Source organism: Sphaeramia orbicularis, chromosome 15 (genome assembly GCF_902148855.1).
Source record: "Sphaeramia orbicularis chromosome 15, fSphaOr1.1, whole genome shotgun sequence".
Lineage (NCBI taxonomy): Eukaryota > Metazoa > Chordata > Actinopteri > Kurtiformes > Apogonidae > Sphaeramia > Sphaeramia orbicularis.
The window spans coordinates 19,736,930-19,859,630 of record NC_043971.1 but is presented as its reverse complement, the minus strand read 5'-3'; the positions used below and the strand labels follow the sequence as shown (position 1 = coordinate 19,859,630).

General features: G+C 37.2%; 14 protein-coding genes across 15 annotated transcripts in view; 5 read left to right on the top strand and 9 right to left on the bottom strand.

Moving 5' to 3' along the window:
- Positions 1-660, bottom strand: part of spef1 (sperm flagellar 1) — a 5,750-nt gene extending 5,090 nt beyond the window's left edge. The window contains exons 1-2 of the mRNA XM_030155551.1: positions 552-660; positions 222-333 (exon numbers count right to left, since the gene is read on the bottom strand). Of these exons, the coding sequence (XP_030011411.1) occupies positions 222-333; positions 552-660 (221 nt within the window). The remainder of the gene's footprint in view (positions 1-221; positions 334-551) is intronic.
- Positions 661-877: 217 nt separating this feature from the next.
- On the bottom strand, positions 878-11,282 carry adam8a (ADAM metallopeptidase domain 8a). Its single transcript, XM_030155536.1, has 25 exons — positions 11,200-11,282; positions 10,981-11,087; positions 10,807-10,880; positions 10,608-10,686; positions 9,306-9,382; positions 8,725-8,950; positions 8,396-8,473; positions 8,221-8,289; positions 7,449-7,618; positions 7,271-7,352; positions 6,967-7,109; positions 6,687-6,864; positions 6,510-6,599; positions 6,148-6,343; positions 5,646-5,727; positions 5,382-5,559; positions 4,602-4,688; positions 4,429-4,513; positions 3,982-4,090; positions 3,092-3,290; positions 2,725-2,775; positions 2,346-2,402; positions 2,199-2,249; positions 2,023-2,097; positions 878-1,680 (listed from the first exon to the last, which is right to left on the bottom strand). Exons 1-25 carry the CDS (start codon positions 11,243-11,245, stop codon positions 1,636-1,638), a joined length of 2,634 nt encoding a protein of 877 aa, XP_030011396.1. The 5' UTR covers positions 11,246-11,282; the 3' UTR covers positions 878-1,635.
- A 967-nt stretch (positions 11,283-12,249) lies between these two features.
- On the top strand, positions 12,250-16,091 carry znf511 (zinc finger protein 511). Its single transcript, XM_030155545.1, has 6 exons — positions 12,250-12,485; positions 13,149-13,222; positions 13,686-13,887; positions 14,731-14,855; positions 15,152-15,400; positions 15,616-16,091. The coding sequence occupies exons 1-6, from the start codon at positions 12,315-12,317 to the stop codon at positions 15,686-15,688; spliced, it is 894 nt and encodes a 297-aa protein (XP_030011405.1). The 5' UTR covers positions 12,250-12,314; the 3' UTR covers positions 15,689-16,091.
- Positions 16,038-18,458, bottom strand: msx3 (muscle segment homeobox 3). Its single transcript, XM_030155549.1, has 2 exons — positions 17,933-18,458; positions 16,038-17,599 (listed from the first exon to the last, which is right to left on the bottom strand). The coding sequence occupies exons 1-2, from the start codon at positions 18,285-18,287 to the stop codon at positions 17,193-17,195; spliced, it is 762 nt and encodes a 253-aa protein (XP_030011409.1). The 5' UTR covers positions 18,288-18,458; the 3' UTR covers positions 16,038-17,192.
- Positions 18,459-44,842: 26,384 nt separating this feature from the next.
- Positions 44,843-46,303, top strand: LOC115434598 (uncharacterized). The gene is made up of 4 exons (XM_030156635.1): positions 44,843-44,850; positions 45,016-45,106; positions 45,258-45,295; positions 45,384-46,303. Exons 1-4 carry the CDS (start codon positions 44,843-44,845, stop codon positions 46,078-46,080), a joined length of 834 nt encoding a protein of 277 aa, XP_030012495.1. The 3' UTR covers positions 46,081-46,303.
- Positions 46,304-46,345: 42 nt separating this feature from the next.
- fuom (fucose mutarotase) lies at positions 46,346-48,743 on the bottom strand. Its single transcript, XM_030155553.1, has 6 exons — positions 48,414-48,743; positions 48,160-48,228; positions 47,997-48,067; positions 47,220-47,318; positions 47,016-47,089; positions 46,346-46,579 (listed from the first exon to the last, which is right to left on the bottom strand). The coding sequence occupies exons 1-6, from the start codon at positions 48,496-48,498 to the stop codon at positions 46,513-46,515; spliced, it is 465 nt and encodes a 154-aa protein (XP_030011413.1). The 5' UTR covers positions 48,499-48,743; the 3' UTR covers positions 46,346-46,512.
- Positions 48,744-54,028: 5,285 nt separating this feature from the next.
- On the bottom strand, positions 54,029-58,868 carry echs1 (enoyl CoA hydratase, short chain, 1, mitochondrial). Its single transcript, XM_030155546.1, has 8 exons — positions 58,707-58,868; positions 57,131-57,328; positions 56,891-57,018; positions 56,589-56,688; positions 56,348-56,452; positions 55,113-55,232; positions 54,953-55,020; positions 54,029-54,858 (listed from the first exon to the last, which is right to left on the bottom strand). The coding sequence occupies exons 1-8, from the start codon at positions 58,795-58,797 to the stop codon at positions 54,793-54,795; spliced, it is 876 nt and encodes a 291-aa protein (XP_030011406.1). The 5' UTR covers positions 58,798-58,868; the 3' UTR covers positions 54,029-54,792.
- Positions 58,869-60,158: 1,290 nt separating this feature from the next.
- On the top strand, positions 60,159-68,347 carry sprn (shadow of prion protein). Its single transcript, XM_030155552.1, has 2 exons — positions 60,159-60,176; positions 66,845-68,347. The coding sequence occupies exon 2, from the start codon at positions 66,845-66,847 to the stop codon at positions 67,310-67,312; it is 468 nt and encodes a 155-aa protein (XP_030011412.1). The 5' UTR covers positions 60,159-60,176; the 3' UTR covers positions 67,313-68,347.
- On the bottom strand, positions 67,644-72,493 carry mtg1 (mitochondrial ribosome-associated GTPase 1). The gene is made up of 11 exons (XM_030155543.1): positions 72,267-72,493; positions 72,101-72,165; positions 70,946-71,050; positions 70,770-70,856; positions 70,613-70,669; positions 70,344-70,434; positions 70,186-70,247; positions 69,995-70,091; positions 69,825-69,906; positions 69,623-69,735; positions 67,644-68,592 (listed from the first exon to the last, which is right to left on the bottom strand). The coding sequence occupies exons 1-11, from the start codon at positions 72,367-72,369 to the stop codon at positions 68,495-68,497; spliced, it is 960 nt and encodes a 319-aa protein (XP_030011403.1). The 5' UTR covers positions 72,370-72,493; the 3' UTR covers positions 67,644-68,494.
- A 1,060-nt stretch (positions 72,494-73,553) lies between these two features.
- On the bottom strand, positions 73,554-78,595 carry paox (polyamine oxidase). Its single transcript, XM_030155539.1, has 10 exons — positions 78,141-78,595; positions 77,644-77,820; positions 76,751-76,881; positions 76,472-76,647; positions 76,188-76,366; positions 75,867-76,036; positions 75,549-75,634; positions 74,531-74,643; positions 74,267-74,415; positions 73,554-74,131 (listed from the first exon to the last, which is right to left on the bottom strand). Exons 1-10 carry the CDS (start codon positions 78,313-78,315, stop codon positions 73,979-73,981), a joined length of 1,509 nt encoding a protein of 502 aa, XP_030011399.1. The 5' UTR covers positions 78,316-78,595; the 3' UTR covers positions 73,554-73,978.
- Positions 78,596-81,897: 3,302 nt separating this feature from the next.
- rassf4a (Ras association domain family member 4a) lies at positions 81,898-103,348 on the bottom strand. The gene is made up of 11 exons (XM_030155544.1): positions 103,210-103,348; positions 96,871-96,940; positions 96,683-96,758; positions 89,555-89,661; positions 87,907-87,977; positions 86,511-86,680; positions 85,695-85,796; positions 85,555-85,606; positions 85,335-85,456; positions 84,439-84,536; positions 81,898-83,984 (listed from the first exon to the last, which is right to left on the bottom strand). Exons 2-11 carry the CDS (start codon positions 96,921-96,923, stop codon positions 83,915-83,917), a joined length of 921 nt encoding a protein of 306 aa, XP_030011404.1. The 5' UTR covers positions 96,924-96,940; positions 103,210-103,348; the 3' UTR covers positions 81,898-83,914.
- Positions 91,156-92,259, top strand: LOC115433960 (protein DEPP). Its single transcript, XM_030155554.1, has 2 exons — positions 91,156-91,295; positions 91,588-92,259. The coding sequence occupies exons 1-2, from the start codon at positions 91,267-91,269 to the stop codon at positions 92,000-92,002; spliced, it is 444 nt and encodes a 147-aa protein (XP_030011414.1). The 5' UTR covers positions 91,156-91,266; the 3' UTR covers positions 92,003-92,259.
- LOC115433961 (C-X-C motif chemokine 10-like) lies at positions 97,641-99,051 on the top strand. The gene is made up of 4 exons (XM_030155555.1): positions 97,641-97,774; positions 97,945-98,074; positions 98,160-98,243; positions 98,781-99,051. Exons 1-4 carry the CDS (start codon positions 97,708-97,710, stop codon positions 98,914-98,916), a joined length of 417 nt encoding a protein of 138 aa, XP_030011415.1. The 5' UTR covers positions 97,641-97,707; the 3' UTR covers positions 98,917-99,051.
- A 1,556-nt stretch (positions 103,349-104,904) lies between the features above and the next one.
- On the bottom strand, positions 104,905-111,577 carry tmem72 (transmembrane protein 72). Of its 2 annotated transcripts, none has more exons than XM_030155548.1 (5): positions 111,530-111,577; positions 107,918-107,984; positions 107,168-107,239; positions 106,794-106,933; positions 104,905-106,040 (listed from the first exon to the last, which is right to left on the bottom strand). In XM_030155548.1, the coding sequence occupies exons 1-5, from the start codon at positions 111,540-111,542 to the stop codon at positions 105,601-105,603; spliced, it is 732 nt and encodes a 243-aa protein (XP_030011408.1). In that variant the 5' UTR covers positions 111,543-111,577; the 3' UTR covers positions 104,905-105,600. The 2 variants fall into 2 exon arrangements, with proteins under 2 accessions (XP_030011408.1, XP_030011407.1); XM_030155547.1 differs by lacking the exon at positions 111,530-111,577 and adding an exon at positions 111,160-111,438.
- Positions 111,578-122,701: the final 11,124 nt, after the last annotated feature.

The following is a 122,701-nucleotide window of genomic DNA, read 5'->3' as shown; positions in this document are numbered from 1 at the left end:
AAATAAAAATAATAATAATAATAAAATATATATTGGACCTTAATTTTATATGAAAATAACCAGAATGCAGGAAATCAAGTGTTTTATTTTTGGTATTTGTTGTAAGGGGACCCCTTGACCCCCCACTCCCCCCAAATTTAATATGTCCCCAACATACAACCGAAATCTACCCCCATGATGAAGTACATCCTCACATATGCATAAACAATAGGATGTCTTGCCTGTTTAGGAGGTTCCAGTTGCTGAGCTTCTGCTGTGTGTTGTTTGCAGGAATATAGTTGTGCAGGTCAACAAGTTTTGGGAAGAAATGTTTTACAACCTCAGCAGCCATCACTACAGATGGGTCATCAGAGAGTAAGTCCGTAAGTAAACACAGAGTTGAGCTTCAAAACAACGTGCACAAAACAACCCCAGACAAGAAGATTAGATATAGCTGGAGATAGCTACGTGACAAGATGTGTTCTAAGAGCTGATAGGATTGATTCAGGTCCTATTACTCTGATTGTTATCATAACACCATGTGTAAACTGCTAGCTTAAAAAACCCACTACCTCCGTCGCTGAAGTCTCTGGTGATGTGTCTTTTGGGTCGGGACAGAGGTATTTTATCTATCCAAGCGTACAAATCCTGCAGCTCCTCCTCTTTCAGTTCTCGATCCATTATTTTAAATTAACATCTGTTTTCTGGACTATTTACAATGTGGTTTACAGAGCTAAAGCTAATTTAGCTTCCTCGAAAACATTTTGTTTACGGCGTTGCTAGGCAATAGGTACCTATAGCAACGAAGGTACGCCCCCACTGGGAAAATTAATGGTGATTAAATGGTGATGTTACAATTAAATGGGAAAATAACCACAGCGATTAATTATGATTGGCTTTTATTGTAAACATAATTCCACAGACAGAAATGTCAATAAATAACTTTTCAAATGGATTTTCAGTTCAAAAGTTTGCAGGATGAAGGAGTAATCACTCTAATTGAAGACCACCATTGGTATCTGATATGGCTGCTGCATAGAATATGCAATGTTAAATCCCTTGAACAATTACGACATAAAAACATCAACACAGTATAAAAAACATCATCCATTCATACATTTTCTGTTAATCTCATCAATAAAACATCAGTAAAGTGCCCATGTTGGTGCCACATTTAAAATCCCTTAATAATAACATATTTTGCAGAAAAGCAGTACCAAAACAATGTGCAGTAATGATTACAGTTAGTAAAACAGTTACAGCATCAATAGTGCAATTGCTTCATAAAATGTTCACGTATGCCACGATCAAGGCAGAGAAACCTTTCCCTTAAAGAAAATCTAAATATATACTGTAATCATGGCAACGTAGCCATTTGTCATTTATAAAGCACAAAAAGTTGAATCTGTAAATCATGGCTTTAGGTATTAATCAGCGCACTGACAGCAACATACAGACCGCTGTAATCCTCAGGGAGACCATAACTGACAGGTATGGACCTATCAGGTGTTGCTGATCCTTCAGTGGACCTGGTTTCCACATCAATGCAGATAAACATCTCCTGGGAAGGTCTTTAAAGCCCCTCTAGGTGAGACGGCAACAGCGTCCTCTGTCAGAGGATTTCAGTGTTCACGCCAGAATGAATGATTCCCTCTGTCATCTGGGTCTGCTGGGGGGCATCAGGGCAACTCTACCTGCAAGCTGCAAAAACAAATTCTGTTCAACTACAGATGAACTGTCTCTTTTCTTTCTTCTATCTCTCTGGAGAGTGTAGTGTACTTGGCCCTCTCTCTCTCCTCCGGCCTTAAAGTTTATTCATCCTCCTCGGTGGTGCCAAGGAGAAAGCTATGTGCTTACTAACTCACTAACACTGAGCCACTCCTTGTTCATCACACTGCTATGTTGGGACAATGCCAAAACCCACAGACCTCTTTATAAATGTGAATGCCTTGAATAACATTAAGAATGCCTGAATGCCAAATGCTGGCCTTTTGGAGGATTTTGTAGAGTCCAGTTTACTCTGGCTGTTGTCTGAATACATACCAGCTGAGTGTGAGGCAGAGGGACCACAGAGGGCTTCGACTTGACCGGAGGCATAGGAGGCTTTGGCTTCATTATCTGACAACGCACAAAGTCACACAAAGACAAGAGACAATGAATAGGTATACATTCATGTGTGCTTGTGTTAAACATGTGAAATGACCTGTAATGTCTCTTACCGGTTTTGTTGCAAGTGGCGGTAGAGGTCTAGATGGAGGTAGTGGTTTAGCCTGACAAAAGGCAAATCATAACAATCAAAACATAATGTAACAAAGCAAACAGTAACTGTCCTGAAAAATAGCGCTGAAAATATATGTTCATTTTACCTCAGAATAGACTGGCTTGCTTGGAAAGGATGGTGGCAGCATGAACGGTCGCACAACCTGGAGGAAACCACAGTGACTGGATTAAATACTTCAGAAGCATGAATAGAGGCTGAAAATGCGGTTATTAAATGTCAGAAAAATATCTAATGGAAGGAAGATATTTAACAGAATGACACATTCAGCAGTAAAGTACACTAAACATCTTATAAAACACTCGGAAAAAATAAACTCATGAATTAAGAAAATAAGCATCTTTTTCAGCATTATACTGTATGCTCTGTAAAATACACATATGTTATAGACCCAAATCAGTTGGTCTTGTATTAAATTATGGATTTTAATTCTCAATTTAAAATTAAAACAAAATAGTAGATAATACCTGTTGAATCTTTGCTACTAGCTGAGGCTCTGCTGGCACTTTTTTGGGTGGCTGTAAAGAACACACACACAGATGAATGAAACAAGAAACTTAATCATTGCTATTTTTGTATCTTAATCATAATAATTACTTGCTATTTATCACATTGAGAGAACACTGAGAGTACACTGCTGTCTGGACACTGCAACCCAGTTATATGAAAGCAATTATGACAATGATGTCATTTCAGATGCAACTGGCTATAATCAAAACATTATGCCAGATGAAGATTAATGTAAGGAAAAAGACAAATACAGTGGGAGGGTTACTGAGTCACTAAGTTCTGGGACTCAGCTGCAGTTAATAACAGATCATGATGGTTGCTCACCTCTGGAGCTGCTCTGATGGGTTTAAATGTTCTGGTAGGAGGTCTGAATGCAGCTGCAGACAGTGGTTTACAGGCTTGGGTGGCTGATGATTCCACAAATGTAGGATGGCTGATAAATGTGGAGCCAAGACGAGGGCTGCTTCGTGCACTGCCTGAGTGAAACAGTGGGTTGGACTGTCCTGAGGTAGATCGGAGATATCTATAAAGAAGCACACAGATAATCTGAAAAAAAAAATCTTGTCTTTATGTAAGATGCTACATATTTTTTTAAAGAATGTATTTCAAGTTGGGATGTACAATTAAAAAAACTGCAAAAAGGGAGAGACAATTTGCCAGAGTTGCAATTTTTTTCTGTTACAACATACTGTTATAAATGATGCAAGGCTAAATGGAAATTATAGACTTGTTTTTTTAAGTATATAAAGAAGCATCAGCTTTAATGTATTGTAGCAAATATAACCATTAAAAGTCAAAATATTTGGTCTTGACTTGGAAGATGGACAAAGAAACAGCTGGTTTCAAAGGATTTTATTCACTAAATATTTAAAATTGCTGTGAGAAATAAATGGGGCCGTATTAACCATATGTTAATTTTTGTCTGATTTAGAGTTGGTGGTTGCCTCTTTACTGATACTGAAACCAAACCCACGCCCCTGAAATGAAGCATTGTGGTGCAACAGAAATGCCCCACCCTACAAATCACATTCTCCAGATGTGAGAGAACATGCTTGTTTGGTGCAAACCCCAGCAAAAAAATGACCTAATTATTTTTGTAAATTTTCCCAACTGAATTGTAACTAACTGGAATATCTTTTTTTTTTGCATATAATTCCTACGTAATTTATACTGATCAATGGAGACTAGGAATATGGGTAAACTTCTTTCTTTACCTCTTTACAGGGCGCCTCTTTCTCATGAAATACATCAAACTTCCGATAGCCAGGACCAACAGCAGAAGTGTGCCCACTGCCAATGACACAGCAAACACCAGACCTGCCCCTGCATACACAACATGCATATTTACTTTGACAATATCCTTTTATTGCTAACGGATGAAAATGTCACAGTATACGTCATCTGTTCAGTGAACTAAATTCACTGTAACAAGATTAGTTCATGAAATTCCATTAAATAAGTATCTGTTTGTGCTCAGCGAACAGAGCCCAACTGTTCTACTGCTCCTAAGAAATGAATCTCATGTACTAAATCCTGGAGGAGAACATAGAGCATAACAGAAACCACACAGCTGTTGAAAAGCTAAACGTTAAGCTTATAAAGATATGAACAGATACTGACTATCTGCATGTCAAGACAAACAAACACAACATATTCTATACCTTGAGGCAGCTCTGACTGTCGGACATTACAGTAAGGTGGGGCCCAGCCGGGGTCACAGTGACACTTGCTCTCGTGGTTACAAACCTGACAGAGATCACACTTAAAGTCAGTTATGCCGTTAAGGCTCTACAGGGCCTTGACATTTTTTGAGTTAAATAAATACATTTCTTACCCCGTGGTTGTTGCATTTGGCCGAGCAGTCTTTTGTTCCATACACTCTGATGTTTTTAATGTCTTGGCATTTTTGATTATAGCAAACCTTAGAAAAAGACATGAACAAATGTGATGTATTTCATGTATTACTTCAATGTGTCTAAGTCTAACAATGTAATAATAAAATATAATAATGACTAAGTAATACTATGTAACTGACAAAATAATAACTCAATAGGCAATGGGCTGGTATTAAGGTACCAATGAGCTAAGGAGCCAGAAGGGAAATAAAATTAAAGATGGCAATGAGTTTAATACTGTGCCTGTTATATGGAAACACTTGTGACAGCTTCTGTGTATTAAAAAAAGGGTGTTTCTTTTTAATTTTACAGAAGAAAACAGGAGCCATTTCTTTTCCATGAATGATATGTAACTAAATACAAGTACAAATCTGAGGTACCTCTACTGTATTTGAGTATTTCATCTCAAAGACAAATATTGTACTTTTTAATGCACTACATTTATTATGTTTAACTCAACTCATTAATTATTATGTATCAATATAGATTCCTCTGTCCAATAGTAATGAAAATGAGCCCCTTTTTCTTTCAGCTGCAAGATTCTAGATCAGCATATGAGCACATTAATAAATATAATTCAGTATATATATTCTAAAATGGGCCATTCTGCGCTTTTACATTTGGTACTTAAACTTTTGAATAAAGGAGTTTTACTTATAACTTTAGTAATTTTGCATTACAATAGGGTTACTTTTACGTGAGTTTAAGCCACTCCTTACCATGTTGTTGCCACACTTGGTACCAGTGGGCACCAAGCCCAGATCTGAAGGGTAGTTGTCCTCAGGGTTCATAGTTGCCTCGTTGCATACTGTATTTCCTACATTGTAGTAGGATTTCCTGGATGTTACTGGGAACTCCCACCCACCTGTGCAGAAAAGTGTACCACAGGATTGATCTCTGCAAAGAAAAAGCAAAATGCAATAATCACAAATGAGCAACAAGTCAATATTAGTTACTGTAGAGTTGTATTGACTTTTACATACCGGCCTGGGCATTTCTGGCCAAACACTGTCCTTTTGCAGTTTCCTTTCCGTTGGAAACACATATCTACAGCTACTTCAGCATCTAAACAGAACCAGAGTAAACACAAGACAATTACAAACTTGAGCCTGAATCTAATTGAATTAAAGTGATGGTCTGAACGCACATCAATACAGCACTCAACCTTGCTTTACTTGTATCCCCAGGGCAGTTTAAATTTTAATCTCAAATTTAATCTTTAGCTCATTAATTTCCCTTATATATTTAATTGCATACCTACCTTGCAGGATTTACATAGTAATTCACTGCATTGTAGTGTTAATGTGGTTTCACAGCATTTGACAGTGAAATGTGAAAGTTATAGTGCAATTTTTACTACTCCATGCGTCTGGAATATAGGCTTTAAATAGTAAAAATGTGACATAAAAATATGTGTCATTAAGCATTCACAATAACAATATAAAAATACAGTACCATACAATAAGATTGATATGCATGCCTTACCTGGTCCCCAAAGTCTCTTGCAGTGTTTTCGCCGTGAGGGACATTGCCCATTGTAGCAGTACCCCTGTCCACGGTTGCAGGTCAGGCCATTCTGAGTGTAGGCGTCAGTAGGACAGGAGGCACTCAGACCTGTGCAGTACTCTGCCAGGTCACACTCGCCTGCTTTTGGTCGGCAGACGCTGCCTGTCGCTTTCAGCTGAAAGGAACACAGATGGAGAACCTGTCTACTAAAATGCGTACAATCACACATAACCAGCCAGACGCTGCTGTCAGACAGTGTCTAGCTATATGGTAACACATTTGGTATTGGTGTGAATTCACTCATCTAGAGAGCATAATCTGTATGTGTATGTGCTACTTACTTGACAATTATGGCAGCACTCTCCCTCTGCACACTGGGCTTCTGCATTCAGTTTGCACGTAGTAGCATTGCAGCAAGGATTCTTACATTCCTACAAAGCAGATAATAGTATGAGTCTGTAATATTACAATACATTCTCTTTTGTGCTTTTTTTTGTGTGTGGACTCTCTGTGCATACCTCTACAGTACCACAGTCACACTCTTCTCCAGGCTCCAGGAAGGCATTTCCGCACACAGGTCCTCCGTAAACCCGATCAGTCGAGGGAGTATCAAGCAGACAGGCAGGGTTAACTTCATCCAGAAACCTGCTGAGCTGCTGCTGACTGCAACTGCTAAACACCTCTGGATACACAATACTAGTGGAACAAGTAGAAAAAAGAAAAAGAAGACCTTGGCTTTACCTTAAAGTCCAAAATGGTAGATTTGAGATTCTTGGTGCAGGTCAAAACTGAGCTTACCCAACACTTTCAGCCATGATGCAGCCTTTTTTTGATGTGAAGGAGCCACACACACAGTTTTCAGTATCATGCGATAATCCTAGGTTATGACCCATCTCATGTGCAATAGTAGAGGCCACTCCTATTGAGTTACTGTTGTGGTCCTGTGGATGACAGTGAGGGTAAGTAAAACTGAAATTTATATTTACATGTGAAGTTATGCACTTTATATTTACAATCAATTCATGCTAATATTTATCACTATGCAATTATACCTGTACTGTACCATTATATGTTACTATTCAATTCATACATGTATTTTTACCTCATTGACAGCTCCAGAGTTAGAAGTGCACATCGCATTAGTGTTTGCTAATCCAACAGTGGAACCTTCAAAATCCACACCTCTGAATAAGAAAGAGGAAAATGTTATACTAGCCCAAACCACCTAAAAAACATGCACTGTGTTTGTAGTTGGGTTTTTACTAGTTTTTGCATCTTACGTGATGAACTGTGCATTATCATGTTTGGTCCTGGGCAGCAGACTCCGTTGACGCCACTCGAGGAAGCGTGCGAGGGTAACCTCTGGATTAGTGCTGACCTCTACCTGATCTTTGTATGACCAGATATCCAGTCCGACGAGCATTACACGAATACCGACAGGGCGATACAGCTGAAACAGACCACCGTGATGTGCTGTTAGTATAAACTTTGCCGTCAGTGCGTATATAAACTGTTCACATTAGTGTTTCTGAATGACACAAATTACAGAATCTCCTCTGTAAAGTAGCAACAGTGATGTCTAATGATGCATTCATACTGGCTGTGCTGTTTCTGAATATTCAAAATGGACTGTGTGATATGTGTGAAGATTTTCATCCAAGGTGTGAAGATTCACAGTTAAAGTTAAATTTTTTACAGTAATAGAACTTTCTCTTCCTTTTTTTTTTGGTCTAAATCCAGTTCAGGAAAGAACAGATAGTATCAGCACAGATTTCCTGCGTTAAATCCAGTGAAAGTCTGTTGGAGTGCATGGCATGTGGCATTGCACTGTTACAAAAATACATGCTTTTTCTGCAGCCAGTTGCCAGTTGAACTCTACAAATATACAATTACCTCTAAAAAATACTTAACGCAGGTACAGTTGATGCCCTCATTAGTCCTCATGAAAAGCTGTATAATAGTAACTCCCACTTTAATTCAGCATTCCTGTACTTCATATATTCACAATCTAGATTGTTTATATTTTTCAAAGAGACATAATCATGAATGTACCTTGTCCACATGGTTTGCTATTTCCAGGATTCTAGCCTCAACGGTCTTCTTACTGCCAAACTTTTTATACTGAAAAGAAATATTTTGTCAAAATTTGTGGCAGGAAACAGCATTCTAGATGTGACAGACAATTGAGAAAGTAAATGATTTAGTATCAGAACATAGGGAAGCAGACCTCTTTGTTGTCAACTACCACAACCAGCTCCACCGTCCTGGGTTTGAGTGTAGTCTCTTTAGTTTGAGCTCTACTTTTCTGTAGAGACAGACAGGGGAAGACATTAACAATAATGCTCTTCAGGTGATTGGTTAGACATAGGTTTTAGTTTGAAGTATGTTGATATATGAAAAAAACTTTCACAGTTTGAAGGAAATTGTGTTTTTGTGATAGAAAAAAGTCTGTATTGTTACAAGTCATACTTTATATTGGGTATGAGTAGTCTTACTCCAGAGACACAAGATTCAAACCCTGCTAAATATCTTTATCTGTCCTCAGTGTGTCTTTACCAGACTGCCAAGCTGGAACAGTCCAGACGGACGAGCGCCATGATCATAGAAAGTGGTTGTGTTTCCATGGGAACAAGAGCTTCTCTTCGTCCTCAGGTGTTTGTAGTTGTAAATGGCATGGAGACCCTCATCACTTTGTGTCTCAGAGCTGTTTCCTGTATCCCTCTGTCCTGTCTCAAGAAGAGGTTCGATGAGGTACATCTGGTCCTGGAGACGCACAAACCCCCTACAATGCAAAAAAATAAAGGAATCTCAATACGTCTTCTAAAATCTTTTTCACAGTTTCTGTACTCCTTGACTACTAATAACCATTAAAATATCTTCAACAGCAGACATTTTTTATCTGAATTAAAAGACATTTTTATAGGAGAAATTTACATGACATTTATTGATCACGTTACGGGGTACATGCAGTCTAATAGGTCTTGTGGATGGAAAAAAAAGCAGTAAGACTGATCCTCTGTATGTCATGAGTCACAATAGGAGACATTCAATCTCAATTCATGGGTGTAATTCAATTTGGCATTCTGTGTAGACCAACATACAGGGTAAAAAAAAAAAGTACATCCTGTGTCTCTCACTTTATTCCTGAGCACAGTCCCACGCTGACAGAGGAGTCCTCTACTCCCACTACGTGTCCATGGTAGTAGCAGTGACCCTGAACAGACATCAATCATTTGTCAGCAAAGCACAGATTTTAATTCAAGAATTTCTTAAAATCACAAGTGTATCATAGTTAGCATAAAACTGTTATTCTAATCAGATGGAGTACCACTTTAACCATAAATGTTCATTCCTGTTTCATTTAGTGTTTAGAACTTCCAGTATTGGACGTCATCTCTCAGAATTGGGAACTTAGAAATTGAGAAATATTCAGCAGAAATTTCCTGTATGAGAATATAAAAAAAAACACTGGAACAGGAGACAGGCAGATTAACCTGTGCCAAAATGGTATTTTATAAGTAATCAATATTTGTAGAATTTGTGGCTACTGACTAAATTTCTGACTAATTAATGACTAAAATAAACAGGTGCCTCAGTTAAATCTCAGTTAAATTACTGATTTAAAACAAGACCAATAGCTCAAAAAATAAAATCCCACCTTGAATCATAGAGATGTTTTACTGATATTTTGAGATTTATTGCCTTAGATGTTCTTTTCAACAGTTATCTAATTTCTAGTAATGTCAAGATCATTCATTTCTACGCTTTTTTAAATTAATCCCATTATCTCTGCTGCAAACTTCACTATAGAAGCCTTTAAAAATCCACTATTGGTTGAAAAACCCCTACAAATATCAGTCCTACTGTACTATTAAAAAGACTTTTTACTACAAGTCAGTAACACTCATTTTAAAACCTGCATTTTCAAATCCTAATTCAAAGCTCTTACTTTGACTTCATTTGAATATCCATATTGTCATTGCACAAAACTAAACTTAAAACAGGCAGATGTAAAAGCCCCACAGAATCACTAAAAATGGGTGGGTTGATGCCACAGGAAATCATTTAACCAAGCCTCTGTGCCCTGTAAAGTAAGACACTTCTTTGGTAGTACATATTAGACAGTTTCCAGACTGAATCACCACCCACATCTCAGATCTGTTCAGTGATATAAATAGAATAAATAATGTGAAACAAATGGCACTTCAGACTCAAAATCACACCATGTCTATGTATTTGTGCTCTCTCTCTAAAAAAAAAAAAAACACCACACTTTCTTCGATATAATATGTAAATATGCTCTGCCCCCTGCATTCTGTGTTTTAATGTACCAGTAAAGGTTTAATGAATTTGTGCTGTAGTGCAATGTAATACAGGTAGATGGAAGGAACATTAATAGATAGAGTGAGGTTTTAGTATAAGAAGGCAAACCTACATACCCTGAGATCTGGAGTAGTTGTAACTTGAATGCCCTCCTCTGAATAATGGGTCAAAGAAAAGTTCTTTGCAACAAGATTTCTGAAATAAATAAGGCTTGTGTCAATAAACAGATCAATTGAGTGCACATTACAGAGAAAATGTAGTCTACAATTAAAACACTGTTAAAACATGAAAATGGGAGAGTTAAAATCTGCTTACTTGTTCCTTTCCAGGTGAAGAGTGTAGTTTTGTTCTCCAATTGTCAAGGAGTACTGGAGTACATCAGGGTATGTCTGCAAAAACACATGCACAGAACAGGTTAGAATTCCAGAGTTACAATATGAAAAAAAAAAAAAAAAAAAAGACCAAACAAACTCACAGTAAATGTTTTACCTGCTCTGTAGTAGAGTTAGTGACATGAGATGAGTCCATCAATTTCTGAGGTATGATTGTTTGATACTTCATCACATGAGGTAGACTCACACTGGCTGCAGTTATTCCTGCAAGAATCAAGAGAAATGAGACACAAGAAAAGAAAAGAAAAGAAAAGAAAAGAAAAGAAAAGAAAAGAAAAGAAAAGAAAAGAGTAAGGAAAATAAAAGAAAGTCGTACCCCATGAGGAGAATAAAATCCATATAAAATATCCAGAATACCGCATGTTGCTCTATCGGACGGACTCTGTCATTGTGTTCCTGTCAGTCTGAGGGAAATATCGGGGACGCTCAGCTCTCCGCCCCTCTCTGTCGTGTAATATCCTGAGAAGTACCATTTGCGGCCGAGAAACCATGACTCACAACCACATCCAATAAAAACTTAAACGTTGTTCTTGCAGGGTTTGAGTTTTGTGAGGTGATGAATGAGCCAGAATTAGTTTGCAGACAACAATATTTTACTCAGTTATGAGTCTCAGTCTCAAAAGGCGCACTTGTCATTTCTGGAGAAGTCTAGTCTGGATGTAGAAGGGGTTCTGTCAGGCGAAGGTTAGTTTACCACCCACTCTATTTTATATTTATAGTATATAGGCTTACTTATCAGTTACTGCCAGTACAAAATGTGCAACAGTAACGAGGGCAGGCCCAAGATGATATTTCTTTGGATAACTAAAAAATTACATGAAGGTATTTTTAACCAAAGCTGAATTTAATTAGAATATCATTGTTCCCTACAATTAAATAGCAAGAGTAGCTAGCTTGTTTACTGAACAGCATTGTCCCCATCTACTGGTGGAATGATTGAACAGCCAGATTTGTTAGAGCTTCTGTATTCATAGTTTTCTATTTCTATCAGCACTTTTTAAAAAATACCTCTCATTATTGTTTAAAGCGGAATGTAATTATACTAAATTATGCTAACTATACTATGGTAAATAAAGCTCGTTTTGGTAAGCTAGCAAGTTAGCTAACCTACTCATGTTCAAAAAAACACTTTCTGTAAAAAAAAAAAAAAAAAAAAAAAGAAAAAGAAAAAAGTTCTGATAAAGAAACAACAAAAACACTCGAAACAAACAAAAACAGTATAAAATCTTAGCGTCTACTTGAAAACACCCACCGATAAATCAAAATGTGCACTTTTTGGCTGAACTTTGATAGATAACGGCCAAGTCTGACCAGTAGATGGCGGTATACCACCATGACAGCGCCAAACTACCATAATGACGTCATCACTCGGCGACACGTTTCTACTGTCAAAACAGAAAACTTTCCGACAGATGTAAGCTTAAGGAAATTATGTTGCAACCAGAATTGGACCGACTTCGTACAGAGGGAGATGTTTTAGTCAGAAGCTGCGGTGATGTCTGTCCGACGAGTGAAACCGAGCAGAGTGAGGTGGAGGAGGGAAACCCGTTCAGCTTCAGCCCGCGGCTCATCCACCTGCACAAGGACCATGAGCTGTTTGAGGTAAGTGCAACAACAAACTGCACACTAACCTTTTCACTGCCTTTCTGCCGTATGTGCCTCCAACAGGGGCGTGAGTTTAGTTTCAGCGTTGGATAATTAAATATTAGCATAGAGGAAATACGATCTGTTGAAACCAAGCTGTTCTGATAAAGACGATTATGATTATTTTCCAAAATAAACTCAAGAACAAATATTTATACGTTGGAAGGTTAATTGTGCTGAACATTAATGCTGATGGCTATTTGGACATAGCCCTAAACCCTTAATATGCACCTGTTTCATTCTGCTCTTCCTTTCTAACCTGCTTCTGTTTCAGCATGCAAAGTAATTCAATAAGAATGCTATTATCATTGGATTTATTGACTAAAATTCATCACACAGTTCGATGTACTTACCCATAACTCTTTGTTGTTGCTGATAACCTAACCTACAGGTTACAGAAATCAAAGATATCTTGCTAGTTAACTCTATCTACATGATTATCTATCATTTTATTGTTGTTTTTGACATTATCAAGGCTGGTAACATTAGCTGGAACATTTCTACTTTAAGCCAGTATGTCTTGTGACTCTTTACTATTTTGTTTTGTTACATTTTTGAGTAATAAAACATTTGTCTCTGATGAAAATGCAAAACATGTTGACAAACCTACACTCTTTTAAGGATGGCGACATCCAAAGACACATGTACCTGCAAGACCTCTATATCTTTGCAGAAGATGACAAGCCATCACTCAGGTATGACATTAGACCAAAGTGTCAGGATGTGCTGAGAGAACCATGGTTGCATATATATGTTGCTTAGCTGTAAAATATCAACTGCTGTAACACTTAAGTGAGTTTCTGTGAAAGGTAATGCTGAAATGCACTAAAATAGCAGCAGATTTAATCTAGTAGAAACAAAATATCAAAAACCCAGAGAAATTCAAGACAAACAGCAGGTTTTAAATTTTATTGGTGATTGACTTTTATTACTTGGTGAATTATTTCTGTATATTGTAATTTAAAATAATGAATGTAGAAAGAAGTCTTTGAATCTAAAGACTGGAACTAAAACCTTGATCTTTGAGATAATCTGTGAGAATATGTTATCAACCCAAATGTAGCTTCAGTAAACATATCAGGTTATGGTGTCCTATTTTCAATATCTGAACAGTTGTTTTATCTCTAACCTGAACCATGCTCTTGTCTTTTTTCACAGTGTGTCGGAGTTTGCCTGTCACATTTCTGGCTGCACTACAGTCTTTAGCACTTTACAGGAGTATGAGCACCACTACAACTCCCTGCACAGGAATGTGTGCTGCTCCTGCCATCGCTCCCTGCCGACTGCCCGGCTCCTAGACATTCACATTCAGGAATGGCACGACTCTCTCTTCACTATACTTGCTGAGAAACAAGATATGGTGAGCTTTGGAAATCGGCTTGGATTTTCTATAACTGAACACGAATAAATTATACCCACAACAATAAGGATTAAAAGTCACTTTAAATACACAACACCAAAACCTACAGTTAGTAAATATAGCTGTAGGTAAGGACTTAACCCTAAATATCTGCAGCTACACAAAGACAATGTCACAATGTACTTACTACCACCTTCAAACATAGCAAGAATTCAAGCTCTAGTAATAGTTTTTAGATGTCACTTTGTAAAAATACCTTAATAACCTCTCAGCATATTGTAATTCCAGTGGTGTGAAAGAAAACAACACCTCTGCACCTTCTCTGAGCTCTGTTGGCTGTAGATAATATATAACAAGACACAAGATTTTGGCAGATCACAGGTATTTTTAAAGAAGTAGACAGGAGACTGGGAGCTTTAATCTTCTTAAGACACAAAGAAAAGAACTGCTGAGGCAAAATGTGTATTTGTAAATTCTTTTTGTTTTTTCCCCTGGTTTCTGGCTCCTGCAAATTTAAAGAATTCCTGCCTAACAAGAATCAGAGTAACTTAATTATGCTTTTATTTTCAGCAATTAGACAATTTCAGTGGTACCAAACATAGCGAAACACTTTTTCATTTCTATCCTCCATCTGTGAAATGAGCTTCCTGAATACCCGAGCTCAGCTTTAACTATTAGCTTATTGAAATCAATGCTTAAACCATTAATATTAATAAGATGCACGGCATATTTTTAATATGTAACTGCTTCTGCTTCTGTTTTGTTTTCTTTTAAATGCATTTACTTTTTAGCTTTATTTATTTTCTGTTTTCTTTTCCCTGTTGCTTCCTCTACATTTTTCAGTACCAGTGTTTGGTGGAGGGCTGTGGACAGAGGTTCAGGACTAGTAAACACAGGAAAGACCATTTAATAAAGATTCACAAGTACCCCCAAGACTTCAAATTTGACAAAATCAAGACAGACAGAAGGTAAGCGTGCACATACTTGATGTTGTCCAATAGATGGCAGCAAACCCTCAGTAAAACAGGATTTTCACACAGCAGCATTGTCCTGTGTAATCAAGACCCTTTAGACAATAAGGTTGTCTTTGCTGTTTCAACAGAGGCCAGGGTGTATCTTTGTTATAAATAACTTTCTGTAAAGATCAGCTATAGTTTCTTTTTGGAATATTTCACCCTATAGAAAGTACAATGGCAACAAAGTGTTTATTACAAAATTTTCATTCAAGTTTTGATATATGACATATATTTTTGTCACTATCCAGAGAAAAGAAGAGGCAGCAGCACAAAGACACAGACATGGAGGTAGTAGACGATGTGTGTGTGTCTGAGGGTGTGTGTGAGGATATGTGTGGTGTGTTGTCCGACCAACCTGAGCAAGGAGAGTCAATGGAAATGCATATGACCGATGAGGACACCACTGGCATGGCAGCCAATATTGAAGATCCTTCTTTAGCAGTTCACGGCACCACAAGCACAAGCACAGATCCACTGAAACCTCGATACTCCTACAGGTTAGACTGAAAACAGGTCTGCTAGAATTAACTCATTAGTCTCCAGCTGCTTTAACGCTATGCTGCGAGAAATAAATTCAGTAAATTTTAATGCATTGCATGGAAGTGTTGATAATTCTAGTTGTATTTTAAGCAATGTTAAACCCTGCAATGTTTAAATGTTACAATATAATCTCAGATGTAATTTTTCCATTTGTGTTTTGTTTTTCTCTTAGGGTTCCTGCAAATATTTGCTTTGGTCAGGCCTCTGTCCGAGGCTTTAGAGGACGACGAGGAAAAAGGAAATAATGTTTGAACCTTCTGTTTAGCATCTTCGTTATAATATTAACTTAAAACAATACACTTTACCTTTAAATAAAATGAACTTTGCACAAAAAATGTACCTGGATTTTAGTTTGTGACAGCTAATGCAAAAGTGTTTGCTCTCATCGTGCCTCAAAGTGTTCTGTTTTTAGAAAGTGGGTCTGTCATTTGATTTTATCTTTGTGTGTGTGTCATATGAGATCATATCGATAGGTTTACAGTAACCCATCTCATGTCAGTGCTTGAAGAACAATTAAGATTAAGGTTTAAATTACAGTTCGCATAAAAATCAACCAAGACCTGTTAAAGAAAAAAATGGAAAGGAACTGAAGAATTTGCAGCATACAGTATATTTTAATAATTGTACAAAACCCATCAAATAGAAAATACACTGTACATTTTTATTCTAAATCAGTCATATAACAACATTCTGAGTTTTGCAAAAATATTTGATGGCCTTTATGTACATTTAATAATGAAACTGACAGTGCCTGCTGCTGACTTGACTTTAAAAAAAAAAAAAAAATCATTTTGAGGTAAAGTGTATTTTACAACATTTATGTGACACTGGTTAAAGCACAACTGGTGATTAATTTCCTCCATGTAGTGAAATTAATATGAACACAAACAGAAATGGGAAATGATGCGTTTTAGACATTGCTGTAAAATAAACCTTTAAATTGGCAGAACTCAACATATAAGACATGAATATTAGAGACTGAGAGTATAAGAACAAATTACAGAACCCGGTGTTCAGACTGTTATTCTGCGTTGGATATAAAAGGATGCATCTGCACCACATAAAATAAATGCGGATGAATATATTGCCTCCTAATGTTTGGATGAATTCATGACTAAAATTAATTAATTTTCCCTCAGTTCTTTAACGGGTTTATTTTTTATGTCGATGGACTCCAAATGATCAAATCCAACTCTCAAAAAAACCAAACAAAAAAACTTAGGCAAAAATAGCTTTTAGAGTAATTTAAAAATACCCAAATGGAATGATTTGATGTTTTATGTCAATCTCGATAAATTTACCGAAAAATGTCACTACACACTGATAAAAGATAGCCTATACCCTGCCACATTCAAACGGTCACTGCATAACTTCATTTGGAGATGTGTTAGGCTGTTTTCCACGATAAATAAAAAATAATGCCGATTTGTATTTTATTTTAAATGAGCGCAGTGAATTTTATAGGACATACACTATAGAAATATTAACTTATAAGTTAACGCAGCATAAGTGTGACAAAGGCCCGTTAATGAACTGATCTATTCGGTGAAAAGGGATTAAAAATGACATAAAAAACTGAATTTTAATAAAATTTTCATTGCATACGTACGGCATACATTAACTTATATGTGTGGGGGAAAAAAAGAAAGGAAAGTTTAGGGTGGACATTTTTGCAGTGCAAGTTATTTGCTGTATAAAGGCATTTTTCAAGGCACCATTCCCAAGGATTCAGTAAAAAGTTAGTGCAGGTTAAGACAAATAGTACATCCCATAAGGTCCAGTAAATAGTCCTGGAACGGGTAAAGCGGGCCGCGGTCCGTTCAGTGCGCCATAGAGAGTCGGTGCGCCCATGGGTGCGTTTAGGGCGAAGGGAAAGGCAAAGGCCGGCAGAAGGGGCTTCGCTGCCAGCTTGATCTTCTCCAGCTCGGCCTCCTGTAGTCTCTTGGCCTTGGCCCTGCGGTTCTGAAACCAGATCTTGACCTGGGTCTCTGTGAGGCTGAGGGAGCTGGAGAACTCCGCTCTCTCTGCGATGGAGAGGTACTGTTTCTGACGGAACTTCCTCTCCAGAGAAAGCAGCTGAGAGGTTGTAAAGGGTGTTCTGGGTTTTCTGTTGTTCTTGTGTTTCCGTAGATTGCACGAGACTGGGCTGGGAAGTCCTGCAAATGAATATAGGAAATGAGTGAGTCAAGTTTGTTTGACCTCAGTATCAACATCAAGTGTTCAAGCATACAATACTGGATTTTACATCAGTCTATAGCTTCATAAAGTAAATCATAACAGCATTATTTAAGGCCAAACTGTATCATAGCATTTATCAACAACTTTTTTAAACATATCTTTCCCCTTTCTCCAATATTCAATGCAGTTTTGTCCGAAATTTAATGAGATTTCTGTGTCTTTTTCAAAGATTTTAATCACTGCCTCATAAGAAAAACTATAACAGATATTTGCTGTGGTTTTCACATGACAAACCAGACCTATACACTCACTTGGAGGGGATGCGTATGGGGGCTGCAGCCAGGGGTTCGTGTCCTTGTCACTGAGATCCACCACCTCTGCTTTAGGCTGATGAAGTTCCAGTTGTGACGCACACTCCTCCGACCGGACGCAACCTGAGCCAACACCGGGGGAGTGGAGGCTCCTGGTCGGTGTCCTGTCTGACATGAGGGACTCCACGCTGAAAGGCAGATCCACACTTTTGGTTTTGCATCTTTTGACAGGCGACAGGTCGAGTTCCCCGGTGTCCATGCCAGTGTCAGCTACTTCCTCTGGTGAAGTCTGTGCTGCTGCGGCCGAAGGTGGTGATCCCTGCGCAGGATTCATCAAGCACGACTGAGGTGCCATAGGCAGCAGCCACTTCTAGTGCAGCTTCCTCCGCTGCTGGTTTGTTTTCTTGTCGTCACTTGTCTAGAATCTATAATGTTGCCTCCGATGCTGAGGAGCTGCGTGGTAAACTTCAGCTTTTACGCACGGACGCACCAGTCCCACACTCCAGCGTCACAGGCTGTCCTCTCATCTTGCCGCGCGCCTATGAGTATGTCGATGTGTCCACGTGACTGCCGCTAATCGACCTCTGATAGGTCAGTCTTGTGAAGCGTTTTATGGGCTATTTCGTGAGCTTGTGGTACCTTGACAGATGCAAACCTCCATGCAGACACATCAGTAACGGAGGAAGCCTTTCTGAGCTCCCCTGAAGAAGTCGTGTTCCCATCATCCACTTGTTGCTGTGCGCCCTGATCAGGACCATGATGGAGGATTTTAAATTATGCTTTTAATCTTTAACTGTTTCATCTCAATGTTTTGATTTTACCGACTTGCAGATTTTTTTTTTTTTTTTTTTTTTTTACTACGTCCATCTTAGTTGCAGCAAATGTAACTTTAGTCAAAGATCTACTGCATCTTGCAGAACACCAAACATCTGCTGAGAAAACTAAACAAGTAGCCGGTGAACATAGTGGAACATCTAGCAGCTTTCCTCAGGAGATGATGTGGACCAGGAGTGTCAAACTCATTTCTCAGTTCAGGGGCTACATACAGCCCAATTTCATCTAAAGTAGACCAGTAAAATAACAGCATCATAACTTAGAAATATATAATAATATCTCCAATTTTTCTCTTTGTTTTAATGCAAAAAAAAAAAAAAAAATTAAATCATGAAAATGTTTACATTTACAAACTATCTTGAAAAAAATATGAATGAACTATGAACAACCATGAAAAACCTGAAGTTTCTTCAGAAAAATAACTGCACTTTTAACAGTATTATGCAATATGTGCAATACAGATCATAGTGGATCTACAAATACACAAAACATTTAGTAACAAGCATAATATTACAATTGTGGAGTTTGAAATTTGGAATTGCCATTACTCATAGATTATTATGTCATTATTTTACTGGTCTGACCCACTTGAGATCAAACTGAACTGTATGTGGCCCCTGAACTAAAATATCTTCAGTTTAATTTTTGCCCTTCCCAAATTCATCCCGTGGACCAGATTGAAACCTTTGGCGGGCTGCTTTGGCCTGTGGGCCCTATGTTTGACACCCCTGATGTAGACCAAAACAAACTTAATTTGGTGCCTGTGGTGCCGTTACTCTTTGTAGGATATTGCTTAAGAAAAAGTTGTTTATTATTAAGTTCCATTAAATCAGTAAACCTAATACAGGTGGCGATTTACAGTATTATTCACTGTAGAGTTATTATGGTTGTAAATTTTAAGGTCATTGCATGTTGGGTAATGGCATTACCTATGGCTGTGTTTGGGCCATATTTCAGACCATTGTGTTCATTGTCTGTAAGCCCTTTGAGAGCCACTAAAACCCCAAGTGGAGTTGCAGGAGCCAATAGAAAAAGCTCGTCCAAATTGGCCTGATCTTGCAGCTCTTCAAATCAAGTCAAATAACTTTCAGTGAAACCTAATATGAGTTTGCTTTCCTGTGGGATCAGTTGTTGGGCATGCAGCAGCACACTGTCTGTAGGACAATTGGTTAAATGGAGTTAACCGTTTCTCTCCCTGAGGTACATTTCTGCTTTGATCCTGCTGCGACTGGCGCCTGTCTGCTCCCTCGGCCCCTCTCGCTCTCTGTGTGACACAGATATATCTCTGGGTAACCATACAAGCTTTCAATGACTGTAATTTAGTGCCCCACAACATTACACTCTCCACTACTTTCTGTGAATATTACCACTTTCACTCTGATTCCTCCTGTTTGAGAAGGGATTTACGACTGTCTGTAATGTTTTGTTTCTGCTCCATTGTACTGTAACGAGTGATTAAATGATATTTCCTGCTTCTTTCTTAAAAGCACGCACCAGAAAAGTCAGCAATGAGTGTTTTTACTTGAGATACAGTGAAGATGAATTGGATCTATCTGTGTTTTTATAGTTTTTGGTTAATGCATTTATCTATTTCCATTCATTTTGGCTAATACTGGTTATCCTGAGGCAGCAAAAAGAACTGAGAAGTAAAAAATAAGAAATGTTCTGGATGTTTATGGGCCTTTGGTCTCAATATTTCATAATGTTGAACTCTCTCTCTATATAGTATGTCTATATGTTTCTGTTAGAGTCAATATACACCCACAGACACTCTTCTTTTTGGCTTCCCAAAGCAGATGATTGTTTAAGGAGGTAATTGTGGTTTTCCTTTTGAACTAAACATGTTGGAGCAGGCTTTCTATATTTCATTTTCTAATCTTTCCCTTTCATGAGAGTTGGCAGAGCTTCAACAGTCCTAAGCAAACTTTGAGGAGGGGGCAAGAGTCATGTGGGATAAACATTTATGAAACGCACAGCGGGGAACTTTGTGGTGAAAGTGTATCGTCTTTAAAAGAAACAGGAGGCCTGCTCAGTGAAGCATAACAGAACATTATCCTGTGTCTGCCAGCATTGGTATGTCAAAATTTCAATGGACATGAGATCATAAACTTTCCATGCTGCCATTTATAATAAATCTAACCCTATAAGGATTCTATTTATCTTTACAGCCAGAATGAAGTGTTGATTACTGTACACTAGGTATCATGTATACAGTGTGATCCATGTCATGCAGAGATGTGACCAAGTCAAATTGACTTGGGTGATAAAGTTGATTTCTCATCGCGAAATACTAGTAACAAGTCAAGTTTTGTTTCCAAAGTAAATGTCACTGGTTTCCTGTCACAGATCCAGACCCATGCTTTAATATTCTACAGTTCAATACCAGTTTATTTTTATAAAAGAAACCATATTTGGACATTTTAATAGCATATTATGATTTGAATAGAAAAAGCTACGCTGGCTTTGCAGTCCAAGTAAAATTTCACAAAACTAGAGTCAAACTAAAGTTCATCTGAAGCACAATCCCAGAACCTGGTTAATCATTGCACTGTGTTGAGGTATATTTGCTCAGTGACTATTACATTTCTTTTCACCATGCGATCTGGGGTTCACTAAGTGTTGTGCTGCTCAAAAATATGTTATTGTGACCAACACCATAGTTAAAGATCCACTGTAAAGGCTAAAAGTAGCAAAACTAAATGAATATATACCTTAATTCTTTTCAATAGAATTAAGATTACTGGTTGATTTAAACAGTATTATTAAGAACCAAATATCATTAATACATGGTAGGATTTTTAAATTAGCATAAATGACAAACAGTAGACGCTACTTTAATTACTGATCTTCATAAAGTCACAGCCAGCTGCTAGTTTCATGGTATTTCTCCTTATCTGATCTCAGCTTGAAGGGAACTGCAGGAGTTCATCATCCTTAATAAGTTGTAACATCTTTCTCCCCTTCAGCACATTATGAGCTTTGACTCTGAGCTCACGCAAGATTACATCTGATCTTTTGACCCCAGCCTCAGAAAAGGACACTGAAATGAACTGCTGTGCTTCATTACACGCTTAAAAGTATAAAATGCAACTTTTCCCCCTTAAAATATATAAAAACAACCAGGCTCATGTAATGTATTTTGTTGGCTTCTGTTACTTGCAACTGTTTTATTAGATTAAAATGGCAAAACATAGATATATGTCAAAAGTGGTGAAAACATGTTCCCGTGATCTGATACCTCTTAACACCATTAAGCTGCATTTTTTTTTTTTTTTCGTTATTTTGATTTAGAAACCTGGGGGGAGCTTCCTCAGCTTCTTCCTTTCTTCATTTTCTCCAAGCTAATTGTTCAGAATCAACATTACGATGCTTTGAACATGTAGGTTGATGACACTCCTGATATCAGAAGTCCATATTTGAGCACTTATCAGTCACCATTCCATGTAGCGAATCTGCCAAAACCAACAATAAATGAGTTTTTCCAATACATTTTGCAACATAAAGCAAGGTTTTGTAGATGAAACATTTGTAGTGAAGATAAAATCTGGGTGATTTCCTGTTTTAGGAGGACATACTGGGGACATACATGGCAGATGATGCTTGAAGCCTTTGTAATTACCTGATGGGTTGTTGATTGGCTAAGTGCTTTTCATTTATTCTCTATATGTTAGCATGACTCTGGGAAAGTGCTGACAGGTGAGCAGTGAGTGGGTTATTATCCCTCTGTGTGTTTTGTATGTAGGATATTGAGTTTGGTGACAGGAAGGCGCGTTCCACATGGCGTCTGACAGAGACCAGCAGAGTGTTTGGCTGACGGGGTCTCAGCAGTGAGTCGTGCCTGCAGCGCCGGGTGATAACAGGTGAACATAGAGATATTGTTGTTGTATTGTTGTGGTTTGGAAGGAACAGAGGGGGAGAAAGGGAACCGGACACCCTCTCTGGACCTTCAGCGAGCCAGGGGTTAGAGTGAGCTCAGTGGTAGCGCTGACAGCAGGGGGGGACTCAGATGGTAGCCTGCAGTCAGCGATGATAATGATGATGATGATGTTGGAGAATAACCAGCTAACAGAGGCTGGGGATGTCAAATTATCATAGGCTCATAATTGTCTGGTCATGATAGCATATGTAAACATGGTTAGTATGATGGTGATGACAGGACAGGAGCAGGGATGTCACTGCCTAATGCACAGGAGAAACTTGACACGCACGCAGTCCAGCTCATCCCCGCAGGTTCTGAGCTTTTAAAATTAGTTAATTAAAGCTATAATATGCAACATATTCCTTTAATTATCATATTGATAATATATTGTCTAGTACGTATACATACGTATTGTACAAATTGCTCTTCTAATTGTGCCTTAATGGTGTTTTAATGTGCATATTTGGTAAATATATGCGTATATTCAGAGCTATATATGTGTTTGTATATTTAGAGCTTTATATATATATATATATATATATATATATATATATATATATGTGTGTGTGTGTGTGTGTATATATATATATATATATATATATGTGTGTGTGTATATATATATATATATATATATATATATATATATATATATATATATATATATATATATATATATATATATAATTTATTTATTTATTTATTTATTTCCTTTCTTTTTTGTTGTATTGATAATTTCTTTCCTGCCAGGTTTTTTAGACTTGAATCAAGCAGTTGTAACACACAATAATTTCTGCCTGGGATCAATAAAGTATTCTGATTCTGATTGATTTCTGCACTTAAAATATCAAAAAAATGATTAGGCCTAAGGTATTTATTTTATTGACTTGTGTAGTGACATTATATCAAATGTTTCCAATAGTGTTGACGATCAGCAAAATCTGCAGTTTCATTCAATTCAACAGTTATCACAGCATGACTATAGTGGTCATAGTGGTATAATGACATGTTTTTTTTTTCTTGTATGTCTTGCATTACATGTGATTGTCCCGTCCACTTTAATGTGGATATTTTGCAAAGCTGGTGTTTTTTTTCTGTTGGACCCTCTTGTTCACATGGGAATTGAACAAAACGCTTTCCAAAGTGAAAATTTTTTAAAACTCTAGTTTGTATATATCTGTGTGGACATGAAAAATGGAAAATGCTTTATGTAATGAACCTGCACTTGAAACATCAAATCCAGGTATATATGACCTGCAGTAGATCAAAGTCAGCATAGATACCTTTCGACATTACGGCAAAATCTACATAATGTAAAGAATACACTTCGACAACCCCAACCAACACTTGAAGTAACTGAAATTTACCACTCAACTTTCATTATTACTGCTCACTTTCATGACTATTGAGATGAAAGCCATTTGCCGTATGTCCAGTATTATCTGTGGTGCCTGCAGTTTTAAGTCCAACAGAAAGAAACAACAGTTTGTAGGAACAGTCATATAATTTTGTAGTTTTTGCATTGTTGTGTGCACAGAGATATTTTGTAAAGAAAAGCTCTGTTCAGAAAAATATCTGTGTTAGTGTGGACAGGGCATGCATGTTTTTATAGTACATGACAATATAATGTAGGCAGTATTTCAAATAATATCTTTATTAACATCAGTATTGCTCTTATTATTTCTTATGCATCTCTGTTAGTGATGCACATAATCATAACTTTAGTTTTATTCTTTTGTTTTTACGGTGACACTGTCTAAAGGGACAACAGATGAGAAATAGACTTTTTGCTAACTCTGGCACCTTTATATCAATGTTGGTTAATGTGAACAGTATATAGAAACCTGTTAATGGTGTCCTACATTAAATGCTAGAGAAACATCAGAGATGGAAGATGATGGTAAATCAGCTGTATACCAGCGACCAAAAAACATCTGAACAGGAACAGTACGATTTTGAGGAAGGAGGGAAGAGGCTAGGTAACCACCACTGTTAACGCCTCATTAATTATGATTATTAATAGTCAACCAAAGCTGAAGTGCCTCATAAAGTGCAACACCAAGATTGTGGCAAAAGAGGAGAGCAAAGGAAAATACGGAGTTGGCTTTTCTAAAATGGAGAAAGTGTTATATGTGGAAGATACACCAAACATCCACTAGTTCGCGGATCTGGAGGAAGTTTTCCTGGAAAAGTCTGGTGCATTTCTTTATTACACCTAAGAAGAAAAGTAAGCAGTTAGACAGCAGAAATGTTGGAGGGAATGTGGAGAATTTGATGTAGATCACGCACGTTTTTTGGAAATGTGATAAAATATATATATATATATATATATATATATATATATATACATATGTTTTGGGAAATGGTGTGTGGAGTACTAAAACAAATAATGGGGTAGGAGATTCCAATGTGGTGTGATGTTCTGTATTTGTGTAACTTGTTTGATGGAAATGTAGTAGGAAACAACATATACTTGGTTAAGGTACTTTTGGTGGCTTGCAAAAAAGCTAGGAAAACAAGGAACTGGGGAAGGACAGAAGCACCAACACAGGACAATGGAGTGAAATTATTGATGGAATCTATATAATGGAAAGGATGACATAGATTGTGACAACAGGAAGCACAAATGGACAAAAAGTGGAATAAATGGGCTGTTTACAGAGCTGGGAATGATGGAAAGAATGGATAGGGCTATGTTGAGGAATGTGTGATGCGACCAAGCAATGTTGGTTTGTTCATTTTTTGTTTTTTTTTGTTGTTTTATCAAAAATGTGTGAATTTCAATAAAAGCTTAGGTGACAAAAAAAAAAAAAATGGAGTAAGTGTTGGAGAGTTAATTTAAGCTAATGCACTAAGATGCCAAGCTTGGATGCGTTCAAGTAGACAGTTGAACACCCATTACTATTACAAAACTATAATAAATTACCTTGTGTGTGAACATGAGTTCTGCCTGAGTCATCTTGGAAAGATTTTCCTTGCATGACAATGGAAAAAAAATCCCTTTTTCCCACACTACTGCAGGAAGTCATCCACCACGCCTTTTATCCCCACTACATACTGTGTTTTTATTGAAATGTTATCATCAATATTAAAAATGGATTAAAGTGTTGTGCTTTTTGACCATTTTAACAGTGACAAATCTTTCCATGCCTGGTTCAGAGACGGTGACTGGAAAAAGCAAACTCCTTATTGTTATAGTAATTATGTAAATGGTTCTGATTCCCAGTACACATTTTATTGTAGGGGTCTTTCAGCCAAAACAAAAACAGATGATATAGCTTGATTGTATTGTGAAGTAGCATAGGATCATGGGAGTTGTTTTTTTCCCACTGCCATTGCTGATAAAAATCTGTGAATCTGTGAATGGCAGAAATCATCTTTCCAGTCGAGGTAACTCACAAAAACTTTATTCACAGCTGTTTTATCTGATGTTTAATGTGTCTGATGTTTACCATTGATAGGTGACCAAGTGAAACAAATATTTATACGGATTTCTCTGAATTTGAGCATTATTGGAAAGTAAGAACACACACAAGTACATCAAATACAGGCCTGCATTTAGCTCTGAAATAATACTTAAATACACAGTATCTGAGTAAATCAGTATCTGTAAGTAAATCAGATTTTTCTCAAAGCTTGTTATTCACATCGACTTCAAAAGATGTTCTAGTCATATCAATTTTACCCATAGATTATGGTAACATCCTCTATTTTCCAGCCTTTTGTGCAGTTGACCACAGCGCAACTGAAACTGGAAAAAATTAGTTACATTCCTCAGTTAAGGTTGCAATGGTGGGAAAAGTCCTTTGACTTTATTTCACCTCAGATTTTTTCAGTTGGTCTTTGCTTGACTTTTAAAATCCCTATGTGGATATTTCACTTCAGGTCTGTTTTACTTATTAAATGTAAACTCAAATGCGGTATTAAAAGATATTTAGGATCCTAACCTGTGTTTGTGTGAGAATGTGAGTGTGTGCCTCTGATCTCAGGACAGTGACAACCTGAACAAATATGCTGAGTCGATTCTTCTGAGTTTACAATAGGGTCCACGTCGTCTCATGAACGTCTGAAAGAGATGGGAGGGCTCCTCAGAGGCCCCTGAATCAACAACCATTAAATTCTCCCTACGCCTGTGTGAAGAGGACCTTTAGATTATGGGACCATGCTTTAAACGAATTAAAACAGAACTGGACAGAAACAGTTAGAAGAAAGATTCCATTTTTTACATTCACTAGCAAAATTTTACATGATTCGAAAAAGACAAATATTAGAATAAACCCAGATAAAGAGAGGTAGATGGGTGGAGGGAAAGAAGAGGGGGATGAAGTGCATGAGGGAGAAGATGAAAGCTTTGTTGTGCTGATGCTTAATGAGCTGGAAAACACAATTGAACTTCTCTGACTGTGGAAATTGCTGTGAGGGCATCGTAAATTAGCGCCAGTGTGGGAGCTAGCCTGCTGACAGAAAAGGGGCTTTGTGTGGTAGGCTTCTTCACAGGCCTGCAGCCACTGAGATCCTCACAGCGGTGTCATAGCTCGATCTATGGCATGACAAGAAGCTCTGCACTTATTCTGAAACCTAGAAAAGAAAACTATTTGGCAGCCCCATTATGGCGCTTTTCTTGTACCGTCCCACCTGGGAATCTTCATTTAGCAAAACATTTGACCTTTATTGGCTCACGCTGAATCTTTAGTCTTGTCCTATTAATGCATTATTAGTGCACAATCAGCAAGGTCAGACAAAGAACAGACAGATGCAGATTTATAGCACATAAGTGAAAAAGAGAGTGAAAAGGAGATGGCTCTAACTCTTCCCTGATATTTAGTGAACACCAAAGGGTGACTCTTCATTCTGGCTTTGCGGGCTTGGCACATGCCTTCTGTTACTAAGTGGCTTCATATTGAAAGGCTCTGCAGCCGCTATTCTCTCTCCCACTGGGTGCCAGCCTCTCTGCCCTGGCAGCTGCTGGGCTTTAGAATAGGCCCATAGTTTCCCCCCTGCAGGTGAGCTGCACAGCCAAAACAGGGCCCCTCAAAGGCCCTTTCAGATCCTCAATAGGAAACTGACTTGGGGAGAGAGGAACGGGCACACAATGGCCGCCTTCTCTGGACATAGAGAAGATGGAGATGAGCTATTGGGGTCCTGCTTTAGTGCTGCTTATAGCCATGTCGAAGAGAGGTGATGAGGGAAGAGAGAAGAGGATGAGATCCCCCAGTAAAGTTTTGAAGGCGTGGTTCTTCCCCCTTAGCGTTTTTAGCTACAGCCATGGAGGGGTATCCTGTCATCTGCATCTCTGAGATAATTGCTCTGGCTTTGAAACTTGACAAAAGAAAATGTTTTTTCCATGTCCTGGGGTGATGGGGGTGACGCTTAGCTTCTTAGCTTCCTATCCACACCTCACACCCCAGACCGCTGGAACTCCCTTTTGCTCTGGCTAAATTCTTCCCATGCAGGGAGGAAAGAATGCACCTCCCTCTTGTCCCTCTCACCTCCTTTTCATAGTTTGCTTTTTAACTTTTATTGGCAACAGCTTTCTGCGACATATGAACAGTTTGCATGAGATGAAGAGAGGGTTTAAAAATGAGGGGGTAAAGAGAAGCGATGAAGGAAAGGGAAGTATGGTTATCCTCTTTTTGTTGGGAATTTCAGTATATCCACATCCTGTCTAGGTAGAGCCCAGAAACGGCAAACAGTGAATTATTGTAAGTTTTACCCACATCTAAAAGACGTGAGCACAGTTTAACCTAGATGTTTTTGTGAATGGTCTTCCTGGAAAAGCAAAACACATCCCTGAGTTTTCTGTCCACACTTTAGAGAAATTTATACAGCCAGAAGTTGAAAATTTTGCAATAATATAACGCTTTAATGACAAAGTATTGTCCGATTAAAAAAAAAACATCTTACATAGTGTTGTCCAGCATAGCAACCCAAATATCAGACATCACAAATGTTTAAAGTTAATTTTAAAACATCTCTAAAGTCCTTAAAATGGTGCATACAATCTCTGCTGTCTCAAAAGCATTACATTTTAGAGGCATATTAATTAGCAATAAATAGACTTTTTTAACTCCACCTACTTCAGCATGTCAAATGGCTGTTTAGATTTTGGGAAATAATGTTCGGTGCTGGCTTCTGAAAAAAAGAAATAATGTATTAAAAGTAAAGCTGGGTCAGCTTTAAAGGTTCAGTGTGTGTTATTTAGTGACATCTACTGGTGAAGCTGCAGATAAACAACAGCACAGAAATTCCTCAGTACAGACTGTTTGTTCTATTTTAAGTTAAGGAGATACTAACTCTGGTTCCATGCCAACTAAGTGGTGTTATATACCTTAATTCTAGAAATGGGGAAAAGAAGAAGAGGAACTCCATGATGAGAACATAATTATGAATATTATATTCCATTTATACAGTGAGATACTTTATAATTACTCCCTAATTGTCCATACTCTTGTTTTGATGGAAAATATTAAATATAGATGTAAATTAACTTTAATAGGGAAGTTTACTTTTTTACGTTACAAGACTCATGATGTGCTATTAAAAATTATTAATATTTAATCAAGATTGTTTTCTACTTTCTGTTAGTAAGATGAATTTTAACTGGGTTTTCCTACTTGTGTAATAGAGAGGAATTTGATTTATCAATGGGACTTTCTGTTGACATTTTGTATTATTATTATAGAATTATGAATTTTAGCAAAAATCACACAATGATTTATAACAGGGATTGTGTTTTTAATTTTTCTTCCAATATCATCTGCCTCTGCTCTAAATTACAAAAAATATTTCTCCAGCATATTCTGTTGTTATTGTTTGCTTTTCACACGAGATTTTAAACACAAGGTCGTCAGTGTGATTATGGAGCCTTCAGCTAATATAATTAAGGTGGGTAAAAAGATGCTATCAGTCCCTGTCTCATTTTTCCTCTCTTCTCTCTTCCTCGTTCCTTCTCCTCCTCTAATCAGTTCCACTCTGTTATTGCTGGCCCCGGGCTGTTTACGTCTTTGCTAAACTGCTTTCACAAGCCTGAGACCAAAGCCTCCTCAAATGTCTGTTAGACCCTTTAAATACCCACTTAGACCTTCAGTCACTGTATGGTTGACCTTATGGCTATTGTTGCCATCATTATGGAATCAATGCAAACTGATCTAGCGTTCCTCACACCTTCTTAAACCAGGAATTGTTTTTCCCTCTGAAGTTAGACAGCCACTTTCTGAAAGGTTAAGTGGTGAATAGGGCCTCTCATGTCAGCATGCAGGGCTGAGCAGACTGGCAGAGACAGGCTGTGACCGCAGCCCTGCAGGACATTAAAGGCTATGAAGTCCAGGACAGACAGTTCAACATAAGTTCTGAGGACAGACATTCTCATGAATGCACCACGCTTCATGTACTATTTGCTCTGAGGTTTTGAGAAGAAAGAAGCATTTCCTGCAGTCAGGCCAGCTGGGAATGATTTAGTGACATTAGTAAAATCCTATTCTGGCAAACGTCTTTCCTCAGGGATAAGTTCATAGGGCTATGTAAACCAATAATGTAACAGTAACCATCTTTTCTGAGATTCATTTGTGTTAGCTTATTTAGAGAGGACACTGTGGACATTGTGATTGTGCTAGTGTAATTTGCAAAGACCAGTGCGACTTTGAAGTTTAACCCTTCTAGTACAGCATTATACTCTCTTTGTTGTTCTACTGTTTTGGTATAGCTGTGCAATGGAGGTGAGTTCATTACCCATTATGAAAAAAATACAAAGGTATATTTGTATAAATGTGGGTTAAGAGTGATATTTTGTGGGACAAAGACTTTGACTCCAAACTAACATCATCAAGGAAGTTTCTTAAAGCTGTAATACAACTCACAACCACCAGGACTGACTCCTAAAAAGCCAGAGCTACCCTACACAAGGACTTCTCTCTAAAAATACCATGTTAATAAGTTTTTTCAGGTGTCGTTCATGTCTCATCTGTTTTATTTGCGACCTCTAACTGTTGTGGTGGTCCATCAATAATTTTTTCCTCTATTGATCAGATACCTGAGCGAATATAAACTTGATCGACAGGTCTGTGGGACACCTTGCCCACCTGCCAGATTAAACTCCTGGACTTTTGATTCGTCTTGTACAGGGGTGTCAAACTCATTTTAGTTCAGGGCCACATTCAGCTACATTTGATCTGCAGTGGGCCGAACCAGTAAAATAATAACATAATAATATATAAATAATGTCAACTCCAAACTTTCCTCTATGTTTTAGTGTTAAAAAAGTAAAATTACATTATGAAAATGTTTACATCTACAAACTATCTTTTCGAAAGATGTGAATAACATGAACAAACTGAGAAAATAAGTGTAATTTTAACAATATTCTGCCTCAGTTTATCATTTTACATATGTACATTATAACTTACAGATCACAGTGGATCTACAAATACACAAAACATTTAGTAACAGGCAGAATCTTGTTAAAATTGTACTTACTTCTCTTAAGATATTTCAGGTTGTTCATATTTGTTCACGTTATTCACATTTTTTGCGAAATTATGCTTTGTTTTAGTTTAAATACATGAAAATATTTACATTTACAAAAGAGAAAAATTTGGAGTTTATGATAGTATTGGACTGGTCCTGCTCACTTGAGACTGAATTTGTCTGAAATTGGAACCTGAACTAAAAGGATTGTTAACATCTTCAGTGTAATTTTTGCATTTCACAAATTCTTCCTAAGGGCCAGCCTGGACCCTTTGGCGGGCTGGATTTGGCCCCCGGGCCACATGTTTGACACCTGTGGTTTAGTACAACCAGTGGTGGAGAATCCCAGCTCCCTAAAGTAAAAGTCCTGTCATGTATTGGTTCTACCTGTTCACTGAACACAGGTGATTCCACTAATGATCCCATCTACCTGGATGAGGAGTTGTGCTCATCCAAATGGGCTGGTTCAGATGGTTGGAGCAAATACACGGCAGGACTTTTACTTTATGGAGCTGGGATTCTCCACCACTGAGTACAACATATGGTTTCATGATAGGCAGCTTGACTGTAGTTATGGTCAGTACTAACAAGACAGTAAAACTGCTTCATTATGTGCTGCTTGATAAAATTTACCCTTTTTTATGGAGTCAGATAAGCTCCTGTAGTTCCACCCCTTATATCCTAATGTGTTCCCCTCTGCCTCCAAAAAGCCAACACCGTGATGGTCACATCACAAACTACTGGCTTCAAAACAGCTGTTCAGAAACCAACTGGTAATATCACGGTTGCTCTATCCACTAATTATATGCCACAATCTATGACACATCCACTGCAGTACCTCTGTTAGCCTAGGGGCTCCAATGTTCAAGAAAGTGATAAAAAAAATTCCAGTCTTTGCTTCTTTTTATGGTGCTCCACCAAAAATTTAGTGGTTCCTCCTTGGTTGATGCCCTACCCTTTCACTAAGTCTTATGAAAATTGGAGTTTGTTTTTATGCAATGCTGTCTGACTGATGGAGAGAGAAGGAAAAATTTTCACAGTTCTGCTTCAATAATGCAATCCCCCTACTTATCTATGTATATATGACATGCAAAAACAGTATAACTACAACATGTCTCCATATATGGCATCTGCTTGTGTTTATTCTACTGTTTCTTTCTTCTTTTTTGTACTATAGGACTGAAAAGTGTCTCTAATTTCAATTCACATTATATAAACATGTCCAAAATCTTGTAAAGGGGATTAGTATGATGCAGCAACAGATGGGAACTCAGAAGCACAAAGAAAATAATAAACATTACTGTCGTTTAAGTTTTGTTTGGCAAATTACCAATAAGAAGTACATCCAGATAGCTGTCAATGACAACAAAAAACATTTTTACTGCTCTGAAATAATAAGGCGATGGCAACAGGTTATCAAATAACACTGACGCTGACCCTTCCCTTTCATACTGTGCTGTGTCTCTCGGTTGTCTACATTCTGCAGGTATGTAATTATGGTTTGAAAAGGTTGGAGCCAGACGTTCCACAGGGCACAGCGTGGGAACAAAACAGGGTCTGCTGAGTGGAGGTCAGGAAGCACAGCGGCTGCATGGTGGACGCAGATATTGGGACAGTCATCGTCCAATCACAGTCTGTGAGTGGAGTGGGTTCAGAGGTCTGACTCACATCCTATGACAGTTCGGAGGAAAGTTTACGTGGCAATGAGTGATGTGCAATGAGCGGCTTTGCAGTCTGGCATCAATATGGGCTCTTACATTTGGTACAGTTTATGAATTACATGTAACAGGATTCCTCAAATCCGATTATAATTTGTCACTGTGGTTGCACTGTGAAAAGCATACAGACTGTTGAATAACAAAAGGGCAACAGGGAAGTATTTTAGAATGAGAGTGTGGGATTTTATGACCAATATTTGTACTGTTTTAAAATATACCCCTTTATAGTATATGTGGTATGTATGTTCAGTTCTTTAATGTAACAACAATGTTGAGTCTATAATCAAATCTGATCTGGATCATAGTTTGCGATGAAATTCACAATATTCACATTATATTTTATGTATATATGCCTTATGTAGAAATATAAAAAGAAAACAAGCTTCTGTTCTTTATAAGTGTGGACTTTTGGACATAGACCATCTTCAAAGAATTCAAATTTGGCTATGAGCAACAATAACATTGGTCCAACAACACAATATGTGTTTGATAACCTGCTGTTAATGGATTTATAGAATGAATGGAAGTTAAATTCTGTATCATTCCAGTCACATTTGCCAGTTTTGTTTCCTGGGTGATAATCCGGATCGAAAGAAGAGACAAAAACATTTTTTTTTCTTCCCCTTCCACAAATAACTTATGGCTTGTGCTGTATTTTCAAGATATCAGCCATAATGACAGGCCTACAAATGAAACAACTCCTGGCATTTTTGTCGAATTAGCTGTTTTGATTTTCTTTGTAACTAATGAATGTGTTATGCAAGAAAGAAAGCACTGGTATTTTATGCAACTGAAATGTGGAGATGCACAAAAAGGAGACAAAAGTCATGCATCCAGTCATACAACTATTGAGCTTTGAATTGTCATATATTCTCAAGGGCTGAAGTTTTTATTTCTTCATCTCAAAACTGGACAAACCTGAAAAAGATGAGAACCAAAGATATTTTGTCAACCATTCATTTCCATGTAACCTCCTTATCTGTACTGAGTGGGGGAAAAAAATGAAACGGAGAGCAGCAAATGTTTCATCCACCAATATTACTGTGCTGAGTGGCCACATGTTTCTTTAATAAGGATGAAAGCTTGGTGCTCTTGTAACCGGATCTCTCTGTAGCAGGCAGCTTTCCATCAAGGAACAGCAGGAGCCTCTCTTTAACCCAGGAGCATCAGGACAGATGGGATCATCACACGCAAACTCAAAATACACCCTGACAGAAATTCACTAAGGTTTTATGTGACCCTTTGGATGCAGTTGCTTTGTTCAAATCAACAAACAGCAGCCGTGAAGTCAATGCAGAACATTTATAACACCTGTACTCAGTGTTGCTCCTGGCTGTCGTCAGCGTTTCACAGAAAGTGCTTCCCACTGAGTCCATTGAGCTGAAGGCCCTGTGATGTATTCTGTGTTAGTGGGGATCAGAGGTTAAAGGTTAGGGGTACTCCAGCTGGCAACCAGGGCTGTGGTGGACCCCAGTGAGGAGGCATTCAGGGACCGCAGGAGCAGGAGGAGGGGGAGGAAATGAGGGACAGGACACTGAAGTTGTTTCTTTTTTCTTGTTTGATGTACTCCACCCTCAAGGCTCACTTCTCTGCTGGTATAACCCATCAGTGTCCTCAGATGTCAGAAAAAAGCTTTATGTAGACCTCTTTATCAGCAAACGCTGAAAACAAAAAAAAAAAAAAAAAAAACAAAAAACCCCAAAACTGAGGCACTTTTTAACCCTCAAAGATCTAAACAGCTACACTCAGCCTAAATCATCTGCTGATCTAATATGTTTCTAACTTCTGAACCACTAATTCTATCCGTACATATAAATAATTCAGATAAAATACAGTTTTTCAGCTTTTCATCATCATCAGATATGACCTATTTGAACATTCAGAGGCTCCATAGTAAATGTGGAAACACCGTCATCTTCTGCAACATTGATTCACCATGGTTTGATAAATGACAACGGTTGTAGATAGTTGTTTAATGTTCAGTTAATGATATATTTGGCTGAAAAAGTCACTTTTCTTCACTTTTCTCTGTTTTGATTTATTAATATTTGTATTTTCTGAGCTTTTATGAACACCTATATGGTAACTAAATTAATTATTGCCTGAAAAAAGCAAAATGCAGAGGGTTATATCACAATAAATGGAGATAAATTATTTAGGAAAGGTTAAATTTACAGAACAAATCCATTTAAAAAATAGTTCTGGGTATTAAAGGGTTAAAGAAAGCTCACTAATGCAGATATTTGTAGTTTGTGCGTTATGTATTGTGTTGTTCTGTTTATATTGCTGTGTTGAGTTGAATTTGTGTTATGTACCACCTTTGTCAAAGTATTTAAGAGCCCATTTAGGTATATGCATTATAAAATAGTCTGTATCCTAAAACATTAAATCAATAAAGTTTAAATGAGGGGGAAAAAAGCTAAAACTATGCAGAAAAAAACAGTATCATTTGTCAGGTCTCTGTAGTTCTCCTTTTATCCTGTGGGAGGCGAATCTCTTAATTAATGACCCACATGTGCCAAGTGTTGGCATGATAGCGTCTTTCATTTAAGAGTTTTCCAAAACATTAGTTCCTCCAGAGTGGAAAATGTATTTAATGAGAAGCGTACAAAACACAGTAAATAGCCATTAAACATACTTTAACAGCTCCCACATGTTTACTGACTTTATGAGGGGTGTGATTGAGGGAGGATAATAGTGTAAAGTATGTTTGTGTGAGAGAGGGAGGAGAACCACCTGAATGTGATGCTAAAAATGGGCCTTAGCTTTCCCTTTCAATCTTGGGTTTATGTTTGAAAACTTCTACTCAAGGTGTTGCCATTTTACTTGATTATTCTTATTTCTATTTTAGTATTCTATTTATAAATTCTAATTTCTCAATATTCATGTTTTCTGATTAGTATCCACTGGTTTTAGATTATAATTAAAACAGCTGCCAGTGGTGAAATGTAATGAAACATTTTTACATAAATAATGAACATAAGAACAGTATGAGCTGCTCTTTCTTATATTTCCATTTTATGCTACTTATACTAATTACAAATGTCAAAATCAACTCTAAATATGTTGGGTTTGGATGTTTATGTGTTTCTTTATTGCTTGAGTTCCAATTTCTCCTCCTTCTTAGGCTATAAATCCCTCTTGGATTACCTGGAATATACACTGTCACAAACCTTTCTTTCTGAGCCCATGAAAAGTTGACTTTTTAGAGATACAAACGCATGATTATCTTATACAACATGATGCATTGCTGTAGATTAAACTGTAAACAGTATAGAAAGTAGTTCAAATGAGCTCAACCTAAAACGTCTACATTGGTAAAATGCATCATACACACTGATTCAGCAATAAAATTAATCAAATAATAATAAAACACTGACAAGGACTATTTTTTGCTGTATAATTACTACTACTTTTCATACGTTAAGAGCATTTTGCTGATGGTACGTAAGCACCAAAAGGGGCTATGTGTAGTATTTCTTCTTTTGAATATTAAAATTGATCTAAAATGATCATTTATAAAGTCTTTAGAATAAATACCTACAGATTATTCAAATCAAATTATTAGACCATCCTTGTTTTCTTCTATTTCTTGTTCATTTTAATGCCTGGTACAACTAAAGGTACATTTGTTTGGACAAATATAATGATAACAACAAAAACAGCTCATAAGAGTTTAATTTAAGAGCTGATACCTAGTAATTTTCCTTGGTTTTCTTGATAATAACCAAAATCACTTCAGTTCTTACATCAATAGCTATGGCACTGTACTGCTAAAAACAGTGCTTTTAGGCATTCCATGTTTTCTCTTCTGTCTGTTTTAGTCACATGATACACACAGGAGTAAGTATTTATTGCATAACCATTGTTTTTGACTTGACTTTTGATGGTCTAATAATTTTTCCGTGACTGTATGAATTTATGTATTAGATAATAACAAAATATATTATTGAAAGTAAACAGAGATGATTTGTGGTTTTACTGTGGCTGTTTTCTGTCTAAACAAAGAGCTAATCAAACTGAGCAATAATGTAAACTATCAGCGGATGAAGCACATAAAGATTATAAGTCACAGTGTTATTCTGACCGACTGTCAAAGTAATCAGTTATGAGTTTTTCTTAAAGACAAAAAATCTATGGTATCATAAGAATAAGTGGATACATACCGTTAACTATTTGGTACATGACATACCACCGCTGTTGAGAGTTTGTAATATCAATACTATATAAAACCTCTTTAAGTAGGGCTTTGAATGTAGAACTTTACTTGTAGTGCAGTATTTCCAGTGTTGTCATCATATTTGTATACAGTAGTTTTATCCTCTGCATAAAGTACAATCAGTAATTCCACATGCACAATAATTTGATCACTTTGTGGACTTAGTATTTGCAGTTATAATCTGTGTTGATCTCATTTTAATTCATTTTCACAATCAGGATTGTTCTTAAATGCAACTCCTCTCATGTGATGATCATCACAAGACACTAGTCATGTTTGTTGCACAGCTGTAATTAACTGAAATCCTCTTTACCAATCATAAATATGGGGTAATTTTTTTTATGAATACAACAAATTAAGGGATAGTATTATATTTATCTGATGAAAATGTCTTGGTTAGGTCTTGTGGTTGATAATTTTGCCCTAAATATGATCATTTTAAGCCTGTGATACAATACTTTTTCATGTGACAATGTTATTTATGCTTCCTCTACCATTATCCTAAAGGACAGGAATGGATGCTTTCTAACATGTGAATCTTTCACACAGATGCTCAGATCATCTTTTTATGATCATCTGGACACAAAGGTCAATCATATTCCTCTGTGACTCCTCCTGACCAGACAAAGAGCCTCCTCTGTACTAATTCATTAGTTACATAACAGATTGAGGAACGTTCCTGTTTCTATGTCTCTTGTGCAGCTCTGCAGCTCCTAGTCCATCTTTGCTCCTCTGTCATCAGGACTATTGTTGCTGGAAAACCATCTGAGGCAATACCTGTGGAGCCAGATAGTCAGGTGGCTCCAGGCCCCAGACTGACTGGCTCATCACTCTCCTCATTTTACCCCCTTAATCTCACGCTTATTGAGAAAATGTTTGATAAAGACTTGTTTCTCTGGACCAAATCCCTGAAATACATTAATGAAGTGTCTATAGTTACAGTGTAAGCAACTGTTGAGCAGATGGCTCACTAATTGTTTCTGTGGCTGCTTCATAAGTCTGACAGCTCCTGTGTTCACCAGACCATCGTCACAACATTTCATGTTCTCCTCCACTCTTCCATGGAGGTCCTTCCCCCAGCCCTGTAATTCATGCGGTTAAACTCCACACTGAGATGTCTAATGTGTGTTTAATGGGTGTTGGTGAAGCATCGTTATGTTAATTGTAGATCATTGAGTTAATTTTAGTTATTTAGAAAACCCTAGCTTTCCTAAATGTTGTGAGTGTGGGGGATATGACGGAAGACTGTGAGTAAAGACAGAGAGGCGGTTAGCCTCAAATACAGCCTTGAGCTCCGGCACGACCTTTTATGGGATTTACTGATAGTAATGACAGTCATGATAAGCTTGTGGTGCTGATGATTGTTTTAGTGTGGAGGAGTGACATTTCTGTTTTCATCTCAGGCTACAATATGTACCTTATTACATTTCAAACAGCATGTGCAGAGGTTTAAAGTGGAGTCTGATGTCTCCAGCTGATTGTCGCTTTTTAAATGTTCTGTTTTCTATTTGTTTCTTTACCAAGTCTTGATAAAGATGCCACTTTAAGTCAAGTAGAAACATGATGACTCTGGTCTTAGCAGTAATAAGCTGTTATCGGATTAAGGGCATGAGGCCAGGACATCAGATCCTCCCATTTGAGTTTGTAGAGGGTGCTTTGTCATGGGTAAATGACATATTAATCTACACTATCTGATTAAACATTGAGCATGTAAGTAAGTAGCACCATTAACAACACTCATACTTGTGCTCTCATACACCTCATGTAGCAACTGTGTAACAGAAAAAATAAGCAAATTAAAGGCAGGGTCATTAATTTTAAAATGGGAATGTAGTCAAATATTCATTTTGGTGGCTTCCCTCATAAATTGCTGCAAGCTGCAACATTTGGAGCATGTTCTCTATCCCAGAATTACGGGTATAAATCATGACTTAATGCTGCACTTAAATAGTTACAGACAGGCAATTTATTCTTGGCTTCTCTACACTTTGCATTTTGTGTGTGCGAGTGTGTGTGATTCACAGTTTATTGGCTGCAGTCATTACTTGCTGACAACTCCCATTCGTTACAGCCTTTATTGTTGCCCTTGCATTTTCTAAAAGGCTTGTCATTCTCATGACACATTGCGCGCTCACACGTTGCACCAGCACACACATGCACATGCCTTTCCAAAAGCAGGATACAAGCAGAAGAATGCAGTGTGACGGGAAGAGGAAAACATATTTGCTCTTGGCAGACCAAACTAAACCTCTAATAGCTTCTAGAAGTGTCAGGGCACAGCCTGTACCTAACCCTATCCCACATATAGAGATGTGATTATTCTGCATCACCTGCTGCCAATTTATTTAAGAAAAGAAGCTGCGGTGGAAAAATTTCACCTTCTGTTGTGTTTGTTTTTAAGATACTGTTTTTAGTTTAAGTAGGTTTTTACCATAATCATTGGTTTTCTGTGATCCTATACAATGGCACCAAAATAACATGGTGAAAAGAGTACGTTTGGAAAACATCTATGAATGTATAGAATATATGTGAGAATTATAAAATTCCCCACTCATATTAATTTATTCTGCCCCTGTATTATAAGAATTGACCCCGTTAGCCTCATAGCATAATTCATGGGCATTGTTAGACCTGGGCATCTGGGTCTTAAGCCCTGGATGTTTTGGCAGTAGCCCCGGATCTCTGAGCACACGGTTTTTGTTATGTTTTTTTTTTTTTTTTTTTTTTTTAAAAGCATGAGTAAATACATGTTCCCTTTATCACTGCAGCCGTACATCTGTGCTCATGACCCCCCACCCCCCCCCCCCCCCTTTGCAAATTTATTTTTTAAGCCCTGGATGTTTTCAGGTCCTAATGACACCCATGGCATAATTGCTTAAGTCATATTTTGGCTAAGTATATTATTCATATTTGACTTAAGTTACTTATATTTGTTATGCAATTGTGTATTTGTTGGTCAAACTTACTATTACAGTATAAATAAAAAGCTCTTACATGTTTGTTTAAATGTGTTTCTTCTTTTTTTCTGAAAACTATAAAATTTGACCTAGGCGATTATGCTATGAGGCTAACATGACTGTTTTTCCTGTTTTGTTAATTATTCTTTTGGGTTAAACTTTCTGACACTTCATAGCCTTATTTCTATATGATTTAAAATAACTTTAAAAGGAGTAGTTGAAACACCTTTCATTTTCACTGAAAGTCTGCAGGTCCATCAGCAGTTCAGGGATGTGGAGTCCTGTGGTTAATCTGTACTGTAGCTGCTGGGCCTCTATCTGGCTTTCATATTAAAGCTGTAGTGGCGGTAGAGCTGCTGCTGCTGCTGCTGGTGTTGGACGAAGGCTCAAACTGGTCGAGGCTTCGGCACACTTTATCCTTCAAACGTCATTTTCAAAGCTCAGAGCAGTGGGATGTCCTGTCCCACGGCTGTGGTTTCTGGGAGACGGACTGAGCATTTCTGTAATGATTCACCTTTCCAGACCTCAGTGTTTGGCAGCCAGTGTCTGTGTTTTACACCAGTATAAATCTATTACTGCTTTTTCCTCATCTTTAAGAAAAGCATCTTTGTTCAGTATTGTAAGAAACAGGCTTATTTGATTCTTTGTCAGGAGTTGAAAAGATACAATTTGCATATCTGTCCACTAAATATCCTCTGTGTCGGGCCAGAAAATGAAATCTCAGTGATTTCATAGTTGCAAATGGTTCCTGTTTCAAATTATTTTTTTGTCCATGTGAACTCAGTATGACATGATTTAAAAGTAATTCCCTTTGGTCAAACTTATATATGTGTGCAATATCGACAAATTTACAAAGGTGCAATATTTATTCTATAAAAATAATCTAAAATGAAGCACCAATGACTGGAGAAACATTCACAGTAACTATACTGCAAAATAAAAACATGTTGTACATAGAATGTTTGTTGAAAAAGAAATTAAGCACTAATGTTGATCAACGATTAAGGTGTTGAAAGTCTATTAAAAAGTAAAAACTTAGCCCTCTCAGACAGTCAGATAGCCTGGATTTCACTAATCATGGCAAAGATAACCTACCAGCATTTCCCCTTTATGTTACATTACATTTATTTAATCTACACCAAAACTGAAATATAGAAACAACTTGTAGTTTTGTGATTATGACTGTGCTGACCTGCATTAATTTCTTTCAACTACCTGTGGATAAGCCAAGTAATATTGTTCTTCTCATCTGCCTCCATGAAGAATTGAATAGCACAGGCTGCTCTGTACATTGTAAACCACCAGACATTCCACATGCATATACTGCACTTTACAATTCACATATGTACACACCTTCTGTTAATCTCCATTTGGCACATTTTGTTCCGTTAAGTATCTAACCTGCACATCATAACAATCATTTTCAGCCATTGTTACCATGTATATTGAGTATACAAATACTGAGCGTATATATTAATGTAAATTATGCTAAGTGAATTTCCCCATGGGGATCAATAAGGTTAATCTGTATCTGTATCTGTATTGCACATATACTCTTCCTTATTTGTTATATTGTACATATAGTTCACTCCATTGCACTTAGTTAAAGGAAGTTTACTCTTTTCCAGCGACTGAGACAATTCCCTGTCCTGAATTAAATAGTCTGAATAGAGTGTATTTCCACTGGTGGAGGATGGTGTTTTACTAAATCTGTAATATCATGTGTAAAAATATTTACAAATAAAAGTACTCAGTTACATACCAATGGTGCGCATTTTTGAGAAACACAAACAGTAGCCATTTGCTGATATTTCACAGACTGTCTTTGCTTAGAGGGTCTTTGTGGTTAGGAGTCATTACACACCGGGCTTTTGGACCAGTCGAGGGGTAAGACTGGACCCCTGACACATATGGATCTGATAGAAGGGGCAGATAACAGTAGACGCAGTGGAGCCATCCCATGAACACCACCTGAAGAGTGTGATGCATTGGTCTGTTCCATGTATTACTGTACACGTGTGTCATGTACTAAGACCTGTTGTGGTATAAGACATTATGTTGACTTAATAACACTTCTCCTGTTGTATGTTGTCCTCTGAATGAACTGAAAGGTTCTCACAATGCCTTCTGAGGGAGCAGGAATCTGTGTTTTTGCAGTAGGGAGCACTGAAACACTACACTGCCATTTCTAAAGGGTGTATATGTTGTATTGATTGGTTTAAATGTGTTTATGGCTGTGTATTTACAGTGAGTTGTTTCAAATTCTGCTGCAGCTAAATGTTTCTTGGCCACAAATCACAAAAGTCCTCCATAATGTCACTTTTAATTTAGTCATTTCCATACTTCAAACAAGAAACGTCTTTATTCTCAAACAGTGAGTTCTGCACGTGATTGGATCTTTGCATAGACTCAGATTAAAGCTGACTCACTCACAGTTGCTTTACTGGTGTTCCTGGCATTAAAATCATAGGCTGATCATCTGCCTCCAATCTGTCCTGCTATAGTGTATGTGTATGTGAAGGGTAATTTGTTGTTTTAAATGATTGAAGCTGTAGCTCATCAGCCACTCAGGAGGGGGGTCGGCCTCCAAATGAGATGGGTCCAGTAAAAATAATAGTTCAAAGCTTCAACTTGAGCAGTGTTTCTGTGTGGTAACATGACTGATCCATGACCCAGCCCTCAACAAAATACATTTATACACAGGGCCCCCTATGATAATGGAATAGTCATGGAGCATTGTATCTTTAGTCTGATGGTAACTGTTCCTATCCACTATTCAGAACATGGTTTGGGGTCAGTCTTCATACAAAAAACAAACAAACATGATTTAGAACAGACAAAAATACCGATTGCAAAATTCTTGGCTGATCACTGATATTACTTTATGGTTTTTTTTTTATTATTTTGTTTTGTGAATTTATCCCCCATTTACCAAATCTTCAGTATAAATATAAAAATGACTCCATTTTAAAGTTTATCGCTTTATTATTTAATGTATACTCATTCAAACCACCTTTAACATAACTGACATACAAATATCTGCCACTTGTGAAAAACATTTTATGTGTCCATACAGTTTTGGCCAACATCAGCCAATATTGATTGATGCCTGGTAAAAATAATAAAGGTTTTTGAGGATGGATATCAAGGTAAACAGAAGTAACCCAAAGATGAATTAAAAACATTTATTGCAATGATTTTAATCTCAAACATTTTATCATTACTGTTTTTTTTATTTCTGCCCCGTGTTTACAATGAATCACCTGAATTCAAAGTGTCCCAATATTTTTGTCCATATTCCATATACTGTAGAGTTTTTCCAGACGATTGGCCTACAGTCACTCCATAAATGATCAGTTAGTATACAATAAACCAGCATTAACTAATATCAAGTGATGGTGCCCCATAGTAACTGTATTTATCATTTGTCCGTAAAGTTGCTATATCTGTTATATCAGTTTCTTTCAAAACCACCATCATCATGTGTCTGTAGTTAATCATATTACATAAAGGTGCAATTTTCTTTAAAATGGAAAATGTCAAGGTGAAGTAACAAGATATTTGTTGATCACTGCCAGATCCACATCCTGCTAAATGGCAATCTTGTATTTTAATTTTTATGGTGTGTTGGATGCCTCTCTGTAACTCAGGCCAGTTCTGCAAGGAAATAAAATGCACTTCACTTTGGTTGGTTCGGTTTTTATGGTTTGGTTAAGTATTTAACTGATTTTTTTGGGTGTTTGAATGTGGCTTTTGGCAGTTAAGGTAATAAAATAAAAGTCAGACGGCTGCCGGAGCACTAAGTTTCCAGGAGGCATGAAAAGCTTCTATAGAGAGGAGTGACACAAATAGGACAAGATAATTTACTTTTAAATGCATTGAGAACTTATATATGATATACATTAGTTATGGTGATTGGTTGCTTCAATATATATATTTTTAAGTGTATTTTGTTTTTAAGTGTTTGGATTGGTTTCAATATAAGGGTTAGGCTCCCTGTTTTATGGCAGTAACAGGTTATTATGGGCTGTTGATCAGACCGCAGACCCTCAGTGGCCCTGTGTTTCATCCTGGATGTCATGTTGGAGATGGTGAAGTAAATACCTGATCAGGTGTATCTTAGTTCTGTTGGTCTCCCATAGCAAGTTCACAGCTCCTTCAGTAATAGAAGAAGTCAGCTGGTTTATAGCTCTAACATAAGTATTAAGATCTTTTTTTTTTTAATTTATGATAGGCATTATATTTTATTGATCAAGTAATATTGCACTAAACAAATAAACAGATTGGAGACACTGATACTGCATGATACATTATGATACACTACCTTAACATCAGCTTTAATACTCTGGTTAGTTAAAACAGTGTAATGACTAATAAAAAAATCTCTTTCTTTTCATTGGTCTGTATCACTTCTTCACTATCAAAAGAAAACACTGACAGAGATACTAATCTAAATGTGACTAGTTACACTCCATACAGCACAGTGAATCCTTTTAGACGCTATGACACAATGAGGAATGTGAATGCAGCCACTGGCGCCGAGATGCTGTCATGTTAATAAAATGTTGCTAAAGGCAAGTTTACTTTTTAAATGATGAGCCATTTTGTTATGCACAACACAGAAAAGATATGAGGCTGTTAATTACAGAGTTGGCGTATTTGTATTCAGAGAATACAAAGGTCGAGAAAATGTTCTGTTATTGTTTTATTGCTGGAACTTTGGTCCCTTGTTTCCAGAGCAGGTGAAGTGAAGGGGCATTTCTTGTTCAGATCTAAAACATAAGCTGACAGCACAGATTGAACATGTTCAGGTAAGAAGTTTTCTCTTTCCTTATAACTACACATGTAGCATACCTCCTCAAATGTCTTGTGACACTGAAAATGATGGCTGTTACATAGGTTTTCATTCCCAGTTATGTTTAGACAGGAAACTTGTTTAGAAATGTCTAAAGCATATTGGGTCTTAACACCTAAAGAAATGTTTTCAAACGCTTTACTTTTAGGATTTCTTCAATCGTGGTTTTCTCACTGATATTTGGCATCACAGCAAAGCCATATGAACCGTGGGTATGTGCATAATCCTTCTGTTTTAGACAGTATTTTACTGTGTACAAACTACAACAAAGATCACATTATGAATTATTCCTATAACATATAAAACACTAAATATATTTGTATTTTTCCTAACAGCTGTGGAATATTTATGCTTCTTTCTCAGAACAAACTTCCAGATGAAGCAGTCCAAGAAACAGTTGTGTAAGTTGTCATTCTCTTACAGTAAATGCTAATGTAACTCACCTTGTTCATGGAAGATACTGACTGAGATTACATATACTTATTTCAGGTCCATAGATGAAAAAGGAAGGGTGTCCTGGGGCGTGGAAGTGGAGCCTCCAGAGGACACAGACAAGACTGACTATGACATTGACCCTTGGATGAAGATCTGGAAGAGTATGGCAGGCAATGCAGACAAGGCTGAAGAAGACTCGGATGAGCTGTACCATCCTTCTATGGCAGATCTCCTTAAAGCTCGAATCCTGGAGGGCCTCCGTGATGCTGACATGCAGTCAGATGGGTGGAAGGAAGTTGTCAAATACGATCAAAAACCAGAGGAAGATAGAGATGACATCGACCATCCCGTTTTCTACAAGGTGGCCTCTGAGGAACCTGAGCAGGACTGGGATGATGTCTACCACAAAGCCAAAGAGGAGCTGGATGTGTATCTGGCTCCATTAGTGTCTGAATACAAAGCTGACGCAGAGGTCCAACCTGTACACTCTGAACCAGAGAAGGATGATGACGACCTGTATCACCCTGACCTGCAGGAGCTTGTGCACATAATGGAACCGAGAGAAGTGGTTGGGGAAGAAAGTCAGGACAGAGTTCACCTGCAGCCAGAGGAGGACATGGATGAGGTCTACCACGCAGACCTCATCATCCCATATCAGCGTGACTCCAGAGCTGCTTATCCTGTCGAATGGCCATCTCAGAGGCAGTACACTGAGCCAGAGACCGATATGGATGATTTCTATCACAACTGATTATTTTGCAACAGCTCATTTAAATCCAATTTGTGCCATGTATTTGTAAGTGTGATTTGACTTGACAAAAAAACAAAACTCACACCACAATAAGAATGTAAGAACATCTCAATCTTTACATGGTGCCTCTGTGAAATATGATTGTAATGACACTTTAACACACTCTTATCTGAGTACAAGTGTTTTATTTATTGAAATGTCTGAAATACAAAAGTTAATTAAATAATAATAAAAAAACATTTCTGATTTCTTGACACAAATCAGATGACATTTATAATATTTATTATAAATAAACAACAGAAATCAATTTACCTTAATAATCACTTCATTTACACCATCATGAATGCCATTAATCTCATACGGCAATGAATGTTCTGTAGTGTGACCATAAAGAGATCATTTTCTGAGATTATGTTAATTGTTTTGTGTGTATCACTGCAGCAACTCAGCAGGAATGACCCCTTTCTTGAGGATCAGATTTCCATACAAGGCTGTTTCACTGTTCAGAGCAGAGAAAACAAAACAAAGCGACATTTACCTTATCAGCTAAGCTTGTGAAGATAGGTTATTAATTAGGCTTAAACAGGAATTTGTACCAATATACTGTTAACAACATGAAGCAAAATCATTAAAGTTTAACTGATCCATCCCATGATTGTTGTAAAAAAACAAACAAGCAAAACACATCTCATATTCATTTTGTTCAGCAAATAAATGAAGTAAATCAAAAAAATCTTACAGCTACTGAAAAATAAAAGTGACAGAAAACAAGAAGACATTTTTGACTTGATGTGGATGTCTGATTACCAACAAAAACCTTCATGAGTAAGTTTTGTCTTTATGTAACTGCCTACTTCTCTTCAAAATGTAACGTATTCTCCTGTGTCAATTTCTGCACAAAAAAACAATCAAGTAAATGAAAATATAATACCTACCCTGTTGCTACAACAGCAAAGGCCTTCTTAGCTCTTTCATAGAAAGCAAACCGCTCCACCTTCTCGAGTGGACTCTATGAAATAAGACACACAGGTGGAAAATAAGAGAACAAACTCTCATCAACACAGTCAACTTTTTTGTACAGTTAGGCTATTTGATGCACTTATTTTCTTTAAATTCTACACATTGAGAATTTGTTTTACCTGAGACCCAGCCTGTTTCAGGAGCTGTGAATAGGTGTCCCACACAGGAACAGCTAAACCTTTTTGTTTGTCACTGTCTACCAGATCCATCACTGCAGCCTGTGGAAACAACAGCGTGGCTTAACAAAGTAACTCATCTAAATGAACAGTCTATAGCAGTGGTTTCTGACATTTTTTGTCTTGTAACCCCATTTTAACATCACAAATTTCTGGCGACCCCAGACATTCAAAACAGAGACTATTTTTTTGCTCAAATTAATTTGTTTTTGATCATGTAATAGTTTGCTATACTATGTTTCAAATAAAGGTTAATTTTAAAGGACATTTAGGCTACATAATGTATATTATTATGGACAGAGGCAGAAAAGCCAGGTGTAGATTACTGCACAAAGAGAGAATTTTATTTTCCTTGGTCAGGATATGTACAGGCAGTCCAGCTTGTATTTACAAGGTTGACAATTAATACTGAACAAACAAGAACTCAAACTATGAATTATGAAAGAGCTGCAGCATCTGAAACCGACCACAATGAACATTTGAAAGATAAACAGAACAGCACAGTGCTTCAGTTTCAGCTTCACAGCTTGTCTTTTATGGATTGTGACTGTCTCTGTCACGTCACCATACATTTTTTATTAATGAGGGGGTTTTTTTTGTTTGTTTGTTTGTTTGTTTTTATCAATTACAAGAAATTTCAGGCGACCTCGAAGTTGAAAAGCTCTGGTCTACAGGAAAATGCCATCAAAATCACCAAGCACGTTTATGTGTGTACTTTACCGGTGAGGGGACATATGTGTCCAAGGGCATCAGCTTCAGAATGGCCCCCAAAAGCTGTGGGATTCTTAAACCTGAAACATCAGAAGACCTGAACATTAACTTTATCAATAAATCTCTGCGACAGTCTCAGTGCTGTTGTTTGCAGACACACAAATTAAAATACCATCAGCTCTTATCTCTTTTGGACCACAGGCACAAACAGAAGATGATGGAAAATTAGCATCTGCAAGCACTGAAATAAAAGAAAAGAGAGAATAAGTCAGGGAAAAACATTTTCACTCGTTCTGTTTGTTCAGGTTAATGATCTTATGAGATCAGCTGCTCTTTACCCTGATTGGCGTTGAACTTGTATCCTCCTGCTTAACTATTAATAATACCACACATATCAACCTACATCTACGTAATTAAACACCATACCCAGTTCATCCCCATGTCCCATTTTGGCAAGAGCATACAGCAGTTCTGGAGATAAGACAGAGGGGATTCCTTTCAGCACGACCATCCTGACACCGGGAGAACTGGAGAGTATTAAAGCAAACAGAGATGAACTACCTCTGTTTACTTCCGCCTTCGTTCAGCTCCGCGAGACACGACAAATAATCTCATTACAAAAACATAACACCTTTTGGATAAACTCTGGACTCTCAAAAACACCGTATAATAATACTATATTATGAACGGAGTCGACGTAAATATCAACTTTACACCCCCAAACTGCCGTCTTACGTTTTTCTTCCGGTTTGACTGTCACGTGATAAAGAATCTTTAATATGATTGGCTTCCACCAGTAGTCGTCTTAAAAATATGGGAATCATTTTAAAGTATAATAATAATAATAATAATAATAATAATAATAATAATAATAATAATAATAATAATAATAATAATAATAAAATTAACTTTACACAGGATAGGCTATACACCTACAGCTAACCATTTCCATTAATAATTGATCTTCAAAATAATTCAAATATTTTGTGTAGATTGTGACAAAGATTTATATACCCACAGACACCAGATGTATACAGGGGTTTCCTTCCAATAAAACAAACGAGTGCCCCCCATAATGTTTCTGCACATCACCTGAGCATCAGGGACTGAAAAACATGATTTATCTCTAAAGAGAGACACAATAAAGTAACATACTGGTCCAAATATACAGTTTTTCCTGGAAGTATACAATTGAAAGTGGGAATTGTTTATTATTTACATAGCTGCAATTATGTGCTGTCTGCATGTTCTCTATCCCTTCTATTTTCTACATATTGTAATAATATAAGCTGTTCCAACTTTAGGCAAACAACGCATAGTTTTTAGTAAAATAAAAACAACCAAAGCCATTAGACACCTAAGCCTCCAGATGTTCTTTCAGAGACATATGTTTATAGGATATTTTACACAAAAAGTCTAACATTCTAAATAAATAATATTAATCAGATCCCCCCCCCCCCAAATAACACTAATTGAATGACTAATAATATTTTTAGTTGAAATAAATCAACAGTCGAGTATTAAATATGTTGATGAAGGTTAAAGGGGTATTTGTGCACCACAAAATTTTACATGGCCTGTCTAATTTAGCTAATAAGACAAATATATTGATTTTGTTTTGGTCGCCTTTGTCAATCCGCTTAGTAAGAGTTTTCCAAATTACATGGTGGTACATTAGTTATATACTGTGCAATTCAACAGACCTCAATAAGACTTTGGTCTCCATTTTCTGGCGCACCAAGGTGGGTATAGTCTAATTAAAAACAGAGAGCAGTAACTATAGTCACTTTGTCACTTGTGCCAAAAATGTGAGATAATGAAAATATTTGTCAGATGAAAACCACTGCACTCATGTGTTTCATCTGGGCCAGAGAAACTCTCAGCTGGATAGCAAAAAAAAAAAATGCTGAGGAATGCTTTCCATGACCACAAGTCCTGGTTAGAAAGCAACAGATCTGAATAAAAATGCTTTAAAAGTCAAGTCACAGCTTCGCTTTGGCTTCTGGGCATGTACACTGACTTTACAGTCTATAGGGCAGCTGTTGGTAATAATGCATAGGAGACATAGCATGTTATAGACTCCATGTTATAGCTTTTGTTTTCATTAGCAAACATTACCAAGGTTCAGTGGTAAAAGGAACTCAGATCTTTTCATTTCAACAGTTTAAAATGCTTTAAAACCTACTTATAAATCTTTCATATGGAAAAGCACAAAAATATTAGCATCAAAATATATGTAGAATACAAAAAAAAATCATATACAATCTGCTGACAAATTGAAGGAAAAATCAGCATGAAGTGTTCGACTATGGTGAATGTATGTGGACATTATTGTCCTGGATAATTATCTCTTTATTTTGTCATTTGTCTGTTTATTACTTGATTAAAACGATGGTTCAGTTGATATGTTTATCATCAATTCTCCTCCTTTTAATAGTGGAACTGATTTTAATTACTGCCAGTCACTGTAGCTGAATCTGTGACAACACTTCAGAATATATATTTTATCTTTATTTTATCTATAATATGGAGCTGTAAAGTAACTAGAAATTAGCTAGTGGTTACCTTGGGAAGTTAGAAATTAAATGTGATAAATACAGTAGTGTGCAAGCATGATGTTGCAGAAAATAGAAAAAGAATATTTTATGGTTAAATTGCAATGGAGACCAGTTTTAATGATATTTAAGGTTAAAAAGAAATACAACCTCTCCCACTAGTTAAAATCACACCACTCAAAAAGTACTTGAAAATGCCAATGTAATGAATTTCCATGTATGAAATATGTATATGTAGGCCATATGTTCTAAGTATATATGTACTTTGTTGTTTTGAATATCAACATTTAAAACCAACACAACAAGGAAAACTATTTTAAAAAGAAAAGAAAAACATATTCGAAAAGGATCACTTTATTTATGAAACGTTTAGAAAATTGTAACAGTTAATTGTTTCTATTGACATTTAAGCCTGGAAAAACACTTTTTGGCATTTACATATGCACATATTACAATGTTTATGTCAGGTTATAAAGATTTATATTCATAAGTCCAGAGGGTAGATGTTGGTGTCTACAGATTTTTGCAAAGTAAAGACGGCCACAAGTACCTCAAAACGATACAAAATTACAGCGTTTAGTTGTATGTTTACAGTCCTGGATCTTTGTCCATGGTGTACAATGTGCAACAATATGTATATCACTGAAAATGCTGTCCACTTTTGAAATATATTATGAATTATACAAATGACCTAAAGTATGCCACAGACCGTCTATGTAGGTGCTATATTTTTCTTTTGATAAATAAAAAAAAATGTATGTATATTTATTTATTCATTCATTCATTTAATTGCTTTAAGGTGTGCAACTGTAAGAAAACAGAGATCCAAACATACTAACATGTTACATAACATAACATAACATAACATAACATAACATAACATAACATAACATAACATAACATAACATAACATAATAATAAAATAATAGAACATTTGAAGCATGGTTAGTTGTGTAGCTGAGTGTGAGGGTCTGTTCCATCTGAGTCAGGGGCTCAGAGGCAGTGCTTCATGGATATGGGAGTGATCTTTGTGGAGGACGGCTGCTGCTGGGCAGAGAAAAGGCCCCGCAGGAGCCAGGCCTGTCTGCCGGACTGAAAGCCCCTTTCTCTCTCTCTGGACACATGCTGCTGCCTCTTTATTTCAGCGTCTTTAAATGAGTTTATCACGCTATGAGGGTCTGCGCTGCCAAAATGTAACGTTTTGCCCCTTTTGTCTGTGTGGAGAGCCTCAATTGAGTCTACATTTATTATTTTGACCTTTCGGTAGCCTCAAAGAGGAGCTTCTTTTTGGGCTCTCACTGCAGACTTTTGTTCTTCCCTGTGGAGTGAGGAGACCGTTTTTTTCCTCCTCCTTTTTAAAGTTTTGTTCCAGGGGGCTGACAAGAAAGGAAGATCCAGGGGAATATTGAATGAAAATTAAAATCAATTAGGCCATGGCCTTGTGAAGATATGGGGCGCCGCCGTGTGAAGATCACAGAAAAAAAGGTGCCTTGAGATGATTGGAGCGGAAAGAGAAAGCGCACACTAACCAAATTTGTTCTGGTGTTTTCTTTGAAGTCCAAATTATGGTTTTGTGTCCGAATATTTTAGCCAGTGGCCAATAGTGGATGCGCACAATGTGAGACCAGTCTGCGAGGCTTCTACAGATACAGCGGGTAGTTTTAATGCACAGTTTTGCGTTTTGTCTGAAATTCTGCACAAAGTTTATCATAATATACTACAATTAAGATCAGTTTCATTGATTAAAAAAATAATAATTCTGGCAACCTCTAATCAAATCAAAATCAAATTTAATTTAAATAGCGCCACATCAACACAAAAGTTATCTCATGACACTTTACATACAGAGTTGGTCAAAACCAGACTCTAAGCCAATTTACAGAAACCCAACAGAATCCTCCAGTACTTAAAATCACAACATACTCTTAATTTATCACATAAAATACGTCCTCACGACTGAGCTCGTCTCTGACCATAACACAGAATAATTTTCATAAACCTTATGAATTTTACCCAATCCTTTAATGTCTATGTTTTTGTTTTCTCGTCCACAAAGCCCCCTGTTACTTACAGCGAATAAACCCCTGTTTCTTACTTACGGCGAATAAAAGAGCTGTTCTGCGCAGGAGGTGGTGCGTTTTAGTGCAACAGGTCAAATTTATTTCAACGGCCAGGGTCTGACTTCATGTTATAGAAGAGCAACCCCATCTAGTGGCCGATTACAGAACTGCTCATCATTTAACGGTGACTGATTAAAGTAAAAGTTCTGCGTTAAAAGCCTTAAGTAAAACTGATTGGAGTATTGTCAGTAAAATGTACTAAATTATGAAATAGCAGTAGTAACAGTAATAGTAATAGTATTTTGTAGTAATAGTAGTCTTTGTGCTGGTAAATGGTCCCTGACAGTGTTTTCCTTTTACATTTTGTGATTACCTTTTATTATTATTATTATTATTATTATTATTATTATTATTATTATTATTATTATTATTATTATTATTATTATTTATTTTTCATGTTTTCCCATCTTTACTAGGGTCATATTTGTGTTTTTTTTTTTTTCTTTTTTTTTTACATATATATATATATATATTTGCTATGCAACAATTTACCCCAACCCAGGTCACTGCTCTTCAAGTTTTTTTGTTTTTTTTTTAACAATCTAAAAACTTTATTTCAAAGAATACAGTTAACAAAGAACAAACATACAATCAACAAGGCCACATGAGCTTATAACAATCTGAACGTACAAACAAAAACAAATTCAAAGGGATTTTTTTTTAACATTAATTCTCTGTAAAAAAAAAAAAAGTTCTTAATATAGTTTGACAATCATATCACATCTGAGAGAGTCTATTAGCTTAGTTTTGCATATGTAATATTCAAAATCAGCCAGGAGTCCGTGTAAACTGGGGGGCATTTTCAACACTCATTCTGTGATGACCATGATGGGACAATAATGGGACACATCACACCTACAATGTGTAGGACATCCCATTCCCATGACTTGAACTGATTATGAAAAAAAATATTAATTATCCAAAATTATCATGATAAATGTAAAATCAATACTCTTTTCAGTTTAATGAATTAAATAAATTTTGGCTTTTTTTCTTCAAATTTCACTAAAATTGAGAATAGTGCATATTTTTGTAGTGGCTCATTGTTTCCCACAGGACTGGTCTACAAAAACACTGCATGTAAGTGTTCAGCTAGAATACCACAGTAAAGTCTGAAGCATAATGAAAGCGTTTTAGATTGTGTAAACACAATTAACATTTATTGCGATAGAAATTTATGATACTCGTCATTATTTTTACATCCAGCTCCCTATTTAATTGAATGTGTAATTCAGTGTGTCCCAATACTTTTGGTCATATATAATGTATGTCTAAAAAGTCAACTTTTCATCAGCTCAAGTAATGACAGCCCTTTTCTCAGCTTTATAACAATGCATTTTCCATGTAATCCAAGTTTTTTTTTATATTTAGTGTTTATTGAAGGATGAAATCTTAATGAAATCTTCATCTCAGGTTATCGAACATTCAAAAATTAACACATTTAAAGATATGTGACCTTCACTGCAGAAAAAGGTGGATGGAGTGGAAGTATAAACTATGTAAACTCACAGTAACTGAATGAAAAATACTTAGGAAACACAAGTGGTAACCAACAGCATTTATGAAGATCATTTTACAAATCAACTAAAATTATAGTTACATATAGATCTGAAAACATTATCACAAGTGATATAAAACCATCCAAATACTTGAAATATGTGTGAGGATCAAAAACCAGCAGCATGTGTGTGTTAAACCAGTACAGCAAACACATATTCTTTAATCAACAGACGTTTCCTCTACTCATTCAAAACTACTATAGAGCTTTATTTGTAAAACGTACACAGGGGAAAAAAGTTGCCTACAAAATGCAGGCAGAGGTTTGACAGTGAAAATGAAAAGGCAAAGTCAGTACACGTCATCAGGACTGATTCCTTAAGTTCTCACGCTGGCTTCACAGTCAGCAACGTTATTCACACTCCTGCACCCAGGCTGCATTGGATTTGGATGCTGCATCTAAACAGACAGGGCTTCGCTATGATGAGACACTGGCATCAAATTTAGCTTCAAAAAGCCTGTATGTTCGACTACAATCAGGATTTAGAATCACTCAGCTTATTGCAGATAAGGAAATGACCCAGTGATATCAGGGACCTTGTGTTCTCGGCTGAAATCTGGATGTGCTTTATTTTACTTGTCTTGGAAACTGGCTTTTCTCTTCTCCACAAATGCAGTCATGCCTTCTTTACGATCATCCTAAACAGAAAACACAAACGGACACCGGTTAAGATCGCCAGTAAAAGGCAGACTTACACTCTTTTACCCGGTTTCATTAATCTCTCAGACTCACCGTGGCGAATGTGGCGTGGAATAACCGCTTCTCCAAACGATTGCCCTCAGCCAAAGTCAGTTCAAAAGCTGCAATTGCATACAGCAGAACAAGTCAGATACAGTCATTCAATAAAAAGTCGACTCAGGTTTCAGTATTTGAACACAGAAATCCAACATACCTGCATTAACAGCCTCTTTAGCCATAGCAGAAACCAACTTGGAATTAGCTGCTATTTTCTCTCCACATTTAACAGCTTCAGACACCAGCTGGTCCACAGGAAAAACTTTACTCACCAAACCTGAGAAAACACAAAAATAACAGTCACATGTTCTGGTATGAACAATTATTTAAATCATTTTAATCAAATTACTGCATGGAAATGCCTTTATGTTTAATTACATACTTCACAACAGGTGCTTACTTATTTGATTTTTTTTTTGTATTTTATTTGGATTAAAATGTAAATTAAGCATTACTTATAAAATAAAAGATAGCAAATGATACATTTTACAAAAACAGTCTCAAATAAAAAGTGCTGTTCTGTACTATTTGACATTATTCTTGAGTTCAGGAGTTTGCCTAAAATGTTCACTTCCCATTTTGTACTAAATCTATGCCTCAGATATGAAAGCATCCTCCGAATGATGACAAATGAATAAATGAAAGGTCATAATATGAAATGAGAAGGTTTTATTCCATTGTCCTATCACACAGGCCTACTGAATACCAATTTATTTCATTTCTTAACACCTAAAGCCAGGCATACCTAAAGCAACTTTTCAAGTAATTTCAAATTTAAAGACAAATTTCCATTGTTGAATATAACCACAAGTGTCTGTTTCATGTCATTTAGCTCATTTGATGTGAGGTGGTCATAAAACTCTGTCATCAGTCAGTCTTTTGTTTGGTTTGTGCCTTGGTTCTATCATACAATCACGACCTATGTCAACAACCAATAGATGCACTATCTGCAACACCAAATAGGAAGTAAACTTGACTGCAGGAGTTTGATTTCAACAATAAAACAGAAACAGAATCCAGTTTGGTGTTTGTCTGCAGTGAAGTGATAATGGTGCAGATGATAACAAACAGAAAGTAATTTACTCAACTTTGTTTTAATCAATACATATCTAGCATTCTTGACTTTCTTCTGTGGAGTCCAAACCATATGCAAATAAGGCATGAAGATAATTCTATTCAGTAAATCCTGTTAAGATGATAAACTTACTCAAGAAACAAGAACTAAAACGCAAACATAACTCATAAAGAATGTAGTTGCAGTCTTGTCATCAATGACCCTGTAAGATTCCCAGTCCCAGAGTCACACTTTAGTCCTTTACAGGTTTTTTTCAGAGTCTTCCAGTGTATACTGGTAATAAATCAAACACATCTTTTTTTGTAATCATCTCTTACCTGACTGCTTGGCGTCTTGTGCATTGATCCGATCTCCTGTCAGTACCATCTCCATAGCGAGAGATTTGCCCACTGCACGAGTCAGACGCTGGGTGCCACCCGCCCCTGAAAGCATACAGATTTACAACAACAGATGCTTCCATCAACAAGAATCTAGTATGTTTAGTATAGACAATATTAGTATACAGTATAAGGAAATGAACATTAAGCAGGAAAGAAAGTAGATACAAAGGATATTTACCAGGAATGGTGCCCAACAGGATTTCTGGTTGGCCAAACTGTGCCTTCTCTCCAGCAAAGATGATATCACACATCATGGCCAGTTCACATCCTCCACCCAACTGAAACCGTAAAATATACAGTATGAGCACAAATACCACAAGAAGAAAGAGTTCTTTTCTAAGGCTTGTTGTAGAGCCACTTTTATGCTTGGAGATTTATGCTGATTCAGATTAAAATCCTATTGAATGTACAGGATTAAACCCAGATGTTTGTTTTCGTTTGACAGAGGACTCTTTAAATGAGTTCAAGTCTGGGACTCACAGCAAAGCCATTCACAGCTGCAATCACAGGCTTCTTCACTGTGGACACTCTGTTCCAGTGAGCCAGGAAGTTCCCCCCGTAACACTCCTGGAAAGTTCGATTCTGCATCTCTTTAATGTCTGCTCCCGCTGAAATGCACAGTGGTTAAGAGTACAGCTAATATGCAACTGTAAATAACTTACATTTCTATAAAATCAGGTAAGGAAGATGCAAACACAAAGGTAGACAGATCATTCTTACCAGCGAAGGCTCTGTCGCTGCCAGTGATAACGATGGCTCCAACTTCACCATCGGCTTCAAATGCATCCAAGGCGTACCCCACCTCCTTCATCAGGCCGTCACACAGAGCATTGAGGGCCTTTGGTCGATTCAACTGAATGAAGCCCACATTCTTATTCTCTCCTCGCTTTTCAACAATAATATACTCATACTGACCTCCTGTGTGAAAAGAAAACAAAAAAGTCCCAAGTCAGGAATCCATTTATTTACACTGCTTTTTATTGTCATGACAGTGATTTAACAGATAGAAGTCAAGTCCTAAACCAGGTGATGGGTCAGGCTTGAGCCACTTATCAACATTACATCACAAGACAGAGGCTAGTAGGTAATCATTCAAGGACGGATAAAGAACTACCAATGAGCCTCATAGAAATGTTGGAGACCCTTAACACACTTTATAGAGCAAAGGTTAAGACTAAACATAAAGCAGGTTGTGTTCTAACCTTTAGGAGAAGGTCAACCTCACAACAAGAATTTACACAGAATTATTGACTTTTTTGACAATACAATAATATTTCAGACTGTAAACTTTGAACACATCAAGATCTTGAACAGCATTTCTACAGGTTTCAACAAGTGAACAATGAAAACTTTCTATAGTCATAAACACAGTTTAAGACCTGTTTCACATCTTATTACAGGTTTTAGTGTTGATACTGAAGTTAACACATGCCAATATTGCATGATCAAAGGCTTTAAGTTCAATATTTCTAAAAGGCTTGAAATGAGCCACAAATTGATTTTTTTTTTTTTTTTTTTTAATTACAAATCATGTTTAGAACCTGTCAAAAATGTTATTCAGGCTAAGTGATTGTAAAGCCAAAAATTCAGAATATTGAGATTTTATACTTTTTAAAAATGTTACTGCAGGGTTTTGAATAATAATAATGCAAGCAGATATACTGTACCAATCTACTACCAAATACAGTCAACACACACAATGGGGTTTTCCAGATGTGAACTCTTACACAGTTGTTCATCATAAAAAGCTGTTCTATTGTTCTGAAAGTCAGAATTTAAGCACATTTATGGATTAAGTCCGCAAACTGTCTTTGGACTATAACCATTATGTGTTACATTATTCACAAATCACACTTTAGCTGTAAAAATGGTATGGTATGATTTTACTTGAACAGGAACAGAGCGAGACAATACATTGACCTACTGACACAGTCAAAAGGAAATATGGTTATAGTTGAAGCTAATTTCCACCTGTAGTCCTGGACAGGTTGAGGTTATTTAATTTAAATAGGTAAATAACAGAGTAAGTAGGGTATATAGGAAAAAATTGACTATAAACACTGAAATGGTTCGCAAGTCCACAATATATTGTAATATTATCTTTAATTAGACTGTACGTTCATGCATTTCGTGTAGCTAATAACACTACAGTGAAACAATTATTAAAAGTTAACTTGGTTTGCAGAGTCTGCGTTGCGCGCTGAGTGACGCAGGTCTCTTGACATTGTGGCAAGGCCAGGTCTCAAACATCTGCACAGACTGGACCAGGTTTAAGGTTTAAGGCTGAAACACACACCTGAGCTGTAGAGGCGGACAGCGGACAGGAGAGCCGGGGCTGTTCTGTTGGGCTTCAGGAGCTGAGCTGCACTTCTGCAAAGGAAAGCCATGACACGACACAGGGAGACACGGATACAACTGTGGGAATTTATGGAAGGATCGCACACTACTTCCGCATGTGCTCTTCTTCGTTGGTATTTTCCAGGAGGTAGACTTCAGATACTCTTTAACGCCACCTGGTGTCTGAGTGAAAGTGAAAAAAAAAAGAAAGAAAAAAACAACCTACTTATTTGTAGTGGTGTGTGTGTAATTACCTCCTCCAAGGAGGTTATGTTTTTGCCAGGGTTTGTTTGTCTGTTTGTTTGTTTGTTTGTTTGTCTGTCTGTCCGTTAGTGTGCAACATAACACAAAAAGTTATGGACAGATTTGGATGGAATTTTCAGGGTTTGTTGGAAATGGGATAAGGAAGAAATGATTAAATTTTGGTGGTGATCGGGGGTGGGGGGGCCCACGGGGGGCGCCACTGATCAGCCTTGGCGGAGGTCTGCGCTCTCCGAGTGCTTCCAGTTACGCTTATGTTTTAGTCTTTTCGGCCAAAATACACTTTTTTTCCCGCAATTTTGCAACTAAGGATAACTTACAGTCGAAACAACTATTTATCTCTCTTGATTATATGCAATTGTTTGGTATGCAAATGTTTGTAGGCTATTTGTGTAGATTTTTTGTTACTATTTTAGATTCGGATTTTTATTTTTATATGCCTCATATTTTATTACTGTACTTGTCACTTTACTATCACAGGTAAAACGTTTGTATTTCCCCACTGTGGGATTTTAAAGATCAGTAAAACCAACCAACAACTGAAACATAACATAACATAACTTTTTTAAACTGATCCATATGAAACAAGAGGGTTGGTAAAATGCGTCCAAAAATATAGACGAACTCAAGACATGGTTATTTATTTATTTATTCTAATGAGATAAAATAACCTTAATTATCACTCACTCTCATGAAGGGGCATTAATTAACTAACGGTAATATAAAGAATGCATTTCTTTTTGAGCATTGAGACCTATTAGTTACACAAACTGACAAAAAATTCGATATGAAATATGAACTTCAAAACTATGATTTCTTTGCACTGCCATAATGAAACTGTTGGTACACTATGTGACTTTTTTTTTCTTCTTTTGTTTGTTGGTTAACTTATTGCCTTCAATATTCTGGGGTGTTCCTTTTAAATTTGTCATTCACGCTTTGCCTTTTGTTCACCTTAATATTTTATTCGTACTTATGTTCAAAATAAGATTTATCATCATCATCTTCACCATGAATCGCTTTAAGATTCAGGACCCTATCATCCAATGTTTGGTGAGTTCGTCTTCCTGTCTTCCTGGCATCTGTACGAGTCTGGATCGTCCTATAACTTCGATACATCTCCTCTGGGTCCCACAACACAAATAAGAAGAAAACAGACGGATTTAAGGTAAGTATTAAGCACTATGTTGTTTTGAGACATTGTGTACATGGATGAAAACGAATAAACCATTTTTATTTCAAAGGCGTGGTTCCGTTAAGTTCCAATTAGGACTGATACTGTGCTGTAGAAGACATAAGTAATGACCATGTTCATTGTATAGACTATACATAGTATCTCTATGATCTAAGACAATCTAAAAGGAGAAAAGACGCGATTCATCATCGTGCGCTCATTTGTCTCGTTCACGCGCTAAGTGGCACGTGCACGCACGCAGACACACCCCGTAAATTACATTTCTCCACCCAAGGTACTTAAATTCACAGGAAAACGAAATCAACACAGGGGATTTTATTCCTAACACACAGTGCATGGATCAGCTTTGTGGAACTGGATCGTTTTCGGGTCCAGTTCCACACAAACGCAAAAAAAACCCCAAAAAAACAAAAACAAAAACAAAAACATGAAAATAAGACACAAGATGGCGACTAATTTAATTCCATCACTAGAATAGTTTGGTGAATCAGTGAAACAGCCTCAACTGACCAGTGACAGACACTTCCCATATGTACTATTTTAACCCAGATTTCTTGGTCGTATTCGGTGATCAGATCTACAACTCACATCTGAAAAGACATAATGATGAGAAGGATAATAGCAGACTTGTTGCACTCCCTCATGGATGACATGCATCATTTTTATCAGCGGTGTGGATTTCCGGCAGCCACTGGAGATGTCATTCTAATCTTGTTTTGTCTTGTACAACAGACGCCTCCTCTCCTCATCTTGAAGTCTGGCTCTAAATATGAGGAGACACAGCTCTGAGACAGTGGAAAACTCATCATAGAGAGGATGTATAATTTTTTATTAAGAAACATGAATTACCGCGACAGACAATATAATTTCAGGACCAACAGACCCTATGCTATAGCACTACTTTAGTTAATAGAGAAAACCAATAACAAGCATGTGAAGGGGGTGTTTTTAGATCTATTAAAACAATTTTACAGTTAATCATGGTATACTACCAATTAGAGGAGTTATAGCTATAGACCAATAAGTAGGCTATATGTGAATATTACATGTGGTATACCACAAGGGTCCTTACTAGACCCACATTTGTTTTTTGTTTTTAATGATGATTGTAGTGTGGCAAATATTTTGAAATGGAATGGAATTGATCATATTTCTGGTGAGAATCGCAGCTATTTTGACAGGAAATTGTGTTGAAGTAATTAAAGATAGAGTAATTGGAGTATATGACAATAACTTTTTTAGAAGTGATGTCAGACCCCAAAATCTTTTGGAAACCTCATGAGTCTTGTTGTGTTGCTTTAATTATCTGTTCAAAATAAATCTCAACTAAACACCTACATGGCTGAACAGTAAAAGCAGCAGCACATTATTCTGAGACTCTTATACTTATATCTGTATATCCAGAAACAATGTCATGTAAGAAATTTATTTTCAGACATTTAAACATTTAATAATAAATAACATCACATTTGTTACCTCCGCCAAGGAGGTTATGTTTTTGCCAGGGTTTGTTTGTTTGTTTGTTTGTTTGTCTGTTTGTTTGTTTGTTTATCTGTCCGTTAGTGTGCAACATAACTCAAAAAGTTATGGACAGATTTGGATGAAATTTTCAGGGTTTGTTGGAAATGGGATAAGGAAGAAATGACTAAATTTTGGTGGTGATCGGGGGTGGGGGTCCCACGGGGGGGGGGGGGCACTGATCAGCCTTGGTGGAGGTCTGCGCTCTCCGAGTGCTTCTAGTTTATGTAAGTTATAGGCTAGAGAGAATGATAACATGCTGCTAGTGATAATTAGAATTCAGTGTGTGTACATAAATAGCATCTCGTTTTGGTGTTAACTAATATGATATTTAACAATGTACTGCATGCATATTGTATTGTGTGATGCAATTTCTCAAGTTACCAAGATATGAGTTTTTCAGCCATATTGCCTCATCTTTGTTAGTTGCTGCCAGATTAGTGAGAATACTCAAGATGCAACTGTTTTCATGAAATGTCATTTGTGCAAATATTACATTGACTTAGTTGTATTGATTAGTTATTTTGTTTATATTTCATTGCCAGTAACCTGTTAAAATCCAATCACATATTTCAAAAGATGGCCCATAGAAAAGGAATATACCATCTATAACAGCTCATACACAGATGGACCTAAAATGTAACATTGTTAATCAGGGCTGAAAACAGATTGAAAGCAGATTTTTCGAGTGTGCATTATTGACCTATTTTAATGTGGAAGAGAAAATACTGCTCATGAAGATCATATTCAGCTACAACACAGAGGGAACACAACAAAAAAGTCATACAGTTGTTGGTCAGTGATGGTCTGAACACTTGAATGTTAGAATATTGACACACCTGATAGAGGTGAAAAAATGTAATAAAGTCAAGTCAATCAGTTGATAAATATTTTCAGCTAAACTTAATTATATGAAATGACTGTGTATGTTACTTTTACATGGAGACAACAACACCAATGATGAACCAAATGGTTGCAACATGCTGGATCTGCCTCCTGCTCTCTGCTTTCCTGTGGGAGCCGGTTCTGTCCAAGGGCAGTCGTGGTGGAGGGTCCAGGGGGAGTAAGGGGTCCAGAGGCTCCTCTAGGCAGCATCATCGAGGTGGTGGTGGCGGCGGTGGCGGTGGTGGCAGTGGTGGCGATGGTGGTGGAGACGGTGGCGGAGACGGTGGCGGAGGCAGAGGCGGCGGTGGTGGCGTCGGCAGTGGCAGCAGAGGGGCTGGCAGCAGAGGGGGAAGTGACTCGTCAGGATCCAGTCGAAATAGATCGTCTCTGACTCTCTCACTTTCTATCATTATTGCAACATTTTCACCAAACTATGTACTCTTCCTAGACAGTATAATATAGATTTTTTTGCCCACTGACTGTATTAGCCATTTACTCACTTGGTTGCCTCTGTGTTTTATCTTGACACTGTATCCTGTCATGTAGCTGTATTTATAATAGAAGGGTAATGTGGTGGACAGTTGCTGTGAGCAGGGTTTTTCGACTGGGTCCATAGCTGTGATAATGGTGTGGTGACTTACATATAAGTAGTTATCTAAAATGTAGCTAAGGTAACCTACTACACTATATTGCCAAAAGTATTGGGACATCTCCCTTTACACACACATGAACTTAAATGACATACCGCTCTGAATCTACAGGGTAAAATATGAGGTTGAATCCTTTGTAGCTGTAACAGTTTTAAGAGTGTATTGTTTTGGAAACTTTGCTCATTCCTCAAGAATTCTTCTACAAAGGCGTCGCCTGGCTCACCGTCTCCACTCTAATTCATGCCAAAGGTGTTCTGTCAGGTGGAGATCAGGACTCTGTGAAGGCCACTCAAGTTCCTCCACACAAAACTCATTCATTCATGTCTTTATGGACTTCGCCCGCACTGGCTCACGATCATGTTGGAGGGGCCATGCCCAAACTGTTCCCACAAAGTTGGAATTATGAAATTGTCCAAAATGTGTTTGTCAGCTGAAACATTGAGTTTCTTTCACTGGAACTACAGGGCCAAGCCCAACAACTGAAAAACATCCCCATACCATAATGGCCTTTCACCAAACTTAACACTAAACACAACACAGTCAGGAAAATACCGTTTTCCTGGCAACTGACTAACCCAGACTCATCCATTGGATTGACAGACAGAGAGGTGTAATTTGTTATGATTTGGTAGAATATAAATAAAACTTGATTGACTGACTGATTTGTCACACCAGAGAATAATCTCCACTCCTTTAGAGTCCAGTGCCTTACACCACTGCATATGCTGCTTTGCACTTGGTGATGTAAGGCTTCGATACAGCTGCTCATCCATGAAAACCCATTCCATGAAGCTCTCTATGCACTGTTCTTAATCTAATATGAAGGCCACATGAAGTTTGTTGGTCTGCAGCTATTGGCTCAGCAAAAAGTCAGTGGCTTCTGCAAATGTGGTATCATGACTTGTGTGAGTATACATGCCATTTTTAATCGGCGTGTTATCTGTAAGCATTATAAGCTTTCTGCATGTGTGTTCACACCATTATTAGCCCCCTGTCCAACCTGAATCAATGCGTCAAACACCATGTACTGAGGGTTAGGGGTTAGGGTTATGTGAAGCAGAGATCTTGGCGTAAAATGATACGCGATCAAATGGTGTTGAATAACACACAAAATGTCGAAAACGCATAGGTATAGCATGCCAAATACCATAAGAACTGGGGTGACATACAACAGCATTTATTGAGATCATTCTGAAACTGTGCATTTCAGCATGTGTTGATCCTGCTCTGTGATTTTACATGATTCACCACTTCATGGCTTAGTTGCTGTTGTTCCAAATAGCTTCACTTTTTTTTTATAATAACACTAACAGTTGATTGTGTAGCATTTCGTAGAACGGAAATGTCATGAATGGACTTATTGTACAGGTTGCATCCTATCACATTACCATGGCTGAATGCACTGAGCTCCTGAGAGTTGACCCATTCTGCAGAAGCAGTCTGCATGCAGGTGCTCGGTACTATCCACATTGTGGCCATGGAAGTGATCAAAACACCTTTATTCATTGATTTGGAGAGGTGTCTCAATACTTTGGGTAGTATAGTGTTATGTTATTGATGTTTATGAATTTGTTACCCAATTCCGTAACTGTGAGTACTGTGATAAAACATGTACGGTTTGTGGTTACATTGTGCATAATGGAAAAATAATTTAATCCAACGTTGTTACAAAAGCACTTAATCACACATAACTAAATAAAAAAAAAAATCACACCAAATACAAAACACATCCTCCGCCTTTTCTTGAGTCTTATAGCGTGGGAGTGACTCTTCTCTCTCTGGACCCTGTCACCTGATGCTTGGTGAGCGCGCCGCGCGTTCTCGCTGGAATCTGCATGAACGAGCGTCGCATCGTCCGTGGCAATCACGATATATCTCCTCTGGGTGCTAAAACATAAGCAAGGAGAAAACACGGATTTAAGGTAAGCATTGAGCATTTTAGGATGATTTGGATTACGTAGGCGTGGGTGAAAATGCATTAAGCATATCTCGATTCAAAGGTGTGATTCCTTTGGGCTTCAGTTCAATACAGTAGCTGTCAGGCTAATTGATGAAATATAGGGAGGTGAACACTGAACACCTACTTGTGTTTGGATTAAATCTGTTGTGTGCAAAAATTACATCAAGAGGATATGCAGAGGATATTTTTCATATTTAACTGCGAATAACCTGCTAAAATCTTACCATCTATTTCTATGGATGGCCTATTACTAAGGAATAAACCATCTATTACCATTCATAATCATACCCATGGTGTAATATTATATGAAGAATGAGGTGTGTATCAAGGATGAAAACTAAAGCAGAAATTGTCAGTGCGCATTTTATACCGACCTACTTTTATACAGAGAAGCAACCTACAGACAACCTAGAGATGTCTTCATCAGGACCATATTCAGCAGCAACAACAGAGATAAGCACGACCACAAAGAAAAATAAAAAACAAACAAAACAACAAAACAAAAAAACAAAAAAATCCTCAATTGTGATCTCAGAGTGGATTACTGAAGATCTAACACTTAAAAATTCTTGTAACATTATCTCACTTGATAAATGCAATATATAGAATCAAGGGTTAATCACAAAAAAGATGCACTCAATTGTACAAAATTACTATATATACAGATTAATTATTTTCAGTTTGACAGATTTAGTTTGTAATGTCACCAACTCACAGTGACATCAGTGCTCTATACACAAAATGCTTCCAGAATTAAGGAGGTAACTTTGCCAAAGCTGGGTCACTAACAAAGAAAAAAAAAAAGTTAAAAAAAAAAATGCTAGTGAGCTCTAGTTTTCAAGATACTGTATCGAATCAAAATATGAAATTCTGTGAGTTAATGAGAGAAATGAATGTATGTGTCTGCACTATTAGTCCTACTACAAAACACTATGCATAATAGAATACAGTCACTTTTCAGATTCTCTCTAATGTAAGATTTATTAATCTATGAGAAGGCTTCAAAAAGCTTGTGGAAAAGAACATAACTAAAAATCATATGCACGGATTTTCATCTCCATGCAGCTGTACATTCTCGTACAAGTGCATTCTCGCTTGCAAAAGTGTATTGACCTAGATGGAGCATATGTTGAAAAATAAACATCATAACTTAAACAGTATTTTCCAACTGTCCTCTTTCCATGAACTTGTTTAACCCCCTTATATGGCCTATCCCCCTATTATATTTCTTGAAATCATTGGTGAGGCAGCACTTTTGACATTATTGTTTCCTACAAGGTAATTTAGACAATATTAGGCAAATTGAAAAATAAAGGCTATTCTATTAATCTTCACAAAGTAGTAACACTTAGTTATTAACTTACAACTGTATATTCTTGTATACATTCTTATTCTTACTAATTTTTATTTATTTAAATCTTAGAGTGTTTTTATTATGTTAAGTGTGTGACAATTGATTATGATTGCTCCTGCTTTAACTCCTGAAATTTCCTGCAAAGGATCAATGAAATTTCTATCTATCCATGTATTTAAGGCATTTTATCTGTGAAGCAAATCATTTCCAAAAAGAAATTGTTGACCGGTGCACTCAGACAGACATAATGAGTTGCTGTGCTCCATTGTTTCAGATGTCAGTGATGAACCAGATGGTTGCAACATGCTGGATCTGCCTCCTGCTCTCTGCTTTCCTGTTTGAACCTGTTCTTTCCAAGGGGGGTCGTGGCGGATCCAGGGGCTCCTCCCGAGGCGCCAGAGCCCGCACCTCCACGTCAGGAACTTACCGAGGAGTGGGCCCCTATGGTGGGACTCGTTCTCGCTTCAGGGTGGCAGGGCGGACGTCCCCGGTGCGAGTGGCAGGTGCAGCAGCAGCAGGAGCTGCGGTGGCTTTGTCAGCAGACAAGTGGTATGCATCTGCCTATCGCCGTGGCAACGGAGACGGCTCAGAGGACGGGCTGGACTACTACAACAGGACAAATTTTTTTGATGCGCAAATGTCAGGGTCCACTCAAAATGGATCTTCTTTCACTCAGCTCGTTTCTATTATTATTGCCACTTTCTCCCAAAAATACGGACTCTTACTAGACACTATAATGTAGATTTTTTTAGGCTAACTGACTGCTTTGGTCTTAAACTGAGACCTGATAACAATATGCAGGACTGGCTCTAACCTGCACTGGAAATATCAGTTAGAGGTGGAAAACAATCCAGAAGACGCGAACACATCACTGTACTGTATGCTTTAACATATGTATTCATCTGACATTACCAGCACAATATTTAGTGCAACATATTGCCTCTTAAAGTTTGCACCTTGGTCATACTGTTGATACTATCATGTCTTTATGACACAGTTGGGGCCAAAAATCTAAACTTTCCTATTTTATTTCCCTAAAGCTTGATTCCTGATTCTTAATAAAAGTGATGTTTTATAAGACATAATTCTACTGCCAAACTAAAATTGTCTATAAATATGTATTTTCATATGTGCACAAACAAATGCACTTTGTTGCGGCACTTTGTGTAATACAAGATCAGGAGACAATCCATCCAATAAAGTTGGACAACCAGCATTTTTCCATTCCTTGAAAGAAAAAAACAACACATTTTGTTGTATTCCAGATTTGCACTTTTTGCATTTAGAGAGGAAAATAAATGTACTTTTTTACTTATTACCTCCAAAATCATTAAAGTTTTTACTTCAGTTCCAAACTGGATTTAAAGATGTTGGTTGTTGATCTGGATGATCTAAGGTGGCAACCAGCTTTCATTATCATCCTGACTTTTTGTGCAATTTAAACCTTTCTTCTATACATTTCTTTATCTCATTTATTCGCCAGAGTTGTGTGAAAACGACAAAACAAACTGCTGCTCTCACTATTATCATGTCTCTGAAGGAAGTGGTGGATGCCCATCACCCATGAAGAACATTTTTTTACCTGCAGTAGACTCAGGAGCAACAGACTGTTCCATATCTATAAGTGCACTCTAATATATAATACAACACTTCTGTACATAGGAAAAACTAAGTTTATTATCACTGTCTTTATGCTAATAAATATCCTTGTTTACACCTTGTGAAGAAAATTGCAATGTCATACCTGAAATAAAATTAAAGTCTTTTATTTACAAAGGATACAGTGTCCTGGTGGTTCTTTACACCATTTAAATCAATCCCCAACTGGTTGAAACACTTGACCACAGTGATGCATTGTATTTTCCTTGAAGACAAACACAACAGAGGGGCCAACAAAACCCCAAAATAGTCTTTGACTCTTAGTTCAGTCTAACATTACTTGTCCCAGCTCTCCTTTTCTGAAGGATCTTATGAAATCATAAGCTGCTGCTGTGTAGTTTGGGACAATGACGGTAATATTTCCTGGAGAAAAGGAACAAACATTTTCAATTAGAGTGAAAGTCATGTATTAATGCAATTAGTATAGGTGGGAGTAATGAGTTACATGTAGGAAACTGTAATCCTTAACAATCAATAAGGAAAAAGGGAATTTTAGTCATGAATCATAATGATGGTGATTATAAAAGGGTTACATCAAATTGTATTCTTTATAAATTTGTATTAAATGGTGATATGTAGATTGTAATATTCATTCTGTTGGTTTGAATCTTTTGGCTGCAAAGCTATGTAGAGATGTTTACATGCAACATCATGTGAAGAATAGCATAAGGAGCTGTCTCTACATATGAAGAGGCTCCTTTTAAGTGGCAGCATGTACTCAATTTCTGAGCACTATTCTTGATTTATTGTCTTGTCTCTTTGTCTCTCATCTGCCAGTCAAATCAACTGCAGTTTAAAACATGTTAGAAAAGCAATCAATATGTAGTCAAATGTAATAAGTTACACTACTTTGATAAAGTAAATTAGTAGTTAAATTACTCATTTTCCTTGAGTGAATCATTACTTTTAATTCTGTACTACTTTTCAAATGTTCAAAAACTCGCTAACACTATGAGTGACCTGAAATAAATCAAATGATCATTGTGTGATATTTAGTGACATCTAGTGGTGATCTTGCTTATTTCACATGCAAAAAAAAACTCCTTTGTTTTGTCTGTTCTTGGCTTTTTTGTTAAGGGAATATTAACTGTAGCTAACACTCAAAAATAGTTTCATGATAGTAATGCACTTTAACTCTCGATACCACCGACTACAAATTAGGAAAAAAGACAAACTGTAGATATAAATGTAGAAATAAACATTGCACAAAGGCACAGTTCTTACTTTCACATGATTATATGCTGATGAAAACATAATTATGAATATTGCCTTCTGCAATTATATCCTCCTAAATACCCCAAAATATTACACATTGAACCTTTAAAGCATGCAGAGGCTAGACATTTTATATGTATTTAGTAAAGCTGCAGGTAGGTTTATTTTGTTTTCTTACCAACTCCAGTAATGGCTTTAACTCGCTGCGTCTTTCCAAGTTTGACTGCAATGCGTTTAAGTACATGATTGATATCATCACTAGGCTCTTGGAGGCCGTACTTTTCCACATAACTGCAAATAAACAAATATATCCAATCACAAAATCACAAAGAAACTACATCAAAGTCTACTCAACTATAATTCAAGAAGAAAATGGATACCTGAATTTTTCAAGCCTGTTCAGAGAATAGAGTAAATAATCAGCAATAATGTCTTCACCCACTAAATGGTCCAGTATATTTCCTGGTAAGAGATGGAAAAAAGTATTTTTTTTAGTATTGTTAAATCTATGACATTAATGTTGCACAAGAAAGAATAATGTTTCACTTACCACATAAAGCTAGCTTCATTCCTGTTTCAACGCTCTCAATCCTAGGAGCCAAGACCCCCGGTGTGTCCAACAGGTGCATTATGGGTCGTTCACACACCTGTGGACAAAGATAGTCGCAAATCTTGATGTTAAGATTCACATACACAATGAATCCATTCACACACAAACAGACAAAAGTCTTTTAAATCCACCTGAATTTTGGTCAGGACTGCTTTCGTTATGCCTGGTTCCCCACCTACTCGAGATGCACGGCCTGAAATGAACATACGTTTATGATATTTGTTAAAAAGGATGTGAATAGTCCAATAGAGTTATGTCATACAAATATGCTAAATTAACGTGTACAAACCTTTTTTCAAATTTGTTCTTCTTAGAGAGTTAATAAGTGATGATTTTCCAACATTTGGCACTCCAATCACCATCAGGCAATAATCTGTATTCTGAATAAAATCATACAAAGGTCTAAACATTAAATATAATCTGTCCACTGCTACTGTAGGAATATGTACAATAATTATTTTTTGTTATAGTAGTAACTTAAAAATGTAGATAAATGCTGTATCAGCATTTATAGGGAAGACATTTACAGAAAGAGTCTAAATGATCAATTATGTATACCTCATCTCTATTAAAACGTGGTTTGTTCTCTATGATCTCCATCACCATTGGTACCAACTGCCAAAAAGATAAACACAGATTCATAATGTATTCTTATTATCAACTATAGATGAATTCCTGTAAATAGTCAAATGTTAAGGGTTAAATTTTCCTTCACCTTTTTGATGTTGTCATCTCTCTGTTTGAGGCAGTCTGTGAAGAGAACATTTGTCACTCCATTTTTGAGTAGCCTCTTTCGAATTCTCTGCAGGGTAAAGGTAAATTGAGGATTCTGCATTAGTTATTTCAAAATGGTGTTGGCAGGTGAGATGGTAGGATGTTCAGACTTTTAACCTGCTGGTGGGACATGTCAGCGAGGTCCATCTTGTTGAGAATTAGCAGGTGTGGTCTGACATCTAGGGTCTCCTGAAACAAAGGGTTTCTTCCAGAGAAGGGAATATGCTCACAGTTAAAGAAAAGGTTGTGGAGGTTCATATTTCATGACACTACAACAACAGTAACCTCATCCATCCATCCATCCATCCTATTCCGCTGATTGGGTACAGGATGCAGGGGCAGCAGCCTAAGCAGAGAAGCCAAGATTTCCCCCTCCCAGGCCACTTTCCCCATTTCACCTGGACCAGACATCAAGGTGTTCCCAGGCCAGCAGAGACATAATCTATAATTCCTTCAGCATGTCCTGGGTCTGCCCTGAGACCTCCTCCTGGTTGGACAAACCCAAAACACCGAAAGAGGAGACATCCAGGAAGCATTCTAACTAGATGCCTGAACCACCTTGAATGGCTCCTCTTCATGGGGATAAGCAGATGGGTGCACTCCTTTTCCCATCCCTAAACCCAGCCTACCTGCAGAGGAAAATCCTAACCTGTGACATGGCCAAAAGTAATTCAAAGGTCATGGGGAGTTGTGGTTCTAAGTGGTTAAATTAGCAGTTAATTTTGCCATTTATGTGTAACTAGCTATTCAACCTACACCTTTTGTGCCAAAAAGGAAAAGCAAATTTCTTATGATTTTGCCATTGCTTGTCTACTGTAATTGTCTCCCCTTTTTTTGTTTGTTTGTTTGTTTGTTTTTTGTTTATCTTGATCTGTAGCTGCCACGGACTTGACCTAGGCCTGTAAAAAAAAAAGTCAAGTTCAAGACTGTAATAATTAAAGTTATACAAGTCAAATTTGACAAAACATCAGACCAAGTTTAGCTTATGGAGTTTAAATTTATATTCTGTTTTCAGTTAAATGTCATATCTGAAAACATTAACAATAAACTCAACTGAGTAGCTTGTTTTTAGTTTTTTTACTAAAACTATTTCAATTTTCCAGTGTGAAGTAGTTTTTCCACTTTCAAGGACAATATCTGCTGTAAATTAACTGACCGTGTTAACTGTAAACTTTATTTATAATATCACTTTTATTGTTTTGCGCATTCTTGGCTTGTCCTATTTTAGTTATACATGATCCAGAAAACAAACAAGTAAACACAAAAGGATATTCTGGCATCGTGGATTTCTATGATGCAGTCCACGTTCTTGAGGTTGGCTTTCATCTGTTTGAGTCCTGAAAAGGGCAGCACGGAACTGTTAACAGGATTTCACTTGTATAATAACTGAACTACAATCTCATACATTTAGATATGACTTTAGAGAAAGCGCTGTCACCTTTAGCCATGTGTCCGGGAAACCAGTGAGCCACATCCCGTCCACCAAAGTCGAAAACGGTCCTAAACTTACCGACATTACGGAGAGCCTGGTATAGTTTCATGGCTAATGTTCAAAGAAATCTGAACCTTAACCTCTATATGCCTTTATAAAAGATATAATCCACCTAGAAGGCACAAAAGGTCTTGTAGCACATTTTGTGCTTCACTGTTTACATGCCGACTGGAATCTACTGTCAAAAACAGAGTTCCGGAAGTAGAATTTCTTCTTCGCATTAACGAATTGGGTGCTGTCGTCTTCTACGTTGGATTTCAACGCACCACTAAAGGAAATAAAATAAAATAAAATAAAATAAAATAAAATAAAATAAAATAAAATAAAATAAAATAAAATAAAATAAAATAAAATAAAACCACACCTTCAATGAGAAGGTGGACATGGTACGTGACAGGGAATATGTGTTCAGACTTTTTTCATACATAGATTTTACGGCATAACAGTTTATATAATGAATGTGGGTGATTTTTGCTGAATCAGTATGAGCAAGCCTTTGAATGCATTCTGTTCGAATACAAAAAGTCAATGTAAGTACAGTTCAGTTTATTGTCATCACCATGAAAGAGACGAGACGTCATTAGAACCCCTGACAGTTGGCATCACACCCCAGTGACAACAGCCTGTTTGCTCAGTTACCCGATCTGCAGTTGGTATCACGATGGACAGATACTTTGCCTAATGCCAGAACCACAGACTCTGACCAGGCACATTTCACAGATTGAGCCATCTGTTTGGAAATATGTGGAAGAGCAATTACAGTAATTATCATATGTGTTCAGTTTTTTTTTTTTTTTTTAAGGTGATCATCTTCTGTTTCTAAGTTAATATTTACATTTGCTCTAACAAGAAATGTTTCCTTTGGAGTTTCATGTTGTTTAATGTGTTCACATACTCAAGCTTTTGTCCACCCTGTCATCTTCATGTTTTATGAAAATAAACAAAATATGTTCAAAAGCTTTTGAGGTTTCTCTATATATAAAAAAAAAAAAAAAAAGGGCCAGATAAAAGTTTTGCCATATAACTTAGTTATCTGCTTGTACTTTGCTTGCAAAAAAATTATTACAAATGTTGGAGATTGACCAACATGTAACAGCCTATGGTCTAAATACATTGAATATAAAGTTAAATGTCAAGTTTTTATTTTGGATATTTTGAGGTTTCAAAAGCACCTAATAGTGATTTTGAGCCCATTGTAGTTTACATGTGTCCAAATAACTCTTGAAGCAAAACATATTTTTTAAAAACAGTTTTAATATATTACCATCATTTGATACTTATTACAGTCATTAGATACAAAAACAAAGACACAAAAAAGCCGGCAAAAATAATTTGGGAAAAAAAAAAAAAAAATCAGGAACATTATAGATGTGATCAGACCATGTAAAATATTGCAGCAGTTACAATTCACCTTGCAAGTGCAAATTTAAGGATAGTTTAAAAGTTCATTTAATCATTTTCTTTAGTAGAATCAACTTGACAATTAGTTTTTTAATGACTGCCTCAAATTACCTGCAGGTTAGAAAAATATCTTTCCAATCAACAGTGTGATACCTGTCTAAAGGTTTAATTTATCTCAAAAGTTAACCAAAAGTTACCGAAGTCATTAACTTTAACTGAAGCTGATTAATGTCTTTAATCAAAGCCAATTTTCTCTCTTAAAGCTTTGAGTTGGTGTGCTTGGATGGACTGATGGAGGAGTAGTGAGAGATAAGTCTGTCTGCTTCCCTCCATCCAGAGAGAACAGCTCCATGGACGGTGGAATAGAAACAGGGATGAGTTGCCTCTCCAGCAAACAACACCTGCAGTGGCTGAAACAAAACAAAAACCAAGGTTTCAATACTACAGTTAGTATTTGTGAGCATGTAACTGTACATTATGAACTCATAGGTGTGTGTTTGTACTGATTGTGCATTCATGTGTATCAAACATATTCATCAGCGTACTTGTGATCCCTTTGTAGGCATTGGCTCCCTCAGATTATCCAGGTCCTGTGCTGAACAGCCTTTGCCAGGGTAGCTATAAGAGCCACATGTCCAGGGGTCATGAAACCACTGAGAGCGCAGGACTCTCGTTGGTGTGATGATGGGGTTCCCTAAACACACAAAGTTATAAGTGCTTTAAATGACAAAAGCTCAGACACCTGCTGATGAAGAAGTGATGGACTCTGAGTGGATGAATGTTGTATCCAAGTGTTTATTCAAACTCACCTGTGAACTGTCGTACAAGTTTTGTTACGGCATGTGTGACCTCTTGTTCAGAAAGTGTCTCCATATACTCTGACTCATGCCCAGCAATCCAGCCACACAAAACATGGCCATACCTGAAACACAAATAGGGTTACTTTAAATTATTTTTCAATTACACCAGAGCCATTGAAGACTTGTGTTTTGTGTGTTCTGACACAAGCCTTCAACCACCTTTCATCTAATGGAAACACAACAAATCGTGGGAAATCTGGTCATTTGTTCATGATTGTAGTCTAACTGTTATTGCATTTGCATTGGTCCATCCACCCTGAAAAGCCCAACCCCTTTTATTTTTTTCTGAAAGGGTCTAGACTGCTATCATGTTGGGTAGAAAACTGCTCATTCAGCTACAGAAGTTAGTTCACCATGAATTTGAGAGTGGCATAGCATGTTTGCTGAAGTGACAGGACCTGAATGGGTAGCCTTTCCTTTGCAGGATAAAGGGATATCATTTGAAATGGGAAAGATCCCTTTACGACATTAAAAGACAGAGCTATGGCATTATTTTCTGTTTATTTTCATTTTTATTTACACTTGTTAAGGCCTTACTTTTGTCTTATATTGTATATGCATTCATGTGTTGGTTGTTGTTGATTGTCTGTTTATTCCTAAAATTCAATAAAATATCAATCTCAAAAAAGTTGTTGTCAAAACAGGCCTAGTAGTTATTTAAAAAAATAGAGATAAATGTAACATTATCACACTACAGTATAGACAAAGGCCACAGAGGTCAGAGCTAAAGCATAAGACATCATTAATATTATGTGGAAGACAGAGTGCCAGTGTCAGTTCTTTACAATGAATGTAATCAGGATGTTTCTTTCTCCCCCTCTCAAAAAATATCAGAAATGTAACCTTGTAAAGCCTTGGTATATTTTATGATTGATCCAATTTGGGTCAAGCATTCTAGATGTTTTTTTCTAAATATAATCACACAACAAGCATGATCCGTGATTGTGTTTCTGATGTGGTCGTTAACCTTTCAGTGGGTTTCAACACAGTGAAGCCGAACAACTTCTTTATCCAGGATCTCTGTACATCTGGTATCTGGTCCACCATGTCAACCTGAATCAAGACAAGACCAACCGTTTGTGTAACGCATGTGCTTACAAATCAAACATGAACAATTTTATTGAAGATATATGCCAGTAGTAAATTATCAGTCAGATACAGTACATGCAGTCATAATAGATTCTATATAAACACAAGTGAAACATCATATACAATACATAAGTCTAACCTGTATACATGTACTGCACTGTACTGTTCAGACCTTGATGATTTCAACAAAACTCACCTCATCCTCCCATAGGAAATAGATGACCTCACAGTCTGCATCCCACCACGGTGAATCAAACTCAACAAATATTTTATTGTTTGTTCCAAAACCTAATCTCTGGACAGAGTGTAGCTTGTGCAGAGGGAGACGAGGATGAAACAAGGTTGAATGGTGCTTCTTTAGGTATCCTGACAAAACACAAGAAATTTTATTTAGCTCACTGAAAACTGCTAGCTGAATCACTACTGTGATATGTTTAAAAGGTATTTACAGAATAAAGTAATAACATCTATTCACAATGTGTGTTGTAGAGAACTGTGAGTATGCAATTTACTATACCTAAAGATACAGTGACTATCACATGATCAGCAGCAGTCCTCTCTCCATTGTCACATTCAACTATCACAGGGGTTTGTTTCTCCTCATTGTTCCAGTGGACACAGCGCACTGGTCGGTTGTAGGTCACTAAACCAGAGGGAAGTTCCGACATCAAGTTCTTGATCAAACCCTCATAACCTCTGGAGGAAAGAGGAATCGGAATGTTAGTTTGACATATTCATGTGTGCTGCAATCAGTTGTTTTACACACCAATCTATGTATGTACAATATCATGAAGTACCAACTTTGGGAATGTACAGTCGAGTCCAGGAAGAGTCTTGTATAAACCAAAAGCCCCCAGGCCCACTTTATCCATCGAGTGGGTCCCATTCACACAGCACTCCACCTTTAACATGTTACTAATTACACACAGTTGCAGAGATCTGGTGGCTGCATCAGTATCTTGGCATTTCTCTGCTGCCTTGACACAAAAACAAAATTCCACATGACAGTCAACGAGGAAGAAGAATAATTTACCTGTCAATATGACTTATTACTAAAAAAAACACTGAAGGAGGCTGTACCTTTGACCGTATGAAGTCTCCAACGCTAGGGAAAGGTTCTCCTCCTTGACTGTGAACTTCTGAACTTTCATCAAGTAGCTCCATAAATATCTGCTGAGCAGGATACATGTCCTCAGCATTCAGCTTCCGACCTGCATGTTACAAAAACAAAGAATGTTAATTACGAGATAAAAATCTGACAATAACCAACTAATATCAGTGCAGTAATGCACCAAATGGTCAGTTATTAGATTAAAAAAATAAAAAAACTAAGTGTATGTGCCATTAAATACAAGGATCGCTGTGAGGGTTTCTGGGTTGGGTGATCTTTTGGCAAACACAATACTTCCTGTTGGTTATATTCGTATCATAATATTCCTATAGTTTTCCATTATATTTGTTATGTTTTTCTTTGTGCTTCATGAAATTTGTTCAGATACAATTTTGTCTATTCAGTCACTTTATGTCCATAGTACTTCCATCTGCATATATATTCATAGCAGCCCTCTGTATATTATCTTCATAGCACCTTCACATGTATACTATGTCCATAGTGCTTCCACTGTATATTATGTCCACAGTCCATCATTTTGACACTGTGTATTATGTTCACAGCACATCCACAGTACTACTTTATCATATACATACTGTAAATACTGTATATTCTGCACTCACTGGTTCAATACGAACTGCATTTCGTTGCCTTCTCTACTGACAATTAAGATGAATCTAATCTAATCTAAAACAGGTTCATTTGCTTTGATGATTGGCTGAAATTTTTTTGACTGACAGTGACCATCCACCTTCTTTTTTATCATATCATATTGTTTCAAGAGTGGAAATCTTGAGTGGTCTCGTCATTTTTTTTTTTTTTTTGTAAAGTAGCTGAGGGCATTCTTGAAAGATCTGCTAACCTGAACTAGTGAAGAAGTTGGGAACCCAAGGAGGGTGTCCTTCAATGTCCATGGCCTGGTTCTCTGGTGTGAGGGCCTCTGGCTCTAGGAGACCATACTGACGTGCCAGGCAAAACACTGGGTTCTCCTCGGACGGACCATGGATCCAGTTTGCACCTATCTCAATGATCTTATCACCTGCAAGGAATACAAAAGTTTATTATTAATCTCAGTTGTCTTTATGCTGCCTCATAAGCTGTTTATGATGATAAAAACAGTCATGTACATTCTTATGACCGGTTTAATTATTGGTCAGATACATCTTTTACAGCTGTCAGAACTAGGTCTGGTCTTAGTTGAGTTTTATAGAGACAGCAACAATAATTATATAGAATCTGATGAAATATTAGCACTCTACTATTATTATTGTGATTATTAGCAATGTTAGCACAAGTGAACAAGTCATATATTTGCAAATATTTTTTAAAATAACGTCAACAATCTGCATATTTTCTCACCCAGACTTCCAGTTTTTATCCTTCCTCCACTTCTTGCAGTTGCTTCAATTATGCGCACATTGTGAAATCCAGCGTTAAACAGTCTTTGTGCCGCTGCTATACCTGATATCCCGCATCCTATAATGACTATTTTAGCGTTTTGGCGCATAGCTAGAGCTTTCTCCGCACCTCCCATTCCCTGTAATTTCTTTTTAACTTTTTTGCACTGGCTCCTTTGACTCCTCTTCGTCTATTTGGTTTCGTGGTGCATCTGTTAAATGCGTCTTTTATGCACGTACAAACCCATGATTTAACATTCTACAGGCTCTCTGTGGTTAATACGGCTCTAGAACTGTCTTCAAGTCGCTGCTATCCGTATATATGTGTGTGTGTTAGAATATGATAGCAGCTTTATCTAATTCTGACCAAACAACTCTACCAACCAGAGCAAAGGTCGCGGAAGTAGCACAGACGGTTTCCGGTGTTTTCAAAATAAATTCAAACGTCCTGTATTTATTTCTGTTTTTTGATAAAATTGTTTCTCTTGAAGGTGTATATAAATGTATATTGTTTTTAAAATATATAAAGACGCAAATTTTTTACCTTAAAATCAATAATACTGTGTTATAATATATTTTTGGACGTTTTTTAATATTATTTTGAAAATCCGTAGTTATAAACAGAGTCAGTACCTCATTTATATTTACTCCTATCCTGCATTTGTACTATTGTCTGAATACTATTTGGTCTCACACTATTTGTATCATTTTGTGAAAAAAGCCGTCCTTTTTTTCTATACATTTGTGTGAATAAAAAGGATGGAGGTGAAACGTTGAGGATGCAAGGGGTCATGGTGAAGAAGGTGAATGATTTTAAGTATTTAGGGCATTTGGGAGGTTTGATTGGAGGCCAAGAGGAGTGTTCAGGCAGGGTGGAATGGATGGAGAAAAATGTCCAAAGTGAGCATCTGCTAGAATTAAAGGAAAGGTGTACAGGACAGTAGTGAGATCAGCGATGTTGATGGTGTAGAGAAAAGCAGCACTGATGAAAAGAAAGGAATCAGAGCTAAAGATGTGGAAATATTCTTTGGAAGTGACAAGGATGGACAGGATTAGGAATGAGCACATCAATGGGACAGCTCAGGCTGGACATTTTGGGGGCAAAGTGAGAGAGGCCAGATCTGTTCTAACTAACTAAATAACTTAATTAAATAAAAATCAGTTAAGGTGATTACTACTTCTGAAACTTTTGCAGAAGGATCCTTAGTCAAGCTGTGCAAATTAAGAAACACACATGCTTGCTGAAGAATACTTTGAACTGTCTCCATTTTTCTGCTTCACTCCATGTGCTGTCTGCCATCAAACAATTAACTGAGTGGTGAAAGTTAAGATACTTAAACAGGAATTAGTAGGCTGAGAAAAAGTGAAACGTCCAAGTCATTACTTGAACTGAGAGGTCATGCACAGGGTAGTTAGTGTGGCAAACAAAACAGGCAGGGGGTATGCTAAAAGGCAAAGTGGCAATAAATCAGGTAAAGCAAACTTACAATCAGGAATATAGCAGGGGCAAAAATCAGGCATAGGTGATAGGTCGTACCAGAGTAAACAAGAGAAAATAATGGCCAGAAACCTTTGGAATGTTTGAGTACAAAGACAATGTGACAGGTCACAAATGAAGGGCTGCACTATAAATACACAATGGGCTGGTGAGCAGTGAGAAACAAATGGGAAAAGAAAAATGGTAGGAAAACAACTGCTGCTTTAATTTGAAGGTAGTGCATTCTTAGATGTCTTAAAGTGTAGTCCCACTGATGGCCACTAGATGCTGGCTCCATAAGAGACTGACTCCAACTTCTCTACAGAAATACTGAGTCAGTCATTTTTCCTTTCACAAGTGTAGTGGTGGGTTTATAAGAGATTAGAGGATCTCAGGGTGGCTCCTGTCATTTGTTTTAGAAATGTCCTTGTGTATTTGACAAACCTGAAAGTTTTAGACATACACTATTTTAGTACAGTCCATGTAATAAACTGCAAGGTGGAGCTAAAACTACAAGTAGCAGTTTACCATTAGTTAACAGTAGCAGAATCACCATCATGTTTCTCATGAATCGAGGATGGAGAGCAAGCTGACACACAATTTTGGAGCAGCTGTAACAAATACAATGAAAGATGCAACAAAGATCTTATATGTCTCTCAGGCTGTCAAATGATACACAGAAACTTTCCTACTTCCCCAAGAGAATAGAAGGGAAGGAGGTAAAGGAGGTGAAAATTCACAGAAGGTTTAGTTTCACATCTACAACAATGAATATCTTACATAACACACCTTCAAGGGTCTAATCAGAGCTGTACATGCTAAAGCTGTCAGGAGTGAAAAACAAGAACTCATAGTGGACTCAGATGTGTACACTGTCCTGGCATCATAATGCAATGCATAATCCGATTTTGTTTAAAATGTTATGGAAATTGATTGACGGACAAACCTTGTCTGATGAGGTGGCAGAGGAAAAAACATGAAAACAATTTTTAGTCAGGAAATGATATTTACCCTGAAAACACACTGTCCTTGTTGTACATACTTGACAATTACACTGAAATATGTTTGACCCATATAAACAATACTGCAATAAAGACAAATGTTTGTACCGCAGTTATTGTTAGATTGTTTACAAAGTAAGGGCACCACACAGAAACTAATGTACCTTTCCTTTTCTCTAAGTTGAGATGTAATTTTGCCCCTGGGGAATTCTGTTGTTCCATTTACTACACTTTCCTTACTGTGATTAAAAAAAAAAAAAATCTATCTATCTATCTATCTATCTATCTATCTATCTATCTATCTATCTATCTATCTATCTATCTATCTATCTATATACATACATACATACATACATACATACATACATACATACATACATACATACATACATATATATATAGATATATAGATATATAGATATATATATATACACATATATATCTGTATCTCTGAGAAAAAGGAGTGGAGTGCATTAAGTCAGTTGTCTGTTGGTCACAGATGCCAGTGGTTCAGAGAACCTTTCCTGTTTTGTTTTATTAAGCATGAGTTATATTTCAAAGTATTTCAACACATTCTTTTGTCTCAAACATCTTTGTTGTGATCTGTAACCCTGAGCTGTGCCAGTATGGAAACTTGGATGCAGCATATGGGGGTGTACACTGACCTACTTTGTATTTTTATGTAATGGAGCTTTTATATCTGTGTTCATCAGTAGGTGGTGCTGGCCTAACTGCACTCCCTCTGTTTTCTGCATATTTGAAATGGCTTTCATACATGTTCAGTTATGCTTTGCAAATAACAGTTAATAAACTCACCTTAAGGTCCATTAAATGGGTGTTAACCCCTGTACCTCATCTAGACCATAGAATTGGTTTTGTTTCTATTGAAATGCTACTTTATATAGACTAAAATAACTACATTGTAGTTTGATTAATACAATAAGAATGCTCAGCTGACAGTAGACCAAGGGTGGTCCAATATAATATTACAGCAGCCTGCTGTTTGTAAAGTGATGGGAAAAAGGAACAGCCTTCCACTCTCAGGATATCGCTATTGTGTAACATAGACACACACACAAATGCAGACACACACTAAACTCATGGGAACTTGCTGGCAAACAGGGTCACTTGCCACAGAAGAACAATGCTAATCTGAGCTCCAGCTACCGTGGAAGTTCAGGAAATAATAAAGAAAGCTTTTTTCTTTGTGAGCCGAGTATTATGTTTGCTGTCAGCAGAAATCCAACAAAATGTATAAAGGCCACACTTAAGTTTATTTATTTTTTACATATAAAAGGTCCAAGTTGGAGAAAACATTACAAAATCAGCTTGTATAAATATCCATATTTGCAGTAATACAAAATGTGAATCTATTAATAGCAGAGATATCAAAACATTAACACAGTAAGAACAAAAATGATCATACAAACTGTTGAGAAATGGTATTGTAAAAGTAGAAGCACATTGGTGTATGATATGGTTCTATTGCAGCCTTCAGTTTTACCCTTTGACCATTGCCTGTACATTCACTGCTGGGTTTATTATCGTTCCTGTAGTAAATCCATCATTAGTGTTGCATCCACTTCTTCCCATGCACACACATGCAAGGGCGTAGGTTTGCATATAGACGGTAGGTCATTCATGTCCCTTTCGGAAGGAAAAAAATAGTCCTTATAATATTGGTGCTAACTTGATTACATTATTTTCTCTTTCAGAGAGTGAAACCCATTAAAATGTTTTCTTATCTTATTCCTATAATGTAATGTCAGCATAGTATGTACTTTGTTAAGCTATCACCAAAATGGGAAGAGGCCTTAGTAGCTTTTTCACTACCAGGAGCATAAGTAACACCAGGTGAAAATTGTTTATGTTCTAGGTGGCGGTTGAAATTGAAGACCTGCTAGTGAACATCTGCAGCCTTTGTACTGTATAAAACAACATCTGCTGATGCAAGGTAAACATTTGAAGTAACGTTAACTGACAGGACAATGCAATCTGTAGTCTAGCAGTAAGCAGGAGAAAATATTTATAGGATATATATTTGTGAAATGAATTTCAGTCTATAAATCACCATTAAGGAATAAAAAAAGAGCAATTATAAGTATTGATAGTGATATCAAAGGATCATGCTCATCAAGGAAGATGGGTGAAATGCATGAAAAAAAGAGAAAAAAAAAAAAAAGACAAAGACTATCCCTAAAAATCATTAATCAATGCTCAAAAAGTAAAAAGTGCAAAAATGCAACATCTAAAACAAGTTACTTTTGTATCAGAGTGCCTCAGATTTGTTTTTGGCAGTTGTTTTTTGGCACTATTTACTTTTTTTTTTTACATTGATTATAGATTATTTACACATTTTTGGATATATTTTTCAAGCAGTTATGCCCCTATCTTTAATGAGCACCTGATTCCTTAATATACATCTAAATTTTCTGTTTTTGACCCAGTCAAGCACCTACTAATAATTTCTTTCGTCATCCTCAATTGTATGGTATCTCAACAACACCATGGCCAGAGGTTGGAGAGGTTAGAGACCAATGCAAAAACAGATGTATTTTCTGGCCTTTATCAGATGTCCTAATTAGCTGAACCACCAGTTTGGTTATATAATAAGGTCAATATAACAACAATGGTTTGGAGCAGGAAAAGGACGAGAGTTGATTAATCAGCCATTATCATTTCCGTCTCTACCCCCTGTAATTTCATTGTTGAAAACATATTATACATCTATTTTTAGTCACTGGGTAACTGTTCAACTGAACATCTACATCAAAATAATAAATACCTAAATAAATAAATCTGAATAACTGAACATTAAATACTGTGCAATCAATACATGTGGAACTCAAGTTCAAATTAAGAGTGTTTATCTTTTGAGCTATCATTTTCTATCAGTGTCAGTTATTCCAGTGTCGAAAACTCATTAACTATTGACCACAGCTGATAATGACCATAAAATATATTATCAGATTGGATTAATTTACCAAATGAATTAATCAGTCTCCCAATTGTGCATTATAAATAGAAGCCTCAAAATCAATATTCAACAAAAATAAACTCAGGTCTCGAGTTTACTTTGACCAAAAAATCTTCAGCATCTTAATCAGAGCAGGTTGGTTTCACAACATAGTATTCGTTCATTATTAAAATTACTTAAATAAATCCATCCCTATTAATCATATGTTTATATATGTATCTTATTTGGTGTTGGAGGTTGTTTCCAAACCCATGCCCTTGCACACACACATTCAGACACACTCATACTCTGTCACTGGTGTGAGCTCTGCCTTCAAGCTGATGTAGAATCATAGACCTCAGAGCGCTGAACCTGCAAAGGTGAGAAAACACTCAATTAGACTTTCACCCTCCCAAATATGCACAACTCAATGCTTTTATTTAAATTCACATCAAAATAAAGTATGACAAACATGAACATGCCTGTGATTTTAACGCTGGTGGATAATACTATGTGTGTATAGTAAATTGGAAGATCAGAAATTCACACACAGTCAGGGTTATAAAGCTGAAATCTCAGTCATATGAAATGATTACACAACCCCGGAAGCAGGGATAGATAGCAGGGATAGATAATGTTTTACACACACAGTGCGTTCACTGAAGGTCAGAAGCCATGTTTTTGTTTTGTAATGCCATCAGGAGATACAGATATTAGATCCACATAACAAAATAGATACAGTAGTTTATCAAAGACAGCTTTGTCTAGAGTAAAACCACTGCTGACGTTGTGTTTACTGTCCTGTGGAGAGAGTCTCTTGACTTACTTTTTGGTCAGTTTGTTTATCTCACGTTCTTCTTCCTCCTTAAGTTTCTCGACAAAGCTGTCTAAAACCGGGATTTCAAACTTTATGTACTGAGCAACCTAAGGAGAAAACAATTAAATATGTCAGATTGAGCAAAACATAGATGTTCCCTATAAAAATGAAGCAATTTTGACAATACCCTGACTGAGCTTACCTATGAGCATAAATACAACTATATAACTGCTGACATGCACGTCCCATATGAACCATCTCGGACCCTGAGAACCTCAGGGACTGGTCTTTTGCTGGTGCCCAGAGTCAGGACTAAACACGATGAAGCTGTGTTTCAGTTCCATGCAGCTAAACTGTGGAACAGTTTTCCTGGTGAGGTGAGACAGGCCTCTACTCTGACAATGTTTAAGTCCAGGCTGAAAATGGTTCTGTTCAACTGTGCGTGGAACAACTGAAAGTGTTCTATCTGCACTCTTCTGTTTTACTTAATTTTAACTGATTATTATTTATGTTTTATTGGTTATGTTTTAATTGTAATTGTGTGTTTTTTACCTTGTCTCTTTTTGTAAAGCACTGTGAATTGCCCTGTGTATGAATTGTACTACACAAATAAATTTGGCTTGCCTTGCCTATATAACTGGAGAGAATTCACAGATTTTTTCTAAAGCACCCATCTTGTTCTATTTATACTCCTCAGTACAGTCACAACATACCGTCGGCCATTGTTACATCAGTCCCAACACAGGATATCTTTCCTCAACCTTCTAAATTTAACCCGCCTGTCTATCATTAGCCTATTCTATCTTCCATCATCTATGTTGAGAAGCACACAGAAATGAAACAGGTCACGTATCATGAACACGATGAGAAAGCAGACAGTGTGATGGCAGGAGGCCAACACTCACATCATATGTGACTTCCTCTCCCAGGTCGGCCTCCATGATAAAGATCTTGGAGATTTTCTCACAGGGTCCATAAAGCACTCGGGCCACCAGCGGGTATTCGCCATCCCTAAGTCGGGTCCTCTCTGCACATCCATCAACAAGAGAAAAAACTCAGTACAACACAAAAACAAACAGAAAAGTCACAATGCCAGAGATAATTCATGATGATTGAAGTCCTTACCTCCAGACTCATGGACCATATAAAGAACAAACTCCTCATATTTATTCTCCACCTTGAAAAGAATCAAATGAAGATGATTTCGAGTTTAGTTTGATATTAAAGAATCACTTTAAGAGTCAAGACAGTTTATTGTAACTTACCCTAAACTTGTGTAGTAACAGGTTCAGGACTTGTCCAGTCGTCATGGAGCTGTTGACTCTGACGTTAGTGACTGAACCGTAGGCAGGAGTGAAAACAGAAGTCTGAAGGTACAAGAAATAAACACACAGTAATCTATTAAGACACAAATATATTGATGTGTGTCTTTTTAAGATGTTCTAAAATCATAGCTGTGCAGGTAATTTTTGTGCATTCTGTTATTTTCTTCAGTTGTTTTCTTCAGTTGCACACATTTAAACAATATTTTCAAATCATCAGGATGATCTGAATCACACTTTTTTCTCACCTCATGTGAAAAACTGGAGGGCAGTTACAGATAGCCTAGTAGGTTTTTTCCTGTTTCAGGAGACCTTAGGTAGTTTGACAGTTTATGTTGTTGGTATTTGACTAAAAACTCAGCATTTTTGCCTCATTTTGGAAGATATGGTCACAACATTGAGACAAAAGCTGGTGTGTCCTCGAAAAAGATACAAATTCCTAGGAACTCTGCTTCCCGGACTTAAACTCCATGGACATTTAGAACAGGAAATTTAGAGCAGAGGAAATCCTTCTGCCCGCAGCTGGAATCACTGACAACGCACATAAATTTCGGAGGAACTAGTGAAGAAAAATTTGCGTACACTTGTATTCTAGGGTATATTAATGAAGGACACAGCTGGCTATTGTACACTTTTCACAACAAGCACACCCATACAGGAAACCCCTGCCTCTCTGCACCTGGGGATATGTCAACAACGGGATGCCTTAATGTGAGTGTATGTACAGTACATGCTGTACATATGGTGTGTTTATTGTACCTTGTGGTTGTAGAAGTGTCCATTGATGGAGAACCTGTGGGTACGTAAGCGCTGCAGGTCTCTGGCAGTGTGTGTCTTTGACCTCCTCTGAACTTGCATGAAGGAAGCATCACTCCTGGTCCTCAGCAGCTGAGGAGAGTCCTCTTCCTCTCCAACACTTACATCAGCACCTCAGGAACACACACAAACTAAAACCTCACTTCTGATAATACTGACATGAGATGCTGCCTGTTGTTGTGTTGCATCTCACAAATGTATGCTCTTTTTCTTACTGGGCTGTGTAATTTAATGCGCTATATGACAGAAAATAGAGAAAAAAAACCACAATATTTTCACTTTGTGTTCTTTCACATGACATAACATTTGCATGAAAGCAGCATTACACAGAATTTAAAAAAAACTATTTGGTGATTTTCTTTGCATACCAAAGGATATAATCATAGGGCAATTTTCATGGCCACTTCTTGAATTAATTTAGAGAACAATTACATCCTGTTACCATGACATAAAATTACATACTGTTATAGGATACTTTAGTTCCTACTGGCTACTTTTATTTATTTCTTTAAGCGTCACATGGTTTCAACATTGGACACAAAAATCTTTAGCTGAGCTCACTTAACTGATCGCTTTCAAATCTGGGTAAAGTGCAAAATCCTCTCAAGTATTATCAAATCCTTTACATGAAATTAGCTGTATTATAGCTGTTTATATTATAGCTGTAATATAGCTGCTTCTATGCTCCACATGTCTGGAACAAACTTCCAGAAAACCTCAGATCAGCTGAAACACTCAGTTTATTTAAATCCAGGTTAAAGACCCACCTGTTCTCAGCTGCATTTGAATAGAGTTTTTATTCTTTTCAGCTTAAAGTTTTTATCTGTTTCATCTGCTTATCTGTTTTATCTGTTTATGTGTTTTATCTATTTATCTGATTTTGTTTTGTTTTGTTTGTTTTTCTCATGCCTATACTTTTTATTGCTTCTGCTGTAATGCTTTTAATGTTTTATGTAAAGCACTTTGAATTTTCTTGTACATGAAATGTGCTATATAATAAACCTGCCTTGCCTTGCCTATTGTGAAAAATAGGCCGGCCATGAATAAAAAACACAACAACAACTAGGCTAAATAAAATGTGATTCTTCTTGGTGTCAGGCTAATATTAGCAGTGTGTAAAACGACTAAAAAAGCCTATGACCTAATTATTCAACCATGTTATTAATGGACTTGGTGATTTGATCTGGACGGTATCTCCTGATAAGCTATGATCAACCTGAGGCAGTATTTCCAGTGGAAATGCTGAATGAAGCACCTGTAGAGTCCTAATCTGTCTCAGTATTTGTGTAATCTCCTTTAATCCATCAGGCCTTTGTGAGTGCACGTGAATGATACTCACCTGCTGGTTCTGTTTCTCTGTCCAGTAAATTATTGTTGGACTCAGCCGACACCTGCTTGGCCACAGACAATCTGTAGTAAAACAGATGAAATATTTAGTGACATTTACTCTAGCGCGCCTCTACTTTCAATACATAGAAAACAGTCAAAATACATCTTGATGTTGCTTACATTATTTCTCACTTACTTTCAGGAACAAAATGTAAAAATATTTAGATTTTTTTTTTTAAATGAAAACTAAAAATGTATCTATTGACTTTTATGTCTTTATGTAGTATTTTACATTTTTTGGTACTCATATTTTTCACGATATTCTGTTTTCATTATTTTAATACAAATCAACAATTTCACAACTGATGTTCTGCTATTTGTTCTATTTTGTGCTTTTCTATAAATTATTACTTGTTTTTGTAAAACTGATTTTACTGTGTCATTTTCATTACTTTAACAGTGGCATGTATTATTAATTTGCTTTTCTAGCACACTGAATTGTATTTATCTGTAGTTTGATCCATTATGAGTTACTGTCTCTATTAGGTCTGTATGATAAGTCGAAAACTTGTGATGTACAATAAGATTATTCCATATTATATTAATTATATTACACGTGATAAATAAACTCCACTGTCACCAGAACAGTGACACCATGTAATCTGAGCAAATCTAAGGTTTCATCTGATTCATTAAATAGAGCGGCTCATCTGTCCAGAGCTCCATCCATTATGTGAAAAGGTCAAATGAATGTAAACGTGGTAGATGTAAGTAAGAATATGTTTTCTTTTATGATGTATTGATCACATATGTTCATAACTTAATGGCCATGACAATAATTTGAAGCTTAGTCAAGATTTATTGCTAAGATCTGATTTTTTGGTCCATTTTACATTGATGTTTGCATTTACTTTAAAATATGACTAATATTCCAATGTGAACTAATCGCAATCTTGAAAAGAGCCAAAAAAAAGCAGTATTACAATTAGACTGTTTCATTCAGCAAAAGTATTTGCGCATACGGTAAGTCCATAACTTTTAAATAAATATTACAGCCTCACTTGTGTTTACCATACATCTACTGCTGTACATCTTTAAAGCTGAACTTATTTGAACTACTTTATGATATTTTATCAGTTTTCTCCAACATTGAATTGTAATGAATCTCAACCTAGAGTGACGTAAAAGTCACATGAAGTCTGATCTATTCATACTGAGGCTGCAGTGCAAACCTGTACCAGATTTAGAACCACATATGGAACTGCCTCAGATAAGAATTGAAAAGATCGACATGATTAATGCTGTTCACACCTTCTTGAAAAATACCTGATCTGAGTCACATATGGGTGAAAATATTAGATTTGGGCTAAATATGCTTGCAGAGTGAACATAGCCAGATGGTAACGTCCTTGGAGGTATATTCTATTCACTTTTGCACTACAGTATTGCAGCACCCTGGAGAGACTGAAATAGTTTTACTATAACATATTTATGTAACATACTGACACAAGCAAGAGTTGGAAGCCTGAGGCAGAACATCATATCATCCTACTACTCAATAGAAAACAAATAGTACAGGGTGGGCTACAGTGTGACTCTCTACTATTGTATAAAGTGCTGACCATTTTGTTCAACCTTAAGTGTTTCTGTTCTCATACCGGTTCAGACGGAATCTTTCGTTGTCATCATACATCTGAAGTCTGATTGGTCGGCGCAGACCCCAGTAGATGTTCAATAACCCCTCAAGTATGAGCTCCCCATCCTCCTACACAAACACACACAATATAACAATATTAGAACAATAATTATCAGCAGTCTTGGTCTGAAGGGATATCCTGCTGGCGGTCAGCCACCTCAGCTCAATATCAGGTGTACGTGCAGGAACAGTCGCCCACAGCTACATGGTGAACCTTGTCATCTTGGAGAAATCCCATCAAGTACACACCACTCCACCTATTTTTAAAATGCTGTACAAGCGTGAAGTCATGTCTGAGAAGGCAACAAAAATGAGGACAAAGCCATGGCTGCTTTGGGTCACGTACATGCAGGGGGTCGGCCTTTTGATTTCACAGAACTGAATTTAAACTCAAGAAGAAACTAAACAAACCTAAGCCATAACACAATTGTGACTGCTACAACCCCACATGGTTATTTTATTTGTTCTGACATGAAAAGTTATATCATAATTAAAACTAATCTGATAACCCAGAATGATCATTTAACCCAAATTCCATTAATTAAAAAAAGAGTCTATGAATTGATTTCACACAGAGAGACTGTGAAACCAAAGTAGCACAGATAAGGCTATGAGGATTGGGTTATCTAATACTCAAAAGTCATTCTAATCAGCTGATAAACGACCAGCTGAAAGTTTATGGCTACCCTGAGGGAACTGGGCAAAATTCCGTGTTCACTGAAAACAGTCAAACACTAACAATACTGTAAGTGAACCGAGAAATATTTGATACAATCATACAGATATCAGTCATTGTATATATTATTATAGGCTATAATTATTAATGTCATTTAATTTAACATGTGCATTTCATTAGAATTTTATTTTTGAGTTCACTGTAAGACCAGTCAGGAAATGACAATATACTCTTAAATGCAAATAATGTACAAAGAAGCGATTATACACAGCAAATGACATTTAATGGCAAAAAAGAGATGCACATTAAAGAAAAGCCTATTCTACTGATGGTGTTTATACAAATGTTGCAGTCTACAGTGTCATTGCTGTATAAGTGACACAGACAGTCGACGCTAGGCTTATGATTTGTAGATGTTTGTGCAAATAAATTAGTTATTGCTGTCTGGGTCTTGTATTACTGTATATGCGTGTTATGATTATAGACTGTATAATTTGAATGATTCACATAGTTTTCACCACAAGTCACTATCATTTTCCACAGTGTTGGGACAAAAAAGGAAGTCTGTCAGTGGAATCTTAGACATTGCTGAAATGATAATAGTATTGTATAGGAAACACATCTGTTTTATGGACCACTATGATGCATTTATGATGGATAATAATAACTTTAATGGTTCTAAGTTAGAAAAGAGCAGCAAAGTGGGTTTTAGGAGAAGAGGGGGCAGATTGCTCCCAGGGCTTCATTGTTTCGTGGAATATAAACATTCGGAGCAGCTGCACCACTGAACCTTTGTATCCCGCCACTCCCGAGTTTCCTGAGCAGGCATGAACACACCCTCGCTAACACACACACACACAAACACATGAAGTAAGGTCAGCAGAGCTAAATTTAGTAGTGTGGGTTAATCACTCCGTTGCAGTGCGTCCCTATAAAGCCTGGATACCGCTCCGGTCCACTTATACTCAACTGCGACATCACTCTGACACAATCTGTGCATGGCAGACCAACAACTCCGGCGTCAAAGGTGAGAGCGCAGATGATGCTTTTTCTTTTTAAAAACTATTCTTGATTATAGCAATTTCATGTATGTGATGATAGTGATATTACAGCATTATTCACTTAAATATTTGGTGTCTTAATAGTAATAGAGTAACAAAAATAAAGAGGGTATGCACAGTTATCAACTTACCTACACCCATAAAATCTAAAAGTAGTATTTATAACAGATTTTCAGAGCATCAGAGAAATCACCTTATTTTCAGATTTCTATTTAATTCTGCAATTCTTCTGACTGTTTTATCTCCTCTTTGTTACAGAATGAAACACAGGCGTCTGCTGCTTCCACTGCCTCTTCTACCCACTATCACTGAAACACTGGAGGACTCGACTTCACAGAGTGTTTCTGTCTATCCCGCATCCTCCCAGTCTGCCCAGAGCTCCCAGTCTCTAGAGGACTACATGGCCAGCATACAGGCCCTGGCTTGTCCAGCTGAAGCCCCAAGCTGTGGACCTGTCAGAATCCAGAGGTCCCCCAGGCTCCGGCAGTTTTCAAAGGCTCAGATGAAGCTCTCCACATCAGCTTCACTTCCTCGCGGATCTCCCCGCACCCTAAGGACTTCCAGGCTTTCCAGTCTGAGTCTCAACAGTTCAGAGGATTTTTCTCTCAGGATTGCCAGAGACTGCAGGGGCAAAGACCCTGTTGATTGGCTGTTTGGACAGATACGGCCTTGAAAGGACATGATGCTCAGAAAAGCACTGCAGACACTTTGGTAGAGTCTCTTATAAGGAAACTTGCTGGAGGAGCCTGAACAATGCAATTTGATCAAGACAAACCCCATGAGAATCACCATAAGGTTCTGAAAAACATGAAGAACTATTTATTATTTATGCAGTGAGGACCCTGCATTCTACATGTTTACACTGTTTATTAGTTTCACCAAAATGTTAATAATATGATTTTTAATAAAATGCAAAAATAATGACGGAAACATGCATTATTTGCTGTTTTTTTCTACAGATGGCAATAACTACATTCAAATTCAGGTAAAAGTAGTAGTGAAATAGTCAAATTGTAGAATCAATAACATATTTAAATGACATTAGAGCTTAAATTTGTCACAAATGTATAGTTTTAAAGGTGTAAATCCTCAGGAGAAATGGTATTGCACTGTATTGTTAAGACATTTTCACCATTTTCTGATGTTTTAGAGACTGTATGAATTAATTAATTCCCCCCCAAAAAAATGCAAGTACATATTTTAACTTCACTACACAGCACAACAGTATTTTCTCTTTAGGTTAATTATACACTGTAAAACGCATTAAATAACAGAAGTAAAGGTAAGGTAATTTAAACTACTACCTCGTAACTTAGCGCAAAAATGATTGGTGAACATGTTTTGTTTTTTTTTTTAGTTTTCTTTGTTTCTGATATAATACCACACAACCTTAATCTGAGCTTTTATGAACATCTACATGATCAGTGAATTAAATATGGGAAAATACATGATTTTCACTGAAAAAAATGCAAATAACAAAGGGTAATATTGTAATAAATAGTAATAAATCACTTAAGAAACGTTTGGTTAGGAACTACCGCAAAAGTAGCAGTGGGTCTTCATGAACATGTTTTAAAGAATAATTTAAAGCCCAGAGTGAGTCCAACATTGAATACTTTTAATTCTAAAGTAGGATCTTATTTTCTTTCAGGGGTTGATTTTTTTCTATGCACGACATATTAATTAACATTGTGTAAGTGTTGTCTTAGTACCTGTAAGATCTCAGTACTTCTGACAACAGTAGAACCAAGTCTTTAAGAGTACTCTACTTTCATCTAGTGGCGGTCAGCAGAACAGCAGTGTTTAAAACTAAACCTATACCAGATGCAGCCACTAGAAGGCACTGCACAAAAACAGACTGATGTGTGGGCTGCAGGCAGACAAGTTCAGGCAAACACTCTACATTCACCGCCCACTGTCAACTGTGACTGACTGCACTTAAAAGACTTAATGATGAAATAATGATGTTAAAGAAGTACATACAACTACATCTAATGCAGTAACTAAAGGACATATACAACAAGTAAACTGATACAGCTCTTTCAGTAAACATACATCAAAGTACTGATTTACTTTGACCTCCTAAGACCCAGCTATGGGTTCTCTGTTCACATTTGTGGACAAGAGTTTCACAACTTTATACAAAAAAACAGAAAAGAAAACTGTCCTCCACAAAGGACATTCCATAAAAAAATAAAAACAGCATCTGAAAAAAACTGTTGGATCATGATGTTTCCAATATAGGCACTTATTTAATACAAAACAAAAAAACCTTGTACTTTGCTGATATTTCCTGGGTCTTAAGAGGTTAAGCACTTAGTTTAGTCTATTTCACTACAGCAGAGTTTATTGGAGGCACACATGTTACAGCTTGTTTTCTCTGGAATGGTTTACCTCAATGGGTCACCTGACATGAACACCCAAAATATGACTAACACACATCACATGACAACACCTGCTGAGCCTGACCAGGATGTAACTATATAACAACATTTACTGATCCACATATGCCCCAAAAGTCTACTAAAGACAAAAAAAAAACATCTGTGTGGGGGTGAGGGTGCAACTTAATGGTGGTTTTAGTCATTCATGCCAAGAATTTATTACGTAGAAATTGACATCAGGAGTTCCCACACTTTGGTCAGCTTCCAACCCAAAACTGTCACTGCGGAGTAATGTTTTGTCGCTCAGACCCAAATATCCGGTGAGTCAGCGATGAGTAACCTTTGACCTCACTACATCTGGTTCTAACAAAGCCGCAATATGATGCGCATTAATTGTAGGATCAAGTGGAAAGTTGTTTTCTCCTTAAACACAGAGGAATATTACATGTTTTTGAAGTGTGTATACACCACTGAGATCATGACAAATAGTGAAGAAAGGATTTTTTTTTTCTTTGATTCTGGATATTCCTGGAGTTAGACAAAATGAGCAAATTTTGCCATTTCTCACTCTGTAGCTCACAAACAATGAGTGGGTAGAGGAAGTTTGTGAAAGACATCCAAAGAAATTTCAGAAAAACACTGAAAAACAAAATATACTGCATGGAAGAGGTTGACAAAAAGCATTTAAAGACTAATAATGACAGTTTGACAGGAAAAGCAGATTAATTGGCTAATACTAACTAAAGGTAGAAGACTAATAAGCCTTTTTTCCCCGTATAAGGTGGATCGATAGTATCAGACTTCTCCGTGGGAATGAATAGGATTGGAGGAAAATAATATCTCAATAAATAAAAATGGTTTCCACTTTTGAGTTCAACAATCATAGAATATTGGTTAAAGTCATAGATAGCTCATTTCTGGCAGTAATATATTTATTTTTGGAAGGTGATGGTTGTTTTTCCTGCTACTGTTGTTTTCAGTGATTTCATTGGCCTTTAGAAGCATCATTATGGGTCCATAACAATATAACATTTTGAACAGAACATCTACATCAAAAGAATTACTATCAGAATAAATAAATATGGATAACTGAGAGTCAAACTCAGATTAATGAATCAGTGAATCAATCTGAATCCTAATATCAAACTAACCATAAAATATTGGTGACTATAGGTGCAATTTGTGTTTATTAATTTTTTTGGTTACCTATTATAAATATTGAATCAGCCAGTTAATCCCGTTGAGAAGTCTGACATTCATGAAACCACTATTGGTGCAATATTCTACCAATACCAACCAAAAACATTTTGTGATCAAACTGATTTCTAGGCGTTTCTTTTGTTTACAGTATGTGCAGTAAGTCTACAAACAATTGGCACTGACTGGTGCAGCTCACAGAATACATATCTTCTTATGTTCATGCACTATGAAAACAGATGAACAAGACTACACTTGTGAGTGTCCTGTTTGAGCAGGACATGAATTCTCATGTTATTCACATGATTAGATGGTGTCTGGTAAAATAATCCTGCTGTGAATGAAGTAAGATAAGATAACATAAGACAACATGGAGCTTTATTGTTATGTTTTAAAAACATTGTTAAAAACAATATTAAGCTCTCATACAACAGTAAGTGTAAAAATGTAAAAAGAATAATTAAAAGTACATTAACATGTACAATAACGATAAAACACAGTGCTGTAAAACAGGCTTCAAATACAGCATTGATTTTGTGTTGGATGTAAAGTGCAAGGTAAACTGGGGTGCAGTGAAGTCTTACGCTGAGGGGGAGGTTATGCATTTAACTGCCTGCAGGAAGATGTAAACGGTCTATAAAAACAAAATAACTGCCATTGTCCAAAGAGCGGTTCAGCTGCTATAACTGCACGCTTCCTTCACACTAAATTGGCCGTAGGTGTGAAAGTAAAAGTTTCTCTAAAAAACAGACCAGCAAGCAAAGCTATTTTTTCCACAATAAATATAGAAATCGTTTGTCAAAGATCATCAGAATTTGACATGCCAGTGGCCATCATTCCTGTGTCTTTATTGTTTGTGCCAGACATTGTTTCAGTGAAAACTGTTGTAAGTAAAGCATTTTCAACACAGTTTAAGTGATGACACACATGGGCATCGGGGCATCTGTGCATCCAATGACCCAGTTACAAAAACAACTCAATAACTTGACTAAAAGCTGCACTGCATTACTGTGTGTTGAGTCACACCTCTCCAGACGATAGTTTTATAACGGGCAGAGATCTTTTGATCCCTTGTACTCAGATATCAGTTTGGACAGTTCACAATCACTCAGTTGTTTCTTTATGGGTGGTGGCTTGTGTAAAAGTCTGTGGATGTTGTATGTGAACTGTATGTTGTCTATACATTCCTCTGTCATAAGTCTGGAACTGTGGGGGATTTTCCCAGAATGAGGCACAAGTGAGTCTGAATGATGGGGGACTCAGAAGAAGGACCGATCTTGACCACCATGTTCTCTCAATCTCAGACACAAAATACATCTTTCTGCAAAACCTAGTGGAGAACAAGAAGGGAAACTCCAAACCATAAAACCCATAGAATAAGTAACAAATAACCACACCCCTACAAACACCTTAACAGAAATGCCACAACACTAAAACGTTTACATCAGAAATGCATTACTAAGCAGTAAGTGTATGACGGAAATTTGAGACTCCTCCTTCCATTTTCATTTTGAGGGAAAAGGGGGCTTTTTGTGGTGTGCTGGCTACTTGGCATGTTGAAAAGAAGCCCAGGAATCACAGGTCTGTTCTCACAGCTCCTGCCACATTTTCTGTCCCTGTTATCTGCCTGTGCTGGTTTAACTGGTTCCAGTTTTTTGGTGTGTATGACCCATTTCACACCCCTTCTCCTACAGTCCTACACAAACACCACTATGATTTCATTTACTCTCACTATTTATCGTTTGTTACCTGACAGGCGGAACTCGTCTTACCTCACGAGTCCTCAGCTGGAAGTTTTTGCCTTCGTGGTAGCAGTTGTAGGTTCGCAGCAGTGACAAGATGTCAGCCCTGAGTATGAACACAAGACCACACAGAGGCTCATTAGAACCCATGTGTAAAAATGAGTGCAAGTGAAGACATTTAATACTTGTAATTACATGAGCGACCTAAAAGGACTTACTTTGGTATGAGTTTCTCCTCACTAAGCTTCACACAGGTTTGACGCTCACCCATTCTGACAAAAAAACCAGCTGTGGCAAAAAAAAAAGAGACAAGCATTTATAAGGATACACAGTTTATTAACGCTAATCTAAGTCTTATGCGTGTAAAGTCAACTTGCATTCTTCACCAGTTTGATTAATAAATAAAAAATATTAACATAATAATGATGTGCATCATATTTCCTTTTTTTGTTTTCACATCTGCAGGATATGGAAACCTCTTTATCCTGTGTAGATTTAAAGTTTTTTTTTTTCTTTTTTACAAAGGTATTGAACTAATGACTCCTGCACTATACAAGGGGGACAATGACTTATGAGAAATCACATGGTGTTGTTGGCACAGATCCAGTAAAGGTGACATGTTGTAACATAGCTCAATAAGACCTAGATAACAGTATCGTTTGCTTTAAAGATCACTACACATTATCATTCTCAGTTTCTTATACACTATTTCATTTTAGCAATAGGTTTTAAGTACAACACTTAGTTCATGTTCAGCATCAGTTTCTTTCTGAGTAAAAATAAAATCAGTGCACTGTAAGAGGAGGGAAATCTATTGTGTCCTTCAGGCTTTCATGTCCTCTCTGGGAAATCTTGAAGCATGCTGTCCCTGATCTCTGCATCCTGATTCCTGTCTCCTAATATTTTTGAGGGACGTAGGGAAAGTGCCATGCCATGGGGAATTTCCTGGTTTGGATTTGGAAAGCCCAGCTCCAACTGTGTGGGGGAGGAGCTTGAGTATAAAACAGCAAGCATGTGTTCGAGACTCTCAGTGTCAATGCTCCTCTGAGTCCAGAATGAAGCTTTATTTTCAGTCCGTTTGTCAGCTTACTTTCCTTGGCCTCTGCTGTGTTCTGTTCACAGGTAAGAATCTACAGACTGATCTGCTCTCACTATTGTGCACTTCAAAATAGTTGATGTAGTTTTTTCTTGGTGATAAAGCTGCCCGAGTCTGTGCGCTCACAGTAATTTAATCTCTGCTCTTGTTGCTCAGTTCTGAATTAACCTCTAATCTTGTTACTGTTTTTGCGCAGTGAGAGAGTCAGGCAGCACATTTGTTCCAGGGAGATGTGTGTGTCCACACTCTAAACCAGGTGTCCGAGGGCAACTGAAAGACCTCACAGTCTATCCAAAAAGCCCCAGCTGTAACAAATTCACAGTCATGTGAGTACCACATCCTACAGAGAAAAACATTCACATGCGTCTTGCTGAGTGTGATTAAATGTATGGCTTTGACTGTGTTTTTCAGAGTGACACTGAAGAGCAACAGTGAGCAAGTATGTATAAATCCAGAGGGGCCGATGGGTAAACAGCTGATTCGCTGCTGGAAAAGGTGAGATCCTTGAAGTCCACTGAGTACTCTGCAATAGTTCATATACATACAAGTATTTATGTTAAATAATACTAATACTAATACATAAGTGCATGAAAACATCCTGTTTTTTATGTGTGATCCATTTTAAGAAAAAGAATAGAGTAAGAGTTCAGTAGAGCACCATGATTAGTTAAAAAAGCTTTGACCTGGACGCATATTTCCTGTAAATCGTAGCCTGCAGTATCTTATTTGTTGCCAAGCCTGTTCTTGTAACAACAGACGTTTTTTGGTCTTCATGCAACAGGCTGAATAGGGAGGCCTCACAGGGAAATCCATGCCTTATATAATTCTATATTAGATTAGATTAGACTTGCACAAGTACTGAGCAATGAAATAAAGTCTTGCATCCAATTCAAAGCTCAAATACTTAAAGAATGCTTTGATTAAATACAGATGCATATAAATATGTGTATATAATATAATTACAGATGCACAGAAATGATGGGAAGTTTGTGACTTCAGACTAAAGCGTGTGCTTCTGTTTGTATTTTCTAGAGCCCAGAAGTTGGGTCGTAATGTCAAAGTGTGCCTCAGGAGGAACAGGAGGAGGGGTAAAGGTGGTCGGCATCATCGGTCTCAACAGAGGACCAGGGGTCACAACAGAAGAACCTCATCCTCTAGCTCACAGTAGAACACCAGCTCAATGGGAATCATACGTTACTGCAAGGAGAGCAGTGTGTTCATGCTTTTCTTACACATACTGTGGACTCTGAGGAGCAGACTGACTTGCTCAGAACAGCATGCAAACGCTTTAAAAGTCAAAAAACTCAAATCAGACTTCTTTATACTGTTGTCTGCACTGCATATCCAATGCTTTTTGTAGACTGGCAGTGAGGGTTTTCATTTTTTTGTGTGTAAAAGACTGATATGAAGTAGGCCCTGGAGGCTTAATATTATTATGAATGGCTTCAGATTTAAAACACTATCAAATAGTCGATATATTGTTTATGCAACAGTTTTGTTTATATAGATGAAAAAGCTAAGTGACTTCTTTGTGTATTTATTTTTTACCTGAATATGGACATTTTTCAGACTTTTGTAAATAAATATATCAGAACAAAAGTGTGTGTTTTAATTGTTCAAGCTGCTATTTTTATTCATGACTGAAGGAGGGCATCATTGGTCACTCTTTTAACAGGATATGAGAGGTCACTTAACACACAACCTCAGCTTTAGTTAATAAACTACAGGATGTGAGTCAGTGACAGACACAAAGCAAACATCTCACAAAACATCTGCGCAAATACTTAAAATTAGAACAAGTGCTAACCAACATGTCATGCTACTTTTTTTTTTTAAATCTCAGTTCTCTTAGAAAAGAAAAGCTTTTATTGTGATACAGGAAGATTTTTATTAACACAAGGCCATTGATTGTTCATATCAAAGGTTATCTGTGTTTGTACTTTTATGACCATGGCTGAGATTTCTTGTAAGTCATGTGACAGGATACTGGAGTAACAGGATTGGACGGACCATAACTTTCCCACTTTCCTGCTGCACCCACATCCAGTCTTGTTCTAAAAACTGGATAACCATGTCGTGCACCAACCTGCCAGTTTATCCACCTAAAAAATGTTTTGGCACTGGTGTTGGCTGTTGCGAAACTGCAATGTGATCCCAGGTAGTTACTGTTCCATGGAGAAATGTATAAGGTGGTAAAAAGGAAAGCGAAAGTAAATACCTCAACAAGATGTGCTTTGTGACAGGGCAAGTAGGGACTTTTCATGTCTTAGATCAGTGAAAGTAGTCAGGTGCATCTGAAGGAAAATATTTATTCATGGGTGTAACAACACACTTGTTGAAGGGACTTGACAGCTATGAAGACAACTGTTTTTACAGCATGACGATAGATCATAAAACAGCCCTTAAATATAATGGGAAAAAGTACATTTATTTAATTTATATTCAAAATCTGCAGCCTTTGATGCCATTCCCTTTGCAGAACAGCATTTATGTATCATTTGGCTGCTTTGTAAATTAACTAAGAAAAGAATTTTGTCACTAATTTAGGAAAATATGTTACATTGCTAAATATGAAACACTAGAAGCACACAGAGCAAATAATTTGACATGCAACACTGAAATACTGGTAAATTACATGTCCACAGTAACACGTGGCTACAGAATTCCTTTTTTTTTTACATTATATATGTAAGCCATTTAAAGAAAATGAACTGAAGACATTTTTCATGATAATACGCTACTGCTCTCACAAAAACGACTCATTCGTCCTACAGTGCACTTTACCACTAGTTTACTGAGCCCTTCTGCAAAAAACAACATGAGAACTGATTCTTTACAACCTCTTATATTTGTGCATTCCATTATTTCCAGGATGCACCACTCTGATACTGGTACCATACAATGGTACACCTGAATGATCCAGACCTGATCAGGTATCAGTGACAAGGCTTCAGATCCATTGATCAGTCTGTCCAAAACTGATTTTAACCAAGGTCCTGGTGCATGATTCATTATTTTAATGATAAATAACTCAGTAGCTCTATGTGTTTAATTTATTTATTAATCATATTTGGTTTTACATAAATTATAAGGTGAGATCTGATGTTTACGCATAATACCCAAAGCTTGGGTGTCGGTATCAGCACTGGAAATGAAAAATTTAGTCAGTCAAATTGAGTCAAATGTAAGAAAAACGTCTTTAACATGCTGCATCCAACACTAATTCTTAGCAAACAGTGCAGAATGGGATGGAGTTTATTTACAGCTTAAGAGCTGTTGATCATGCCATGATGCTGCCATCTAGTGCCCAAAGTATTAAATGCAGTGCATTTCATCTATGCAAAGTGTGGTAGAATCGAAATGACTATGATTAAACCATGAAATGATAAAACTAGGTGGTATCCTTTCAGTAAATCTTACTTAATATAGCTGTGGTTGCTACACACAGCTACTAGAATGTTGCCTCCTATGTACCAAATATTTCCTGTGATTCTCAGTTATTTTTCGACTTACCCTCATAGTTCCAAAGCTTCATCTGTTTCTAAGGAGGAGAGTGAATCAGTTACCAATGAAAGAGGTTCTCTTTTCATGTGAATATATTCCATCATTTCTATCTTGATCTCTCGCTGACTAATACACAATTAACCTTGTATCCACATATGAGGACATTACATTTTGGGTTTGGTGTGTCTTACACTTCAGTATGCTTCATTTAGACCTCTTGTTCTCATTATGAGATGGTTTTTGTATCTTTTCGTGTAGCAAAAGCACAGTAAATTAACCAGTACAAAAACAAAACAATGTCAGTGTTAGTTAAATCATCCTACAGCTGAGTCTGAGATAGGAGGACACAAGGTACTAAAGCAAATTAAATTTTATGGTAGAAACTAATAATAGGGGACATATGTACTTTCAACCTGAAAACCCTAATACAATGCAGAGAAAAAAAGCTGCTCTGGGAAATCTGACATATAGACTAATGTTCCTGTGGTTACAAAGTACACAGAACTGCAGTATTATTTTTGCAGTGGTCAACTCAGACCAATGGCCTTCATGTGACCAATCCTACAGACAAAAAGGTCAACCCTTGTTGGGTATTTATAGAGTTAGTGCTTTGTTTGCGGTTTAGGTTTGCACAGCCATATCCATGTATTGAAAATGCAGCTTAGTGGTGTAAAATAACATTATTTAACTTCTAAGACAACATCCCTTTTACCCCCAAAACAGTAACCAAGTAAAGCATGCACATAATTTAAATGTGCCGGTCTAAAAATGTTCAGCCTCAGTTTCCTTTGTTACTTATGATAAAGAAAATGCTGTGGTTTAAAGGAATATGTTTTACACTTCCTTCAGCTGAAATGGAAGATTCTTGAGAAAAAAAAAAAAAACAGAAGATGAAACTGCTTGCATGTGCACTGAGACACACCGCAAAAACCAGGAAACAGACTCATTCACTGACCAAAACAGTGTCTGACTGGGAAGTGAGGCACCAACTCAGCTAAACAATGAACACTGACCATGAAAGACCAACTCATACAAGAATTTTAAAGATTTCTCCCTCACAGCTGGAGGCTAAAGCATAATCTTCTGCATTGATAACATGAACAGGACATTATGAACTGTGGGAAAATGCCATTGATGTTAATTAATGAAGAGCAGCAGAGCCCATCAGCTCCATCTTCAGTGACCTCTGCTCACCTCCACTTTCATCCCAAGGAACTGCTGACAAAGTAGGTGCATAATGGGATGGTCAGTCTGTCTCATACATATTTATATATAATAATGGCTCTATAAATATTCCATAACTTAAAGGGTTCCAGTCTGCCACCTTTTGAATGAATTATTCAACCAACGCACAACACTGCACAGGAGACCACTATGTAAAGAAAACACTGGTCACTTAAATATTGCTGCCTGGTGGTGCTCCGATTTGGATGAATTTACATAATCTCCTCTCGCTCCCTCGGTGGACAAAGAACCTCCAGTGCAGGTTTGCTAATTGGTTTGATCATCGCGAGATTCGTATCCAATTATCACACCTACAACTGCAGCTGCGCCCAAAGACAATTCATTCCCATGCGTAAAATGTGCAAGAGAGCCCGGATAACGCATCTGATACACGTTTCTCCTAAAACCTTTATACAAAATTCTCAGATTCCGAGGTAAACCATACAAAATCATCAATTATAATTAGGTGTTAAAGAAATTATCTGTTTCAAAGCTACCATACATTGGATGCGTAATTTTGTGGTGATATACAGTCTAACAGTTACATCTAATTAAAATGAAGTTTTAATTCCTTTTACTGCTGTGTTATTATTTTAGAAACCATCAACCAACTTTGGAAATCTCTTGGTATTATTGCTTTTAAAGGTTAAACCGCAATGATTGAATTTATTATGATTCTGGCTGCATAAAACCTCATGCTGTGTTTAGGTACTGCAGTAAATTTGAGCCTTACCATAGCAGACCACGTCCCTGTCTTCTTCCGTATATCCACTAGCGATGTATCCCGCTTATCGTTTGCGGTCTTCATGCCTCCTTGGCCGTGCGGCATTCAGAGCTAGCAGATCACACTGACAACGGCGCGATCCAACAGAAGGCCGCTGCGATAAGTCTCAGCCAATCAGCGTCGAGTGTAGGCGGGGCGAAGAGTGTCAGGGACGCATACCTCTCTGCTCCTGATCAAGGTGCCCCAGTGCTTCGCCTCTTATCAAACTGATGAAATTGAGAATGCTTTTCATTATTCCTGTCAATTGTACGTCTAAAAAGTCTGACAATATTTCCAACCTTGAATGCACCATTTTGGATTCATTGCATTTTGATATTAAAATGTATTTACAGACAGTTTTGTCTTTTCAGTGCAAGTTTAATGCATTTTGTGGTGTGTAGGAAAACAATCAAGCTCCCTTCGTCTCCTTTAGATACAACCACCACTGAAGCACCAACTCTCTTTTCTGTCTCAGGAAGAAGCCACTGCGAACTATGAAGATTTATTTCAGCCATCCTGTTTTTGAGTCTGAACCTGCCATCTAGGAAACCATTGTAGGGTGGAAACGCAAACTGTAGGAAGCCTCCTTCTCTCTCTCATGAATAGGATTTATGGTTTAAAACTGTACAGAGGAAGTTAAGCTGTTCCAGCAGCTGAATAACTTCCCTCACAGCTCACTATAAAAGGATGTGGGTATGACAAAAGACATCCTAAACGGGTGGAACATTTATGGAGGGGACTGGAAACATTGACATTCTTTTCCTCCCTTTAGTTTGTTATTGGGTCACTGTACTGCTAATTGACCAAGATCCTGTTAAAAAGGACAGCGCGGCCCTGATTATGAGGACTTAGCTGTCTTTTTGCAAACTCTGGACAAAGGAGCCCTGTTCTCTCCATAACAACTCATCCCTCCTGACTGGATTCACAAGGCATCATGTCACGTGATCGCACCTAGTGTTGAAAACGTACCAAAAGATTAAAAGCATGACACCACTGTTCATTGCTGCAGGGGATGTTATTTGTGTCAAATATGGAGAATAACCCAGTTGTCCAACATATAGGCTATTTATGGTTATGTGTGCTTTCATGTCTGCCGTCTGACCCCAGACACAGTGAGGTGTTTTCTGATGGATGAGGCTCCCTACGTTTATTGATTCTCTCCTTAAGCTTTGATGCTGCTGAGAGATTGCCTCTTAAGGCTACATACAGTTATATACCTACAGTCCAGTGAACAAAGGCCTGGGGAACACAGTGGGTGTGTTTTGACAGAAAAAAAACCCAATATTGATGTATGACCTGAACAAAAGAAGAATGCCTGTATGAAGTGATGTGTGACAAAACAAAAAGAAAAATAAATCAAATGTTAACACCAGCTGTTCATACCTGCTTATAAATGAGCCTTCTTTTGAATGACAAAAAAGCTTCACAGAGCATCATGAGTAAGTAAATATCAACAAACAATAAACAGAACATGAATGATACTTATAATTAGCTATATGCAGCCAGCACCACATATATTTTGGTGAAACATCAGGTCTACAGTGGTTCTACAGTGGCTGATTTGATGTTTTCTCATCACCATAATAACATGAGCGCTCCTCCCAGAGCTCCGTCGCCATGGTCACCGCTCACACATGACAAACACACAATGAGGAGACTTGAATGTGGCTAACACATGCACCTGCAAAAGCTTTAATGCCTTCTACTCTTAGTCACATCCACACTCTTTGTGCTGCATGAATTTCGTCTGACATGAATGAAACAACTGATCTAATTTATTACCTTATGAATAATGTATGTTCTGCTAACTGGATTGGATAGCTAGCCATTCATGTCTGCTTTGCAATCAATGGTGGTTTTGCAAAAAACAAGCAATCATGCTAAAAGCCACCTACATAGATGCAAATACTTTAATTTCTTCAAATTACACATTTTAGTCTGCCTATTAGGTGCTACAGTTAAACCTAGTTTTATTTTAAAGGTGAAATTTAACAAAAAGGCTTAAGCTTTACTTGTATTGTTTTTGTAATCACATTAATACATATTATTTCAGTATAAATTATTTCAAGAGACTTAAAAAAATAATACAAATTCTTCTTTTGCCTGGATAGGCTGTTTGACTGGACAATCATTTCAGGCCACAAATCCCAGAAAAAAATGCAGCCTCAACTAGTCATACCAATTTTTGGACATAAATTGAGGTTTTTAATTTTCATGAGACCCAGTCCTGGATGAACACTTCACTTTTTGCATTTACTTACTGTTTTTTTAAGCCTTCTAACCTTGTGCAGCCTTTACCATGCACTTTTTTCTTATACATGTTTACTCTGTGTTGTGAATATGAGCAGCCCAGTCTGAATATCAGTCAGCGATCATAGGTGCAGTGTCTGAAGTGGTCTCTGGTTCTGGTTCCCCGGACCCGTCCATCTCCTCCATCTCTCTCTCCACAGGCTCCTCCCTTCCCCTGAAGAACATTGGTTTCCTTTCTTTTTTCTTCCTTCGCTCTCTGTCCATTTCTTTATTTGCTGTCGTCTGCTCCAGCTCCAGCATGGACTGAATGCTCTCTCCTCTCTCAGCCAGACCCAGGCAGCGATCTGTGGATGTGAGGGTCAGCCCGGGCCCTCGCCTTCCTGTCACCATGTGGAAGAAGGAGAAAGAGTTGTCCACGCCTGATCTCTCTGTCACACAGACTGTGGTCACGCTTTGGTCACTGTAGCTCTCCTGTGAACCCTTGGGAGACTTAGACTTTTTTTTCTTGCTAAGTATGAAGTTGAAAAAGGCTGTCAGAAGCAGCATTGTCCCTGCAATAAAAACAAAAATGATCAACTTTATTTATGTTGCACTCAAAATGAACTTTACAAAGTACATTACAGCTAACATGTAAAACACACTAATAAAATGTACACAAATAGAAATAATAAACTATAGTCACCATATTTATATATCTAAAACCGCACTTGTACAAGTCTGTATATATTCAAATCCATATTTATATATATATTTTTTGCACTAAATTCATATCAACTGTATTTGCACACTCCTTTTAAACACTTTTTAAACACTTTTTTTATTTGAATTTACTTGACTGTTTGTTTTACGTGTATGTGTATGTTAATGTGTATGTTTTGTTGCTGAAAACACTGTGAATTTCCCCATTGTGGGATCAATAAAGGAATATCTTATCTTATCTTATCTTATCTTATCTTATCTTATCTTATCTTATCTTATCTTATCTTATAAAATGTGCCACAAAGGAAGATGAATAACCATAGCAAACTACCATTGATGTTAAAACTTCACTTAAAACTTCAATTGTCATTCAGTGCATGTGTCAGTAATGATATTATGTTATTTTGTCTTTTTGTTAAATTATAAAAGTGATATTGAAAAATAATTTTTCAGAACCTAGTAGGCACACTGAGGTGTCTGTACTGAAAATCATAAGAAAAAAAAAAACAAAACATCCTGGCTGATTCTCTGACATAATGGCCTGAAAGGTATATCTCAGTAACAAACACTCTACCTATACAGCGATGTCTGCCATTGTCTATTACCTGGTATAACTGCATGCCAGACCAAAACAGGGTGCAGGAAACAGACGACTGACATGATGGAGTAATAGAGGAACTTATGGAAGCCTCCAATGCGAGACATTTTCCCCCACAACATAAATAACTGCCAGTCTGGTGGACAGCTGCACAGACAAACAACATGTTCAGACAGTTCATAGATAATTCAATATGTGCATTTCTACAATATCCTTACAACAGATGTGAGAAATGTCGAAGATGGTGCTTAAATATCCCAACTGTTTGTTTCTTATTGAGCTGTCTTATACCGGTTCATACTCTAATTAGATTATTATTGTGTTTCCTTCTTTTCCTTTGTGTGTTTATGTTGTGTTATCCATGCATCTATGTGTACTCACGGCAGACACATCAACAGGAGAGCATCCAGGAAATAGGCCATCTCTAACATCATGATGCCAACAGACGACACCCTGGGATGGAAAGATGAGGCCAATATGAAAATGAAAACCATCTCACTGATTAAAATCTGTAAACTGTCTCTAAACATTAGAAATGAGCTCTAAACATCTTTATTTATGATTTATGGTGAAGACTGCATTCGCTTTTTTTTTTTTTTTTTTTTTTTTTTTACAAAGTGGTAAAGTTTGAGTACAAGACTTTAGGCTAAAGACTTTGAAGATATGGGCTTTCTTTTAAGTTCAGCCTGTATTTTGCATGTTTACCATCATCTCCATCTCTTGCCTCTTAAGACTTATCACCAAGATATGTGTGTGTGTGTGTGTGTGTGTGTGTGTGTGTGTTTGTGTGTTTTGTGTGCATCTAGATCTGTGTGCACAGATAAACAGTCATGCATTGCTGCTGTCCTCTGGGAGATGCTTTCCTGCAGCACTGTGGGAGTTTGGCTATAAGCCACAGAGATAATAATAAATAGCACAGAGGGATTTGCCTCTTTTCTGGCCTGTGGCACCTCTCATCATCTACTAAACTCTTTCCTTTGGGGCATACATTCTTTGCAACATCCAGTTTGTCTAGAGGTGCTCGGTGCCAAACAAAATCCACAAATCAATAATGCATTAATATTTTACAGTCTTGGGCTCTCACTTTAAAATTTTATCAGTAAAAATCCTGAATCTGAAAGACACACTTACAGAAGGTAAATGCCGAGGCTGCTGAATTCTCCCTGCTGTAGTGTCTCCACTCCCACACCGCACAACACTGGAAATGAGACAAAAGGTAATTTAACTAATTTATTCTGTAGAACAGATTCAGTCCACTAGATGTCAGACTTAGTTCATGATTTTCTCAGTTACAGACAGGACACAATATGGAAGAATTCTATTAAAAGTAAGATCAGCTATTATGAATGATGCTGCCTTTACATCTATTGTTTATGGTTTATTTGTTGTCTTCAATGGCAGATATACAGTCGCAGAAAAAATTATTAGACCACCCTTGTTTTCTTCATTTTCTTGTTCATGTTAATGCCTGGTACAACTATAAAGATAACAACAAAAATAGCTCATAAGAGTTCAATTTAAGAGCTGATGTCTAGCCATTTTCCATGTTTTTCTTGGTAATAACCAAAACCGCTTAAGTTCTTACATCAATAGCTATGGCATTGTACCGACAAAAACAGTGCTTTTAGGCATGCCACGTTTTCTTTTCTGTCTGTTTAAGTCACATGATACACACAGGAGTTAGTACTTGATTGCATAACCATTGTTTTTGGTGACTTTTGATGGTCTAATAATTGATTCCACAACTGTATATACAGCAGTGTTCTACCTACATGTACTAAAAATGCTTCAGTTTGCTTTGTTAACTCATCCGTACACAGTGCAGACTTGCGACCAGACACTGCCTTGCCCAAGGACACTTTTACATATTTACATGGGAAGCCAAGAAACCACAAACTTTGTAGTTTGCGGACGACTGGCTCTACCTACTGACACACAGCCGGTCCAACTTACTCTGACCTAAAATGACCCCATCTGACATACAAAGGGTGAATCACTGAATTTATAGTATAAGTTGTTTTATGAGATATTTAAAGAACACTTTATATTGGTAATTGTAATTGTTTCCATCATGGTCACAACATTTGGGTAATTGTAAACTCATGGTTGTAGTTACCACATCATTGCCAGCAGGTGAAGTAATGGTATTTGAGTGGGTATTTAACACGTCACATATGTTTTTCTCGTGACTCATGACTTGCCACTTGTTCAGTCAGTGTCTTTCCTACTATATGCAACTGAGCCAATAAAAAATATACAGGACAGTGTCTCTTTCATCTACATTTTTTATGCAAATGAAAGCATGCATAGTTTGTTAAACATAACAGCAGCAGGGATGGAGAATAATTCCCCTTCATGAACAAGCATCCACCCTGCTGAAGTTCCCTTGAGCAATATGTTGAACTTCTTCTCCAGCTGACGTTGATTGAATCAAGTGAATTCAGCCATATTTCTGCTACTGCTATTTTTACATAAACATCCAAGTGCTGACAGTAAAACGGATTTGGTGCTATAAAAACAAGACTTCACTATATTGATTTAAGATGAGATTACAAATTACATGACAACAAAGTCTTAAACACAATGAAGGAAACCAAATTTTTCCAGCAAGGTAAGGAAGAAGAGGTACAAAGCACATGGAAACAATTTCTTTGGCCCATTTTCCAGAAATCAGAGATTAAATCTGCACCAGAGGGACTTGTGCTAAATCAAGGGAATGTGACTGCCTGTTTTCTGGTAGTTTATGGAGTGTGAGAGGAATTAACGCTGCATATAGACCGGCTGGATATTAACATATATGAGCACTCTGAATGTACATTTTGTCTTACTGTAGAACACACACAGAGTCTGACAGGGAACATACATGTGGACATATGGACCCACAGGTAGAGAGACAGGCACATATGCACCATAAACATGCACACACCTATAATAAAATAGCATAGAAATCTTATAGGTGTGAATGTACAACAGCTTGTGATCACATAAGCCTAGTAACCCAGCTGGATACAGTGACTTGGTTTTGGTGTGATTTGAGGCACATGTCTCTCTGTAAATGTTCAGCATTTGCAGCTGTTTGAATTTAAGTGGAGGGGGGGGGTCCCATATTTTTTGAAGAAGGCAGCAACCAGAGAGCTATTTCCCCCATGATGATTTAATGTGGCTAAGAGAGCTGCGTGCAATCTGTCCCTCTGTGCCTGAGGAAAACAGAGGAGGAGGAGTAATAATAGCAAAGATATGTGTGATCAAGTAAGGTTTTATATACTTTAAGTACTATATATCAACTAATAGATGGTTTGCTGTTCTAGGAGGTCAAGGATACAGTTGGCCAACATCACTATTGACCCTGCTAACATGTTGGGTTTATTAAATCCAGCTGGATAAAACTCCCAAAGGTGGTATTAAACATTTTTCATAGTTTCTGAAAAGGTGACATCTGATCTTGTAGTAGGAAGGACAAAAGTTATGTCAGCAAAGAGGCCAACACCACATACACCTCACTATTTTATCTATCGATTTTTTAAGCATTATCTGTGTGGAATATCACACAATAAAATATTCAAAGAGCTAAATCAAGCCATACTATAAAAACACAGAATGCACATTATGGTAAATTTACTATCACAATCTTACAGCACAGATTTTTCCTGCAGATGACTTATTAGTGATCGATAAAATCATATGGAAATAGTGACAACTAATACTGTGACATATATTGTCTTTATACATAAACCATACAGCTGGATGAAATTCCCAAAGGTGGAATTAAACATTTTTCATAGTTTCTGAAAAGGTGACATTTGATCTTGTAGTAGGAAGGACAAAAGTTATGTCAGCAAAGAGGCCAACACCACATACACCTCACTATTTTATCTGTCAATGTTTTAAGCATTATCTGTGTTAAACATCACACACTAAAACATTCAAAGAGCTAAATCAAGCCATACTATAAAAATACAGAATGCACATTACGGTAAATTTATTATCACAATCTTACAGCACAGATTTTTCCTGCAGATGACTTTTTAGTGATCGATAAAATCATATGGAAAAAATGACTACTAATACTGTGATATATTGTCTTTACACATAAACCGTCCAGGTGGATAAAACTCCCAAAGGTGGAATAAACATTTTTCATAGTTTCTGAAAAGGTGACATCTGATCTTGTAGTAGGAAGGACAAAAGTTATGTCAGCAAAGAGGCCAACACCACGTACACCTCAATCTTTTATCTTTGTATGTTTCAAGCGATATCTGCATTGAACATCACACACTTAAAGACCTAAATGAAGCCATACTATAAAAATACAGAATGCACATTATGGTAGATTTAGCTTTTTTTTTTATGGTCAGTTCTCTTTTATTTTCTACCTGTAGCTGTGGAAACACCAAGGATCCTGCAGGCGCACTCCACCACATTCCACCAAACACTCTCAGAGTTCCCCATGACGGTAAATACCTTCTTGCTTCACTTTTGAAAAATATATCCCAAGTATTTTTTCCTCATATGCTTTAAAATGATTCCTTTTGCCACTAAAATAACATTTTCGACACTGTGACGGTTACGAGTCTATGTAAAAAGCCAATGCCAAGTAATCCACGATGCATATTGTTGAGCCTGGTAGACTGGGTGAGTTCACCTCAGAGTGGTTTGTAACTCAATGCCCCTGTTGGCCTGTTGCTCCAATAACTACTAATCAGCTTCACACACATTCACACGCAAAATAACAACAGTACTTACACTGGTTTAGCATTCCTTCCTGTATGTCAAGGTGAAACTGTTCAGCTCAGGGTCATTTGTGAACTGTATCACATTCGTCATTAGAGCTGGTTAAAAATTATCTGTGAAGAATTCATTTGGAATTAACCCACCCACACACACACATATACACACACACACACATTCAGCATTAGCAGTGATTTGTATGCATCCTTGAACTGTTTTTCCTCACCCAAAGACATTTTTATCACCCTCTTGCAGCCTGGGATTTCACCTTACTTCTCTTTGCTAGGTTTCACTTTGGCATCTACTGAACAGTTTCAGCCGGAGTGTGACATGACCAAGTGGAGGCTGCGTCAGATATACAACACAATGTTTTTGCAACTGTAAATATTATAAACAATTCCCACTTTGTGTCATGTACTTTAATGGAACATTTAACTATCAGACTGTCCTGATCAGTGTCACATTGCAGAATAACGTAGCATAAAATTTCACAAGACCTTACAGAGATCCTTCAGCTCACACACACTTGCGTAAATTCAAGCCCACATAATCACTTGACGCAGGTTTGGCTGAAGTGTAAGCTTGTTCAGACACAGCAGAGGCCTTTGGGAACAAATCGTAAGCGTTACTGAGCTACAAACACACACACATAGACACACACTGACTCCTGGTTGGAGCCAAAGTAAGCTACGTAAATCTCCTTAAAGTTCTTAACAAAGACACTGTTGTGTTTTTGTACCAGTTCCATTTGTTTCCGGCTTAAAGTTAAAGCTACTTGTGCCATTTATGGTATATCACAGTGTATTGACTCTAGATGGTTTATGTGTGAAAACAAATATGTCACAGTATTTGTTGCCACTTTTTTCATATGCTTTTATTGATCACAAGGAAAAATCTGTGCCGTAAGACTGTGATAAGTCCCTTTGGCTCAAGCAAAAATTTATAGTAATAAGTCACAGTGCATTTTGATGAGAACATTGTTGACATTTTCTGTACATTTTGAATTTTATGGCAGTCATCAGGATGTGCCAGAGGCTGAACTAGTTAAAATATCTGCGGTTGATTGCGATCTACTGAGCCTCTAAATCTAATGTTACACTACAAATACAATTTCATGTTTTCATTGCATGTGTGCAGCTCAGTGTTACACCAGCCTGACCATGGACCTCTCAACCTCTTCTCAAACTTTCACTTGCCTATAATCACCCGTGCATTACACCTCCTCATCATCACAGATTCACACTATTCTCACATCGCCACTTCACTCTACTGTGCCCATGGGCATGAGATTAGAGAGTTTTCCCTTGTTCCTCTACACATAGCCTCACTCAGACCAGCGTGGGTGTCTGATGCCTGTCAGAACCAGTAAAAAGAGCTCCAATCATAATTACTGCAGCAGCTTTATTACCCTGCTCTGTTGCTTTGCTCCGATTATCTCTGTATAATCACCTCCTACAGGCTGTTTCATCAAAAGGCCAAAGGAGGGTTGTGAAAGCTCCCTGCAAGTCTCAACACAGAATACTTGGATTTCTAAAAATTTCTGAAAACAACCCTTACTGCACACACTGTGAGTATTACACTTCTCATTTAGTATTCACAGCCAGGTAATTAAAACATTTACGAGTACACAGAGCCACCTAGTGGTTCAGAGTGGTTGTTGCAGTTGGGGCTTGACGTGACTTCATGATTATAACCCTCCTGATTTATGGCCCAAATGAGATATTTTCCCTCTCACACTGACCAGGAATACAAGCCCTTTTTGGGTTGTGAGTCTCTGATCCCATTTATAACAATACCAAAAGGTCAGGAGCATTGTCCAACAAGAAGAAACACAGACATGTGAAAGCGCAGAAAAATGTGGTTGTGAAACATATCATAAATAAATCAAAATGAAGGTTGTGGGAGGACAGAGGAAAAATAATTTCGCTGTGTGTAGTATCCTACAGTCAACACAGATTACATACATCATTCCAAGGTGATGATCTATATTTTACAGCTTTTAGACCCCCCACAGTTTTAAGACAAAATACAGTGTTTTGTGGTGAGCTGTACTTTCTACTGTAAATTATACCAGGCTAAAATCATTACCTTATGTCTGAACTTGATCTGAGAAATAAGAGCTGGAACATGGTGGTCATATTCTGGACCATAAATGTATAATCTATCTATTTTGTTCATACCTGCTCATATGGGACAGAGCAGAGGGAAGGCTGGTATTAATACTCGATTGCACAGATAAATTTCCAATATTTTCATGCATTCATGGTTTACTTTGTCCTGAAGCAATAAACACCCAGTAGGCATATGCTCAAATAATCGGTTATTTATGGTTTACGTCAGAGAAAGAATGCACTTGTGTTTGTGGAACTGTGTCTGCCTCAGTGCTGAATATGTTAAGTAAAATGTGTGTTCCAAAAGTTATGGTATTGGTGCTTCACCTACTGCATGGTTGGTCATTGTTATTACTGGTTTGGATGGAGAACACATGTTGATGGTAGCCATTAGCTTCCAATAGTTTGCTTGCTTGCTTTATTTATTTATTTATTTATTTGTTCATTCACACATTCATCCATTCATTCATTTATTCAGGAGATGGGCATTTTTACTTGGCAATTTTAGTAACTATGCTGCCTGGCCAAAAAACAACAACAAAAAACAAAAACACAACTTTTTAAAAAATTTGAAAAACAAACAAACAAACTAACAAACAAACAAACCCAAAAGTCCCGTAAGACCCAAATGCAGTATTTCTTTGGACCACTTTTAGATTTGATTACAGGACACATTCCCCATTATCCTTACTACCAGGATTATGTGGTGCCACAATAAATTTCGCAACATTTTTTACATCCATAGTTGCATTAATATTTTGCCTTGTACTGATGGTGGGAGAGTCAAACCACTGTGTAACGAGTTGTGTTTTCTCCAGCACATCGCCAAAAATTCTCAGTGGATTTCAGGTCTGGAGTCTATAACCAATCCATGTGTAAAAATGATGTCTCATGCTCCCTGAGCCACTCTTACACAAGCCCAATGAGCCATGTTGAATCTTGGTATTGTCCTGTCTTTGTTTTCTCGAGCAAACTGATGGTTGTCTAAGAAATCAGAAACTACTCACTTCATCAGTTGGGTTTAGATAAGTTGTGACAGATGAAACATATTAATCGTTGCAATAATTTTACAATGGAAAGCACTATTTGCTTGGTTAAATTTAGGAGGGTTCTTGTATAGCAGAGCTTCAACAATATGCTTCTTGCTTGATTTGATAATATCATGAACTTTGACTGCTGATTCAATATGTATTGCTATAATTAAGAATTTAATAGTGCAGCAATCGGATATTAAAATGTATTTGGATTAAAGTTATTAATGGCAATAAGTTTAGTCTTTTATTTCTCAACACTTCATGTTTTCTGTACATCACATCTTTCTGAGTTTTATTTCAGGAACCAATCATATTACATATTTGGTACATAAACATTTTTTTGAAGTGCTACAAAATCCAAAACCCTGGACTTGGCTGTATGTAAGTGCATTGAGATTAATTTTGCTGAGAAAACTTGACACTATATAAGCAGGGGATGAGAATAAGAGGGGGGCAGATGATATACAGTAAAGGGTCCAGGTTTGGGTCCAGACTTTTTGGGCTTTCAGCCAAAAGCCAATTACAGTCATGGAAATTCTTCAAAACTGTCATGAGTGTTGCACATCCTTTGCCTACAAATGGGAATGCAGTGAAAAGAAGGTGAACAGTGACTTATATGGTAAAGAATCAGCAATCACTATAACGACCGGGCTCACATGTGTCTAATTGTAATTGGCAGAGCGTGACTTGGTCTAGAGGAGTGAGAAGTTCTCATTCTCATTCACAATGAATGCAAATGAGTTGGCCTAAAACAACATGGAAATGTCCAGTTTGCACCCATCACACCCGATTCCCACGTATGTACCTCCATGCACTACTGATGAACGCCTCCAATTTGTGAAAAAAGACTCAGTTGCGCTAATGCACAGTTGAGTAAATATTTATCTCAGACAATTCTTATTCTTGCTTCCAAAGCTAATGTGAAAATGTCACATCTTCTCTCCCCTAAGACTTGACTTGAGCAGAGCTGAGTCAAGAAGTTTACATTTACTCCAATAAGACAACATGACTTTGATCTGCTGTTTGTATTCAGCACGTTGCACACCACAGAGGTCATCAACTGTCTTTGTGGTCGTTGTGTGGCTGATCTTTCTCTGTTATTTCGCTTTAAATTGCAGCATATTATGATGAGCTGAAACAGTGCTTCCTCATTTTTCCATCATCTTGTGGACCAACTGGTCACCGCCTTAATCTAAACCTTTTAAGTCTGTGTTTGTCTTTCATCTGTCCTCCTTGTCTCCTTACAGTCCACTGACAGCTCTAACTAACAGAAACAACTTAACTGATTTGATTTAGACAAATGCCATCAGTACAGCTGTCCAGATGAGTGAAAAATGTTATTTTGGCCAGTGAGAGAATGACAAAAACATTCTGTAAGACGACTCTGATGTTTTCATGCTATGCCATTATCTTGAGCACTAACAGGACTGGACTGTCCTTGCCCACATTGTCTTCCAGAGTTAAGGAATGCAGTATGAAGTGCACATGCAATCCCCCTGGAGTGCTCACAGAAGAAAACACAAATGTGCGCACACAATTAAATTCACACATTGAAAGTGAACAGAGAACTGAACTGCAAGCAATTCAGAGTTTGATCTTGGCACTGAGGGGTTTTGATATTTTCTTTTCTTAATTTATTTTTGTTTGAAACAACATGTCCGTCCCATAAGCGTTTATTCTGCGGTTAGAGCGTAAAGTCTAAAAAGATGGAGTATTTGCCTTGTAACCAATGGGTTGTAGTAGAAACCTTACTGTTCCCCTAAGACTGATAGCAGCATCCCACATGGCCCGGTTGGCCCATTTTGGCTTTGCTACACATGCCTTATTTAGCAAGTCAAATTCCCAACAGAAGGAAGTGGATCTAAAATGATTTTAAAATATGACTAAAATATCCTCAACCAAACCCACAGTATTCTTCCTTCAAAGATATATAGCTGCCCCCCATGATAATATCTGAGATGGTACAGTATTTCATTGCAAACAGAGAAACCTTTCCATATTATTGTTTAACATTCCTTTGACAACATCTGAACCTCAGTCGTAAAAATCTGCTCTTCATTTCTCCCTTGTTTCAACTCAGGAGCAGAAGAAAAGCTTTCACGGTAATCTGGCCTGGCGGTAAAGACTTTCTGAAGAGGCACTCAGAGACAGTGAGAGGACACAGAAGAAGACAAAGAGCTGGGATCAGTGATTTCAAATACTCTACTGAGTGTAACAGATTAGAAAAGCATGAGTGGGGATATGGGAGGATGAGAGGAGGTTTTTCCTTCCTGAGGAAATGCTGTATATCAGTGTGTACATGCAGGGTGATGAGCAGAGGTTACCTGCAGGTTTTAGGTGTTGGTCCTGCCTAAGTGAAGCTCTGTTTTGAAATAAATAGAAGATCCTGTTCCTGAATTGTTCATTTGGGAGCAATAGAATGCAGCTCAAGTTCACATACATCAATTCCAAACAAGATAAATTTAGCAAAAACAGTGCAGGCAAAGGTCAATGTATAAAATGATCTCAAAATGTCCAATATGCAATTTAAAAAATACATATATATTGTATTTATCATTTTAAAACTTGCCTGACCAGCTATAGAGACCTCCCTCAGTAAGTACTCTGCTTAAAACAATCATTTCACAATTGCACAGTTTGTTAATATTGGATCGATTACCTTTTAAAAAATGACTTCTACTCTTATACCATTTGGAATACTAATATTGCTAATATTGTTCAATTCTACAGTTCATTTGTCGGACATCAGATGTTTCTTGGTTCCCCATAAGATCATTTCAATATTCACACACTGAGGACTTAACATCGACACAGTGCACTTGGAAAATTTGCCGACTAGATCAAGATGCTCTTCAAAATGTTTGGTGCTGTTACAAATTTCCATATTTTATGGGAGCACAGAGAAAATCCTTAATTTGTCATCATTTTACAAAATGACTGTTAAAGATTATTGTGAACTAACACTTGAATAATGCTTGTTTTTGAATGCAGCGGGACCTTTAATAGTAATGGATTTTAGACCAAAATGTAGGCGCTAATAACCTAACACACATTTTTTGCTTCACACACATGCACATATGTAATTTAAATACGAGGAAATCCTCCAAATTTAGGCCCTCGACTTATCCTCATTTTCCCTTGTCTTTACTGGTATACTCAGGTTCAAACTCAGGTTTGAGGTTAAGGTTAGACATGGAACAATGATTATGAGGCTTCAGGAAAATGAAAACATTTGTTATGCACACAAAAAATATTCCAGTGGAAGTGGAAGAACAGTCCTTAGTTGAACATAACAAACAAGGATACCAGGCCATATACAGTACACAGTATATTTGTGGTTTACAGATACAGCCAGTTGGCATGCAAATCTTTGGCTGTTATTCCATCATAATCGAGTGTTTAAGAAAGTTTGTCTGTTCCATGTGTGTGTCAAGGCCAAAGAACAACAGTGGATTAAAAAGCCTCAGTGGCACAAACAGATGGTGATCAGTTTCCATAGTTCACTGGAATCCAGACAGGAGAAAGTGCAGCTCCTGTTTGTCCGGTCATTAGTGATTCAAATCAACACAAAAAATAAAATGACTTTCATCTGTGTAGACGGGTATGTGTCTCAGCAGATTCTTTGTCCTTCAGGCTGAATGAAAATGCCCTGTAGTCTCATGTAAAGTGTTGACAAAAACATAATCCTTTTATAATTCCTGCGGGTGCTTTTACAGCTGCTGCTCTGCAAAAAGACAACGAATAAATTGGATGATAAAGTTCAAGATCAAGGTTAAGAGAGCGGAATCATGTCTTATTATATGCCACATTATAAACACCATGTCATTAGTCAAGCCTACTGCTCTCATACTGAATATCAAAAGACATCATCATCCTCCCAATCCTTTACATATGGCTGTGTTTTATGAGTGTGTGTGCGGTGGTCAGGGTGAGGGCCATCCTTCAGCCTGGTTAAATGCTTCCATGCAGTAATTTGCTAACCGCAACTAGTTGCCCAATTTTGCCAGTGAAAGGAGGCCTCGATCAAGGATACCCTGGCCAGGAAGATTGCTCTGGCTGATAGTATGGAAGTTTGCATCCATTTCCAATAGAGTTACTGCAACTGAATGTCCAGGTGGATGCAGTCATTCCAACACAATCGCCAGGAAAAAATGTTGCCATTGTATGTTTCTGCAAAAACTAAGATGGCACAAAACATCAACATAATAGCCTTTTCTCAACAGGCAGGGGGTGGCTGGGATGAATGGTGGATCTACAAAGTTCTGGACTTTACCAACCCACTACAAAGTTTTCATGTCAGACCCCATTAGAATTTGGGTTCAGGACATAATACTGCTTTAATTAGGTGAAGAAAAGATTGTAGTGTGATTGAAATATTATTAAATATACTGTGTGCTATTTTTTTTTTTTTTTACTATTTTGGAATGAACAAAGCAGTAATATTTTACTTTTCTTTCTTTTCGTTGAGCTGTTACTGTTCATCTGAGTACTACTAACCATAAAAAAATGCTAAATTAGGTTACTTATTTCTATATGTATGTCAATTTTTTTCACAAATATGTGTATTGGTTTTGTCTAAAATGTTATACAAAATCGACATAACTCACTTAAATGTTAAAACAATCCTTATAAAACAACTCATTGACACAACAGCACTACACTCTCAGTGCAACAAACTCTGACAGTTAAAAAACTTAATTGTATATACAGATAAGTTTATTATAAATTGTAGAAAAGGTGTTCAGATCTTACAAAAGCCCTCAATCTTTTCTTTAGCCAAATAAGTCAGTTTTCCCAAAGCAAGGTTACAAGACATTTCTTTAATCCATTGATTACGCAAAGGTTCTTGAATGTAATTCCATTTGGTTTGGCTTGCAATTTGAAAGAATTTAAGCTTTCTTTTCCTGTGTGGTTTTGATGATGATTTGGTTTTTTTTATTTTGTTTTTGCTTGAGCTGATGGAAAATTTCCTCCTGGGGATCAGTAAAGTGTATCTGTTTCTGTATTCGTATCTGTATCTGTTTCTGTATCTGTATAGGAATATAATCTCTGAGAAACATGACTAAAAGCACCATGAAACATCACTATACACTTATCTATGAGACTTAATGTGTTTTTGGGTCACAAACTCTGAGATTATATTATCTGTGGTTTACAGAAACAAATTCATGGGCATGCTATTTTGTGGGGACTAGGTTGTTTATCCTCACGTAGGTACATGTTTGGAAAAAGGTTGAGGCTGCATTTGGTCTTCAAAGAGAAAACTGAAGGTTTTTGTTCAGTGTGTGAGGCGATGTGGGTGAAGTCAAAACATCGAGATTATTTAAAAAAAAAAAAAAAAAAAAAAACCTACATAAACATCATGTAGCCGCTGGGCTGCAGATCAGCTAAATCTTCTCTGCATTTGTCAAATGGTTTCCAACTTTTTAATTCCCAAAACATGAATTTAAATCATGGCATAACAACAGTAATTGTCTGGTGTGTTATGAGAACTGACATATTTGATGACAGAAAATTAGAAATAGTTTATTCTGGCATGCATAAGCTTTGTTGATGTAATTAAAAGGGAGCAAAGGTTCTCTGCGATATGAATTTGACTTTTAGGTGATGATAATACGAGCTATAGCAGATCCTGGGTGTGTGTATTTTGGGGTGAACATCTGTCACATGTATAAATCTGTTTCCATTGCTGTATGTGCTAACAAGCTATGAGTGACAACAGATGGGCTCTAAGAGTGAAAGAAATGCATGATTTATGGGCTAATTTTGAGAAAAAGGTGGATATAATGTAACTTTAAAATGCAATCACTCATTTTCCCATAAAAAGGCTCGTTTTTCCTGAAATTCAATGTTCAAAATAGGAAAATAATGTGAAATCACTTTTTAAGATCTTGTGTGTTTCTTGATGTGGTCACTATGCAGACAACATGGTAAGCAGAGGCAAACAGAGTGGCCAACGCAGGCGGAGGTGGACCGCTGAGGGAAGATAGATGAGAGTGCGACCACTGTCAGAGTGACATGTTTTGCTCAGAGTGGGGATAGATGTGTTGCTTGTGGATTGGTTTCCTGTCACTCCTGCCTAACCTTTCGCCGATCCCTGTTTAACCTGTGACCTTATTTGACCACACAGAAGCGCTCTATCAGCAGGGTCATGGCCGCACTTTAAACCTCCAGCTTTAGTGTTGTTAATGTAAGACCGTCCTTAACACTCAACAGCTTTTCCTGTGACCCCTACATCATGGGTCATACTGGCGTGGGTCAGTTGCTATGGTAACAAAAGTTCATAAAAGGGGATAATGAATTAAACATATATGTGATCCAAATATTCAATACCCAATGCAGAAATGGTCAGAACTATCACATGTGAAGATGAAGTGAAAAATCAATCAAGAGGTGAAAGAGAAAAGGATCAATTTCAGTGATTGGTGGAGGGTTAAAGTTGAGGTCAGTGGGATTTCATACCATAGAGTACTGGAAAAGTGAGAAACTGCAAAGCTCTTATTTTTAGGATATTGGTAAGCCTGAGAGGGTGGAAAAGGTGAGAGATCCCCAGAGTCCCTTTTCAGCCAGAATCATTTGTCTAAATGGAGAAACTCAGCACAGTCATAAGTCATGGCTGAGCAGTGTTTGTACTTAACAAAATGCAGCAACAAAGAGTTTAACAAGTCCTCAATGCAAAGAGCACATGAATGTAAAGAAACATGTTACTGAAAAAACATCAGTAGTAATGGTTATAATTGTTTCAGTTTATCACTATGAGGCGAATTTGGTAAGTGTTATTCATTTGGGGAGTATGACATTACCTAAGAGCAAATTTAGTTTCAGTTTGAAAGAAAAATAATAGCAGAATTACTTTTTCTACCATAACTTATCCCAGGGCCTTTAGTCTGATTAGACTAACTCTGGTTTTCATCCAAAGAGATGTGGTTTCTCTTGTTACATGTTACTGTAATTGCAAATTTCATCACCTCTTGGAATTGAGATGCACTAAAACAACATCCTTATTCCCAGAAATCAAACAGCTGTTTTTCAAGCAGAGTGAACACCTGATGGCTTTATTGTTTGTCCTCCTCATAACCTGCACTTTCCAGGTTTAGGGTCAAATGGTGTTGTTTGATCCACCAGAGCCGTTAACCCTTGCATCTGCATCCATCATTGTTTTAACCTGACTAAAAGCCAAGAGCAGTAAACAAGCCTTAAGGCCAACATGGTATAAAGCCTGAAGTTCAGCTGGTAACCCATGTTTCAGCTGCAGAGTCAGATAAGGTCTAAGGGGCTGGGCATGTTCAAGCTTATAACAGACATGTTTTATGGTCATTTGTGCTTTTGGCACCACTATGAAAATGTAAAAACAATTATCTTTATCCAGATTTGATGAATTCATTTAATTGTGCACATGTCAGAAACATAATCAGCATGTTTTCACAAGACTAACATTACATCTTACTCAGATTTCTGCTCATTTTCCTTATTCATTACTTGCTATGACCATGATAATCCAGCTTCGTTTAACCCCTACATACCACATGTTAACAAAAATGTAATGATTAGCAGGGCAGTGATGCCTGACATTGCACAAATTTCATGGTCATTTTATTTGATGGTTGTTGCACTATGATATATCCTTACACTCCTGACCTTTGACACCATGGCCTCTGGCAACCGCACACAACCTGTGAATGAGCGATCCAGACATGAAGTGCGTTTGCAGCAGGGGGTTTGCTGACAGCAGCCAAAAGCCCTCGCACACATCGCTCCAGGAGGCCTAACTTCAACTTGGAATAGTGCATTATATACCTGATTCTTTAGCTGTTAGTCATTATTATATAAGCAATAACAATGTACACACTAATACATATGATGACAGGTTTAATTGTTGATAGATCATTGACACCAAGCAAATAAAATGAAACATGCAATGATTTTTGTTTGTTTTACCTACCATGCATTAATTTCAACACTTAAAGACACACACATAGCCAAAGCACATAGTCACAAAGTCTCCTTACTCAGACATGTGCCAGATCTGTGCTAACTGATGC

Excerpts from the sequence above, each read along its gene's own strand:
- adam8a (XM_030155536.1), bottom strand. The coding sequence starts at position 11,245 with ATGCGGTATTCTGGATATTTTATATGGATTTTATTCTCCTCATGGG. Across the intron at positions 10,881-10,980 it reads CTAACTCTACTACAGAGCAG|ACATACCCTGATGTACTCCA; the intron begins GTAAAACATTTA and ends GTGTTTTTGCAG. Across the intron at positions 5,560-5,645 it reads GGCCAGAAATGCCCAGGCCG|AGATCAATCCTGTGGTACAC; the intron begins GTATGTAAAAGT and ends TTTTCTTTGCAG.
- znf511 (XM_030155545.1), top strand. The coding sequence starts at position 12,315 with ATGTTGCAACCAGAATTGGACCGACTTCGTACAGAGGGAGATGTTTTA. Across the intron at positions 12,486-13,148 it reads AGGACCATGAGCTGTTTGAG|GATGGCGACATCCAAAGACA; the intron begins GTAAGTGCAACA and ends CACTCTTTTAAG. Across the intron at positions 15,401-15,615 it reads AAACCTCGATACTCCTACAG|GGTTCCTGCAAATATTTGCT; the intron begins GTTAGACTGAAA and ends TTTTTCTCTTAG.
- msx3 (XM_030155549.1), bottom strand. The coding sequence starts at position 18,287 with ATGGCACCTCAGTCGTGCTTGATGAATCCTGCGCAGGGATCACCACCT. Across the intron at positions 17,600-17,932 it reads CCCATACGCATCCCCTCCAA|GACTTCCCAGCCCAGTCTCG; the intron begins GTGAGTGTATAG and ends ATTCATTTGCAG.
- LOC115434598 (XM_030156635.1), top strand. Across the intron at positions 45,107-45,257 it reads CAAAGCCATATGAACCGTGG|AACAAACTTCCAGATGAAGC; the intron begins GTATGTGCATAA and ends CTTCTTTCTCAG. Across the intron at positions 45,296-45,383 it reads GCAGTCCAAGAAACAGTTGT|GTCCATAGATGAAAAAGGAA; the intron begins GTAAGTTGTCAT and ends TACTTATTTCAG.
- fuom (XM_030155553.1), bottom strand. The coding sequence starts at position 48,498 with ATGGTCGTGCTGAAAGGAATCCCCTCTGTCTTATCTCCAGAACTGCTG. Across the intron at positions 48,229-48,413 it reads GGGACATGGGGATGAACTGG|TGCTTGCAGATGCTAATTTT; the intron begins GTATGGTGTTTA and ends CTTTTATTTCAG. Across the intron at positions 48,068-48,159 it reads AAAAGAGATAAGAGCTGATG|GTTTAAGAATCCCACAGCTT; the intron begins GTATTTTAATTT and ends CTGATGTTTCAG.
- echs1 (XM_030155546.1), bottom strand. The coding sequence starts at position 58,797 with ATGGCTTTCCTTTGCAGAAGTGCAGCTCAGCTCCTGAAGCCCAACAGA. Across the intron at positions 55,233-56,347 it reads ACAAGACGCCAAGCAGTCAG|GTTTGGTGAGTAAAGTTTTT; the intron begins GTAAGAGATGAT and ends GTGTTTTCTCAG. Across the intron at positions 54,859-54,952 it reads TCCACGCCACATTCGCCACG|GATGATCGTAAAGAAGGCAT; the intron begins GTGAGTCTGAGA and ends TTTTCTGTTTAG.
- sprn (XM_030155552.1), top strand. The coding sequence starts at position 66,845 with ATGTCAGTGATGAACCAGATGGTTGCAACATGCTGGATCTGCCTCCTG.
- mtg1 (XM_030155543.1), bottom strand. The coding sequence starts at position 72,369 with ATGAAACTATACCAGGCTCTCCGTAATGTCGGTAAGTTTAGGACCGTT. Across the intron at positions 72,166-72,266 it reads TCCCGGACACATGGCTAAAG|GACTCAAACAGATGAAAGCC; the intron begins GTGACAGCGCTT and ends TGCCCTTTTCAG. Across the intron at positions 70,092-70,185 it reads CAGTCCTGACCAAAATTCAG|GTGTGTGAACGACCCATAAT; the intron begins GTGGATTTAAAA and ends CTTTGTCCACAG.
- paox (XM_030155539.1), bottom strand. The coding sequence starts at position 78,315 with ATGGGAGGTGCGGAGAAAGCTCTAGCTATGCGCCAAAACGCTAAAATA. Across the intron at positions 76,648-76,750 it reads GAGACTTCATACGGTCAAAG|GCAGCAGAGAAATGCCAAGA; the intron begins GTACAGCCTCCT and ends TTTTGTGTCAAG. Across the intron at positions 74,416-74,530 it reads ACTTGTACGACAGTTCACAG|GGAACCCCATCATCACACCA; the intron begins GTGAGTTTGAAT and ends TTGTGTGTTTAG.
- LOC115433960 (XM_030155554.1), top strand. The coding sequence starts at position 91,267 with ATGGCAGACCAACAACTCCGGCGTCAAAG. Across the intron at positions 91,296-91,587 it reads CAACAACTCCGGCGTCAAAG|AATGAAACACAGGCGTCTGC; the intron begins GTGAGAGCGCAG and ends TCTTTGTTACAG.
- rassf4a (XM_030155544.1), bottom strand. The coding sequence starts at position 96,923 with ATGGGTGAGCGTCAAACCTGTGTGAAGCTTAGTGAGGAGAAACTCATA. Across the intron at positions 86,681-87,906 it reads CAGAGAAACAGAACCAGCAG|GTGCTGATGTAAGTGTTGGA; the intron begins GTGAGTATCATT and ends TGTGTTCCTGAG. Across the intron at positions 85,797-86,510 it reads GACACTTCTACAACCACAAG|ACTTCTGTTTTCACTCCTGC; the intron begins GTACAATAAACA and ends TTGTACCTTCAG.
- LOC115433961 (XM_030155555.1), top strand. The coding sequence starts at position 97,708 with ATGAAGCTTTATTTTCAGTCCGTTTGTCAGCTTACTTTCCTTGGCCTC. Across the intron at positions 98,075-98,159 it reads TGTAACAAATTCACAGTCAT|AGTGACACTGAAGAGCAACA; the intron begins GTGAGTACCACA and ends TGTGTTTTTCAG. Across the intron at positions 98,244-98,780 it reads CTGATTCGCTGCTGGAAAAG|AGCCCAGAAGTTGGGTCGTA; the intron begins GTGAGATCCTTG and ends TGTATTTTCTAG.
- tmem72 (XM_030155547.1), bottom strand. The coding sequence starts at position 111,235 with ATGGGGAACTCTGAGAGTGTTTGGTGGAATGTGGTGGAGTGCGCCTGC. Across the intron at positions 107,240-107,917 it reads AGCCTCGGCATTTACCTTCT|GGTGTCGTCTGTTGGCATCA; the intron begins GTAAGTGTGTCT and ends TTTCCATCCCAG. Across the intron at positions 106,041-106,793 it reads CTGGCATGCAGTTATACCAG|GGACAATGCTGCTTCTGACA; the intron begins GTAATAGACAAT and ends TTTTTATTGCAG.